This window comes from Thermobia domestica, chromosome 3, assembly GCF_964235325.1.
Source record: "Thermobia domestica chromosome 3, izTheDome1.hap1.1, whole genome shotgun sequence".
Classification (NCBI taxonomy): Eukaryota; Metazoa; Arthropoda; class Insecta; order Zygentoma; family Lepismatidae; genus Thermobia; species Thermobia domestica.
Genome location: NC_137456.1, coordinates 284,356,292 through 284,478,187, shown reverse-complemented (window position 1 = coordinate 284,478,187; position 121,896 = coordinate 284,356,292). Strand labels below are relative to the sequence as shown.

At 35.5% G+C, this 121,896-nt stretch overlaps 1 protein-coding gene and 1 long non-coding RNA gene across 2 annotated transcripts; both read right to left on the bottom strand.

Moving 5' to 3' along the window:
• Positions 1-1,855: 1,855 nt before the first annotated feature.
• On the bottom strand, positions 1,856-76,606 carry LOC145682241 (uncharacterized). The gene is made up of 4 exons (XM_081753824.1): positions 72,584-76,606; positions 66,846-72,514; positions 63,060-63,135; positions 1,856-14,793 (listed from the first exon to the last, which is right to left on the bottom strand). Exons 1-4 carry the CDS (start codon positions 76,604-76,606, stop codon positions 5,650-5,652), a joined length of 18,912 nt encoding a protein of 6,303 aa, XP_081609950.1. The 3' UTR covers positions 1,856-5,649.
• On the bottom strand, positions 15,780-38,363 carry LOC145681101 (uncharacterized). The gene is made up of 3 exons (XR_014130729.1): positions 38,117-38,363; positions 29,874-30,054; positions 15,780-15,979 (listed from the first exon to the last, which is right to left on the bottom strand). It is a non-coding gene; the product is annotated as an uncharacterized LOC145681101 (long non-coding RNA).
• Positions 76,607-121,896: the final 45,290 nt, after the last annotated feature.

Genomic DNA, 121,896 nt, shown 5'->3' with positions numbered 1-121,896 from the left:
ATAAAAAAGAAAAATTTAATGCATATACAATGTGACAATGCATCAAAGAATAAAATGCACATATGCAGATTGTTTCAGTACAACACCGATAACGGTAAGGAGGTGATTCCTGACACCAAGATAAGACAAAAAGTATAGACCAACCTGGGTGCACAAATGCTTCCTTTTGAAGTTACAGGCTGCCGAAAACATGAAAAAATGAACTTTAAAGGTCCATAGGTCCAAAACTGTGGAAACTACCGTAATCGGGTCAAGACTACTTAGGAACTAATATGTACGCTATCCAAAAATACATTTTTCAGGGTCCTAAGATATTCACGCAACTTTTTTTATGGAGGAAATTTGGCTACGGGCATATAATTTGAAATACTCACCTCTATAAAAATTGTTGTGGAAGTACCACTGGATTCTGGTACAAGTTCCTAAGTGAAGTCTTGACCCGACTACGATAGGTCCCATAGTTTTGGAGTATGGACCTTCAAAGTTCACTTTTTTCATGTTTTCGCCAGTCTATAACTCCGAAAGGAAGCATTTGTGCACCCAGATTGGTCTACACTTTTTGTCTTATCTTGGTGCCAGGAGTCACATCCCAAACGTTGTCGGTGTTGTTTTGAAACACCCTGTATAAATACAAAAAACAAGAAAGAAAAAAATATACGTATACAAATATGAGAAAAAAATTCTGTCATTTTACCGTAACAATGCATTTCTATTCATTGGCAAAGCTATGGCATGTTTAATCTACTAAGCTATGTCATATCCTCTCGAAATAATTATAATAATAATTAGACATACTTTCTGAAGGCAATGAAGTTGCAAATGAAAGGGAAAGTAATTCTTATAAGCAATATCGTGATTGGTATATGAAGTTCATAGATAAATGATGGAGAGCTTGTTAACCCCGAAATAAAGAATAACAAATCAATAAAAAACAAATAAACTTAATAACCATTAACCATAAGGAATAAATAATTTAGAGAGCCATTAAATGAATAGGAAAGAGTAAATAAGATGTAATTTCCCTACACCATTGTATAAATAGTTTATTGATATTCTGACATGTCAAGGATTGTTTAAATGTTATAAATTACATTATTGAAATATGTTGAATCAACCTGTCTCATTTATGGGTGACTTTTTTTTCTAATAGAGTGACAAAACAATACATTCTGATAGTAATGAATAGTGAATCTGCTAGATTAACAAAGATTATGACGTAAACAAATTATCTTTTTCCCATCCTTGGTAGCCTAATGCTAAGCTACTATTCAAATTCTTAAACTCGAAGCACTTAATAACATTTCCTATTATAACTAATGAAGTCGCAGTGTTGCAGAGCTGTCTTTCTGCATAGCGTCGTCGTAGCAGCTGTAATAAGAAGCAGATGACAGCAATAAGAAGAAGATGAAATTAGATAAACAATTAGAAGCCGAATTTATATATTCCTGTGTGTAATTGTGCTTGCTACACGTAAGCAATGTTAATTCTGGCTTTATTGACTTTTGTTTGGAATGGATGATCGTTTTATACTCGATGTTTCAGTACTCATAGCATACTCATTCACTTTGCATTTTAGTGAAGAAGATTTTTATAAAGTTAAATATTGAATGTGAATATGATAATTTCAAAATAAATAAATAAATAAAAATAAACTTTTTCCTAATTTTGAATAAAAAAGTAAGATTACATAACACTACAATATACACTTTCTGTCCAGCACTTTGAAACACCGATAAAATAAAAAATTGCGTAGACAACTTCATCGTATCTAAACCACAGTCCTTTGAGCAGTGGAGGATACAAGCTACCAGATTTATAGGCTAAAGTGATAGAGAGTCAAAGAAAAATATGATAATTAAGATTGTATTTCGTTAGTTAAAAGTGTAATTTTTATTCTCAATAAATAAAAAGGGAAACTTATGTATACATCTAATACCTTAATATAATTTTGATATACAGACATATTAGATACAGATGGAAAATATACAAGATCCACAAGTCGAGAAGAAACATTATTTGTACTAATTTTTATACATTTATATATACACATTTTTATACATTTATATATATACACATTTTTATACATTTATAGTAACAAAGAACTTAGTTTCAGGGGCTGAAGATTATCACAGGTTGGCTGAACCCCCTCTGGCCACCCATTAGGTACGGGTTTGATTCTGTATCAACGCATTAAAGAAATCTCTTATCGACTGAGAGATGCAGTGAAAAAGGATTCTCTTTGACAAGACGACATTCGATGCAATGGTTAGATAGGCCTTCCGTTCCTACATTTTTTCCACATCTGAAGTTCCACCAAAGAATGTGACTTTCTGGTGATCCATAGCTTCAATGGTAAACTACAACTTCATACATTTTGGGAAATTCATCATAGCCGAGAAGTGTTTTAAGGAAATTGATTGTCTGTGTATATCAGAAGTTGCGATGTCTGTGTCCGATATTGGTCAACAGGAAAGGAGCAATCATGTTGCATGACAAAAATGTGTATAAGTGACATTGCAGTGGTCACACGCATTAAAATACTCTCCCTTACCTACCACTTATACTGGCTTCTATCTTTCTCAAAATAAACACAGGTTCTCGCAGAGACAGTTCAACAATGAAGCCAGTGTTCAAAATGCTTCCGAGAGCTCTATTTGCTCTATGGGGAGGCACGGTGGCTCAGTGGTAGGGCGTTCATCTCTGGTGCATGGGGTCCTGATTCCATCCCAGCTCACGGTAAGTGGGCTTTATGGTGAACAAACACCGTGTTCGTGGGCTTTCTCGGGATTCTCCTCCCACTTTATTCATTCCCCACTGCATTGATTTCTCATCATCGCTGTCTCCTTTAACCTAGCTGGCATAATCGTAGGACATAAAACAAATATTTCATTTCATTTTTTCTATTTACTCCAAATTAATCTTTTATGCGACTAAAATGAATAACCTTTTCTCTAGTTGGTAGAACTGCGGTAATATTTAGTGGGTTTTTATTTCAATTAATTCCATTTGGAAAAAAAAGTCGAGCTTTAAGTCCCACGGTTATGCCCTATAAACTAACAAAGACGAATGATCAGTGCCGGATTTACGTATAAGCTAAACAAGCTATAGCTTGGGGCCCCACTCGTTTGGGGGACCCAAACAATTAAAGGGAAAAAACGTACATTTTCAAAAATAAGATAAAAAAATAAATAAAATAAAATTTACATAGCAACAGTTTTTCTATGATTTAAGTTATGGGTCCCCTACCACTAGCCTGTTTTCTAGCATATCAGTTAACAAAAAACAGCTGGACAAAAAAAGGTGTGATTACCTTCAATAGCTTAGGGCGTTATCAAACTTAAATCCGGCTCTGCGAATGATCAATGGAAATAAATGATCGTGTGATAATTAGTGGAATAAGAATCTAGGAGAAAACGGGATAACCCTGAGGAAACTCACGGACACGATGTTGTCTACTACAAATTCACTGGCCTGGGATCGAACCAAGGACCTCTCACACCAAAGATAAGCGTTCTACCGCTGAGTCACCGTGTTCCTCATTCAGCTTCAACCATGTTATCGCATTGTAAGCTTGGAGTTCAAGATCCTGCATTAATTCTGTAACAATTCAATATTAGTAGTTCCATATACATAGAGCCAGTAATTTAAGGAATACGAAAACGACAATAATATTAAAAAGATGCTCACCATATACAATAATAACCTGTGCTTTAAAACAAATGCTTCCGTATTTGCATAGAAGTATATAAACTTCCAAACGTAAAAGACATATTAAATCAAATGGAATGAAAAGAAATATGTTAATTTAACGTCCCACAATATGCCCTTTAGGCTAAGGGAGATTACGATAAAGGTAAGTGAATGATGATGGAAGAATTAGTGGATTGAAAACTTAGGAGAAAACAGGAGTCAAAACCCACTAGAAAATCCATGTACATGATGTTGTCGACCACAAATTACTTGCACCGGGAATCGAATCAAATACCCCACGCACCAGAGGTAAGCGCTTACCACTGAGCCACCGTGCCCCCTTATATCAAATCAAATAAAACATACATGAACACTGTACATAAACAATTAACTCAAGATTTCTTATAGTATTGAGAAGTTCATGGCAACTTACTACCTGAAAATATTAAGCAGTATACTATTTACTAAACACATCGAAATTGTATTTTTATTTTAATGAAAATCTTCGTAAAATCACAAGCTGAAATCATAAGGATGATAATAGAAATAATCATATCGTGATGTATTAATTGGATACATTTTTTGGATTGTCTAGTACTCTTATTGCTAATCAAATAATGTATATAATATTGACAAGCTACATTATATATGGATAGTTCTTAATCATGGTAATTAAAGACTAAATGCACTAATGAATACGATTCTACAAAAAAACTAATGTATGTACCTAGTGTATAAATTATTTGTATTTTAAACCCTCCATATTTTAAAATATTTCATAACGTCTAGGGGAATCAATGTATTTATCATTTATCAAAGACACCAACAAATCAGTGCGAATCTACCGCAAGTAAATGTTGAAGAAATTAGTATTTTTGGAAGAACAACAGGAATATAGATTCCTTTGTCCTTAGTTACTTCGTTCACAAGGTATTGTGGGCCAGAAGAAGGCTCCAGATTCTCCTACAGGAGCCAAAATCATTGTCCTTTAATATAAATAATTTATACGGCAGGTATGTATATATTACTTTATTTATATATATAAAAGCGGTTAATACAACATGAAAACCTGAACACTTTCTGAATCTATAATGATAATACGATATTACAATATTAGTTCAAGTTGAAATTTGCTAATTGCACAGAAAGATTAGCGATTATAATATAGAAGAACATACCAACTACACAATGAAACAAATATCCTCTCCAGAACTTAATCAATTGAGTAGTAGTTACTCATTTCGTAATTGAAGACGTCGGTGGAAAAGAATAGCTCCAATTGCAGATTTGATTCACAATTAAAAAAAAAAATGTTAAAACGCAATTTATTTTCATTTAGCCTTCAAACATTTTGTAAAGAAATGTGATATTATAGGGGTAGAACATTTCTTTGCAAGAAGTTTAGAGGCTAAAGTGGAGTAGATTGATTTCTAATAATATTTTGTCTCAATCCTAAACCAAATGTAAAATAGGAGCTCTCCCCTTTTTGCACCGACGTTTTCAATTGTTTTTTCTACTTCTAACCAACGCATATGTACTGTTGACCTAACAACGATTTCCATATCACTGCATACAGATTGCTACTATACTGGAAGCTCTAAGGTAAGTAATTAAGTTTACGTACTTTGAAAACATTAATACCAATTGTCTTGTTTTGTATTGTAATTAAGTTCACATTTCTTGGAGGAATCAATACACAAAACACTTTTTTTTTTTATTACAAACTAAAGATGTAAATCGTGATAAACCAACAGTGAAAAAGAATTAATTTAAAACTCTTAGCTGAAGTTTTCGAAATTCTTATTGATGAAAAAATAACTAGCATGTTTTAACTAATTTTAAGTTGTTGCTTTCTTATTAACTGTAGATTCAACAACAAATATTAGAATAGAGAGGCGTTTTATCACCTACATTGAATGTAGTTTGCACATGTATACGGTTACTTCTGTTTTTAACAATCTATTGTCCATCTAGCATCTTTTCAATATTACTATTTAACCTATCCAGAAACTTCTCATTTCCTGGATAAGCTTCTTTTGCAGCCGAGTACAAGACAATTGGTACATGAGAAAACTGACCACTTATTATTTTACCTTCTAAGGCCTGATATATTTTAAAGGTGTCAACATTCAATTCGTTTTCTGAAATACCATATGTTATAGCTGTATCTCTTAATACTTTTTCGAATTCAGCTGTAATATTTAGTGACATACCTCTTGCTTCTAATATAGAAAATGGTTGATCTACTGCAGAGATGTAATTTTGCCCAGTAACCTTCCTAATAAACAAATCAATTAATATTACGGTACTACATAAATCTGTAGCCGTAATAACTTGTGAAATAGAGTCGTTAGTTGCAGTATTTGATGTTTCTTCCGGTAAAGCAACTTTAGAAGCAAATAATCTTCCTACAGAAGACTTTACCCAAACAACCAAATCATTTAGTAATGGTAATGGTCTCGTACCACTACTTGTTACGACTTTTAGTTGATCATTTACATCAGTAGCAAGATGTTGACTTGGGAAAGGCTTATGACTATTATGATCTCCGTAATGATTAAGGTAATCTTGTTGTGTATATTTACCTTGTTCTTCGTTATCTTTAGCATTAGTTACTTGATTTACAACTTCTCTAAGATTAATTTGATTATAACCTTCTAATAAGGTATCATTATCTAATATTGCTGATGATGCTAAGCTTATAGTGTTATTCAAATTGTTTTTAGGTTCGAAATAATAAGAATATAAAATTCCCGCCTTACCTAATTCTTGTATATCACGTTTTTCGCGGAAAGAATTGTATTCCTCAATTTTCCACATGCCTTGCTTATCATCACCACATGAACCTGGAGGATAACTTTTGCTCGATGGAACCCAAGTAAACACGTTCCTCCTTTCTTTATCATGAAAATTGTGGGCATTATACAAATATTCATTAAAATTAATATTTGTAAAGCAAATGTAATCGCCAAGGGGTAAAATCTTCCAAAGGCCTTGTTTATCGTTACCGCATGACCCTGGTGGATAACCTGCGTTTGATGGAACCCAGGTAAATATTTTTCTTCTGTTTTTATCATACAATTCACCAGAAGCATATAAGTATTCATTAAAATTAACGTTCGTAATGCAAATGTAACCACCATCATAATGTTGAATCTTCCAAGCACCTTGCTTATCATTACCACAAGAGCCGGGAGGATAACTTTTGCTGGATTCAACCCATGTAAATACTTTTCTTCTCTTTGGATCATGATCATGCAAAGCGTATGCAGCATATAAGTATTCATTAGTATCAACATTCGTAATACACACACTTGATGCAAATACTATATTTTTCAATGACTTTGGCAATTTACTTTTGAGCTCTTCAAGATGAGATATGTGCTCTACGCCACACCTTGGTTCCATTTCCTCCTTTATTGTTTCTGATAGTTCATAGTTTCGACTATTGTTGCACAATTCTATGATTTCCTTTATACAATAAGCCAAATTTACTATTGTATTGTCATGTACGTTACCTGTTCCAGCGTTTGAGGTCGTAGTTAACATAAAGTTGATTATATCCAGCCTGTCATATTGAACAGCCACACACAAAGGTGTTTCTCCATCCCTACCTTTAACATTGGTATTTGCTCCTTTGTCTATAAGATACCTTACTATGTCTAAATTACTAAGCCAAGCAGCCCAATGTAGTGGAGTCCAACCATTGTCATCAGTATCATCAATACTTACACCTTTGCTCAAGAGAAATGCCAAAATGTTTTTATGGTTATTCTCAGCAGCAATATGCACAGGTTTCTTACCAGAGTGGTCCCCAACATTAATATTAGCGCCTTTACCAACTAGAAATTTAACCGTTTCCAAGTGACCTACCAACACAGCGTAATGCATTGGTGTCTTGTTATTATTTGCGAATTCATTAACGCTGACGCCCTTATTGAGCAAAAATTCTACAACATCTTTGTTACCACCTGCAGCGGCAGTGTGAATAGGCTGTCTTCCATCAGGAGAAGTATCTACAGCTTTAATATTGGCCCCTCTGTTAACAAGAAACATAACAACCTCTAAGTGATTTTTCCAGGCAGCATAGTGTAATGGTGTCCAGCCGTTTCCAATACTAACGTCATCAACGCTTACACCTCGACTAAGAAACAACTCTAAAACATTTTTATTTCCTTCTGTAGCAGCCACATGGATTGGTTTCCTCCCATCATTGAAAGCCTCTCTAGCATTGATATTGGCCCCTTTCTCAACTAGAAGCTTAGCAATTTCTAAGTATCCTCCCCACGCAGCATAGAACAATGGCGTCCATTCATCTCTTCCTTTAGTTTCAAGGTTTGCTCCCCTAGTAATACACTCTCTAACGATATCTAGATCTTCTTGCCTTACAGCATTAAGCAGATTTAGGTTAAGTTTTGTTTCTTCTAAAATCTTTCGTATTTCACAATAGTTAGTTGGGCTATGCAAATCTTGTAATGTTGTACAGTTAACATCCAGAGAATTAATGTCAGCCCCTTTCTCTATAAGATATGTAACTACATCCAATTTATTATTGGCAGCAGCTTTATCTACAGCAGTCCAGCCATCATGGTTTGTAGTATTAATGTTGGCTCCTTTCTTAACAAGGTACTCTACAACATTTAAGTGTCCATTTTCTGCGGCAAGATGAAGAGATGTATTACCGTTTTGATCTTTAGCACCTACGCTAGCTCCTCTACTAATATAATATTTAACCAAATCAAGATCACCTTGCTTCGCAGTATTTAGTAACCCTGAATGTAGTCGACCAACTTCCTGCAAGTATAACGATATATCGCTTTCTGGGGTTGTTAAATTCAAAATGTTACTACCATTTTCATCTTTAGCATCAAGGCTTGCTCCCTTACTAACGTATTCTTGAACTAAATCAAGATTATTTTGTTTTATAGCATTAATTAAGTTTAGATCAAGCTGTGTTTGTTTCAAAAGATTTCTAACTTTTATGGATGTAGCCAACTTCAAAGGAGTTTCACCATACTTATTAATGACCTCCAAGTCAGCTCTTTTCTCCGCCAAATACATTACTACCTCAAATTCATCCTGTTCAGCGGCGAGATGGAGAGGAGTATTGCAATCACTGTTTCTAGCGTTAAGATCAGTGTCTTTTTCTACAAGGTATTTAACTATGTCCAGTTTGTTTTTTCTAACTGCAATGTGCAGAGGGGTATCGTCATGATTGTTCTTAGTATTTACATTAACCCCTTTTTCTATAAAGTATTTTATTATTCCTAGTTTACCATCGTGTGCAGCCTGATGTAGGGGACTAATTCCATCACTCGCAATAGCATTTGTATCAACTTCCATCTCCTCTACTAAGAACCTCGCTACCTCCAAAGAATTAGTAACATGCAGAGGTGTATAAGCATACTTGTCAGTATCACTGGCGTATGCCCCATTTTTTATCAAATATTTCACAACATCTAAATTACCACTTCGTGCAGCTAAGTGCAGAACACTATCACCATCATTATTTCTAATCATTCTGGTGTGAATGTTAGCTCCAACATCTATCAAGTATTTCACTACATCTAATTTACCACTAGCAGCTGCCAGATGCAATGGATTAACATCTTGGTTGTCTCTGACACTTACATTAGCCCCATTCTCTACTAAGTATTTTACTATGTCTAAGTGACCTTCCTGAGAAGCTACATGAAGAGGAGTCCATCCATCTCCATTCACAACATCTAAAATGGCTCCATTTCTTATTAAATATTTTACTATACCTAAATAACCACTTAAAGCAGCTGCATGAAGACGAGTATTGTCATTATCGTTAATAGTGGATCGTACATCTTTTGTTATGTTCTTAGAATATAGATCATGGCCTAATTCTATGTCAGAATTGCAATGAAAATCATGTCTGTGCATGTTAAAGTCATTGGCTAAAGAACCTATCTTTTGATTTACAAGGTCATGTATATCAATAGATTCTCCCTTACCTTGTGTTAGGTAAAAAGTAGGCTCTTGGTTGGGAGGGTAATGAGTTAAATCAAAACATCTTTTTGTTTCTATGGAGTAAGTATTAATATACCTATACTCAGAAGATAAATTTCCGTATTTTGGATTCCTATTTCTAAGTTCAAAAAGTTCATCGCCTGACATATTGCTAAACGTTAATTTCCTGCCATTGTCTTCTACTACTTTCAGATATAAAAAATCGTTTGGGATAAGCACGTTTTTCCCAGTGACAATGTCATGTATTTGTAACCCACTAGATTCGAAAGAATACTTAAAAGTTGTACGTGGAGTTCTACTCAGATCTTTTGGTTCACATCTTGTAAATAATTCCGTGTTATTTCTAGTTTCTATACCAGTTGTGATAGGCTTTTCATCCACTATAGTTCTAACTGCATTCAAAAATCCACCCAAGGTAGAAGTATCAGCACCTTTCTCTATAAGATACTTAACTATATCTAAATAGCCATTTTGTGCTGCTAAGCGTAAAGAAGAATAACCGTTGTTATCTTTACTGGCGATATTTGCGTCTTGCTCTTCTACTAAATATTTTAACAGGTCTAACTTTCCGTTAAAAGCAGCTACATGGAGAGGAGTTAAGCCATTTCTATTAAACACATTAATACTAGCTCCTTTTCCTACTAAGTATTTAGCTGTATCTATGGAAGTAGCTTTATGTAGGAGAGAATCACCACTTTCGTTAGTAACAGTTATACTAGCTCCTTTTTCTACAAGATACATCACTATATGCAAGTGATTATTCTGAGCTGCTAAGCATAAAGAAGTATTACCTTCTTTGTCTTTAGCTTCGATATCTACTGCGTTTTCCTCTATTAGGTATTTTACTATATTTAGCTTCCCAGCTGAAGTAGCTGCATGCAGGGGAGTACTGTTATCTTTGTTGATAGTATTGACATTAACACCTTGTTCTACAAGATATTTAGTTGTACTTAAATGACCACTTGAAGCAGCTAAGTGTAGAAGAGTATTACCATTCTTGTCCTTAGTTTTTAGGCTAACTAATATTCTAATATGTTTAATCATATCAAGGTCACCTTTCTTTACAGCATTTATTAGATCTAGATTCAGTTGTGCTTGCTTCAAAAGTTGCACTATATTTTTGTCCTTAGCAGCTAAATGCAGAAGGCTATTGCCATCCTTATCTTTAACTTGAAGACTAGCTCCTTCAGTAACATACTCGTTAACCATATTGATATTACCTTGCTTCACAGCATTGACAAGGTTCGAATCCAGTTCCTTTTGCTTTAAAAATTCTATTGTTTCAAAGTTGCCAATTTTAGTAGCTAGTTCCAGCAGAGTATTGTCGTTTTTATCTTTAACATTTAAGCTAGCTCCTTCATCAATATATCTTTTCACTTTACTAAAATGACTTTGCTTTACAGCATTAAGGAGATCGAGGTTACGTTGAGCTTCTTCTAAATGCCTCACTACGTTGGTGTGGTTATTTTGTTTGGCTAGAAATATTGGGGTTTTGCCACTATCATCTTGAGAAATAACGTCAGCTCCTTCTTTAGTGAGGTATTCTACCACATTTAGTCTACCATTTTCTGCAGCTAAATGTAAGGAGGTTTTTCCGTTGTTGATATCTTCATTACTTCTTATAACTCTTGTATGAATGCTGATTCCTTGCTCAAATAGGTATTTTACTATGTCTAGGTTACCATTAGATGCAACCACATGTATGGGCATATAGCCACTTTTATTAATTGCTTTCAAGTTAGCTCCTTGTCCTACCAGAAACTTCGTTACTTCTATGGAAGAAGCAATATGTAAAGGAGTACAATTGTCATTATTTTTAGCTTCTATATTGGCTCCATTTCTAAGAAGGTATTGCAATATATCTAACTTCTCATTTGCAACAGCTAAATGTAAAGGAGTGTTACCTAAATTGTTCATAGAGTTCAAATTAGCTGTTTTTTCTACAAAATATTTCACCAAATGTAAGTGGTCTTTCAATGTAGCTAAATGCAACGGACTATTGCCATCATCATTATTTTGATTAAAATCAACGTGCTTTTCATCAACGAGATACCTAGCAACATTTAACCAACCGTTTGAAGCAGCAGAATGAAGAGGAACATTTCCATTCTTACCTTTTGCATTAGCATCAATGTGTCTTTCATCTATAAGGTACTTGATCAAATCTAAATTTCCACCAAAGGTAGCCCAGTACAACACATTTCCATTCAAACTAGCACCTTTATTTATCAAGAATTTTACTATATCGAGATACCCATGTAAGGCAGCGATGTCTATGAGAGACATTTCATTTTTATTTTTAACACTAATGCTGGCTCCATTATTTGCTAGAAATTCTATCACATCTAACTTACCATTGATGGCAGCAAGACCTAGAGGACTATAACCATCTCTTTGTATTGCGTTCAAATTAGCACCTTTAGCAACTAAATATTCCACGATATCCACTGTGTTTTTCTCTGCAGCGAAATGAAGTGGTGTATATTCATACTGGTCTGTATTTTCAATCAGTGCTCCCTTGTTTAATAAGCTTGATATGATATCCTTCTGTCCAGTTAGTGTTGCAAGATGTAACGGAGTTAAATCGCTCTGTCCCTTAGTATTCACTTCAACACTTTTAGCTGCCAATATTTCTGAAGCAATATCTCCTTTCTTTAGGATCACTGCCAAATGTAATGGAGTCCACCCGTCAGTTGATTTGGCATTAATGTTCACGTTGCTGTGTCTGATCAAATGTCTAATAACTTCTAAATTGCCAGTTGCGGAAGCAAAATGTAAAGTTGTCAAATTGCCTGTAGCTACAAGATTTACATCGACTTTGTTACTTTTTAACAAAGTGTCAACGGCATCACTATATCCGCTTGTTGACGCTAAGTGCAAAGGAGTTAGTCCAACTTCAGACTTCACATTGGATTCGGTTCTATTGTCTTCTAAGAGTATATTAACAATGCCACTTTGTCCAGACGAAGCAGCTAAGTGAAGAGGAGCGAATCCACCTTGACATTTTGCATTTATGTCTATTTCATCAAATTGCGTTAAAGCTTTAACACTATCTTCATAACCTTTCCGAACAGCAATGTGTAAAGGTGTCCAGTCTAACTTAGTTTTCGCGTTAATATTTGCACCATTTGTTATTAAGTCACTGATAAAATCATCATATCCCATCTCAGTAGCTACGTGTATAGGAGCATAACCCCTGTTGTCCATGGAATTAACATCAGCTCCATATCTTATTAAGGCTGATAAGACTTTGGAGTTGCCAGTTTCCACAACAGCATGAATTGCTTGTCTTCCGTTTTCATATTTTACGTTAATGTCAGCTCCGTTATTTATTAGTGTCTTAATTTCATCTAAAGCTATATTCTCATTTGGTTCTAGTACAGCATTATAAAGGTCCCTATGAATATCTCTAAATGTTTTTTGACTGGCATCCCTAACAACACCAACTAACTCTGGATTGTCGTTGTCAAACTTCCTAAAAATAATTCGTGTTCTTCCTTGTGGATCACTTTCTATATTTAGCACTGGATTTGCTTTTCCTTGTATTGTAAACGGTATAGACCACCTACCAATTTGATAATATGTCGTATCATCTTGAAACTGTACTGCATAGCTAACTTTTCTTCCGTCTTGCCACTTTCCAATAGGTGTCTGCACTTGTGAACCAGAAAAGTTATATCTTATTCTTCCTAGTGGTTTGTCTTCAGGCAAATCATTTAACGCTGTCAGCTGTGATTTAACAAGATTAAAGAAGCCTATTTTTTGAATAGCAAACTCTGCTATGTCTTTTCTGTCATTTTCAATAAATTCTAGTTCTTTCACTGAATGCAGCACATTAAGTACTTTGTCAATTAAACCATTACGTCCAGTTAATGAACTTTTAAACTCTTTAGAAGTTATCAAAAATGAAGAAAAGTATTGATTGTATTTCTCAACATTGCTTTCTTCGTAGTAAGCATCGGCAAGGTAAGCGTAACCTTCAAGTACAAAAGACATGACAGAAACGTAAGTTTCTGTTCCGTAACACAATAGAATAAGCGCAGTAAACGCTATCTTGTCGTCTAAATTTTCTGGAATTGCAAATCTTTGATTTACGATACTATGTAAAAGTGTGTGTAAACTGTTGACTGATTGTGGAGTTCTAGAACTTTGTAAATAGTTCAAAATTCCGTTCGCTCCTTCAAGTTTATCTTTCAGTTGAAGTTTAGGTAGCTGTCCTACCAAATTCGTTTCAGCTTCAAAATATTCCATAAAAGTAATTAACTCTGAAGTCACACTTTCTATCTTTGAATGTTTAATAAACTCGAGTACTTGTCTAAACCCAGTTCCTATTTCGTCTTTTATAACACCAAGATTGTATTCTATTGCACTTAACCCTGATTGTATTGCAACAAAATTCCTATCTACCTTGCTCTCAATTCTATCTATCTTACTATTAATAACATCTATCTTGGTTTCAAGTTCTCTAACAGCATAATAACTTTGCGTTATTACTGTTAAACTATGGTTTATAAGGTCAAAGTTTCTTTGTAAACCATAGTTTAAGATACTAAAATGTCTCGTGTTGAGGTAGTAATTTTGAATAGCACTAGCTAATTGAAAATAAAAGTTTCTATTCAAAGCACTAAGATTTCTATCCGAAGCAGTAATTAAACTATTAATTCCTCTTTTTAATTCTTCGAAATTTCTATTCGAAGCATCAATTGAAGCAAGGGTAATTCTTTGAAGAACCTCTAACTTTTTACTCAAAGCTATGTCTCTCTGATTAAAATGACTCAATAAAGACTCTTGTAAATCTGTAAGCTCATTAGAACCAGAAACAGCAGAGTATATAGTCTTTCCAATCTTATAAACAGTTCCTACTGCACCAATAACATCTATAATACCCTTAACCACAGCAAGCCAACGCTTTGTACGGTGGTGTTCAACTGTAGCATTTTCACTTATATATCTTATTAGCGTGCTTGCCTCTACATAATCGATGTTAGTTATGTCACTAAGGTTTTCTTGCTTTAGAACATTAGGCCGTAATATTTGAACAACTCTGCCTTTTGAAGTAGTGTTATTTACTAATAATTGATGCTGATTCACATCCATTTTCTCCAACTAGTAGCTGATCACACTATGAAACAAAAACAAAAACAAAAAGAGTTAACATATAAATCTTATGATTATAAAATACTCTTATACACACACACACACACACACACACACACATATATATATATATATATATATATATATATATATATATATATATATATATATATATATATATATATATATATATATAATTGACTTATTTATTTATTTATGTCGGGTGTTCTAAAAATGGTGCTCATGGATCACAGAGCACTATTCTACAAGTCAAAATAAAGTAATATTGCAATATTGCAAAGTATGGTACAATATAGCAATTTGTATACTTTTCCAGTACTCGTCTGGAGACACAAGTTGCACTATGTGGCAACGTCGCAAGTAAAGAACCATAGATTAGATCTACCAATTATCAAAAAGTTAAATCGATTCTTTCCAGATGACAGCAAAAGTCGATATTGGTTGACACTAACATCACTTATTAGTGTAGCAACGATTCAACTGCTTGTTGTATTTGTAGAGTAATGCTAATGGCTCTAAGTTACTCTGCAATGTTGCCACATTGTGAAATTTTGATTTTCCATAGCGACTAAAGGAGGCCTCAGAGGGCATACCATCACATAACACGTTCGCTTTATTTTGGCCTGTAGGATAGTGCTCTGTGGTCCGTGGGCGCCATTTTTAGAACACCCGATATATATCCTCTTATATACAAATACTCATGCAATTATAATATATAACTTAATTGCAACAGTTAATGTTCACTGGAGGTGGGCTGAAGAAAGGAAGTGCATTTTATCTTAAGTTGAACAAATCTTTCAATTCATCTTCCATTCCTTTCACCATTTTTATGATCGTTTAAACATAGAAGTCCAATTCTTCCCCTGTACATTAAGAGTAATTTCTTTCTCTCTCTCTCTCTCTCTCTGAACCCTTACTCAGTAGATTGTTAAAGGTTTACTTGAGACTTCACTTTCAAAAAAGATGCATCTTAATCATTATAAAATTACTTCAATAGTAATGTATTTCTTTTATACACAACTACATGCAGCTCAACCATTACCTATAAAGTTAACATCTCATCCATTTGTTAATAGTAGCTCCAATACTTTTGCATCCAATACAATCCGCCTGGGTCTCATAAAGTCATCAGGTATAAATAAATGTGTCATTTATATGTATCACTTTAAGGAAACTGTAAATAAAGAAACATGATGAAAATCATTTCGCAATTATATAAATATATTATATATAATAATTTAATATTATAATGTCTATATTACCTATAATAATATGAACATATATATGACAATTAACGTTTGAGAAAGATAACGTTACGTGGATATAGTTAATCAACATATATCCACACCAACTAGGAGTCTGTGTCCCATTTGGGGCGGAAGCAGCAGTACATGCAGCCCGCACATATTATTCTACTTCGCACACCCAAGTGAAAGCATTTTTAAAAATCGATTTCAGAAATGCCTTCAATGAGTTAAATCGAGATTCCATGTTGCTATTTGTTAAAAATAATTTTCCAGCATATTTTTAGTACATCTCTCAATGCTATTCTCAACCAAGCAACCTATATATAGAAGATAACACTATTCTATCACAGCGAGGTGTTCAACAAGGTGATCCGTTAGGTCCAGCACTGTTTGCTATGACTCTCCAACCAATTGTTAATAATATAAACACAGAGCTGAATGTCTGGTATTTGGAAGATGGAACAATAGCTGGAAATACAGACGTAATAGTACAAACATTAAACAGCATTCGTACACATGCATCATCAATTGGCTTATCGCTAAATTGCTCCAAATGCGAAGTAGGATTCCTCGGTGCTACAGGAAAAGCATAGAGAGAGAGGAGAGAAAAGCTTTAAAATTCCATGTTGCCCACCAACCTATGGTTGAGGAGAGAAAGAAGAAGACATTGCAGACATATTTCATTACAAGAGGATCTACGAGGGATTTTAAGGGAAAAATTACAAAGCATATAACTTTTGAGTTCTTCACAAGCTTAACGAAAATTCACTTATAGAATAATAACATATTTGTCTTGTTGCAAGATTAGGGATTTCGAATTCTTGCCATGTATACCCAAGAAGTGTACATTTAAAATAGTGATTCGTTTAGAAAATTAGCTAAGAGTAGAACGAAGGTCAGTGGTGGGGTTCCTGTGGGCGAAAAACACTACACCTTCTGACATTCATAGGCAGATTGTGGAAGTGTATGGAGAGGATTACATTTCAAGGCAACATGTAGCGAAGTGGTGTCGTGCCCTTAAAGAAGGACGAACCAAAACTGTTAATGATAATCCTGAACACAGCGGAAGATTCAGTGTTCCAAGCACTTGCGTAAACTGTGCTCGTGTGAACAGAAAACCATTACATTACAGAATATCAGTTGAGCTGGGACTACCGTATGGTGTTGTGCAGAACATTGTGGTTAATGTTCTTAAGTATAGGAAAGTGCTCGTAAAATGAGTGCCACGGGGAGCTATCCGAGAATCATAAGACAACCGTAAGAACATGGCAAGCCATTAGAGAGTAATAACCTTTCAACATTATTTGTCATTTAATAACGTTTTTCAGAAAATAAACTTTACAGGACAATAGAATTAACTTTGCATTATAGGAAACATCATTATAGAAAGTACGACCAGCATCAACCTTCAGTAACAGTATTTTTAAACTACAGCATTCTTTTTTTAAAAAAATCAATCACAAAATCCACTTGATAAATTAAGGTTATTAGGAAGACAATTTAGAAATTGAAAGTCAGTTACTTGAATCATTCCTTATTAAACATGAAATTAAAGAACTGAATCATGGTTACAGTAAATTGGTCAAACGTAGCTTCCACTTGTCCATGTGATAAGAATAACAACGTGGCTCCAAGAATTAAAAATCACCTGAGCGAGACGAAATGCCAAATTACATATTCAAAAACTGTGTTGATAAACTATTCACTCACTTGCTTATTTAATTAATCTTTCTCTAAGCAGTGACGTCTTTCAGCTTAATTTAAAATTAGCAAAGGTAATACCCATATATAAACGAAACTAGAACGATTATGTATCTAATCTGCTTCCAAAACAATTGAAATAGTAATGGCTAAGTGGGTAATAAATTTCTGTGAGAAATTTAAAATAATAAACCCCGCACATGTTTTCATGAAGATTATAAATATAGCTACTGTACTACGAGACTATGTTCAATATATATATATATATATATATATATATATATATACCTCCTTTGGAAATAAAAACTACACATGAGGTCTATTCTGTGATTTAAGTAGAGCATTTGAAACTGTTGATCATAATATACTTCTTAAACATGGCACTAAAGGAGTTGCCATCAAGTAGTATGAATCATACTTATGTAAAAGACAACAAGCTGTACATATTTCTCATTATGATAAACTAGGCAATATAGGTGTCAATCAATCAGATACAAAAGAAATAAAATTAGGAGTCCCACAAAGGAGTGTACTAGGGCCATTGCTTTTCTTATTGTACAGTATATAAATGATCTCCCAAATTCTGTCGAGACCGTCCATATGACACTTTTTGCAGATAATACATCCTTACTAATAACTCGATAACATGTAAAGACACTACAAAAATACTCTAAATAAACTCTCAGTGCTTTGAGGAAAATAGATTCGTGCTGAATGAGTCAGAAACAAAGTATTTAGTTATTCAACCACCAAACAACAGAAGAATAAACCAAACAAACGAAGTCTAAGGACTAAAATACTACAAAGAAATACCAGAACTAAGTTTTTTAGGTATTCTGTTAGATCAGAAAGTCAAATTTGATAATCACATAAAACAACTGGATAAAAAATTGAGGCCGATGTGATCAAACTTGGTTACAACATCAGGTAAGGTTGCCTTGGTGAATCAGACTACTTCCTGTTACCTTTCTCTAACTAAAAGAGAGAAAATTAGAGATACAACTTATGTTCTTCCAAGCATAGGAGGAAAAAAAAACATGGAGGAATGTTTAACCCAAGGAAAAAACACAAAGCAGAAGACAAAATAAACAGAAAGAAGATAAAAGATTAGAAAACAGAAGGAAAGAAGGAAGAAGACAGAAAAAACAAGGAAGAAAATCCAGTGACAGTATGCAAACTCTGTCACAGAACGTCAATGAAGTGAAACAATGAAGATACGTCATATGCAGTGTCATGGCTGTCTATAAGCCACCCTGTAGAACCTCAGCAAGCTGATGCAGCAAGAATTGAAAAAGGACTGTAAAGAAACCATCACATACCGCATCATTGAGGTATACAAGCAAATCCAGTAGAGCCTCAGCAAGTTGATGCGGTGAACCCATCGGCTGCAGTATGAAAGAAGAAAAGTTACTCATGGAAGAGTTACAGCCAAAGCAGCAGGGCCCCCTTTGATGACCTCGCTTGCTGATAAAATAATATCACAGACAATGAGCGAATCAGAAAACATGAAAGTGTATTGTATGTAAAGAAAAAAGTGTAAGATGTATTTACACCAGGAAAGGAGGGTCGGAAGTTACATGTGCATCAAGAGGGCATGGCTGTAAGTGAGACCAGTGAAGTAAATACCAACCCTAAGATTTAAAAAAAAAAAAAAAAAAAAAAAAAAACGATAATAGTGGTTAGTGTACGCAAGAATCGAGCCGAGAACCGAGCGGACTATGATGTGTGTAAACAGTGAATCGAACTAAGACATGTTGTGAACAAGGAGGAACGTTCCCATTTCCCCGCCCGGCGAGGAAGAAGAAAAAAAAGTAAGATGAAACTAAAAAGATGTTGGATTTGCTGGAGTTTCGAGTAAGGGAAAATGTCTGTGGCTTCAAGATTGCTTAGTTGATTTAAAAAAATACTGAATTAACTAAAAACAACAACAACAATAATAATAATAATAATAATAATAATAATAATAATAATAATAATAATAATAATAATAATAACCAAAAATCATAAGTATTTCCAATAAAAGCTCCGAAAAACAAAGTTGCATCACCTTACATCACTCTCCCGTCATCAAATCGCACAATATTGTGCAATACTACAGAAGATTCCTCCTTCGGAAGAAAAAAAAAACATCCCTCTGTGAGTATAAAGGAGGAGGTGTTAGAAGCAAACTATGCATTTCATTAGAATTACGAATCAATAACAGAAAACTATTTTCTTTAAAAAAAACAAATTTTGTTTGAAAACTAACGTGTATAAATACTCGTACAACTGAGCTGTCTGCGAAGAGGAAATGGTCGGTTTCAACTAATGGTGTTGACATCATAAAAAGTATGAAGTCTCCCAGGTTACTCTTTGAGGACTTTAATTTTGTAAGTATAAATAACTAGCAAATTAGACTAGCGGCGGTAACCTAACAGATTCATAAAAGTGCAGTAACACAGCTAACTTGCTCTAGAACGATGACAGCCCAGTGGCCGGAATTTAGTTTCAGGCCGGCAAAGGCACGGAAACCAAAATATTATACAATAAATGCAGCCTGCATAGTCGAGGGTTTAAAGGGCAAACGAGCCGGGCAGTGGAGTTCTGGTACAATATTTTACTTGTTTTAGAAACTTAAAAATTATTAACATTACCACTGCTCCTGTCAGAACATATAAGCAGCTGCAGTAATTCTAATGAATTTTATTTCTCTTTTTCCTTTGTTTATGAAGACTACCGTAAACACTAAATAGTACAAATCCTATATCACATCTATTTAGTAAATAACTTCTGGTACTAACCAAATAAGTCAAATTGTACTTTGAGTTTCAGCAAAGCAGTTTCTAATATTATTATTTTATATTTGTAGTAAATTTATAAATTTAAATTAAACATCACGCAAACGTAAATACATTCCAGCTCAAAAGAATGTTGGCTACTATTCTACATTATATACATATTATAATAAATTAATCAACAAAATTGCAATAAATTTATTATAACTGAATTTAGTATTAGCAGCCTATCATACTGCAGAGAAAACTAAATACATGGAAGTGTGTCGGGACCATAATACGGCAAATTGTGGATGAGTTAAAATATTAAATAATACTTTTGATAAAGTGGATACTTTCAAATATCTAGGATCAATATTAACAGACGAAAATTATATTCACGAAGAAATTAAATGTCGACTAAAAGCAGGGAATTTGTGTTACCATTCGGTTCAAAATCTCTTGTCGCGAATTCTGTCGAGAAATTTGAAACTTAAAATATACAAAACGATAATCATGCCTGTTGTTCTGTATGGTTGCGAAACATGGTCGCTTACTCTGAGGGAAGAACATAGACTGAAAGTATTTGAGTACAAGATCCTTAGACGAATATTCGGAGCCAAGAGGAACGGGAATGGGGAATGGCGGAAACTTCATAACGAGGAACTACATAATTTATATGGTTTACCCAACATTGTTAGGGTCGTCAAGTCTAGGAGGCTTAGGTGGGCAGGTCATGTAGCTAGAATGGAAGAAAGTAGAAACGCTTTCAAAGTCTTGACTAGAAGACCAATCGGAAAACGACCATTAGGAAGACCTAGGCGCAGATGGGAGAACAATATTAAGATTGATCTCGCAGAGATAGGAATACCCCTAATAGCATGTTGGTTTGCAGCAAGTCTTTCACTATATTTGATTTTAACTTTCTAGATTTTCCGTGCACTGTACACCTGCTGCAGGCTTTTTGAAAGAGTTACCTGCAAATGTCGTAATTTGATTTTCACTTGCTAGATTTTACTTGCCTCGGAGACTTGCTGCAACTTTGTAGCAAGTGTGTCAGTTATAGTTTCTACCAACAGGTGGCACAAAAGTCTAATCTTAGGAATCTCCCCGCCAGGCCGCCATTTGTAGTAGGTGCGAAGTGTGTGAAGCATTAAAACACGTGGATAATTAAGATAATTACGTAAATATCCAATATGTAGAGATAATTTATATGTTAAACGTGTATTGTTTGACAAAGTTGTTGAGAAAAATAGACTGTGTGTATGTTCGTATACAGTAAATATTCGTATACAGTATGTATACCGTATACGGTAAATGCAGTAAATGTACCTGTAGAACACTTACTATACTCACTTGCTGAAGACCTGCTGTAGACTTGCAATGCAACTATATACTTGTAGAAGACTTACTACAAACTTGCTGTAGACTTGCAGTAAACTTGCACAGACTTGCTTTCTACCTACACAAACTTGCTGTCAACTTCTTGTGCACTTGCAGTTCAAGTGACATACTTGCAGAGACTTGCGTCAAACCTGCAATAACTTGTTGCCGACTTGCTGTGCACTTGCAGTGCAAGTGGAAACATGCAGCAGGTGCAAGTACATCCCTTGCAGAAACTTGCTTTGCAAACTTACCGTACACTTGCACTGCAGGCGTGCTGCAAGTTCGAAGAGCGTCAACTAGGAAGTTTGCATTAAACTTGCATCAAACTTGCAGACTTGCATTACAAGTCTGCTGCAAGTTTGTCAGACTTGAATTGCAAATCTCCTGCAAAGTTTGTTGCAAGTCATTTTTGCTATCTGGGTACAAAGTAGAAACTGGATCCAATTGGCTAAGGACAGAAGTCAGTGGAGAGCTTTTGTGAACGCGGCATTGAACCTCCGGGTTCCATAGACCATAGAGTTAGTTAGTTAGTTAGTTAGTCTATATAATACAACCAAGTAACCTCACACATTCAAGGGCTAAAATAAAAAATAAAAAAATACTAAATTACAGGATATCAGCCGCATACAAAAAAAGTCTTCTAAGTTCAAAAATCAAATAACAAAGAAAGTAAGAACGAGTGTAACAAAAATGTGTAACGACCCATGGTCATAAAAAGTACATCAAGGCAAGCATCAGTTGTTTTCCCCAAAACCTGACATCTCTTCTGCCTGTACACCTAACAGAGATCATCATCCCGGTATTCTCACATCTTTTAATAGTGGACCACCCCCTTTCTGGTGCTTCACTATATCACTTGAGGGAAGCGCCGGTATTCTAACGACCCCAAGCTTCTCATATATATCAGATGTGCTTTGCAATTCGCTCATTAATCGATAAGATGTCAATGCATGCAATTATAACGTTATACTATGCGGGTATGGAATTTCATATAAGACACAGAATTATGTTATGGGGTAATATTACAAGATCACACGAAGTTTTCGAAGCACAAAAGAAAATTATTAGAACTATCATACGAAATAATCAAAGAACTCACTGCAAACCATTATTCAGAATATTCAGTGTGGTAGTTCTGCCATCGCTTTACATACTAGATTGTGTAACGTACGTAAAAGAAATTCCCAAAATAAGCAAACATATAAATATACATAGTCGTAACACATGTTAAATACAATAAAATATACATGTTCCTTCATGTAGATTGCAAACATGTAGGAAAAGTTTCTTTTGGGTATCCATTAAATTGTTCAATCATTTACCTTAAACTGTTAAAAAGATTAAAGAAGTTTATAAGTTCAAGGCAGCAGTAAGAAAAATCCTATTAAATGATACGTTTTAATCTGTCAATGAGTTTCTAAATGAAGAACATGAATAACATCTTTAGACTAACCATAGCAATTATCATTCTTTTACTTAATGTCATTATTGTAATCAATTAATTATATGTACACATTAATGATGTTAATGTTCTGACATGTTCTATATCAAGGTGCGATTTACGCATGCATTTGGTACACAGAACGTAATAAATACAACACAATACACAAAATATATAATACATAGTTTTCTTACGTTAGTTCTTCAAAAGAAAAAGTGAAGAATATGTAATAATATATTTTACTGGTTTTATATGGTCATTATATTCGATCGTTTAGTGAAAGCAGTACTAATTGCTGGGAGAGTTGAGACATTTTTTATTGCTATATACTGTACGATTCGTGGTTTAATAAATCCTACCATACAACCTTGTTCAAAACAATCTTGCAATCTACCTCTTCCAGAAAAGCTTTGTATTCTTACTAATATTTGAAAATAAGTCAAACGTACGCCAATCTTGTTTGGATAACTGAGATTTTTTTTTTCAGATGAAACAATTAAAATATTTGCTTACGATTTGGATAATATGACCTTAAAAAGACAAACTGTTGGTAGTTTTCTTTTTTTAAACAAGACTCTACCTCATTCCTCCTCATATACCTTTCCCAGGCTTGTTTAAATATCTTGATTATTTAAAAAAAATCTATGCTCATGTCAAAATTAGAAGCAAATTAACAGTTCAAAAATACGTGGAAATTTGTGTTGAGAAAGGAAGCTATGTCACGAGATTATTAAAGTCACTAGGAAAGGAGCCAATCACAACCATCGCAGTGGTAGTTATAAGTAAAGGGCTTTTGTAGAAAGGGACAGCATTACAACGTTGCTGTCTTGTAAGACATGTTCAGAAGTATTTGGCAACCGAAGTGAAGGGAGCACAGCTGACTACTTAGTGGAATATTCATGCCGTGGCAACAGAGAAAAACATGCTCTTCCAAATATCAATTTGTTTCTCATCGTGATCCGAATATAATAAAGTGTCCTATTATCTAGTTAACCAAACTGATTCAACGAACAAAATCTGTCTTCTGTTATATAAAGAAAACTTAAGCCGCAGAACACATCATATCACAACTCATTAATGCTGAAAACTATATACAGATAAAATGTAAGAAATGGTGAATTAATTGAATTAAAGAATATCATTACAATTTGGTAAATCAATAATCATGTACTTTTGAAGTAAATGACAACTGCTGAAATACTAAAATATTCCAACGTGAAATTTTCAACAGTAAGGAAACGATAAATTAAAAGCATTGGTTGGTTTATACTTCTTTGTACTTCAAAGTTAAGTTATTACATAAATCTTCCAAAGTTGTAACTGAAAAATATGAATTTGAAGTTTTATATAATAGTGAATAAACTAAAGTGCAATATATGGAAAGAATTGTGCAATCATTGAATTTTCAAGTAAATTACGGAATCTACCAAGCAGTGTAAATCAACTAATCCCTTTAATGTATTTTTCCTACTGTGTTACGAAAAAGATAAAGTAAGCAAGCCATGCAAGGTTATTCATATTTTAAATTTTAATTACTTATTCCGTTTATCTTGGCTCAATAAATTCAAGATTTCTTACATTTCATCTGTTTATAGTTTTCAGTATTGATGAACTGGAGGCTACCTCCGTAATGTGATACAGTTTTCAGCTTAAGTTTTTACGTTTCTTCGAAGAAGAGGGAGATTGTCCAATGAAACAGTTTGGTGAACTAAATTAGAGGATGCTTTATTAGAAAACTTTTTTTAAACAATCCAGTTATGTGTCCAATAATCTTTTTAAGGTTCCTTTTTTCAAAAAAGGATATTTAGGTATTGAGAAAAGACAGTTATGGACGCAGAAGTAGAAATTAGGCATAAGAAAGCTGCGCAGCACGTAAAGTATAGTTCTGTCAATGATGCTAATTTTATATATAATTGCTTTAAATTATCTTTTGTTAGCAGTCCGTTCAATAATGAATTTTTACAACGTATTATTATTATTATTATTATTATTATTATTATTATTATTATTATTATTATTATTATTATTATTATTATTATTATTATTATTATTATTATTATTATTATTATTATTACGTATTCTGCCTTTTGCCAGGTTCTGGGACTAATGAAGGTTTTCTTCTTTCCTTTTACTTAATTTTCAGTTTGTGTCTTGAAATGCTTCTTCCATGTTTCTCGATTTTCAGCTTCCTCTTTTAATTCCCAATATTTTCTTCTATTTTTCACTTGTGTTCTTCTTCTTCCTATTAATCGCTTTTCTTTAATCTTTCTTTCTATGGCGATATGAAGAACAAATTTCTTCGCAAGATATGTCCAATCCAATTTGCTTTTCTACTAAGAATACTGGCTAAAAGCGTCCTCTTCTCTCCTGTCTGTTTTAAAACATCTTCGTTTGTTACTCTTTCTGTCCATTTTATCTTCTCCATCTTCCTCTAACACCATATTTTGAAGCTTTCTAAATGTTTCTTCTCTAACTTCCGTAATATCCAAGTGTCTGAACCATGAAGTCCATATATAGCACTCCATATATAAATACTCCATAAATAGCAGTTTTGTAACGTAGCACTTTATTTTGTTATACATTATTTATAGATATTGATCATTGTGGTAATAATTTATTTATTGGGCTGGCCAATTTCTAGTGACCCTATTCACTTAATATATAAATCAATCAATTTAAAATGACGAATCATGTTGATTGACACTAATTTAAGCATTCTCCCAAATAACGATGTATGGCACACTTCAGTGAAATCGAGAAAAACAATTGAAACTGTAGTATGGCTGTATATACAGCAATCCCCAGTGCAGAGTTTGCTAGTGTACTAAAGTCATATCTTGGGCGATGGACAAATGAGCCTTTGAGTATACGTCAGTCGTGTTCTGTAGAGTGTGACTCTACTGGTAACTCAGTAAGTTACTAAATGTGTCAACCAGTGTTATTCAGGGTAAAACTTAAATTTCGTTCATTTCCAATTTTAGATAATGTTTTACTTTTCTCGTGAATCATTACAAAAATCGATTTAAAATTTTCTACTTGTGGGCAGTAATTTTTGGTCTAGAGTTATATTTTGCTTTCAACAAGATTTTGAATTAGAGAAATCAGAGTCAGCGAAGCCATAGTAAGAAATATACATATAAAGTGTCCCAAAAGTCTCGACCATCAGCATATTTAATTGGAATATAGTAAGAACCTGAGATGATTAAGAAATAGAAATATAAACTAATATAAATAAAATAAAGAGTTTGTTTGTGTGTTTGACTGTCTGTCTGTGATGCGGACTGGGGACCAGACGAGTGGGCTGAGAGTTACCAAATTTTGGTCAGGGGTACCTTGGCCCAGGCCCCAGATCAAGACGAAGCCTTTTTTTTTTTTAAATTTCGAACCAGGAGTGTCTCAAGGGGGCGTTTATCGGAACCGGCTTGAGAACCAGACAAATTGACCGAGAGTTACCAAATCTTAGTCACCAATACCTTGGTCCAGGCTCCAGACCAGAGTTAAACGTTTTTGTCAAAATTCGATAGAGTATTTATATACGGGTCTCAGGGGGCGCGTTTACCGGGACATGTAAAAGTAGTAGAAAATGACCGATATTAGTGTCGAATTCATAGTTTTCGCGGTCGCTGAAATCAATGGTGAAACTCAGATTGCATTAATTTCCAAATTCACGCGATTCAGCTCCGGGCCGGGGCTCACCGGGGGAGGGGGGTGAGATACCGAGACATATAAAAGTAATCCAAGATGACCGATATTAGTATCAAATCCATAGTTTTCGCGGTTGCTGAGATCAATGGTGATATTCCCACAGGCCGTTGACTTCCAAATACAGCCCCCGTCCGAAGCATGGGTATATTCAACTAGTCAGTAGTATGGGCGAAGAAAAGTTATATGTGTACATCCAGTATCATCTGCTATCTGGTAATAACTCTAACCACAAGACTTTCAATTTCTGAATTATAAATAATAATATAATTTTTGCAAATAATAATAGGATTCACTTGATAGTCTACATTTTTAGAGCTAGAATTTGCAAAATTTGTTACATAGGCCTACCATACTTGAAGAATAGCTTGTTACTGTAGGTGTTGCAAAACACACAGAACAATAACATGGCATCAACCCTATCAACAATCAGTATTACTTTCACCAAACGACCAAATATAATGCCTGTATTAAAACTAGCATTACACTACTTTTTCTTTTTTTTAAGTTAGGGAGAAGTGGATAACATGCTTACTGTAAATATACTCATATCATGATTCAATTTTGTAATTTTATGTTTTTGACTTAAATAGAAATAAAAACATGGGCCTAAATTTATTCCTAATAACTGAGTATCAATGTCTAAATTCGTTTTTTAAATAGCTTTAACTTATAAATTTTGACATTCTGAATTTTGAAATTCCTGATACTGATGGTGGTAGATGCTGTTCATAATTCCTGTAATGATATTTTCCAGTGCGAATTAATTTTTATTATCCTGTTAAATTATACGTGGGTTAATGTCACCATGGCATGGCGCGTCCTCAGGTTGCGGATCGAGAAGAAGGCCTCTAGATACAGAGGTTAGCTGCGAATATACTGAATAAGCAGTCGCGGACAGCCGACTAGGAGTGGTCCTCCAGCTTGGGGGTTTGGGTAGGGCTGACAACCTCATCCTGTAAAAAAAAAAATAAAAATAATAAAAAAATAAAGCACTTGTTCAGAAATATTCACAAAAGCCTCGGACAAGGACTGATAACTTGGCACGACCTCAGCAAAAGAAAATGGACATGAGATTTGGAACATGGAATATATGTCTTTATAGCCCAGGCGCGTTAAAATCCGTAACGAGTGATTTAGAGAAATACAGGATGAACGTAGTAGGAGTTCAGGAAATTAGGTGGGAAAGAAATGGATCTGTGAATTCCGGAAATTTCACATTCTTTTACGGGGAAGGAAATAAAAATCACCAGTTAGGAACAGGGTTTTTCGTTCATAAACGTATATTACCAGCAATTAAACGGGTTGAATTTGTTACTGACAGACTTTCTTTTATTACTCTTAAGGGACGGTGGTGTGATATTATTGTTTTAAACGTACATCCTGTACATCAATGTACATCCGGTACAATACCCCGGTACATCAACTATTTATTGATTTTAGAAAGGCGTACGACTCGGTTAGAAGAGAAACATTATAGAACGTTCTTACAGAACTTGGAATACCGAGAAAGCTAATTAGATTAATTAAGATATGTTTAAATGAATCCCAAAGTAAAGTCCGGGTAGGAAAATTTTTGTCCACGAGCTTTCACGTCGAAAATGGCCTGAAACAAGGGGATGCGTTGTCGCCATTATTATTTAACTTCGTTCTGGAATACGCTATAAGGAAAATCAAAGATAGCAACCAGGGCCTAGAGTTGAACGGTATTCACCAGGTTATGGCATATGCTGATGATAGAAATTTAATAGGTGATGATAGGAGAACAATAGAAAGAAACGCAAAGATCTTATTAAACGCTTGCAGGGACATGGGCTTAGAAGTAAATGCAGAGAAAACTAAATACTTGGAAGTGCGTCGGGACCGGAATACAGCAAATTATGGATGCGTTAAAATATTAAATAATACTTTTGATAAAGTGGATAGTTTCAAATATCTAGGATCAATACTGACAGAGGAAAATCATATTCCCGGAGAAATTAAATGTCGACTAAAAGCAAGGAATTCGTGTTACTATTCGGTTCAAAATCTCTTGTCGTCGCGAATTCTATCGAGGAATTTGAAGCTTAAAATATACAAAACGATAATCATGCCTGTTGTTTTGTACGGCTACGAAACATGGTCACTTACTTTGAGGGAAGAACATACACTGAAAGTATTTGAGAACAAGATCCTGAGACGAATATTCGGACCCAAGAGGAACGGGAATGAGGAATGGCGGAAACTTCTTAACGAGGAACTACATAATTTATATGGTTTACCCAACATTGTTAGGGTCGTCAAGTCTAGGAGGCTTATGTGAGCTGGTCATGTAGCTAGAATGGAAGAAAGTAGAAACGCTTTCAAAGTCTTGACAGGAAGACCAATCGGAAAACGACCATTAGGAAGACCTACGCGCAGATGGGAGGACAATATTAAGATGGATCTCGCAGGGATTGGAATACAAAGTAGAAACTGGATGCAGTTAGCTAAGGATAGTAGTCAGTGGAAGGCTTTTGTGAACGCGGCATTGAACCTCCGGGTTCCATAGGCCATAGAGTTAGTTAGTTAAATTATACATACTATGTCAAATTACATACACACACACGCGCCATGTCCTTACCAACTTGTCACAACATATGAAATAGAAAAGCGTCAGCTATCAATAAAAATCATTTCCGAATGTATCGTGAAGCACATCTAAACGAGACCTGCATGAATATTGTTGATTGTGATTTTTTTTTAATTATAATTACACAAGTTAAAAAAGGAAAACAAGAAAACTAGGACTTAAGGATTATATCCATGTCAAAACAATTACTTCACATTTTATACTTTGCAAATTTTGACTACACTTACCCCTTAAATTTTATCCAACAAAATCTGATTCTACAGGTGTATTAACCTGCGCTGTTTCGTTCCCATTCCTTGAACAATGTCCAGAAGTTCATTTTAAGGTTGTAGTCTTCACATGTTACGATCTCGATTACAATTTCAAATGGAGCTCTTGAAGTTTTTAATTTTCATTTTCCAATATAGTCTGAAAGAAAGTATATGATTTTAATCATTTCTTGAAAATGTAAACTGAAATTCTTAGACGAAAGTTAAAATGTAACTAGAATCACAAAAATATGCTATAGAAACGAAATTAAAGTAAATGTTTTCTTAAACTTCTCATGATTATGTCCTCTAAGGCTAACAGAGACGGAGAATAAATACAAGTGAACTATTATGCAATGATAGTTCTGATGGAATAAGAATGTGGTAAGAGAGAAAATCCACAATTGTCTACTTCACGGTCTGAGGTCAAACTAGAGACCTTTTGGAATGAGGCACTTTGTCTTCTGTATTCACTATAGTACAGCATGGCATACACTAATGAGTCTTTACAAATAAGATGGACAAACTTAGTAAGCGATTTCTCTCATCAAACAAGAGAAAAAGTCTTAATAAATATTAACGCTCCTTCTCTCTCTCTCTCTCTTTAAGAGAATATATAACTTCCAAACAGTGGAGGATCTAGAAGGTAAAAACTGAGGGGAAGGCAGCCAGAACCTAGACTATGATAGGTATGTAATGAGTTTGCTATGAACTTCCAAAAATATATAAATAATAGCTTAAATTATTATTGTTACTCAAAAAACTTGGAGAGCCTAGGCCCGGGCTAAATCTGTCTCTGCTTCCAAACTAGTTTTGTGTATTTCTAGAAGTCAACGGGTAAAACTAGAAATTTATATTCATAGAATCAATTAGTAAATAAATAACCTTGCCTAACCCGAGGTATTCTCTTGAGTATTGGGGGGCCGCGGTGGCTCAGTGGTAGAGCTTTCACCTCTGGTGCTTGGGTTCGATCCCAGCTCCCGCCAAGTGAACTTTGTGGTGGACAAATACCGTGTACGTGGGTTTCCTCGGGGTTCTCCCGTTTCCTCCCACTTTCTTCATTCCACCATTTCATTCATTACTCATCATCACCGTCTCCTTTAGCCTAACTGACATAATCGTGGGACGTAAAACTCAAAGATTTCATTTCATTTCTACTTGAGTATTGCACGAGAAACAATAGTAAAATCTTTATTATAAAATTGAAAGTGACTATGTGACTCTTAATCTCTTGAAACACCCGACCGATCTCGATCAAATTTTCAACATTCATGAGGTTTGAGCCTAGGAGTGTTTTTATCATTTCACTTTCACGATAAACCTTCGGGGGGGGGGGGGGGAAGGAAGGGTAATTATAAAAAATAAATAAAACTTAATAACTCTTGAACCAAACGCCTAATCTCGATCAAATTTTCAACATTCATGAGGTTGTGCCTGGGATGTTTTCTATCATTTCACTTTGACGCAACAAAGTAGGGATGGGGGAGGAAGGGAGATATACAAAAATCAATATATATAAAAATAGAAGTGACTACTTGAGTAAATAACTCATGAACCACCTTCTCGATCTCAATCAAATTTCCAACATAGATCAAGTTTGAACCTGGAAAGTTTTTTTTTATCATTTCACTTTGACGGTAGATCTTAGGGGAGGGGGAGGAGAGAAGGAGAAATATATAAAAATGAATTAAACTTAAAAACTTTTGAACCACCATACCGATCTTGATCTAACTTTCAACATAGATAAGATTTGAACTGGAAATGTTTTCGTCATTTTACTTTTACGGTGCAACGTAGGGGAGGGGGAGGGGGGAGATATAGGTTAAAAAAAATAAAAAATAAAAGTGACTCTTTGTAACTCCATCACGCTTAAACCATCTGACCGATCTTAATCAAATTTTCAACATAGACGAGGTTCGGACCTGGGATAATTTTTATTATATCACTTTGACAGTAGAACTTAGTGCAGGGGATATATATATATATATATATATATATATATATATATATATATATATATATATATATATATATATAAAACTTAATAACTCGAACCACCCACACGATCTCGATCAAATTTTCAACATAGATGATGTCTTAGCCTGGAGAGTTTTTTTAAAAAATATTTTCACTTTCACGATAAAACCTAGGGGAGGAGGAGGAGAGGGAGATTTATATATCAAAATAATAAAACTTCACTCTTGAACCACCCAATCGATCTCGATCAAATTTTCAACATAAATGAGATTCGAGCTTGGGATGGTATTTATCTATTCACTTTGACGATAGAACTTAGGAGATGGGGAGGGGAGAAACATTTTAAAATGATCAAAAATGATCGATATTAGTGTCGAATCTTAATTTTTGGGTCGCTGAAATGAATAGTAACACTTCCGATGCTGTTTAAATCCAAATTCAGCCCCGCAGCTTAGGAGAGGGAGAGGGAGAGATGTAAAAATGATCGAAATGACCAATTCAGTGTCGAATTCATAATATTCGGGATCGCTGAGATGAACAATGACACTGCCGATGCCGTGGCCCGCAACATGGGAAGGACAGGGGATATATAAGAATCATCGTAAATGACCAATATCAAGGAACACTTTAGTAATAGTAAAAAGTGACTGACTAATGAAACATATTATTATTTTTTTAATTTAACCCAGCGAAGCAGGTAATTGATGCTAGTAATGAATATTAATCCAATCAACGAAAGCTGAAAAAAAAAAGAAAAGAAAAAGAAAGAAATAATAAGTCATGTAGAATTAGAATTCAGCACAGTTGTGGAAGGAAGTGCTCTAACAACATACTAAAAGTCCTCGAGGGTGTGGGATAGGCGGGGAGAGGAAGGGGTTGTGAAGATAGGTTTCTCACATTTTTCTTAAATGCTTCAAAAACTATGGGGGTTAGCAAGAAAAAGTACAAAATTAAACTATATTGTATTATACATGTCCTACAAGAATAGCTTTCTATATTTCTTCGTAGGATCAATAGTTTAGAAGATACAGGGGGATGGAAGGCACATATTTTTTTTTTTTTTTTTTTTTTTTTTTTAAGAAAAAATCTCATTGTAACTAAAAGTATTCAGGTAACCTTCAGGAAAAACCTCATACTTATGCAACAATATACAAAGCAATGCATAATTTCGTGCACAATCACATTAACACACAGGGTGCCGGTGTGGGCGCGGGCCTCTTTTTCATATGAATTGCTTGCATGTCGCATTCCACATCTTGCTTAGTTCTCCTAACGTTCCGAGTGTATGCAGACGTAGCCTGTGTAGCTAATGTTCGTGCGTTATAGTGATGTTATTAGCAGTTATATAGTGCATACAATGGCTGAAAAGTGCAGCTGGTAGAATATTTTAGTTGCTTTAAAACAGCTGGTTTCAAGTCTTTTGTGATTAATTAAGGTCTTGTGTATTGATTCCTGAAAGAAGTATTAAGAGCAACCTTTTTCTTCCCTCTACAATCTTCGTGCTTCCCATCCTTTCTTGCAATACTTGCCTTTATGAACCCCTCTATCACTTCTTCACCAATATCACATTTGTTACAAATACCATCCTCATCACATAGTGAGCATTTCTCAGTCATTATCGTGTGTAGCTGCTAATGAAAGTGAATACACAGTGATACAAATACGCTAGTTGTCATCCTGGTCAAGAACACCCCTTAGCGCCCTCCTGACCAACAAACCAAAACGCTCCCCTAAACATTTGCCCAATTTTGCGCCCTTCCGGCGCCCGGGGCAATTTGAGATTTAGTCAACGTAAACAAATACGAAAGTCATTTGAAAAATTCTCGGAATGATGTACAAATCATTGATTTATTTCCTGAGAATTATTTTTCAACGTAGTCTTGATACTAATATATATTCCAACGATGCTCTTAGACCTTTATGGCAGTGCGGCAACCACATTTTTCCAAGTCTGAAAATGATCATCCACTCATGCTTTAAGCTCTTCTTCTGAAAAAGGGTCTAGGTCAAAACCCCCACACTCAAGAAATGTCAAAACACCCACACAAACGGTCATAACCCCCACAGAAATGGACAAATCTCTAGTGATGGGTAAATTCCCGGGAAGATATTTTTCGGAAATATTCCCTGGGAATATTCCCGGGAAGATTCCCAAAATGGGAATTTATCCGGGAATTTATGATCAATCTGAAAGAAAATTGCATTCTATTAGTATACTATGATTTCAAAGTTGAATTAATTTTTATATCACAGCATATTATTACTGTTGTCCACAGAGGATTCTTTAAAATGTATATTCTAAACGGTACCATGCTACTTTATTAACACTTTATTATATTTAGAAAGTGCGCATAAATGTATATTTATTTACAATATGTTCTGTCAATTAAATATGTGTGAAAAAATTATAGTAACAGTTTAAATTTATATGTAAGTGGATTTGCTCAACTTGACTCTATTACTGATATTATAAACACATTAAATTTATAAATGTTATAAACTAATTAGATTGGGTAAATGCTAGAAGATATATGTCTCACCAATTTATCAACATTTGCGCATACATATTTATGTTCACAAAATTTGCAAGATACTTACTTATCTTTATATTTTAGCACATAACATTGCCATGCACGACCTTTCATTCTACCTATTTCTCGAAATTTCATACCGGTACGTTAATTCACATATAAAAGAAGTCCGAGTACCTCTTCAGAAATTTGAGTCAGAGAGAGGAGACAGACCGACGTCTATTACTAATGGTGGTACAGGGTTTATTAATAGTACTTCATGTCTATTTCTACATAATTCTAAATTACTTTACAAAATGGTACCTTTTCATCATTTGTAAATTATTACTTTGCTAATTTTGGCTGTTCTTTAGCATTGGGGGCCAGCTTTTTCACCTACTTTTGTGCGATATTCTATTCCGATGCGGTTGTTTTATGGTTTCGTAGGTTAAATTACGTTACTAACATTAAATTTAGGCAGCATTGCCGAGCGAGCGTTAGTGAGTGAAGGCGGGTTAGAGCCCCGCAGGACACGTTGTTTTCTATCTTCGTTACCACATTCTTTTCTCACATAAATGATTTCGACTTAACTTTACGGTTTGTGCAAATCCCTTACCACCCTAAAAATGTGTTCGATACTTTCTTGACTTCTTGAACACCACTATCGACCCATTTCTTCCGTAAATCATCCTACTTTTTGCTAGTTTTGGTCCCCAATACTAAACAATTACTCTACTTTTTTCTGCAAATGGAAATGGAACTTAAAAAATCATATTATTAGTTATATAAAGTACTGTTAAAGAATCTTAAATTTTTTAACCTCCAAATTCTTTAAATCCTAGAAGTAAGTCATAATATATTAAAATAAAGTAATTAGTTATATATTGTTCTTATAATTTGGAAGATAAAGTAAAGAAATTGAAATAAATTCCTTCCCGGGAATTTATAGGCCAGGGAAAAAACCCGGGAATATTCCCATTTTTAAATTCCTTCCCACCGGGAATATTCCCACTGCCCATCACTACAAATCTCCCAAACGCACGAACGGCCCCCACAGCCAAAACCCCCACACTCAAGAAATGTCAAAACGCCCACACGATCGGTCATAACCCCCACACAAATGGACAAATCTCCCAAACGCACGAACGGTCAAAACCCCCACAGCCAAAACCCCCGCACTCAAGAAATGTCAAAACGCCCACACAATCGGTCATAACCCCCACACAAATGGACAAAACAGCCACACATAGCAACGGTCATAATCCCCACATAAATGGACAAAACTCCCACACAAATGGTTAAAACTCCCACATGCAGAAATTGTCACAACTGCCACACAAATGGACAAACCCCCCACAAAATCGGACAAATCCCCCACACTCTGAAATGATCGTCATTCCACATCTTTGTTGCGGCTCTTTATGACGCCCAAGAAGAATAGTTGCAACATCAGTTTAATTGGAATAAAAAATGTTATTAAAAAGTACAAGGGCAATACATGCAACCAGGATCATTTCAGAGTGTGGGAGATTTGTCCGATTGTGTGGGGGTTTTGTCCATTTGTGTGGCAGTTGTGACTATTTCTGCATGTGGGAGTTTTGTCCATTTGTGTGGTGGTTTTGTCCATTTATGTGGGGATTGTGACCGTTGCTATGTGTGGCTGTTTTGTCCATTTGTGTGGGCGTTATGACCGTTGGAGGTTATGACCGACTACCAGTGTGGGGGTTTTGGCTGTGGGGGTTATGACCGTTCGTGTATTTGGGAGATTTGTCCATTTGTGTGGGGGTTATGACCGATCGTGTGGGCGTTTTGACATTTCTTGAGTGTGGGGGTTTTGGCTGTGGGGGTTTCGACCGTTCGTGCGTTTGGGAGATTTGTCCATTTGTGTGGGGGTTATGACCGTTTGTGTGGGCATTTTGACATTTCTTGAGTGTGGGGGTTTTGGCTGTGGGGGTTTTGACCGGTTCCCCTGAAAAATATAGAAGGCCACCAAAGTATTCCTTTGAGAAGAAATGAAAGTCTTATGAAGTTAAATATAATGAATAAGGCGGTTGTATAGCAAACCATATCCTTAGTAATTGATTTTTTGACTACTGAAGCAATATCTCTACAGGGATTGATAATTGTCCTGATGTAAGATGAATTCCTTCTTTGATAAGCCCACCTTTTTCCGTTTTTGTTTCCTGTAAGTATTCTAATAGCTTTCCTTGCAATTCAGTTGTGATGGTTTTATTACATGGAATGTAATCAATCAAAAGGATACCCATTGCATCTCAAAAAACCGAGGCCACGGTCTTGCCGGCATACTTCATAAACATGGCCTCCTTACTGACGTTTCTTTTTAGGAGTGTACCAGTACACCTATGTGTCACTAGTGGATAAAAAACATAAGTGTGCTGAATTATCCTTAGAGATTTAGATTTTAATCCACCTTTATCAAGTATCATCAGTCGCAGCATGTATATCTTACATCGTCTGATTTTTCCTAAACAGTTCTCCTGTCAAAGTGCGAGATATTTGTTCATTTGAAATATCTGAGCATCCACAATATCACTCATCTTTAATTGGTAACTCTGGAGTAGCTACCATATTGTGTAAATTTTCAGTAACATCTTATGTAGTGAGATGCCCACTTCACTGGTCATCTTTCAGGTTTTCAAGTCGCCTTTAAAATGAGAGGCAGCAAATGAAAGTATCGCTGCCGAGTTCCCCGTAGTATTTATATATTACGAGCCTGTATCATGTTATCAACTGTTGCTTACTGGTCCAGACAATAACACATAGTAATCGTAACGGAATAAGATGCGAGGAAACCCAAGTGCAATTTCGGGTGAAAGTGATACAGATTCAGTTTTTTTTTTTTTTGACATGTCTGGAATCGTACATCACTATGTGGCTAAACAGTCAATAAAGAGGTCCACTCAGTTGTGCTACAACGGATACTTGATTCAGTTTGTCATAAACGGCCGGTCAAGGCAGTACATAGACAGTGATGTTTGCCATGATATAAAATTAAACACTTCAGTTTAACGTCCCACGACTTTGCCTTTCGGCTGAGAGAGACGATGATTAAAGCAAGCAAATGATGATGGAAGAATTGGTGGAATGAAAAGTGGGAGAAAACGGAGTAACCCGAGAAAACCCACGGACAGAACGTTGTCCACCAGAAACTTACTTGCCCTGGGATCTAACCACGGACCCCACACATCGGACGTAAGCGCTGTACCACTGAGGCACAGTGTCCCCTTGCACCATGACAATGCACCGTCTCACACTTCAGGAATGGTGTTCAACTTCTTGTTCCTTACACTGAAAGTACACTTTAAAAGGAAAACAATTTGACATCACGTAGGATATCCAAATAAGAGAACGAAGGCATTCCAACACACTCGATAACACACACTCCAGGAATGCTTGCAACGATAGCGTTAATGCTAGGCAATTATTATTATTATTATTATTATTATTATTATTATTATTATTATTATTATTATTATTATTATTATTATTATTATTATTATTATTTGTTTACAGCTTTAGACCGGAAATTAAATGGACAGAGCATTTTTGTAGGTGCAGTGATGATTTTAAGTCCATCTTTTTATAATTTAATTTTGATAAAAGTTTTAGTACGCCCCATCTTAAATCTAAGTTTAGCGAGCCTCAAACCAGACTACTCTTAAGTTTTGGATACTATAAAACAATTTCTAAAAATAGTGCTAATATTTTTCTTACCTTCATTCGTGCTACAATTGCACCCCGTTTTCTCATTCTTCTTTCATTAATAAAAAAAAAAATAGTATTAGGTTTTAATTACATTCCAAATAAAAGCCAATTCTGAATTGTTCTTCAAATCTGCCTGTTAGTTGCACTCTTAAGTTTTGAGATCAATGAAACTCATCGTATCGTAGAGTAAAAGAAACGACAATGACTATGACTGAAGCAGTTGAATGTCAAACAGATTGTACGTCTTATCCAAGAGTGAGCTTCTATGAGTTTGCTGGGTCTCTTTTATTATTTTTATTTGGCCAAAGTTCTTAAGATTGCTCTAATGAGATCATTACGTAACTTCCTTCACAGAAAGAAACGGATAAAGACATTTAGATATGGATTGTTCAGACACACTACTTGCAACTCATACGAAGGGAAGTCATGAAGAACGCAGTGCTATTGCAACGAAGTTCCAATAGAAACTTGGGCTTTCTGCAATGTTTGTTTCTTTGATAGATTTTTTCACCTTAATGTGTATTATACATAAATATTTCGTCATGTTTACGTTATGTATTATGTAAAAGTGTCTTACGTTAGTAATTGTTAATTACACTGTTGGTTAATTTATCAAACAATTTACACGATCTAGATCTCTAAGGTAATTAATATACTAAATACTACCGTGCATTTGCTTCTACTCAAGGTCGAGAGCGCGACACAATTTGGGAGTGGTCCAAAGGAGCAACGCGGTTAGTGTCGACAAAAGATATTAAAACTGAAATACATAAAATATTCTTTTTAAAAAATGCTAAAAATTAATGAATTAATAAAATTAAAATAGTATTTGAATCCTCTCGATTCTATTCTCAGTTAATCCACGCTTTGCACAATGACTTCACTGAAATTATGATTGAAATTAATATTCATCCAAATTATGGTCGAAATTACATCGCGATAGTATTCGAAAAAAAAAAAAAAAAAAAAACAGCAACTACATTTGAATAACTAAGGAACGTATCGTATTCCACATTGTGCTCATCGATTTGAAGCTAGGAATGCAATCTTCATCGTATACTCATGTGTTACGTACATTTGTTGGCATTAATCCAACGGTTCTCTCGGCTAGCAGGGACAAGAAAACAACAACTTTGAATTTTATTTAATTTAAAATTGTAAAGAATGTCAATTACATTATTATTACTAAACCTGCTTATGTATTGAAGTTCAAGTTTCAAGGGAGGATATTACTTAAAAATATTGTTAATGAAAACAGGGATCCTAAAGATTATCCATCTTCAATTTATGCTTACGGATTTAAACTGGGCTGGCGACCAAATACTACTTCATTTGCCAATCATTATGTACTGTACTCTCGGCCACAGGCGGATCTAGAAGGTAAAAACCAGAGTGGGGGGTAACCAGAATCCATACTATGATAGATATATCATGAGTTTAATATAAACTTTCAAAAATATATAAATAATAGCTTCAATTATTTTTGTCACTCAAAAGACGGGGGGGCTAGGCCCCCCCGTCCCAAGGCTTGATCCGCCTCTGCTCTTGGCGTTGATCGGGGAGAGAGGAGTAGCATGTAAAATTAGGTAGCCCTATATTATTGTAAAGTTGCGGCGGTGAATTCGATAAGCGTCTACCTACGAACTGGATGTCTGTGGGTTGAATTCCGGGCGGGAACTTGATTATATTCTGTCCTTCTAGCTTCTTCTAATTTACCGTATACAATTGTATAGGGGCGAGAGCTTAACGCTTTTTTGCTGCTGCACACTGTGCACAGCCCTTCTGCTCTGAAAACCTTATCACCATACCAAAATGCATTACAATTTATACAAAAATATTGAAACAAAAGTATTGGTATACAAAAAAAAATCTTATTTTTTTTTATCGTGTAACAAACTCGGGAATCGGGGTGGAGGCCGCAAACAACTTTCGGCCTAGCGACAACTAAACATTTAATCAGGTTCTTCTCGTGGGCCACGGTGACCTGTCACGAATAGATGGCTTCCTTTCGTTACAGCCTTTAGCAAAATTTGCAGATCGCACAACAACTTAAAAGTCACAACAAGCATTCAAAAATATGACATCGATTATCATTGCAAACTAAAACTCAAAACTCAAAACTCAAATTTGACGCAAATTTTTACAGAATAGGGCTCAAGGTCGTACCTGTAAGTTTAAAATTGTGCCTCGTAGAAGCTACGGTGGCTACTGGTCGGCATGATTGAGAATTAAAAGAAACATGAAATTGCAAATACGTTGGATCAACATAGTTTAAACTGTATTTTTGGCCAACAAAGAACTTGCCACCATTTACTCAACAGTTTCGACTTCGCATTCTCCATCACAATTCTACTTATTTCAAAGAGGTCACGTATACGTTATCAATTGAGGTGGTTGATAAATCCTCTGTAAAGCAGACAATTACAACATTGGCAGTTTGCTACCTTAATGTTTTCCATTGCAGGGCCTACTGTTTATGCTGCTAGGGATATAATTCATTTATCAATGCTGAAGTGAAACCGTTGTATCCTAAAATTTAAAATTTCAATGGTATTTACTTAATTTTATTTTTTTCGGTGAAATATAATAATAAAAATACTTTGTAAAGCCCAGACAATTTAACAAGTATATTTGGTATCAAAAGTACTTCGAGTTGAGAAAAATTGTTAAAAAGAAATATCTTGAAGCAAGAAAACTTTACCTCTTAACTTTGGAGAATAGTGTTACTAAAAATAACCTATATTTATGGAAAACGTTCAAATCGTATAAGAAACAAATATCAAAGCAGGTAAAATTATATTATATCTGTGACAGAGACTGTTGATATTGCAGAACCTTTTAAAGATGTTCTTTACAGTTCTTTTAATTTAGGTCCTTATCAATATATAAAATGTGAGGTTATGAAATGCAGAAAATTGATCAAACTTACGTATGTCAATTTGTATTCTAAGCAACAAGGAAACTGGTGTAATTCAAGCAACTAGATAAAAGTATGATCCCTAGACCTAATAATATTCAGGGTGCAGTTTTACTATGCGGATCCACAGATTCTAAAATCAGTGGTGCCCACCCCCCCTTATGTCCATGACGCACCCCCCCCAATTGTCTATCCGTAGGTGTTCTTCCATGAAAAAATCTTCTTTTCGATTAATTTTACCCCCCCATCAAACATATTTATATAGATTTTTAACCCCCCCCTAATATTTCAATGACGCAGTTTGCGTCATAGCCCCCCCTTGTGGGCACCCCTGCTAAAATGTACGAAAACATTTGGGAAATTCTTTAATTTGTCCATTTTATGTCGAGAACAGAACCCAAAGGAACCTCTGTGGGCTTCTAACCCATTCCTACTCCTACTGCTATCCCTACCCCTACTCCTACTCCTATTACTACTTATACTGTGGATCCGTATAGTAAAACTGCACGATATTCTGTAGTATATACTTTTTGTTTTATCTTGGTGTCATGAATCACCTACGTTATATATATATATATATATATATATATATATATATATATATATATATATATATATATATATATATATATGAAGGCGCACGGAAATGCGAAGAACACAGAACGTTAAGTTTGCTTTTCCATGCATCAAAAATACTGCGCAAAATTATCGCACAATGAATAGAGGGGAAGACCGAAGAACGGTTATCGGAGGACCAGTTTGGATTCAGAAGAAAAAAAAAAGGAACAAGGGAAGCACACTGAGTCTACGGTTGATCGTAGGACAGCACATCATAATAAACAAACCAATTGTGATAGCATTTGTATTTACATATAGAGAAAGCTTTTGACAATGTAGATTGGAATATCATGTTCAGAGCGTTGAAGAAGCTGAGAGTAGATTACAGAGACAGAAGAACAATATACCAACTTTATAGGAACCGGACAGCTGTTATAGAAGAGATAAGAAGGAAGCAGGAATAAGTAAAGGAGTGAGGCAAGGATGTGGACTTCCACCTCTCCTGTTCAACGTCTATATCGAAGAGGGTATGAAAGAATTCTTGGATAAAAATGAGAAAGGCGTAAAAGCAGGGGCGTCATTTAAGGGGGGCAGGAAGGGCAATTGCCCCCCCCCCCAAGAGTTTGAGAAATACATATACTTTAATCGATTGTCTATAGTACAAAACGTGAAAGTCATATGTCGGTGGTGCTCTTGCCTCCCTCAAGCGAAGTCTGAAATGACGCCCCTGCGTAAAAGTAAAGGGTCAGGTTTTCAGCACAATAAGATTTGCTGATGCATTGATAGCGAAGAACGATGAGGACATGCAGGAAGCACTTTCAAACTTGAACGACCAACTGGAAAAAACATACAAAATGAAGCTAAATAAGAAGAAAACAAAAATAATAAAGTGCACAAGAGCAGAACAGGAAGGGACAAACGTATGGCTAGATGGAGAGAAAATCGAAGACGTTCCCCTATTTAGGAAGTCTAATATCCTCGGACGGAAGAAGTGAAAAAGACGTAAGTTCCAGAATAGTATAGAAAAAACAAGCATTCAATAGGTAAAGAGGACTACTAACATCAAGAAATGTGTCTCTGGACGTTCGTAAACGATTTATTAAGACACTGGTATGGAGTTTGGCGCTTTACGGATCAGAGACATGAACATTGAGAAAAGCTTAAATATCCAACCTAGAAGCATTTGAAATGTGGTGTTGGCGCAGAATGCTGCGCATATCATGGACCGAAAAGAAAAGGAATGAAGACCTACTAAAGGAACCTCATGAAGGACAACGGATAATGAAGATAATAGGAAAAAGAAGGAACAGCATGCTTGGCCATCTTATTCGACACTCTGATTGGATCACTGTGCTGATAGAGGGGCAGGCAGAAGGAAAACCAGAAAGAGGAAGACCAAGGTTAGAATATCTAGATGAAGTTACGAAGAAGAGGCCTTATGAAAGTATAAAACAGCTCTCCCAAGCGAGAGAAAAGTTTTAAAATTTCCATGTTGATCACCAACCTATGGTTGAGGTAAACAAGAAGAAGATGAATACCGCTCATTTTAGCTTTGGAACTTCTTGTATACAATAAAAGACCAATTCTGACCAAAGCATATATTAACTAATACATAATAGCGTTACAGTTTCGGCAAATTAATTTTGCTTTCATCATACACATTATCTCTTAGAAATCTCCTTCCTTCAATATATGCTACAGCCAGGGCCTGCCTTAGGTGGTGCGGGTGTAACCAAACGGGTGTCGGGTCGGTGTTCGGGCAGCCATTAATTTGTAACCAATTTGAGGTCCAGTCTCTGTTCGTGGTTTGTTGTCCTACCAATTAGTATTCTCCTGAGACCAGAACTTACCTGGATAGGACGATAAAGGACCTCTCCAAGAAGGGATTACAAATTGATTCCAAATCGCTCGTCGGTCTCAACGATGATATGAGAATTAGGCGCCGAGTGGTTCGGATGTCTCGTCCCGAAAACCTCACGGACGATCAGAAGGTCATCCAGACCATAACGTACACAAACATCATTCACACAAACAACGAAAACACACTGGATTAAATAACACTATACTTATTTATTAGAATACTATTATAAAAAAATAGCGAAGAGGAATGAACACAACACTTAACACAGAATATGAATAATAATCTTCATTACTAAAATCACACTTTGCCTTTTTAATGCACTGTAGCCCTTTATAGGCAGGTGAGATTATATCTGAAATTTCACTATGAATGCTTCTCTCACACCATTGACGCACTTGGGGGATTAGCACTGCGGGAAAAGTTGCCGGGATAATCCCACGTAGAAATCCAATTGCTGCGCCAAACAATCCTGAAGCGTAAAGATGAGTCTTCAACAAATTAAAAATGAGTCTCCAAAGTGGAATGCTGATGTTGGAGGGCGCGTGTTTAACTTTTTAGCGCACAAGGTTTGTGAACCTGCGACTTCACTAGTTGGGGCTAGCCGTAAGAAAACGTCCTTTGCCGGCTAATAGCTTGTGCCCCATAACACAAAATCATACTTAATTCCCGACGCAACGTGCGTGGTGGCTGCACACAATACCGGAGTCAAACTCCTTGAGCATCAAAGCTCAAGGTACGAGCTGCAGTGGTCGACTGAAAAGTGTAGGCAGTTCATTTCAAAAACCACTCGGTTAAATCACCTTTATGAACATGCAAACAGAATACAGAAAATAATTTATGTTAATTTTAGTCTACTGGCTACGATGCACGAGACACTGCAATAACTCGGGCGTGAGAAAGTACAGATAAGGAACTGCAAAAGAAACATGACTGGCGTCAAATGTGGTCACTTGAATACCTGTTCTGGTCTAGTCTGCTCTAATCTATTGCAATATTCCATAAACGATTAAAGAAAGCACTTAATTCAGTTCCAAATAACTGCAGAATATATACTGTGCATAATAATAAGGCAGGGAGAAACACTGAGAAGGTTCGTCGCTGACAAATATTCTCACCAAAAAGCAATGTTTTAAATATATATATGAGAAAACAATGAAAGACTTCTTTGTCCAGTTGCGTGGGAAAGAAGCAATTCCCGCCGAAGAAAAAACTTATATGCGTCGCAGAATAAAATATAAATCGAAAAAATAGTCACTGTCTTTACGAAATATACAGAGCATCCACAAAAAATACTTCTATAACCTGGTGGCGGTTATACGGGGCCCGATTGGGAACATTTTGCGGAGCCCCAGGTTTACAACTAAATTGCACCAAGATCTGTAGAATCCATATTAACACACAGTGCAAATAGGGCCAATTATTCTAACCTTAAATTGCAAAATAACTTTCGAAAGTCAATTCGTGAAAGGCCAAATTGAAAAGAAACTGTGGTATTTATAGTTATCATGACACGTGTACACCACAAGCGCACGTGCTCCCCTGCTGGTCTAGTAGTTAGCACGTGCGCTTGTGGTGTTCACGTGACATGATAACTATAAATACCACAGTTTCTTTTCAATTTGGCCTTTCACGAATTGACTTTCGAAAGTTATTTTGCAATTTAAGGTTAGAATAATTGGCTCTATTTGCACTGTGTGTTAATACGACTGAATAAAACATAACACTGCCTATAATATCTTATGAAAAGTCACCTATTACTAAAGGGATACTTGAAAATGAATGAATGAATGAGAAAATCAATTCATCTTGATTGTTTCAGTCACACTCGATGATAAACGATAATGTTTACCTGATGTTTTATTGGCATTTCCTACTGCTCTTTATGCTATTCTTTCAAAAATCAGTAACTTCATGTTTGAGATACATTGTTTATATATTGATCACTAAAATTTACCTCAATTATATTTCAATGACATAATAATCATAAATCCTAATCATCTATGTTCACAGGAGGAAACGCACACGAGTCACGCCCTCTTTTATTATGTGCAACAATCGTAAATCGCTCCAGGGAAGCAAACTGGACGCCACCTGATTTTTATATATTTTGTAAATTAGGGCACAAGGAACAAAAATCTGAAGGAATTTTAGCATTCCGAGTCTCTGAACTCGAGATTAGGGATGGCCAGAACCGGTTCCTGTTGGAACCGGTTTTCGGGTCTGAACGGATCCGGTTCTGGAAGATCCGGTTCCGGAACCGGTTTTTCGGATCTAGGTTTGGAACCGGTTTTTCTGATCCAGGTCTGGAACCGGTTCTTCAGATCCAGGTCTAGAACCGGTTCTTCGGATCCAGATCTGGAACCGGTTCTCAAGATCCGGTTCTGGAACCGGGTTTTCGGATCCAGGTCTGGAACCGAAACTTTGTGACCATCCCTACGCTAAACCCGAGCTGCTGGAAGGCTGTGAACAGTGTGCTAGATGAAATGGTGGAAGCGGCAGGCAGGCGCCCAGGCGGCGGCCGCTTGTTTCATTTGGCTAAATAAACTAGGTAACTGGCAAACTCAATGGTTAAACAGGCAAACTGGCCAACTCATTTGGCTAAACACCCACTGGTGGACCAAAATAAAAAAAAAACACTGGTGGCCCAAAATTTTTTTCTGGGGGCACAAGAGAGTCTGGGCGGGGAGGGCACAAGCGCATGGTCCTCTTTGCAGTGTTTTGAAGGTGAAATTTGTGCCTCCTTTAAGGGTCTTTGGGGGCTTTCGGATCCAGGTCTGGAACCGGTTCCTAAGAACCGGTTCTGGAACCGGGTTTTCGGATCCAGGTCTGGAACCGGTTCCTAAGATCCGGTTCTGGAACCGGGTTTTCGGATCCAGGTCTGGAACCGGTTCCTAAGATCCGGTTCTGGAACCGGGTTTTCAAATCCAGGTCCGGAACCGGTTCTGAAAACCGGTTCTCCGAGAACCGGTTCCGCCGGAACCGGAACTTTGTGGCCATCCCTACTCGAGATGTCGAACATAATATGACCACGGAAACAAACTGCACCCCATCATATATATATTTATAAATTACACCACGAGGAACACGAATCTGAAGGAATTTTGAAATTCTGAATTTCGAAATTCGAGATATTCGAACATAAAGTGACCATGGAAGCAAACTGGACACCACCTGATTTTTATATATTTTATAAACTAGACCACGAGGAACAATAATCTGAAGGAATTTTGACATTCCATCTTCCGGAGCTCGAGACATTAAAACTTAAAGTTTAATATAGACCCTATGTATCTATACGAAAAAAACACAATATTCTCTGCATGAAACACATCATGTCCTGTGGGATATATATAAAGGTAACCAAGACAGTTCTGTCGCTTTTTATGGAGGTTTCTGTTCAATTGGCCCTCACGCCGTGAGTTGAATGCGAATAGAGATAAGGCGAAGATCAGTTGTTGGTGTGAGTATATCCAACATACTACCTGGTTGTGGCAGTTCAGTTATCCAAAGAAGAAGGACAGAGTGAACATGGAACCTTCAGAGAGCGTCATGAGTGCGTGTATGCTGTACGAGTTCAAACTGCAGCGCTGCGAAAGATATGCCAGGTCTTTGGTGAGGGTGTCGTGACTACGGGGATAGTGCAGCGGTGGTTTAACAAGTTCAAGGACGGTGGAAGGAAACTCTCGAAGACGAACCACGTGCCGGAAGACCAACACATATTCAAAATGAAGATTTTCAGGCAGCAATTGAGGCAAATAGTGACCAGACATGTGAGGAACTGAGGCTAGAATTCATTATGAGTGGAGAAACCATTCAGCAACACCTAAATCAACTTGCGAAGCACAACAAGTTGGGTCGATGGGTCCCACATGATTTGACTCCAGGCCAAAAGGCAATGCGAGCAGACATCTGTGTTTATTTGCAGTTTCGTCTAAGAAAGGAGCCATTTCTGGACAGTGTGTTGATATGTGATGAGAAGTGAGTCCTGTAAGAAGCTCCATTAACATTCCATGAACCGGTTCAAAGACAACCGAAACCATCACTGCACCAGAAGAAAGTCCTCCTGTGTGTTTGGTGGACTGCTCGTGGTATCGTGCATTCGGAACTGCTACCAGCTGGTCAGAGTATCAATACAACGTGTATTGTCGGCAGTTGAGTAGTGTTCAAGAAAAACTCAAAACTCTTGAACCAGGACTTCTGAATCGCAAAGGGGTCTTCCTGTTACAGGACAACGCTAAGCTCCACGTGGCTAGAATGACCCGAGACACCATCCCACATCTTGGATGGGAAACACTATTGCATCCGACATACTCCCTGAACGTTGCACCGTCCGATTATTATCTGTTCCATTCCTTGGACAATCACCTTAGAGAACTCCAATTCAAATCCCTACTAAAGATGCAAAATGCACTTGATACCTTCTTCGCTTCACGGCCCACCAAGTTCTACCGCGATTAAATCCACGGCTATCACGAACGTTGGCAGAAGATCGTTGATGTTGATGGGTACTATTTTTTATCTTCCAGGTACGTCTTAGGTGACATATCGATGTTCTAGGGTGATGGGTGAGAGAGGGACAGAATTTTCTTCGTTACCTTTATACATATATAAAAGTATGTTCTAATATCTCGAGTTCGGAAGTCAGAATATCAAAATTCCTTCAGATTTGTGTTCCTCATGGTCTAGTTTACAAAATATATAAAAATCAGGCGGGGTCCAGTTTGCTTCCCTGCAGCCCGTAAATCTTCGACGCGACGGGTGCATTTCAGTATTCCCCCGCACGTAGGTTACAATAGAATCCTCTTTCGATTATTTTTGTTGTTTAGTAAAGTTAGTGAAGAAAGATATGAAGGGCGAAATTTAAAATTATCGGTAACATAAGTAATAGCAGCCACGGATTAAATTTATTTATATATTTATTTACTTATTTTTACATATAGTTTCAGTAATAAACTTTGTAGGACTGATGTCTACAAATTTCCACTTTCAAAAATGTGCAGAGATAAAACAATGCAATCCTTACTAAATCAAACGTCCTGAAGACGAAAATACAGTCAGTTTCTTCGTATTACTCTCAGATTTTATGCTATGATAATGATGATAATTAACTGCTGACAAGAGTAAATGTAGTTTGAGATATAAAATAAAAGGTCTTTATGAAGATAGATTCTAAGTTTTGATGAAATACATGTATGTGATACTAAACATTGCAAAGCATCATTTGCAAACTTATGTCTATATCGTTATTACGTATTCATATACGGGGTGTTCCGGGAAAGGCCAATAAACTTTGCATGTGTTCAGAACCTCAATAGAAGAAATCTGCAACCTTGATCGAAAACTCTTAATTACGGAGGTACGGATAATAAAAGGGTAAGAGGAATGATCAATTCCACTAATAAATTTTAATTAGCTCTCTCTTCGTAATTAAGAATTTCCGACCAAAGTCGCAGAAAAATATTTTTCTTGTATTGAAATCTTGAATACATATAAGTTTGTCAGTTTATCCAGGGAACACTCTACATGTAAGCTTGATTAAGAAAAGTGATTAACGGCAAAGACAGTTCAGAAACATTTTTTCGTTTCTATGTTGTGGAGTCTTCTTTCAGGAGGAACTAACAGTAATTTCTCATCATGAACGGATCCCACTTCCATTTATAACGTTTTTCCATCTGCAAGATATTTTGGGGAAAACGCTCACCCTGTTCATTGCTTATAGCAGCTAGTTTTTCAGATAAATAGCCTAACTCAAATCGAAATGCAGTCACTGAATTAATTTTAAAATACATATTCCACCCTTGCGCCTCGCATTTTTTAAGAAGGTTCTGCACCAGTATTTCATAATTTTCTTCTCTTACAAGTAAACCTATCGATGTCGAAATATACTTCCTTAACCAAACTTGGTAGAGAAGTGTGGTATATCAAGGAACGAGCGTAAGCAAAATCTGAAGTGTTTCCATCCATAAAGACGGCCGCAGTTGCCAAAAACTTGATTGATCAGAATAAGCCATAACAACGTGTTTCAAGTTTGAAAATTTCATTCTATTTATAAAATGGGTAAAGAAATGAAAAACAAAAACACATTAATAAACAGTGAGAAGAAGAAGATATCTATTTAATGGTATGCTTATCATGGCCGCCATCTTGAAGTAGGCCCTCTTGTATCTCGCTTGACTTTTTTTAAATAGGAAGGGGGTTATGTAATATATCAAAGTGGGCTAGAATTTTACGTGAAATACAATGATGAAGCCTATGTTTCCATAACTTTATATTTGTAAGACATAACGAATTGCATATTGATACGAATTCATTGGTTCAAAGATTTCTTAACAGCTGTATCTTTTTGAAAAGAATTCTAGTCTGGAAAACCTAATGTACGCTAGTGAGAACATCGTAGGTAGCTACTTATGAAAGGTATAATAAGCTTGAAATCGTTATCTAATACAGACAGCATGAAATGTTGATGACACGATCACAAACCTTAAGGAACTGATAGAAGATGGATTACGTATTTTCCATTAGATTATTCGAGTTAGAAGACAAACCTTCATAAGTAGCCACCTATTCAGAACGCACTAGTATACATTCGGCTTTCCTGACTTGATTTTTTTTTAATACATTCATGGGATTTTTCACAGGAGAGGGCGAAGTTTGTCTTCTGGCTTTGTATTTTTAATATAGCTGTAATGAGAGAAAGGCTATGGAAAGAAGTGGCATTGAGGCTGATTTATTCGATATCATCTCGGTATTCACGGTAGTATCACATGAAACAATTAATAAAAACGCCAGGAACTTTAACTTAGTGGGATGTTGAAAATAAAAGAGGGTGTGCGCCCAGAATAATAATATACTTTTTTTACACGAACTGAAAAGAAAACAATATTTTTACACCCAGGGTGTATGTAAGGAAATTGGGGGAGTGTTAGGTATGTTGGGGATGTGCAGATATCTATTAAATGGACATAATATCTATTTTTACAACAGAAGTTGTAAACGTAAAAAATAAAGAAATTACTACAGCATTACATTCAGAAAATTTTTGCTTGTGCCCGGAAACTTAATACAAACTATTCACTTACTTGTTAGGGAGAGGCCATACCCTTCCTTGTGGAGTCCATGAATGTACCTGTATTGCAGTATGTTGTTGTGTGTATTTGACAACTGAGATTAGAAGAGCCATTTTAACGGTGTCACAGCCACTTGGCAGGAGGCCCCGCGAGCAGAATGGCGTATATTAATTACATGTATTGGGAGCAAAATTTAGTCATAGGAACAACAAAAAACTTGTTTGCTCTACGGCCTAATATGTTGTTGAAACGGCACTGTAGAGTAGAGTAGACGGCAGTAGCGTGGGGCCCGATTGGGAGCAATCGGTCCAATCAGCTTAAGGCCGGCCCTGGCTACAGCACTCGTTGTGTAATATAATTTACATAATTTACGAGTGCTGTAGCATATATATATATAGGGTGTTTCTAAACAACACCGACAACGCTTGGAGGTGATTGCTGACACCAAGATAAAACAAAAAGTATAGACCAACCTGGGTACACCCATGGTTCCTTTCGGAGTTATAGGCCGCCGAAAACATGAAAAAATGAACTTTAAAGTTCCATAGCTCCAAAACTATGGTACCTATCGTAGTCGGGTTAAGATTCCATTTAGGAATTACTATGTGCCCTATCTAAATATCCAAGTTTCAGAATCTGCGGTACTTCCGTAACAATTTGTATAGAGGTACTTGGTGAGTACTTCAAATTATATACCCATAGAATAATTTCGTCTATGAAATTGTTGCGTGAGTACGTTAGGATTCTGAAACATGTGATTTTGTATAGCGCACATATTAGTTCCTAAGTGAAGTCTTGACTCGACTACGTGTAGGTCCCATAGTTTAGGAGCTATAGACCTTAAAGTCCATTTTTTTCATGTTTTCGGCAGCCTATAACTCCGAAAGGAAGCATTTGTTCACTCAGGTTGGTCTATACATTTTGTCTTATATTAGTGTCAAGAATCACCTCCCAAACGTTATCGGTATTGTTTAGAAACACACAATATATATATATATATATATATATATATATATATATGTGTGTGTGTGTGTGTGTGTGTGTGTGTGTCGATATGACAAAGGCGTTCATTTCCATTTATCATAAATTACTTCTTAACAAGCTACCAAATTTTGGACTGTCATTAGCATACTTCCAAATATATATTTTTAAGGTAAAAATTGGCAATGTATCATGTAATCAAGGTGAAATAGGGAAGGTGATGCCTCAAGAGTTCCCCTTAGGGCCTCTTCTATTCTCCTTGGTTATAAATAATTTCCCGAAAAAATCAAACATTCAAAGAATTATTATAGGTGGTAATAATAATAGTTTTAGAATAGTTAATAATGAACAGGGACCGGATTTTAAGGCGCAAAAATGTGGTAGGAAAAAGGGAATAAAAGGGGCTGAAAAATCGTTCAAGAAGGTGCAAAAAAAAAAAAAAAAAGTGCTAATAGAATATATTTATTAAGTGCTATAGTACATAGTTATATGAACATTCTTTTCATTATAACAACACATATTGTTATAATCTTGGCTTCAAACATGTTACGTAAATTGCAAAATTGTTTCATTTAATCTCAAACTTGTACAACATTCAACATTCTTGTAATAAAATTGTGGTTAAAACAAACTCGGCATTTATAAAAAAGGAAAACATTAATTTAGCAATATTTTGGCTTGAGAAACCTTTACTTACTACTGGGTTTTCAGCAACTGATTACACTTGATTAAGCATAACATTTCTATGTTTTCGAAAGTTAGTTTCTGTCGCTTGGAGCTCACAAGATCTTTATATGTGGAGAAACTTCGCTCGGCATCAACGGAAACTAGTGGTGCATATTTGTGAGTATATGGACAGGAAGTTCAGTTGACGTTGCAAAGGTTTTTATGTCCGAATTGTTTCGTAAATTTAGTTCAAATTTATTCCTAACAAATCCGTCATTATTGCGTCTAGATTTATGAAATGTTATGTGTCAACTAGATTGAAAATAAAACATATTGTTCTGTCAAAATTTTTAAAAAAGAGAGAAAAAAGGGACAATACAAGTGTTGAAGGCTAAAAGAAGTAAGAAAAGGGAAATTTTATGAATCTGGCGAAAAAGGTGCAACATCCATTAAAAAGGTGCCACAAAGTGCGTTTATTTCAGTTTATTTTATGCCCGAAATACATATTTTGAACTTTGGTTGTTATAACAACCACATTTTTAGAAAAGGTGCTGCACCTTAAAATCAGCTCTCTAATAATGAATATGATAATTACGTGTTACAAAAAGATTTAAATATAGTAAATAACTGCTGCAGAAGTAATTTCGAAAAATAAATTATGAAAAACCAAATGTGTTACATTTACGAATATAATTGGATGTTTTATTAGTACATTTACAATCGACGAAGTAACAATAAATTAGGAACAACAAATGAAAGATCATGTTATTGTATACCCTGTATGACAGACAACTGAAATTTTACATTCAGTCAATATTCTGTTTTTTTTTTTTAATCGTAAGTTTATTTATATGAGGCTCTTGTTAGATCTAGAGTTCGGTTTTGTCATATGGAACAGTATCTTTAATATGCTAGTAAACAATGCTTTATAGGCTACTTTGTTAAAAAATGAGAAAAATACGGTATATTATTATTCCTATAATTATTAATTTTGGTTAAATTCTAGGGGACTCCAAACTCTGTTGATAGAAGCAAATAAATTGATAAATAATTTATGTAAATGATTCTAGACAACGAGTGCTGTAGCATATATTGTTCAGAAAATATAGATAAAAGAGTACTAAATTATAAATAGAATAAGGAATCAATCTACATTGGTCTCATTGAATTTGAAATCTGAGATACTAAGAAGAGTTAGAAAATATTATGCATTTAATTTAAACTAATCATAATTATAGATTTTAAATAAACCTTTTAGAGTATTTGTCATATAGATTTTCGAATATACAAAGCGTCCCATAAAGGGGTTTATACTGTTTGAATGTTAATAACAGAGAAGATACTGAATGTAATAATATCAAATTGTTATTATATGGCACTTTCATGACTATTATGTGTGTAGTCATTTATTTTGTTTTGTTTTCTTTCCCATTCGTTTGTTTTGTATCTTCCTCATTTTCAGTTCAGTTATTAGTAGCGACAAGTAATTGACAAAATAACTGGGAACTTTTACTTTGAGCAACGAAAATGGATTTTAAAGTGTTCCTTAAAATGTGAGAAGATAAAAGAAGTGCAGAGACGATGCAGAATTTGATACTGCTCCACCGGCACGTGCGACACTTACACGACAAGTTTGAGAGGAAAGGAACTGTGTATGATCTGAGGAAGGGATGGTGTGGCAGGAAGAAGTCAGTAGGGAACGAAAGAGGGGTGTTAACAGTGTTACAAACTTTTACAAGATCCCTTAAATGTCCATACGGCAAGCTTCGGGTGAATCAGGTGTAAATAAATCAAGTGTTTACCGCATTTTAATACAAGCAAAGTGGAATCCTACATTCCAGGCTGTTTTACGCAATCAATGAGAACAATTCGGCTAGGCTATTCCAATTTTGTGCATGGATTTACAATAATGAACAGTTGATTGATTTGATTATTTGGTCTAATGAAGCGACTTTTAAATTGAATGGAACTACCAATCGCCATAACTGTGTGCGCTGGACAAGAGATAATCTCCATGTTATAAAATAATGTGCTGTTAAACTTCCTGAGTTATAAGTGTGGTGTGGTATGTCTTTCACAGAACTTGTAGGGCAGTCGGGCATTCTTAAAAGAGCAGTGACAGGTGTAGAGGACTCTAACATGTTTCAGGAAAAAAATGTGCCAGCTGTTCATCAACTGTACGCACCGCCACCTTACCATCGAGACGTGCAGCAATTCCTTTAAAAAGTTTGTTGAGAGGTGGATAGGCGTAAGTGTCGGATATCCGCTCAGATCTCCCAATCTAACGCCGTTAGACTTCTTTTTGTGGGAAACCCCGAATAACACTGTTTACGCCACAAAAATCACGTGTGTTGCATGCTATGAGAGAGGAGATTGATGCTGCCTTTGAATAAATGCTGATGATGTGTTGATGTAAATGGAGGGCATTTTAAAAACATTTCACATTAAAGCATCATCAGTAATGTTTTAACATCTTTGTGACTTAAAACATCATATTTTGTTTATTTGGTTTGAGTTATTAAAGTTTAAATAATGTAAACCTTTTTAAATTTATAACAAAGAATTTAATAATATTTAATAGATTTGTTATATTCATCTTCATTATATCTTAATCAACAAGACAATAAAGTGATGTATTTTAGTTTGATGAGCATAAGAATTTAGAAAGTTCGGCTAATTTAATTTAATGAAAGTTATACGAGTACATCATTATTTCGAAAATATAACTTTAGAATTTTGACCATCTTTGTTTAAGCCATTATTAACTAAAGAATTTGTACTTTCTGATAAGTTTACAATTGACTTATAATTCTCTATTATTAGTGGTGGTCTCGCGTAGCGTAGTCGCTAACGCTTTCGCCTTTGATGCGAGCAGTCTAGGGTTCGATTCCCGGTGGGGCATTCGATCGAAAAAGTGTAAAAATTTTTTAAGGCCTGTCATCCTGCATGAGGTTTCCTGAGTTTTCCTATTCACACCAGGCAAATGCCGGAGTGGTACCTAACATATCATATAGGTACAGTCATGTCCAAAATTATTGTCGCATATCTATAACTGTCTTCTTGTAAGAATATAATTTAATAATGATTTTGCAGGGTACTTTTAATACTATACTATGTGTATAATTGGGAAATGTATATTTATGGTAAATTTCATAGGAAAAGAATTATAAATACTAAAATTAGAATGAGTAAAACAAAATGTTACTAAATGGACAAAAAAGTTTTATTTTCGTTTTATTGTTCTTATTTACTGTTCTTTTGACATGAAATTTGGTACATACATGTCTTTGCCGATTAACTGACATTATAAGAAATACCGGGCGAAATCATTATCAAATTATATTCCTACAACAACATATTTATAGACATGCGACAATAATTTTGGACATGAGTGTACCAGGTCGCTTCCTTCCCTTTCACCGGTTAGTGTGCTCGCCGAGGGACGACATCCCTCATTCATGACGGGTTAAATGGTCATAGATGCCGAAAACTCAGTAAACTAAATCCTATATTATTATTATTATTATTATTATTATTATTATTATTATTATTATTATTATTATTATTATTATTATTATTATTATTATTATTATTATTATTATTATTATTATTGTGGCCTATTGTTTCAGGTTCTATATTATGTAATATTTTATAAGTGCTGTATTTTGGCTTATAAAATGTTTTGCAGAACTTCTAACAAATTTACTGTTATTATTTTAAGGCGAGTCCTTGTATACCATTGTAGTTAAAGTTCAAACCGTCCAGACAGGGAACACTTATCAGTCCCTGTCCCTAATTCTCTTTCTGATATGAATGCTTCGCTGAAAAACTGTAACCTAACTATGATAACATTTATTCATGTGTCAAAGAGGTTAGTTTAGGTCAATGATAAGACGTGCAACGCAGTCATCACTGAAGATAAGAACGAGGAATAATTCATTATGCGCTTTTATTGTGACATAAATACCAAACTAAACCACAAGCACAATATAAACTATATATATATATATATATATATATATATATATATATATATATATATATATATATATATATATATATACAGATGGTGATCAGAAAAATGGAAACACCTGTAGTTGGCAACACGTCAGATGTATGGGTTGGCAGTGGCGCCACAACACCACTGCCAACCCATACATCTGGGCAGTGGTGTCGTGGCGCCCGCAGCGCCGGACCGCTGGTGGTGGTGTGTTAGGTCGGTCTCCATACTACGTCAGGCGCAGTGGAACAGCAGTGTCCAGTGGCTGCAGCAGACGGAGGTAGTGTAAAATGGGAGACCTCTCAGATTTTCAAAGAGGGCAAATTGTTGGTGCGCGGTTATGTGGAGTGAGTGTGACGGCTGTGGCTACTGTGTTAGGTGTGTCGCGTGGGACAGTGTCGAAGGTGATGACGGCCTACACAACACACCGGAAAACCACATCGGGGAAGCGGAACAGTGGGCGGAAGAAAATCATGAGTGACAGGTCACGCCGGGTATTAAAGCGCATTGTCACGCAGAACCATCGTGCCACTGCGGAGCAAGTGACGGAGGAACTCAATCAGCACCTCCCCCACCCTGTTTCGACAATCACAGTCCGCCGCGAATTACATGACTTGAACTTACGGGGTCGTGTTGCACGGGCCAAACCGCTCATCAGGGACCATAACGCTTTCGCACGCCGTAAATGGTGCCGCGACCATGCAACTTGGATCGTTGAGGACTGGAAACGTGTGATATGATCGGGTGAGTCATCCTTCACCCTATTCCCAACCACGGGCCGTGTTTATGTGCGGAGAACGCCCAAAGAAGCTTATGATCTGCAGTGTCTCCGCCCAACTGTGAAACATGGCGGCGGCTCGGTGATGCTGTGAGCCGCAATATCATGGTTTTCATTGGGTCCTGTGGTCACACTTAGCGGACGAATCACTGCCAACGATTATGTCGCAATTTTAGGAGACCACTTGCATCCTATGGTCCGGATGTTGTTCCCGGACAATGACGCTATCTTCCAGGATGATAATGCACCCATTCACACAGCTGGCGTTGTTGCAGCGTGGTTTGAGGAACATCGGGATGAAGTTCAACACCTCCCCTGGCCCGCCCAATCCCCAGATCTAACATAATTGAACATCTGTGGTCCGTCTTGGAAACACGACTCCGGCGATTATTTCCACTTCCATCCTCTCTCACAGAACTGGCCAATGACCTGCACGAGGAATGGTGTAAAATTCCACTTGCTACCATTCACGACCTCTATGCCTCCATCCCACGTCGCATCAAGGCTGTTCTGAAGGCGAAAGGTGGCCGACACCATATTAATCTGGAAAGTTGCAATTTCGTTCAGGTGTTTCCATTTTTCTGTTCACCATCTGTATATATAGGGTGTCTCAAAAGTACCTTGACATACGATAACTCTGTTATTATCAGAGTTACAACAAAATGTAAAGGGGAAACCGTTTCCAAATATGATGTATATGATGTTTCCAAACTAAAGTGAAGGAATTTTTAAAATCGGACATTTACCTGGACCCATAACATAAGTGCATGAAGTTATTATCTTTTACACTACGTGTCGATGGCCAGTCCCCATTCACAAAATTTATCCACTCCCGGTAAATGGCAACGTTGCATTTTCATTTAATAGGGCACATAGAGAGTGTACAGCCCAAACGCCTTGTCTGATTTTAAAAAGTCCTTGTAACGTTTGTTGTAACTTTGATAACAGAGTTACCCTGTGTCAGGGGATTTTTGAGACACTGTGTATATATAAACAATTATTGAATTTTTTTAGACCACCAATATCCATATCTTTACAGGCTGGACACTAAATAGAAGGCAATCGCTGACTCGAATCAACTAGGTGAAGAAATTCTTGACTAATTAATCAAATTCGGATTTTTGGTTGGCAGTGTTATAATTTTATAATATTTACATGTGAATTTGCTACTTTTCTAAATATCCAGTCCTCTTAACACAACAAATTATTTCACTAAAATATAATTCTATCATTCTTTTAAAAGGAAAATGCTATCTTAAGTTTAAATAATCATGAGATAAATTAGGTTAGTTAAAAATGTCCACATAATCACTGTGATATTTCTTTGACAGTAATAGTTGGGAATACTATCAAATAGTAGTCCATAGTAACACAGAAAATTTCCGTTTAACGTCTAAGATTATGCCTTTACGACTAAGGGAGACAGATGATTAAGGCAAATAAATGATGGTGGAGGAATTGGTGGAATGAGAATGCGGGAGAAAACAAGAAAACCTACGGACGCGATGTTGTCAACCACACACTTATTTGACAGGGTATCGAACCAGAGACCCCACTCATCAGAGGTGAGTGCTCTCCAATAAGCTTCAGTGCTTCCCTCCATCATAGTAGCATAGATCCCCGCAATGTTTAACGGTATTAAATACACATCCTGGATATTTTTTCTTTTTGGGGCATTTGCCATACACAAAGAAAGGCCTGCTGTTAAAAACAGAGAAAAAGTTAGGCCTACTCACTGGATCATATTATTCTGTTCCAATCATCAGCAGTTCATGTTTTGTTTTCGTCATAATGTTATTAACGTTAAAGCTAGTGTTACCCATGAGATAAGAAGTGTTTTGTCCCGCCTCAATTTTCGTCTTGAAAACGAGTCAAGACGAGATGAGACGTTTTCGAAATAAGACAAGAAGTTTCACGAGTCTCGTGCGATGATGCCAACCTTGAACTCTATGTAACGTTCTAAAAAATAAACACTATCTTCTTTCATAACCCTATATTCAACTCAGAAGTGATAATTGATTTTAACGTTGGTCATTAAAGAATAAAAACTGTAGTAGATAGTGAGAAGCAGTTTTCTGCAATAAATTAAACATCCCATTTCCATTGTAATCTCTCCACTAAAACCGGAAGTAGTAGAAATATACTATCATTTCCGATTTCAATATGAAAATATTACACCGTACAAGCCTTCTAAGTGACACAGCTTCATATTTCTATTAGCAACAAGTGGATATAATCACTTGGCAGCGCAACAAGTGGATATAGTCACTTTCGTAATAGTTACGAATTCCATTACTTCGCAGTGCTTCACTGAATCATGCTTGAAGTTTTTGTGTTAAATGAGGGAGAGGATGAGTGCAAAAAAACTTCTAAAAAAGAGGAGATGATTCATAAAACAGAAACGCGATTTATCAAAACGAGAAATATACACAGCAAAAAATGAGATGTTGAAATAACACAAAATGACTACCACTTTAGCGTGTTACTTGTGTGTCAATTCAACACCAGCCACATCGCCTTCAGAGCATATCAGAAATAACTAGTTACTACCTGAGAGAATTTGCATTGGTATTTATGGTTTAATATGAGCAAAGCTTTGCGATACATATTTCGCATTTATGGCAAGTAACTAATAACATTTTATGTTTTCTGTAATCGGTCACAATAATATTGCTGTAAACCTTTGAATCATCTGACAACAGTTACACAGATAGCTGTTTGCATCTGTTTTCTTTATTTGTTATTCTTGTGTCTTAGCATATATGAACATAAGATAGCAGAACTTTTGCCTATGTAACTGTTGTCAGACGATTCACAGGCTTACAACAATATTATTGTGACCAATTACAGAAAACAGAACATTATTCGTTACTTGGCATAAATACCAAAGATATTTCGCAAAGCTTTGCTCATATTAAACGATAAATACCAATGCAAATTCTCTCAGGTAGTAACGAGTTATTTCTGAATGCTTGGATGGCGATGTATTGGTGCTGAATTAACACACAAGTAACACGTTAAAGTGATAGTCATTTTGTGTTGTTTCAACACTTCATTTTTTACAGTATAGAATTAAATTACTGGTATATAAAAATGAATCAGAATTATTTTCACGGGGACAGGTAGAGTGTTCTATAAATTGCGTACAAGTACTTCTGTATTTGTTTTTAATCTTGGTAAAGAAAAGACAAGAATAAAGCATCACTGTATTATTTTATTCCAAGTACGTGTGAAGAACTGCGTAGTATTTTTGTTCTTAGTTCCGTAAGTGAAATGAGACATGTTTATTTATTAATATAAAGAATAGGTTGTTCTTTATTAAAAATATACTTACCGCTAATTATCTAATTGTGAACGTTTCGGCAAAGTGTTATTGCCTTCTTCAACACATATTCTTTAAAAAAAACTACCGTTATCAGTGGAACTTGATACGTTATCTGTGGATATTGATTATCTTCTTCCGAAAACCATTACTTTTATTAGGATTTTTATAATTGCTTATTCAATAATGTGTGTAAGTCACTATGTTTGTAACTTGGTACCTCTTGAACCACCTGACTGATCTCGATCAAATTTTCAATATAGATGAGACCTGGATGGCTTTTATAATTTCACTTTGACCGTGCAGCTTAGGGGAGGGGGATGGGGAAATATTTAAAAAATATCGAAAATGACAGATATTAGTGTCGAATCCATACTTTTCGGGGCCGCTGAGACGAACAGTGACACATCCCGATGCAGTTTAAATGCGAATTCAACCTTTTATGTCCAAAATGAAACGTATTCTCCCCATGCGAAGAACGGGGTTTCTGCTAGTATAAAATAAAGATTACCTTTTTCCAGTGTGTATTACTTATTTGTATCTTAATAATTCAACTTCACTGCTGAAGTCTTCATCATGAACACACTAACTGAGGAGTTTGATTTTTTTAAATTTCTTTTGAGTTTAGCGTCTATTTCAGCAACGAGGCAATATCGAACGTGGACCTAATGCTTAACATGCGATCCAAACCATATGAGCCCCTGCCAGTAATCGAACCCGGATCTCAAATGCCAAAGGCGCGTACACTAACCACTTAGCCATGAGGAAGCTCAACTGAGGAGCTTCTAATCAAGTTGCTGGTAGTGCTTTTAGCAGGAGTTAAGATTATGGTCTACATAACTAAAGAATGAAGAAATGGGAAATGAAATATACTTAGCAGCTTGATTAGAAGCTTCTAGTTAGTGTGCCCCACACAAATAAATAACACGCAATTGATAAAAGAAAATTTTATTTTATATTATTTTATATACATCGTTGCTTTTTTTTTTTACTTCTAGACTCCTTCTTATATTTTCTCTTGTTCCTAAATATTTGATTTCATGAGCACTAATCAGTATCTTACGTAGTTTATTAGCAATGATTAAAGAAACATTGCTTCTCAGTCTCAAATGAAGGAAATAATTCTTTTTGTCGAACTGTTTACAATTAGATAATTTTAGATAAGTACTTAAACATATATTAAATATATATCCTAGTAAATCAAGTAGCTAATATGCTAGTGTTTGATTGATATTTAGCAAGACCAGTGTAAAAGTTTTGTTGTTTTCTAAGTTCTAATTTAGTTGTCCATAAAGTAGGATTCGAATCACTACTCGGGTTTATATACATGAAAAATAAAAATTATAAAAATAAAAAAAATCACTTTGAAACACGTTGAACAGAAATGGCTTATATACGCTTGATAAATAAATGGATATTAAAATCAAAACTAGAGAACGTATCCTTGAAATCAGTAAGTATAAAATATAGGGAAAGAAAATACTTTGAAGTATGTAGTTTTTAAACATTCAATTGAAACTCCAGATTGTCAAGTCTGTCCATGCGTGCTCATATGTTTTTGTTATTGCGACCTTCTGCTTCTACAAAGCACCATCCGATATTCTTGAAGTATATTATCAAAGTTCTTTAATTTACTTTTCATCGTGATACGCAATTGAGACTTCGTTGAGCGGAAAACAGTGGCTTAGTGACAGAATGTTTACATGTGGTGTTATTCTTCCCTGTTTCGGTTTCTAGACCTGTCAAATGATAGTAGACAATTTGAGTACACGTATTGTCTTGGAGTTCTCTTGTTTCTTTCCACTTGCTTCTATCAATGCTTTCATTGTCATAGACCTATATTTGTTATCCTCCTTTTAGTTTACGAGGCATGAGAGGGAAACATTTCAGTTGAAATTCTCTATTTGAGCCGAAAATACGAATCTCGTGTACGTTGTATAAATATTTGTTCAACACCTAGAATTATTTTAAATGAGTTATCGTACCTTGCAAAATTTTGTGATACATGATGTCAAATTAATGTCGAATGATTACCTATTCATTTAAAAGTTGTTTTGGCGAGATTTTTTCCAACTACTTTTCAAAGAATTTTAATTTATATTCTGGGATTCTTTTTTAGTGAGAGGGGACTCAAGGAAATGAAATTTTGCACTGAAAACAGCATCTGATCCAACGTTTTGGTGAGCACCATGTATTAATTTCTTATATCCTTGTAATGTTACGTATGATTTATTAGGAGAGTAGCTCATTACTTGTTTCTTCCAAAATATACAAACACAATGATGTTATACAGTGTGGAAACTGAATTGACGTTTGATCAACCAATGAGTGCATGTTTCCAAACTCTCAGTGAGAAAGCCAGTTTTCAGCGGCCAATTGTTGCGTGTTCATAAGGTATTTTTTCAGTAATAACATACAATATGTTATAACACCATTTCCGTGTGTGCGTTATTAATAATGCAATTCCTTGTTATAAACGGTGGTTGTTTGGTTCGGATGTACACATGACAAGCAAACAAATATAAAGGTTTCTTAGGTTTGTTGGCGTAGGTACGTCATTTATAACCACATCCATACTTCTAAGAGGATCGAATTTAAGACACAGTAAACCGGAGGCTTCTGTTTTACAATTTGTGTTTATCCTGAGCCTAATGTAACCTCACACAAGAAACAAATTACGTGTCAAGTGTTATACAACCAATTCTTGAAATATAAATACTGAGGGTCCAGTTATTGAACACTCATCTCTGATGCTAAGGACCTTTGATTAGATTCAAACCCACTTAAGCTTATGGTGGAAACGTGTTTTTGGATTTTCTCGGCGTTCTCCCATTTCTTTCCATTGCTATTTCTATCGAATTGAGCACAGTACGTGTAACTGTAACCAACAAACAAATGTTAAGATACTATTATATTGAGCAAGTGCAGAAAACAGTTAATGTTTATGAAATATATCTTCAGTGACATAGAGCTCCTCGAAAATCAAGACATCTGGAAAATTATAGTTATTTTCTAGTAAATCAAATATATAAATTTATAATATGATAAAATTCATTACCTCAAATGCATAAGTAATCACACAAATATAAGAACAAATAAAACGTGCACACAGATTTTAAATATACATTCACAGATAATTTTAGACCAAAAGTCGGTAGAATTCCGGTGACAATCCATAAATAAATAGTCTCCTTACATTTCAATAAAATTACCATATTATGATTTTGATTTGTTTTATAATATTTGTGTAATGTCACAGAGTCGAAACCAAGGAGTGCAACTATTCTCCAGTAATTTAAAACAAAGTTACGATTGCCTTATTTTTGGCAAATTGAAGGTAAAATAAATTACGAGGTGTATTTACTTACACGTTGTCTTGATACTTATATTAATTGGTAAGTGTATTAATAAATATCCATAAATTTATATATAATTTTAATTTAATATTTCTTTAATATTCAATATCATAATGCTTCACATACATAAGATTCACAAATTCACATACGAAGTACAGATACTGTAGATTAAGTGTAAACCGAATTCCATAATGGAAGCATTGGACAAATGTAAAAATAAAGGTATAAATTCTGAAGTGGAGGAAGAAGATAACACTACTTAACACTCGAAATAACAACTTCATAACAGTTCTGTGAAACATCGCAAATACTCTGAAGACACAGTGCATTTGAAAATACGATAAATGGGCATGGTTATCAGATAGATAAGAAATATAAATCTCAGATATAATCCATTTGCACAACAATACTTAACAGATTCATTGTTGTAGCACATGCTTACACTAGTATTAGCTATAAACACTTCTGCAATGGTTGTGGGTCAAATGATAGTCTACACTGCCTGTTCAGTAATGATTGGTGAAATCACTGTCTTAACCAATGCCTCCTAGGTATATCGCATTGACAATTGCTGTGTATGCTGTGCTGTGCAATTGGTATATGTTCCATATATATGAAATTTTCACGTTTTATATACACACATATATATAAATTTGAGGTAACATAGATATCTGCTCTACGTGAAGACAAATTCTATGTTTTAATTTCATCGTTTTCATATAAGTGAATATTGTCTACATTCAATTGAATGAGTTTCAACATTCAATTAGAATCATTGCATTATATGATGAAAATGTAATGTTATCTGCTACTAAACTTCGTTGCAATTTAATAATATACCTAGGTATATACAGTATATAAGAGAGAAAAGTATATTGGAATAACAAGAGTGAATATGTTGTCATATGCTTATTTTCTATACACTGATATTCTACGACACTATCAAACAAAAAATAATATGTTAATTTAAAATTTACAGAATACACACAATACTAAGAAAGTAGGAACATAAATCTAAATTTTTATTAGCATACAATATTTGCTATAGCCTATACATTATTAGTATGTACTATCAATATTTATTATAGAAATGTGGTTAATTTGTTATTATAACTACCCAAAGTTTTGGACTTGTAAAATTCTTAAAATAAATTAAGTATACATAAAATACTTGATCAATTGTATAAACAAATTTATCAAAAACTTCTTGATAACCTACACACGTTACAAAAATGTGGGAAACTCTTTTAACATGGGTATACCTTCACTATAGAAAATAATTCATAGTGTGCTTCTCTTAATAATATTTCATAATCCAATATGTTAAACTAGTACATAAGTAAGTAACGAAAACTGGAGTCAGTATTGAATCAACCAACTCTGGTACTTTTTCTTCAAGCAAAATCTAAATATTCGGCTACAGTTTGAAGTTGTTTCTTATTTTCTTACATATTATTAACTAAAGACATATTTCTCAATCTACAAATACGTAATTCACTATCTAATAATTAACAATTAGAAATATTATTATATTAACATGCATAGATTATTTACAGTACAAAAGAATTATAATGAAATTTAACATATATAGCAAGTAATATTGTTATTTAGATGGGCAAAACTGTACTTATTAAGAAATATTAAATAATGAATTAAAATTAAACCCTTGGTGTGTCATTTTGTCATTTTAGAAGCAATATGGTCAGGTAATATTTCTTAACAGTTCTTGATAACACCGATATTTAGCCTTGATGAAAATGTATTACAACTCTAACAAGATCATATTTTGTACTAAATTAAATGATGTATTTAATTTCACAGTTTGCTATTAGAGTTGAGCATATATGTGAAAAGATGAAAATTTTAACTAAATATCCTAATTTCACTAGATCGATTTTTACCTTTTGCATAGTTTGGAATTGTTAAACCATATGATAGGATTTTTGACTCTATGATTTGGCTTTTGATATAAACGCGACCATTGTTCATGGTTTGATATTATACTACTCATGGAATTTTCAATTTAACAAACAAACCTTCAATTTGCTTGCTTGAAGGTTCTTCTAAGTCCTAAGGTAATTTCTCCTAAGTTAATACAAGATTAATAACTGTTTCCTTAAAATTATATGTTAGTTAGTTAACTTAGTGGGTTCAACGACATTGGTATTTAATTAGTTTGCACTCGAAAATATTTTATGATACATATAAAGTATAGGCTTCGTGCATTTCATAGTAGAATCACAAAATTTTCAGTTGATCAAGCAGCATGGGCCTACTGGGAGCTACTATTATTTATTACGGGTACTGAATTCTTGTCTACGTAGCTAGAGTTAATGGTAATGGGTGACGATGCACTGATCATACATCACCCAATTAAATCTTATCAGGCTAACTTTTGCCTTCGCGGGCTGTAATATAAGAAACTAAGATAGGCTTTAGAGCTGTGATTTTTTCAATATCATATTTTGTCACTAAATACAGGAGAAACTAAATTTATTCATACTCAAGTAAATATTATTAGAAGATCTCAACATTTACTGAGTACTTTTCAAATATCACAACACAATAAAATTAGATAGTGTGTCGCCATATTCTAAATATTCTTCCAAAGACACACTAACGCTGATTGATAAGATTATATAAATACATTTCAAAAACTTGTTAGGTCTAATAATGTTTTAATAAGAGAATTTTAAAGAAACTATCCACTCAATTACTGATTGAGAGCAACGTTGCAAATTATTATTACCCACTGTAGCAAATTTAGTATCTTTTCAAAGTGTGAATAACTTGTATTTCACTATTTCACGCGAATTTTATGTTTTTGCCAAATATTGTTTAGAAATGTTTGCAAATTATATAATTAAGGAAATGTTAAAAGTTATCAAGCTCTCACCAATATATGATCCATGAAACTCTGGAGAAGATCACTTTCTTGAATAAAAGTTGGTCTTGATGCTAGATACCTTCTTTTTGTACGTTCGATTATCAGAATCTCCAATTCAGCGTCAGTGAGACTCAATAAGACGGTAAATTTTCTTAGTGATAACTTTAAAGCTTCATAGACACGTTGTTAAAATATTGATTATGAGTAGTCTTTACAATACATCGATATACTGACGAATGGACAGCACAAGCCTTAGAAAGAAAATTTAGAGTAAATAGCAATGTTTTTACTTGAAAACTGGTAAACATTATGAAGCATGTAAACAGCAAATGTGTTTGAAATTACCAGCAATTCTGTGAATGTAATAAATCAGCTTTCTCTGACAAAACAAGTGTTTTCTTACTGGCTTCAACTCCTGGAACAAAAGTATGAAGTGGATACAAAGGCGTTTTGTTACTCATACTCACTCTAAATTTCTCTTTTCTGTCATATCTGTTCGTAACAATCTGTTGTTCATCTAACATGCTTTCAATATTTCTTTTTAACATTTTCAGAAACTCTCCGTTTCTTGGATAAACTCCTTTCGCAGCCGAATACAAGATACTTGGTATCTTAGATAATTCATTACTTATAAATTTACCTTCTACCACTTGGTATGTGTTAAAAGCATTAAAATCTAATCCGGTCACTGGTATGTCACATATGTCAGCTGTCTCTCTTAATACTTGCTCAAATGCTGCTATAATATTTAGTGCATACCCTCTTGCTTCTGATATAGATATAGATTGATCTACTTGAAAAGAATATTTTTGTCCTGAAAATTTCCTAATAAATAAATCAAGTAACATTATGGTACCACATAAATCGGTAGCTATGTTAACTTCTGAAATAGAATACTTGGTACCAGTATTTGATGATTTCTCACGTAATGCAATACTAGAACCAAAGATTCTCTGCAAAGACTCTTTCACCAACACAAAAAAATTAGTTAACCATGGTAATGATCTCGCACCATCGTTTGTTGCTACTCCTAGTTGATCACTTACATCATTAGTAAGAGGTTTATTTGGTAAGTGATGCTTGTTATGATCTTCATATTGACTAAGGTGTCCATGTGCTACACTTTTGTCTCTGTCATTAACAACTTGTGTTTGGTTAGAGCTACCCAATAAGTGATTATTATCTAACTTTTTTGGTGATGCTATCTTTATAGTGCTATTTATGTTGTTTTTCATACTTTTGACTGCAGAAGAGTTAGAATATAAAATTACTTTACGCTCTGCTTGTTGTGTAGAACGTTTGTTGCGAACAGAATTGTATTCATTAACCTTCCAAATCCCTTCTTTGTCATCACCGCATGACCCTTGAGGGCGACTTGATGGAACCCAAGTAAACACATGTCTCCTGTCATTTTCATGTTCTAGATAAGAGTATAAATACTCATTAAAATTACTATTTGTAATGTAAATGTAATCATCATGTTGTTGAATCTTCCACATGGCTTGTTTATCATTACCACATATACCCGCAGGGTGGCTTCTGTTCGATGGTACATAAGTAAATATTTGTCTCCTATCTTTATTATACAAGTTATAACTAGCATATAAATATTCATTAAAATAAGCATTTGTAATGCAAGCGTAATCACCATATGTTTGTATCTTCCACAAACCTTGTCGATCATTGCTGCATGATCCTGGAGGATTACTTGTGCTCGATGGAACCCATGTAAAAACATTTCGCCTGTCTTTATCATGTAAATCATGAGAAGAGTACAAGTATTCATTACAAAAAATATTAGTAATGCAAACATAGTTACCATGAGGTTGAAGTATCCATCTACCTTGCACGTCATTACTACATGAGCCTGAAATTACACTTGATGGAACCCAGGTGAAAACATTCCTTCTGTATTTATCATGCAAATGTTTGGAACCGTACAAGAATTCATTAAAATTAATATTTATTATGCAAATATCATCACCATAGAGTTGAATCCTCCACAACCCTTGCTTGTCATTACCGCATAAGCCTGGATGATAGCTCTTTCCCGAAGGAATCCAACTAAATACTTGCCTACTATCTTGATCTTGCAAATATTCAGAAGCATATAAATATTCCTTAAAATTAACATTTGTAATGCAAATGTAGTCCCCAAAGCGTTGAATCTTCCAAGAACTTAGTTCATCATTACCACATGAACCCGGAGGACTATTTTCGCTTGATTCGACCCAAGTAAACACATTTCTTCTCTGTGGATCATGCAAAATGTTAGATGCATACAAGAACTCATTCGTGTTAGTATTTGTAATACACACTTTTGATGCAAACACTATATTTTTCAATGATTTTGGTAATTTATTTCTGATATCTTCAAGATGAGATTTGTGTTCTACATTGCATATTGGTCCCATTTCTTTATTTAGGTCATCTGGGAACAATTCTTTATTTATGATCTCACCTCTTTGACTATTGTTGCATAGCTCTGTAAATTTCCTTACGCAATAAGCAAAATTTAACATTGTGTTATCATGAAAGTAGTTTGCTTCAATCGTTCTGCTTTTATTTAACAAAAAATAGATGACACTCAGTCTGTCACATTGAACAGCAACACACAAGGGCGTTTCTCCATTTTTGTCTTTTGCGTTGATATTAGCCCCTTTCTTAACAAGAAGTTTTACTATATCTATATCACTAACGCAAGAAGCCCAATGTAGCAAACTCCAACCATTGGCATCACCATCATCAACACTTACTCCTTTCCCCAGAAGAAATTCCAAAATAAATTTACTGTTGTTCGCAGCAGCAACATGCACAGGCTTTTTACCAGAATGGTCTCGTATATTAATATTAGCACCTTTATCAACTAGAAACGTAGCAGTTTTAAGGTGATCTCCCAACGCAGTGTAATGCAGTGGTGTCCAGTTCTTATTTGCAAATGCATTAACACTAACGTTCTTTGTAAGTAAAAACTCTATAACATCTTTGCTACCACCTTCAGCCGCAGTATGGATAGGTTGTCTGCCATCAGACTTATCCACAGCATTGATATTGGCTCCTCTGTTAACGAGCAATGTAACAACGTCTAAATGATTTTTCCAGGCAGCATAATGTAATGGTGTCCAGCGATTTTCAGTAGTAACATCATTAACGTTTACACCTCGGCTAAGAAAAAAATCTACTATATTTGTATTTCCTTCTGAAGCAGCTATATGAATAGGTTTTCTCCCATCACTGAAAGCTTCTACAACATTGACATCAGCCCCTTTATCAACTAGAAGCTTAGCAATTTCTAAATGACCTCCCCACACAGCATAGAACAATGGCGTCCACCTATCTCTTCCTTTAGCTTCAAGACTTGCTCCTTTACAAATGCACTCACTAACCATGTCTAACTTATCCTGCTGTACTGCATTAAGCAAATTCAGATCAAATATTGCTTTTTGCAAAAACTTTTTAGCATCGCTGTAGTTATTTTCGTTTTGCAAATTTTGTGATGTTCTACAGTTAACATCTAGAGAATTAATATCAGCCCCTTTTTCTATTAGGTATTTAACTATATTCAATTTATTACTAGCAGCAGCTTTGTCTACAGCAGTCCAGCCATCACGGTTTGTAGTATCAACATCAGCTCCTTCATTAACAAGATACTCTACAACATTTAAGTGTCCATTTTCTGCGGCAAGGTGAAGAGGTGTATTACCGTTCTCATCTTTAGCTTCTAAGCTAGCTCCTCTACTTATATAATCTTTCACCAAATCAAGGTTTCCTTTCTCTACAGCATTTACTAAATCTGACTGGAGTTTACGGGCTTCTTGTAAATAATATACAATATTGCTATTCGTAGATGCCAAAGTTAGAAGATTTTTACCTTCTTTGTCTTTAGCATTCAAACTTGCTCCCTTACGCACCCATTCCTTAACCAAATCAAGATTGCCTTGTTTTATAGCATTTATTAGATGTTGATTACACTGGGTTTGTTTCAAAAAGCTTTTTACATCTTTTGAGGTTGCTAAATCTAGAGCAACATCCCCATACTTGTTAGCAATCTCCAAGTCAGCTCCTTTCTCCACCAAATATTTTACTATATCAAGATTACCTTTCTCAGCGGCAAGATGCAGTGCTGAGTTACAATCATTGTTCCTAGCCTTCACATTAGCATCTTTTTCTAGAAGATATTGAACTGCATCCAATTTGTTTTTTCTAGCTGCAATGTGCAAAGCCGTATCGCCGTGGTTGTTCCTACTATTTACATTAGCCCCTTTTTGTACAAAGTATTTTGCTATTTCCAGCTTACCATTGTAAAGAACCTGATGTAGAGGACTAATTCCATCACTCGCAGTGGCACTTATATCAGCTTCCATCTCCTCCACTAAAAACCTTGCTAACCGTAAAGAATTAGTAACATGCAGAGGTGTATAAGCATATTTGTCAGTATCACTGGCGTATGCCCCATTTTTTATCAAATATTTCACAACATCTAAATTACCACTTCGAGCAGCTAAGTGCAGAATACTATCACCATCATTATTTCTAATCATTCTGGTGTGAATGTTAGCTCCAACATCTATCAAGTATTTCACTACATCTAATTTACCACTAGCAGCTGCCAGATGCAATGGATTAACATCTTGGTTGTCTCTGACACTTACATTAGCCCCATTCTCTACTAAGTATTTTACTATGTCCAAGTGACCTTCCTGAGAAGCTATATGAAGAGGAGTCCATCCATCTCCATTCGCAACATCTAAAGTGGCTCCATTTCTTATTAAATATTTTACTATACCTAAATAACCACTTAAAGCAGCTGCATGAAGAGAAGCGTTGTCATTATCGTTAATAGTGGATCGTACATCTTTTGTTATGTTCTTAGAATATAGATCATGGCCTAATTCTATGTCAGAATTGCAATGAAAATCATGTCTGTGCATGTTAAAGTCATTGGCTAAAGAACCTATCTTTTGATTTACAAGGTCATGTATATCAATAGACTCTTCCTTACCTTGTGTTAGGTAAAAAGTTGGCTCTTGGTTGGGAGGATAATCAGTTAAATCAAAACATCTTTTTGTTTCTATGGAGTAAGTATTAATATACCTATACTCAGAAGATAAATTTCCGTATTTTGGATTCCTATTTCTAAGCTCAAAAAGTTCATCGCCTGACATATTGCTAAACGTTAATTTCCTGCCATTGTCTTCTACTACTTTCAGATATAAAAAATCATTTGGGATAAGCACGTTTTTCCCAGTGACAATGTCATGTATTTGTAACCCACTAGATTCAAAAGAATACTTAAAAGTTGTACGTGGAGTTCTACTCAGGTCTTTTGGTTCACATCTTGTAAATAATTCCGTGTTATTTCTAGTTTCTATACCAGTTGTGATAGGCTTTTCATCCACTATAGTTCTAACTGCATTCAAAAATCCACCCAAGGTAGAAGTATCAGCACCCTTCTCTACAAGGTACTTAACAATATCTAAATAGCCATTTTCTGCTGCTAAAACTAAGGGAGACCTGCAACTGTTATCTTTACTCTCGAGATTTGCGTTTTGTTTTTCTACTAAATATTTTACCAGTTCTAAGTTCCCATTTGAGGCAGCTACATGCAGAGGAGTTAAGTCTTTTCTATTAACAACATGAATACTAGCTCCTTTCTCTATGAGGTATTTTACTATATCTAAAGAACTAGTTTCATGAATAGGAGTATTACCATTTGTATTTGTAACACTAAAATTTGCTCCTTGCTTTACAAGATACGTGACTACATCTATGTGACCATTATGAGCTGCTAAGCATAAAGGAGTATTACCTTCTTTGTCTTTAGCCTCGACATCTACTCCGTTTTCCTCTATTAGGTATTTTACTATGTTTAGCTTCCCAGATGAAGCAGCTGCATGGAGGGGAGTACTGTTATCTCTGTTGATTGAATTGGCATTAACACCTTGTTCCACAAGATATCTAGTTGTACTTAAATGACCACTTGAAGCAGCTAAGTGTAGAAGGGTATTACCATTCTTGTCCTTAGTTTCTAGGCCACCTCCTCTGCTAATATGTTTAATCATATCAATGCCACCTTTCTTCACAGAATTTATTAGATCTAGATCCAGTTGTGCTTGCTTCAAAAGTAGCACTATATTTTTGTCCTTAGCAGCTAAATGTAGAAGACTATTCCCATCCTTATCTTTAACTTGAAGATTAGCTCCTTCAGTAACATATTCTTTAACCATATTGATATTACTTTGTTTCACAGCATTGACAAGATTTGAATTCAGTTCCTTTTGCTTTAAAAATTCTATTGTTTCAATGTTGCCATTTTTAGTAGCTATTTCTCGCAGGTTATCACCGTTCTTATCTTTAACATTTAAGCTAGCTCCTTCATCAATATATCTTTTCACTTTACTAAAATGAGTTTGCTTTATAGCATTAAGAAGGTTAAGATTGCGTTGAACTTCTTCTAAATGCCTCACTACGTTGGTGTGGTTATGTTGTTTAGCTAGAAATATTGGTGTTTTTCCACTATCATCTTGAGAAATAACGTCCGCTCCTTCTTTAGTGAGGTATTCTACTACATTTAGTCTACCATTTTGAGCAGCTAAATGAAGGGAAGTTTTGCCGTTATTTGTTTCTTTGTTACTTGTTACGACTCTTGTGTGAATGCTGATTCCTTGCTCAAGTAGGTATTTTAGTATCTCTAGATTACCATTAGCGGCTGCCACATGTATGGGCATGTAGCCACTCTTATTAATCACTTTCAACTTAGCTCCTTGTCTTACAAGGTACTTCGCTACTTCTATAGACGAAGCAATATGTAAAGGAGTACAGTTGTCATTATTCTTAGCTTCTAAGTTAGCTCCTTTTTTAAGAAGGTATACTACTGTAGTTAACTTTCCATTAGTAGCAGCTAAATGTAACGCAGTATTACCTAAATTGTTCATGGAGTCCAAATTAGATCTTTCTATAAAATATTTCACCAAGCTTAAATGGCCTCTCAATGCAGCTAAATGCAACGGGTTATTGCCATCATTATTCTTTTCTTTGACATCAGCATGCTTTTCATCTACAAGATATCTAGCTACATTTAACCAGCCGTTTAAAGCAACAGAATGCAGCGGAACATTGCCATTTTTATCTTTCACATTCGTATCAACGTGCTTTTCATCTATAAGGTACTTGATCAAATCTAAATTTCCACCAAAGACAGCCCAATATAACACATTTCCATTCAAACTAGCACCTTTATTTAACAAGAACTTTACTATATCGAGATATCCATGTAAGGCAGCGATGTCTATGGGAGCCATTTCATTTTTATTTTTAACACTAATGCTAGCACCATGATTTGCTAGAAATTCTATTACATCTAACTTCCCATTGATGGCAGCAAGACCAAGAGGAGTATAGCCATCTCTTTGCATCACATGCAAATTAGCACCTTTAGCAGTTAAATATTCCACAATGTCTGCAGTGCATTTTTCTGCAGCCAAATGAAGTGATGTATATTCATACTGGTCCGTATTTTCAATCAGAGCTCCCTTGTTTATTAATCTTGATATGAGATATTTCTGACCTGTCACTGTTGCAAGATGCAATGGAGTTAAACCATTCTGTCCCTTAGTATTCACCTCAACACTTTCAGCTGCCAGTATTTCTAAGGCAATATCTTCTTTCCTTAGAATCACTGCCAAATGCAATGGAGTCCACCCGTCAGTGGACTTGGCATTAACGTTTATGTCCCTTTGGTCGATCAAATGCCTAGTAACCTCTAAATTACCAGCTGAGGAAGCAAAATGTAAAGCTGTCAAATTGCCTGCAGCTACAATATTTACATCAACTTTCTTATTTTTTAACAGAGTGCCAACGACATGACTGTATCCACTTGTTGATGCTAAATGCAAAGGGGTTAGTCCTACTTCAGATCTAGTATTAATATCGGTTCTGTTATCTTGTAAGAGTATATTAATAACACTACTTTGTCCAGAAGAGGCAGCTAAGTGGAGAGGAGTGAATCCACCATGACATTTTGCATTTATGTCTATTTCTTCAAATTCCATTAACTTTTTAATGGTATCTTCATATCCCATCCGAACAGCAATATGTAAAGGTGTCCAGCCTAGGTTAGTTTTCACGTTTACATTTGCGCCATTTTTTACTAAGACACTTACAAAATCATCATACCCCAACTCAGCAGCTACATGAAGTGGAGCATAACCACTATTGTCCTTTGAATTAACATCAGCTCCATATCTTATCAAAGCTAACAGAACATTAAGGTTGCCACCTTGAACAACAGCATGAATTGCTTGTCTTCCATTTTCATATTTTACATTAATATCTGCTCCTTTACTTACTAGTGTCACAATTTCACTTATAGCTATACTCTCATTTGGTTCCAGTACAGCATTATAAAGGTCTCGATGAATATCCCTAAATGTTTTTTGACTACCATCCCTAACAATACCAACTAACTCTGGGTTATCGTTGTCAAACTTCCTAAAAATAACTCGTGTTCTTTCTTGTGAATCACTTCCTATATTAAGCACTGGATTTGCCTTTCCATGTACTGTAAATGGTGTAGACCATCTGCCAACTTGATAATATGTCGTATTATCTTGAAACTGTACTGCATAGCTAACTTTTCTTCCGTCTTGCCACTTTCCAATAGGTGTCTGCACTTGTGAACCAGAAAAGTTATATCTTATTCTTCCTAGTGGCTTGTCTTCAGGAAAATCATTTAACGCTGTCAGCTGTGATTTAACAAGATTAAAGAAGCCTATTTTTTGAATAGCAAACTCTGCTATGTCTTTTCTGTCATTTTCAATAAATTCTAGTTCTTTTACTGAATGCAGCACATTAACTACTTTGTCAATTAAACCATTACGTCCAGTTAGTGAACTTTTAAACTCTTTAGAAGTTATCAAAAATGAAGAAAAGTACTGATTGTATTTCTCAACATTGCTTTCTTCGTAGTAAGCATCAGCAAGGTAAGTATACCCCTCAAGTAAAAAATTCGTCAGAGAAATGTAGTTTTCTGTTCCGTAACATAACAAAATAAGCGCAGTAAATGCTATTTTGTCGCGTGAATTTTCTGGAATGGCAAATCTTTGGTTGATGATACTATGTAAAACTGTGTGTAAACTGTTGACTGATTCTGGTGTTCTTGTTCTTTGTAAATAATTCAAAATTCCATTTTCTCCTTCAAGTTTTTCTTTAAGCTGTTCTTCAGGTAAGTCCTTCACTAAATTTCTTTGAGCCTCAAAATATTCTATGAATGTTGTTAGTTGTGAAGTCGCAGTTTCTATTTTTGATTCTTTTATAAATTCGAGTACTTGTCCGAACCCGTTTTCCATTTTGTCCTTTATTACATGAAGATTTACCTCTATTGTAGTTAAAGCTGATTGTATTGCAATAAAATTCCTATCTACCTTGCTCTCAATTCTATCTACCTTACTACTAATAATATCTATCTTGGTTTCAAGTTCTCTAACAGCATAATAAGTTTGTGTTATTACTGCCAAATTATGGCTTATAAGGTCAAAGTTCCTTTGTAGACCATAGTTTAAGATACTAAAGTGTTTCTTGTTGAGGTAGTAGTTTTGAATAGCACTAGCTAATTGAAAATTAAAGTTTCTATTCAAAGCTCTAAGATTTCTATCCGAAGCAGTAATTAAACTAATTATTCCTCTTTTCAATTCTTCGAAATTTCTATTCGAAGCATCAATTGAAGCAAGACTAATTCTTTTTAGTTCCTCTAACCTTTTACTCAAAGCTATGTCTCTCTGATTAAAATGACTCATTAGAGATGTCTGTGTCTTTGAAAGATCATTGGACTTAGGTTTAGAAACAACCTTTTGTATTGCCTCTACAATGGAAATACCGCCTGATACTATGCCAATTACTGCTGCAAGTGTACCTAAAAAGCGTTTGCTACGATGAAGTTTTACTGTACCATTGTTACTTATATGGTCACTGCTTTCCTCTACATAATTAGTGTCACTTCTGTTACTATTGTTTTCTAGTTTTAAAATATCAGGTTGTAATACCGGACCAACTTCTCTCTTTATAGCTGTATTGTTAGTTCGCTCTGATGGTTGCTGAACCGTATCCATTTTACTACTTAGCAGCTAGTCACATATAACAACTAAATGCTTACATAAAATTCTGCATATATGAACTCTTTCTAATTACAAAACATATTTTATAAGCATGATGAACTTTTCGATATAGTTTTCTTAACCTTCACAAATCTTTGAATACGATAGTTTCCATTCATTTTTGTCATTCTTAAGTTAAATATACTAACTCTATTTCGCTCTATTATTAAACTCTTTCACTTCTCTATACACTTTTAGCAATAGATTGTAGAGATTTAATACAAACATCATTTATGAAAGCTATCTAAATTCTTTTTGTGTTTCAATTACAAGTATTTGGATGTAGCTCATTATCTAGCAAATTTGCATCTTTTCCATTTCTTAAAAGTAAAGTAACTCCAATATTTATGCGTCCAGTAAAAATGTTGCATGTGAAGATGACCAATACAAACTGCTGCATATCTTTGTTGTTTGCCAGAGTGACATTAGCTCCATTAAATAAAAGTAATTGTACCACTCCTGATTGTTCCTCAAGTGCAGCTGTGGGTAAAGATATATTATTAGAAACAGTTACGAGAGTGACGTCAAATCATTTACACAAGTCAATAATAACTTTGCTTTAACACCCATCTTATTCTGAATTTTGTACATACTAACTTAAATATGAAAATTCCAAAATTTTGTGAAAACATTAAAGTTCTTTACCTTTAAAGCTGTATTTTCTTTTTCATAAATTTACATATGACAGGATAGAATTGTTTCCTACTCATCCAATAAAGCTTGACATCTTTAATGTATTATTATAACTCTATTGTCCGGGCTTTCAAAATAGCAATTCTTAGAAGTTAGGAGAAGTATAAAATACAGTTTTGATTTTAATATATGTTCGATTTAAGAATCAAATCAAAACTTTGATTTTTTTTTAAAAAAAATATAAAGTTTTTAAAAAGTAGAAAATCTAGTAAATTATTCTTCATACTGCTGTTTATAAATCTGTGATATTTTGTCTTAGAATCACGGTAGTTCGAAATACAACATACAATATGTATCTCTTAAGAATATAATAAAATATTTTTAATATGAAGAGTAAAAGAGAAACAATTAATTGGGCTTTCTTGTAGACAGTAATACTTCAAGTAATGTGGACCAAAGTATCTTAGTATCGAATGCTATAACCTTAATATGATGTATTAGGAACAAATAAGAAGAAAGTTACAAGGGATTGAAAATTTGAGTTTTTTCAAAGGGTTTTATTTCCAAAAGGTGTTTAAATAAGTATCACATCTAATCATATAATAGTTTATAATAGACGTAAAGGTCGTAATGCCGTATACGGGAATTTTACATCTCAAACCGTTCAGGATATATGATAAGCATTTGTAAAGTTTGCAATACTACTTAAAACAATGTAATGACAAGAGTTTGTTCTAATTATAATATTACCTGCTGTAACATTATAGAAATAAAGAAGTGGGAGAATTGTAACAATGAAAAGTAATGACAATTTCCCACAAACAGGGCATTTTAAGCAGTGTAGCGATTTGCACTTATGTTTTTCATAGTTCTGGAACGATTTGAGACGTCGTATTACTTTAAATAAAATTATATTCTTTAGATCTTTTAAAAATAGTCTACGAGATTAGATATGATACTTATCTAAGCATGTTTTTGAAATAAAGCCTTTCGAAACAAAATTAAATTTCCAATTCCTTGCAACTATGTTCGTTTTGATTCGAAATACACCTGATCTTGAAGCGTTTTGCACTATCCATCTCAATTTCCTTATAACTATTCCAGAGTTCTTAAAAATTTTGATGTTTGCGATATTACAGCATTCGTAGTTTATAACAATGAATAATATTTGTAAACGTGGAATTGTAAGTTTTCGTTTAACAAATGGATTTGAAATACATAATAAGGTGGTGCATTTTGAAAATTGCAACCATTTATTGGATTGGTAACAATGTTAATCTGGTATCATTGCAGAGTACACAGAAATGTCCCTTTATCAATATTTGTATCATACCAAATTTCAGCACTTTTTATCTGTTATCTGTTAAGGATGTTTCAGAATGAATGATTACTCTGTATATGGAAACATGCGAACGGAAGAGATATCTATTTTAGAATAAATGATCCACTCTATATGTGGAAACATGCGAACGAAAGTGATATCTATTTCAGAATAAATGATCCACTCTGTGTATGGAAACATGTGAACGGAAGAGATATCTAAGATAAGATACGATTTGATACTTTTTGTTCTGTTGAATGAATGAAGTAGATGTTTCTTCTAATCATTTTCACGAACGCGGGCGTCATTATCAAAGCAAATGCAAAATTACGGTCACTAAAAATAGAGTAATCCCTCAAGACCTGACTAATATTATTAATTAGTCCTAAACTTTCTGTGATATCTGCACATCCCAGTTATTCTACAATAGTGTACTGAATATTGAGCAGGACAATAGTATTCACAAAGCGGTTGATCTGATACACTAAATAAGGATGTGTGAAATGTGTGTGTCCAATGCGCAATCGAACCTCGATAACTTAATCTCTGCAACTATTACGCGAAGAGGTCTGTCAGTTGCCCAAAATAGGTTTTACAGACTAGAGTTTATTTCTGTTGGCTTGGTTTCAATACACTTAACAGTGACAGTGAGTTCACTGGACAAAATAGTTTCAAGGATCGAAGTACAGGAGGGAGTTCTTCAGTGCAACATCTAGCAATGCAGCATTGCGGTACCCAGCACACAACGACACTGCAATGCCCATGATGAAGGAATAGATAATAGAATTATCATCTTTGAAACCGTCCGTATAATAACCCATGTACTGTTGTAGCAACGCTCCAAACTCTGGCTGGTGCTCCTAGAAATTTGTGTGCTGTCTGGTGTGTAATGATAATCGTTGGTCGAATCTCGGTGGACACAAAAACCATGATTCGGGAGCACAAAATTGTAGCAAACAAAAGGATGATCACACAAATTCATCCGCGATAAGACAATCGTAACCAGAACGTACGATGGGCTTGTAGGATGAGGACGTAATCCACACTGATCGTATATCTGGCTATCGCGAAAAGTGAAGCTGCAGGGATGGTTAAAATGTACAAAGCACATGAGCTATATAATTTCTGAGAAATCTCTTACGACGATAGGCTAATGGTGGTTTCTTTGCCTCTGTATAATATCAGAGATAGTGTGGAAACCACCAATAGGTAGTCAAACTCCCAGTTGAAGAACTGCGTCAAGTTGTTTCAGAAGAGGGGAACGACCGAATCAGTAAGCAATACAACCATAATCTAACTTGGACCGGATTAGATTACAGTATATTTAGATTACAGTATATTAGCAATAGAACAATACGACCAGCAGCTCGAGTGAGCTGGGATAGTATACAACGCAAATTCATAGCTCGAAGGTAAGAGTACCTAAGATTTCGAACGTGAGGTGCCACGTCAAATGACGAAGAAAGAGCAAACCAAGGAATCGGACCGTATTAACAAAAGAAAGGCGATTGTCACTAAGATACAAGTCCGGATCACCAAGAAAAGTTCTTTGACATCAAATATACACCTTAAATTTTCTCAGCAGAAAATAACGAAAGCTTGCCTAATTCGACCAGCGAACAAGATGATTTAATGTAAGTTGAAGCTGTCGAATGACACCTCGAAGATAGCTAGCAGCAATAAATAGTAAATCATTAACGTAGAGCAGACCAGAAACAAGAACTCGAATTTGCAACAAACCACTGTTGACAGTGACATTAAATAATACGGCACTGAGAACACTGCCTTTTTTGACACCGTTTTCCTGTAAATTGAACCTTGAGAGACTTGAATTTACATGTACCTTAAAATTACGTTCATCCATGATATTGTTTTTATGAGTTTCGTCATGTGACCACGACTATCCCAGTTATGAAGCAGTTTTAAAATTCCGTAACGGCAAGTTGTGTCATAACATTTTTCGAAAATAAGACTTCTTGGTTACGGCTTTCGAGATTAGCAAGATTGGAAAGATCGAAGACCACACTGAAATTTACTCAAAAGTGACTTTGAATCCAAATAGCACTCCAGTCACTTGTTCGTCATGCTCTCAAATAGCTTACAGACACTTCTGAGAGCAACAGGTCAGTAGCTGGTGACATTCGTTGCAGCTTTATCTGGTTTTAAAATCGAAAGGACTAGAGCCTCATGCCATTGAGAAGTTAAAGTTTTCCCAGATACGCCCGAACATCTGCAATAATACAAGCTTTGAATCGTTTCAGACATTGTGCAACATATCGTAAGATACACGATTAATACCTGGAGCAGTGTTAAATGACCCACATAAAACAAAGTTCAATTCGAGAGTAGTGAAGAGAATGCTATAGTTCTCAGTATTAGCGCTACGGAATTCTAGAGTGTTTCACAAAAGGGAAGTAAGAAAACGATTAAACTCAACAGAGTAGTGTACATATTCAGAGGAAGAAGAAAAGTATCGACCCGAAATATTGGCTATCTGTGGGGTTAATCTCCAGATCTGCGCCTACTTGTAAAGCAGGCACAGTAGGAGTAGTACTGTGGCTATTGATTGAGCGGACCTGAGGCTACGCAGTAGTCATACGTCTTTCCGACTACAGAGAGGATAGACATATTATTTAGGATTTTGGTGCTTCGATGATTTAATAAGAAATCTGACAAGAGCACGAAACTGTTGGAGATTCTTGGCAGATGGCTACAGACTAAAGATGGCAAAAGTGTGCCAACATGTTAGAGTAACCTTACGAATGTCCTTGGACTTTCATGAAACTTGCATTCGTGGACCTTCGCTCCTGTATTCTGGTATGGAATCATGGTCAGCATCTATAATAGTCTCCTTAAGTATATCTATAAGATCAGCTAGAGAGAGATCACCTAAGAGCGAAACTCACTTAAATGCCAAAATGTTGTCAATTAGCACACTTTAAGTTGAAGCGTGTAATAATTTTATGATTCAGATTGACAACAAGGAAATCTGCTGTAAATATCGGAAAATGTTCATTGCTACAGATATCTAGATATATATATAGTCGAGATTAATGAACCAGTAAAGGATAGACTACACAGAGTAAGATCAATAAACGAGTATCATCCAGGACCAGTAGAGAAGTAAGATTGCTATCGTTCACAATCACCATTCCACTCTTCTCAAGAAAGTCAGTCACCTGGAGACCCTGATTTTCCATGTGGATCGAGTTCTAGAAGCTGTGGTAGGCGTTCTGATTTATGGCAATCAATACTAGAAGTTCTAGTTGATAGTAAACATGTAATATTCAATTGGTGCGAATAAAATGTCTGTTTCGTCTCAACTCACCAACACAACACAGAGAGGGACCAAGGTTGTACCTGTAACGACATAAATTCCGTACAAGTGCAACAAATAGGCTGAGATACCCAGAAACTCAGGAAGCAATAAGTTGCTGAACAGAGTAATATTAAAGTACACCATGGTAAACACACAATTGTGAGTAATTTTAATTTCTCTTTATGAATTAAAATTGGAACATTCTGCATAGCAAGCCTCAAAAATATTAACAGTGCATTTGGGACAAGAATTGTGAATGAACGCACTATTCAACATTTTCACATGTGCTTTTCACATTTCGTTCCGGTGAAACAGCACTAAATATGAACCCCATGGACACCGACCAACATGTTTGGAAGTTATTCTCAGCAACGCCTTAAAAGCAAACCCTTGGAAAATTGTTCATACCATTATAGAAGAGTCAGGCATACACCATACCACTCGTTTCGCGGCTTCGTGCAATCAGTAAGGTGAAAAAATTGGACACATGGTTGCCACAGGAGTTGACATTAGGGCAACAAGAATCACAGTCTAAAGTTGTTCAGTTCTCTATGTGTAAGGAAGACTTTCCCAAATCGAATCGTCACTTTTGACAACAAATGGACCTGCTACGACAACAGTAAAGAGTCAAGAAGGTAATTGTATTTTGATTAAGAGTCTAGGATGGTTTTCACACTCCCTGTAGATTTATTCCCTTCCTCTCACGATTTACTTACAATTTAACGATGGCTTTCATGAAGATCATTCGGTTCTCATACAATATTACACATATGAATATTTTTTTGATTCTTTTCCGTAATCGCCAGTGAAATACTATGCTGTGGCCCGCGTAGCGTAGTCGTTAAAGCTCTAACTTTTGCTGTAAGCGATCCCTGGTTCGATTCTCGATGGAAACACTCGATCGAAAAGGGGTAACAGCCTTTTCAGGTCAGCCATCATGAGTGTGTTTTTTTCTTGGATTTCCCTCGTTCCCACCAGGCAGAATGCCAGGATAGTACATAACATGCAGATCTCAGGGTGCTTCATTCATTCCTCCTTACTGAATAGTGTACTTGTCGAGGAACGTCATCACTCAAACGTGATGAGTTTAATGCCGTAGATGCCGGTAATGCCAAGTAATATGTATAAATAAATAAATATATACTAGGGGTGATTATCAGCTGTAATTGCTCAGATTAATACTCAACAACAAGGGGGATGATTAGCGATGCAAGCTAGCGGATCTCTCCTTACATCTTAATGATACAAAATTATGTTCGGGAATGCACAAATGAAACTCAACACTTAGAAAAATAGAAAACAGATTGGAATGGCGAATGGTGAACAGGGATAAGGGAGAAAGACAGAGATAAGGAAAGCGAGTACCGTACCTCCTAGACGTGCATCGATCCTCGGTCCCTCCTTGATGTTATGGAAGATGACGCCGTAGGTATTGCTGAACAGATGGCTATCAAACATGAAGGATGTACTTACAGACGAAATTCATGGTGAGAAGACAATTCAATCGGCTTTCAGCCGAATGACGACGATAAAGATGCTTTGGCGAAATAACAACTGTGGGCACTTTTCTCCAATTTATACTAAGATTGGACTTGATCGCTTCAGCGGCGGTGAAACTTATTGTAAACTTCCTATGGCTCTCTTTACAGGAGACAACCTCTTATCACCAAGTGTGTGCTCCTTTGAATCTGCCGCTGGTAAATTTTCTTTGGCTCTGAAAAAAATCGATGTGTATTATTTTCTGCAGAACCCAGAAAATTATTTTTTAGATCAAAAGATCCAATATATTTCAGGCAAAAATTTTCTTGTAAGCCTTATATCTGGAGAACTACATATAGTGGAGCCAAACCTAAACTATCACTTAACTCAGTATGTTGTGTTTCTCCGTAGAAAATACGAAAACTCGATTTAGAAACCGTTCAAAAATTTTGTGGCCCCTGATTCAAAAAATCCAATGTATTTCATTCAATCAAAAATTTTCTTGTACGCTTTATATCTAGAGAACTACATATGGTGTAGCTAAACCCAAACTATCACTTAACTTAGTATGATATACTTATTCTGTAAAAAAAAAATACGAAAATTCGATTTTGGGTCCGTTCGAAAATTTTGTGAACCTTGATCCAAAAACTAATTATTGACCAAGATCGCAATTTTTTAATCCATTTTTCATTTCATTCATTTCATTTCAGCATCCGTAAATGCCGTATTCATAGGCTCAAACTTGGTTCAAATGGCCTGTTCCCTATTACTGTCCAAAAGTAAAGTTGATTTATTAATAATTAGAAGTTATAACACTGAGACGAAAGTGGGATCACTGGTAGTTGTGAATGTTAGATCTATTATCTTTGTTTTGAACGTAATTGTTATTCGTATTCTTATGGGCATGTTGATACGAGGATATCATAGTGGCAATAGTCAATTCTCAGTATTTCCAGAAATTTGTTATATTCGTTGAACGCGTCTCCGTGCATCAAGTTATTCATCAGACTTTTCTTCTATATATAAATTTAGGTTATTATTCTGTATGTATTGTATAAGGGCCTCTTGATAAGGGTCCAATTTCTAGAAGTTATTATCATGTCCACTGTAATTGGAAAAGTATGAAAACAATATAAAAGATGTATTATAAACGTTTTGGATTATTCTCAAAATTCTTCTTTCCATGTTATAATCCCGAAAGAAAGGGAAGCAAATAATTGTTGTGCCTTTGTTGACATTAAAATGTTAAGAAAACGAATAAGAGAGTTGTACCCTAAGAGTTATGTAATAAAACTTTCAGAAGTTCTTTTTTTTTTTTTAATTGATACATTTGTGGAGTACGGTAAGAAGGCTAAACTAAAAGTAGAAAAATATCTTGCGGCTTAACAGAGTAACTTAGTGTGCCTCCTCGCCCTAAATCACCTCTGTCCGCGCTGGTCGTGTGGCTAGCGCGCCGTCTTTAGTGCATGTAGTTCCGAGTTTGATTCCCAGTGCAAGAGCATTGAAATTTGAGGGCATTATATTGGTTTGAATTCCACCTTAAACTGTTGGTCCACGTATCATATCGGGAAGCAAAGCTACAAGAAACAACAATTGGCCCTAAAACAAGCAGCGATCATATTATCATTTTCTCGTTTAATTTTCATGGCATATGCCTGGCAACTCACAAATATTTTTTACCATTATGTCTTTAGCAGAAGGATGTAAAATAAGCATAAGAATCTCTACGTTTTAGTCCAATAAGCTACCTTCGGGATATTTTCAATTGACACTGAATCATCTCGTTTGATGGTAGAATGTCAAAAACTTTCTGTTTTCTGGTCTAAAATTTGTAACGAAGTTCACCTCATCTCCTCCACAACGTATTCTTCTCTTCATAAGCGAAGATCGTCCTCTAGGAATTTCTTAGAAATTCACTCTCTCTTTCTCTTACACATACACTATGAGATAATTAATACGAAGAAAGAATAAACATATTTAGGAGTGATAAGAAATTTTGAATATAAATATTGTGTAAATATGATAATAAAACGGATTTAGTCTTTTTCATGCTTTCTGTAACTTTGTCTCAACTGGAAGAAAAATCATTTACAGGCGAATTTGAGAACTTGACTTTTTTGTAAAATCTCTCAATTCATTTCTACATCCAAAGTTGACACTTATATAAATTATCCCTTATGATTTTGTTAAATAATTATTCCTTACTATGTAGGATATGTGTGAAATAGGCCTATGTACACGCCAGTATCTCCAAAATGGGAAAGGATAGTCAATATTTTAAAATGTCTACCTTGAGAGTTTACTATATTCAAAGCCAATGTTTCTTCAAGTATACATACTATCAACCTTCTTCACGGGGCTAAGATCAATTAAATTTCAAGTACATGTCATTATTTGTTACCCTTTAACAAATAGTGTCAAGGTGGAGCCTCCTCGCATTTTGATTTTGTTCTCTGGGACAAAATTTTCTTGAAGAAAGTCTGCCCGAAGTAAGGAAAATTGCGTAGAAAAGTATTGATGAGCTTTCATACAGTACTACGTCTCGTTACGTCATCTGTATCGTACTGTATACTCGGATAAATTTGGAATAGACATACAGATGCTACTGATGAAAATTCATTTCGCACGAAAACTGAGAAACGAGTACTAACGTAGGGTGACCAGAAGGCAATGATTAAAAGCCGGACACATTGACTAGGAAAGCCAGACTTTATGAATTTGTAAACCTGTCCCCACATATGATAATTCAATCCATTAATAGTTGCGTTTAGTCAGCCTTGGTAGAAGCAAGCTGGGAAAGCAACATTTACATGTTAAAATTCTTACCTCTTTGACATTTCTCTCTCCTCGAGCGCTTTCAATAGACGCTTGTTCTGCAAGAATTCTTTAAATTTATTACGGTATGTACCATTTTCACTTTTTCTGTCGACAGTGTCCAGGTCCGTATCCAAGGGGGTCTAGGGAGCCGGGCCCTCCTAACTTTTTACTGCCCCACTAAAATTTTCACGGTAGGCTTGCAAATGAACTATTATATGACATGATCTATAATATGATTGGATCGGGCCCCCTAACTTCTACCGCCCCCTACATTTTTGGGCGAAGCCATCGAGCCATCAAATAATGGAAAGTTAAACATTTATAATCTCATTATCAGGAATCAAAATCTGGATCTTGAGCACCAAAAGCGCTGACTGGTCACTTTTTTAATTGTGCACTACTATCGTGAATATAAATTTCGTGTTCCAACAATCAAGATTATAGATCATAGACTTAAAAGTCGAAAGTAAACATGAACATGAGACATACACATAATAAATGTGTAAATCAGAGAAGCATACGCTGTAGAACGCTGGTGAAGTTCTGCCTATATATATTTTTTTCATTCTCGTGATGAAATTAATCATACATGGATAGGAGAAATAATATTCAAGACAGCTTAAGGAGATCTAAGGACTGATACGAATGATTATAGTACAAAAACTCTTATGATATGGCTCAAATTAGTCAAAGAGAACATGTATAAAAAAAAAATATCCGACTATTGAGTTCTTTCTTCCGATGATAGTTTCCATAGTGAAGATTACAAGTGAGTAGTGACTTTTCAAAACTTGCCTTATCCATTTTAGTAAATTTTTCAGAAAACGCAAGAAACATTTTATTATTTTATTTTCCAATCTTAATATGCGAAAATTTGGCTGTTGCTTCTCTGTAGTCTTAGAAATGGCTTTAGAATTTCATTTTAAAATTTAATGCGTATATTCTACAAACAAAATGTTTTGAAAATTAATAATAGCAAGTTTTGCACCGGCAATATGGATAAGGCAAGTTATGTTGCGGATATTTACGTTTAAATGAATAAAAGGGTTTAGGTCAATGTAGTATTTATGAAGTTTTATCCAACATTGTCATTATAAAAATGGGTCTTTCTATTCTAGTTTAGAAAAGTACAAAGTTGAATACTGTGGGTAGGCTGGATTAAAACACCTATCATTAGATTAGTTTTGTTACAGTAAAACTCAACTAAATACTGTAAGGAGACCACAGTGAACCAGCTACTATTAGTTTGGTTTAGTTCAAGTAAAGTAAACTAAAATAATAAATAGGCTTAAGAAAACCAGCTACCATTAGTTTGTAACACCGATTTCTATAGAACTGCAAAATCAATATTAGAACAAAGGTTCACCACAATCTGGGTCACAATCTGATGGTTCACACATGGGATTTTCACAAGTGTGATCTTCCGCCTCTACAGTGATGTTACTGTGCAACTCGAATACACTTTTATAAAATCTCAGGACATCATTTGCAGCCCAAGTTTCCCCATAATGTTTTACTAAAAGATTCTCAACATCTTTAAGCTTAGTTTGTTTAATGGATACCCCTTGTTCAACTTCCACTTTATAGTCCCGTAAGGTTTTACCTTTTTTAAGAATAGATTTTCCAACTCCACTATCAGTATTGTAGCTTTGATTCCCCCTGATATGTACATTTTCGTTAGTATTCTTCAATAGATGAAATCGTTTGGTAACATTGAATTAGAAATGCCACTGGGATGGGGGTTTTACCACTTGGCCAATTAATTTTTTCCAGTCGTACACACTGCAGTCCTTACCAACTTTCACAGCCGTTCCAAATTTTCCTATCGTTTCCAGATAGGTCTCTGGTTCAACAATAATGGATTTTCTTCTTATCTCCCTCTCTATATTTCCAAAAATTCTGTCAGCGGGTAGGAATGAATGTCCAGGGATTGGAAAAATAAGTTGTACTTCTACCACATGTTCAGGAGCGTCTTGAGACAACCAGTACATACACATACTTATAATTGAATTTCGATTCTGACCACCGCATCCATCAGCACACAACCGTACAATCTTTATTCTGTCATCAAAGTCAATTTCCTGCAAACAATTGTAGACACACGATGCGATTTCCACGGAACCTTTCGGGTATTCATTCTCGAGCCATGTGCAGCAAAAAACATTATTAGAGCTCAAACTACATGCATGTTGACGGAGCACTGTGAAATTGTACAAATACAACTGCCTACTGTAGTAAGTCGCTTGGTCTGGCAATTTTGGAAGAACTAAATGTATCTGACAATCAAAGGACAGAGTGACCATAAAGGGATCCTCTTCGTTTAATTTAACATAAAATGCTTCAGCCCGTCTCTTGTATACTTTCAGCTGCATGTTCAGATCAGTTTTTTCTCCTGGTCACGTTCGTTTTTGGCCATTTCGATTAAACAACAACATTGGGAGTAGACATCAGTTGCTTGGGACCCAAAACCAATATTATATTCAGTATGAAACACATCATTGAAAAAGCTTTCTTAATTTGAAGTTCAGGACCTACAGATTCATTGTGCATCTTTCTTAATTTGGAAACATTAAGGTCACTTGAAAGATAAATTCTGATCGATTTTGCTCTACAATAATGGGATTCAATACCTTTCAGGGATTCTAAGAAATGTCTAACAGACTGCTTTCTGTCTAAATAAACGGCTGATCGTCTGTCACCACCTCTTTGTTTCTCTCGGCAATGCTCCTGTGAGTAGGTGATTTCGTGCAATTCTTTGAACTCGGTCTTTACTAACACTAAGTATACCAAGAAAAGTCTTCTGACATATCTGCATCTGAAATGTTTTGCATCCAGATACTTTCACAAAATATTTAAGTGAAACAATTTTACGTGAACTGTCTTTACGATTTGGTCTCTCTCTTTTGGGCTTGCTCATTTCTATGCATTTTAAAATATACAAATCTTGGATAACCTTAGTTTCCTTTTGGTAAAAATTTCCATGAAAATCATGTACATCGCTCATTGTTAGTTTTCTGCAAAGAAATGTCTTCCCATTGTGCTCGCAAGTGGGGTACCTTGGTATACCTTGGGCTTGGTGACGTCTAATCTTTTCTCTTTCACGTTTTCTCAGTCCAACTTGCTTACGTCGCCCTCTGGTTGCTTCTGAAGGCTGAATATTATTTTCCATATTCCACTAAATTTAAATAACTTCACCTATTCGGAACACGAAATGACAGTCAGTAATTAGTGTTGAAGGCAGAAACTACAGAACACCTTAGTAAGACTTAGAGTGTCACCTACTACTGTACCCAAAATTCCTGCTCGTCAAAAACAAGCCACATGATTGGTCGAAATGGATAAGACAAGTTTTGCCCCGGCACTGTTTCAAAATATAGCAAGTTTTGCACCGGCAACCAGAATTCAGATGCGAATTACTGTTATTTGTAGCCACTTTCGACAATAATCGACATGATATTTAGAAAGAGCATATCCAACAATACTGAATTCAGTTTCTAACTCAAAACTGAAAAAAAGTGGATAAGACGAGTTTTGAAACGTCACCACACAAGTAATTGTAATAACTGTGGAACTGTGTCTATTTCGAAAGATGTAGAAGAGGATTGTATCGAGAAGCAATGTTTCTGTAGGAACCAATGACGGCCTGGGAAAAAGAAAGCTATTGGAGCAAAACACACTTTTGATTTGCTTCATATTAGGACCAACGTGTAAATTTTCGACTTTTTTCTTAATCTTGGCATATACCAAAAGTTTAAAAGAACATAAGCTCAAGTTTTCTATATTAAACAAACCATAATTGTGATAATAAACGAAAGTCTTTTACACCTTCATTGTGTGTATCTCTAAATGTTCTGTACGATGGAAGGTTCTAGTTCACTTATTCTAACTTATAAACGGAGCCACTAAGGCAGTTGAACAAGGGTAGAATAGTCAGGTACTCTCCCCTGTTTCAAGAAGGATTAGATAAATTAGAAGTTTAATATATGGAGTAGACGGATAAGTTGAAAATTAGAATTAAAGATAATACTTATACAAAAGTTACGTAAATATATATCTTCATTACACAGGGAATCAGCAACTAGAACATTGTACAGTCAGCGACGAAAGTTCTTTTCGTTTGTTTAAATTAGTTTCGTAAATAACTTCAGAATGGAGGAACGATTTGGGTACAGTTTTCAGTAAAATAAAAAGAATGTAATTTTCTGTGCGTTACAACCGTTATTCCCAAAAATAAATTTTACCAAACAGAAATAACTTTTATAGCTGCCTGTACACGTCAATTAATATTCACCCGATATAAAAAGTTCTGGCTTCGTGTAGTGTCAAGAAGCAAAAATCTTCACAGAAAAGTATTTCTCACCTTCATTAGTGGCTCCATTTTGACCTTCTTTTGCTTGTCCCTACATTACAAATATTCACTTAACAGAATTAGATTAAGATTTCTTTTCGAATATAAGCTATTTTTAAAATGCAACTAGTTATTGCTTCTTTTTTCAACGCCAAACTTACATTTACCTACCTCCTAGCTATACTTGTCCATATTGGAATGAGCTGAGCAACAAGTACTGTAGTTGATAAAATCGAGTCGAAAACTGAGTTGGCTTCACAAGAGTGACTTTCTTATAGCCTCTTTTTATCTTCTCCGTTCGCTTAAAATTTGCTTTGTGTGATATTGCTTTGTGTGATTATTACGAAAAGTCATGCTTCCAAGAAGAAAATAACGAAGTTCGTTGTCCGTGTAATCATACATTTTTCTCGTATACGAATTTAGTAAACATTACATTTTCTTTTATGTTCCTCTGCTCTAATACACAAGTAAACAAAATATATCATATTTTAGGCTTTAACATATCAATTAAAAATACTGAGGAAGTAGTGTGAATTGTTGACACAATACAAAAGAGGAAATAGAAAGAAAACACAAAAGATAAGAAAAGTAAACAAACTTCCCTAAAGGAGCAGTGATCAACTTAGGCCGATAGGAGAAGGTTCTAATACCAATGACAGATATCATACCATCTGTAAAATTTTAAAACAAAGTGTTACTATATTGAAGAAATGCCCAAGTGTATACCAGATCCGTAGACAAAATACTAAGACAGGAAGGTCGGGATTTTTCTTTTGAGGGGAGTAATTTGAGTTTGCCTTATATATCTCCATACCGTAAGCGTCGATGGACCACCGATTTTCAACAAGCGACATCTTACCAAAAATTAGAGGCCCTGCAGCGACGATCCGCGGTGGTCCCACTTCCATTTTGAAAATTATACCACCAACGGTCCACTAGCGATAGACAAGCGACGAAACGCCAATCGACCACAAAATTATTCCCCCAAAATATGTTAAATCGCCTATATGCGTGATTTGTTTATATTGAGTCTAAAAACCATTATATAAAAAAGAAAAGAAGTACTCCACGGTGGGCGCGAACCATCAACCTTATGATTATTAGGCGGTATTAGTTCGACTTTGCAACGAAAATGATGCAGAAAATCTGGCTTGTAGAGGGATAAATCGTTGAGGTTTTTATAATGTGGCTAATATAAACGTCCTTTAACCGAGTATATTAGACGATAACCGTTTGGAATCAGATAAAATGCGTTCGCCATGTAATTTTATAACAAAATGACGCGCGTCTATTTGCTTTATTTTAGGGATGGCCAAATTTTTCCGGAATTCGGAAAAATTCCGGAATTCGGAAAAATTCCGGAATTCAGAAAAATTCCGGAATTCAGAAAAATTCCGGAATTCGGAAAAAATCCGGAATTCGGAAAAATTCCGGAATTCAGAAAAAATCCGGAATTCGGAAAAATTCCGGAATTCAGAAAAATTCCGGAATTCGGAAAAATTCCGGAATTCGGAAAAATTCCGGAATTCAGAAAAATTCCGGATTTCGGAAAAATTCCGGAATTCAGAAAAAATCCGGAATTCGGAAAAATTCCGGATTTCGGAAAAATTCCGACATTCGGAAAAAATCCGGAATTTAGAAAAAATCGGAATTTTTCCGAGATCCGGAATTTTTCCGATTTTACTTTCCGGATTCCGGAAAGTAAAAATTCTGGAATTGGCCATCCTTAGCTAGTAGCTGTTAAAAGAGAAACACAATAATGAATAGGCTATATATACTGTATTAATTTCTTGTAGTTGGATATGTCTTTATCATTTACGTAGAAAATTGCTACTGCAGTTATTTACTACTTTATGAGAAAGGTCTTATTTTCACACACAAAAAAGTCGCCGGTATGTCTCAAACATTATCGCGTTCCCACCTGCAGCTGCTCCAAAGCACTGCAAACTACTTTTTAACCAGACGAAAGGCAGTGAAGGAAAATAAATCTCAACAAATATTCTAATAACAGTCGCTTATTGTCAACATACCTACAGGGAGCGCAGAAAGTGTTCGTACACCGTGCATACTTTATATTGAAAACAGCTAGCATGAGAACGGGAGGTGGAAAATATATATATAACCAGAATTAAGACTACACATTCATACATTTTATTTCTATATACAAGAGAAAGGCCAAACAAACACAATCACTGTTTTGTTCAGAAGAAAAGAGAGAATTCCTTTTTTGTAAACGCAAAAAGTCACCGTACACTTATGCTTGAATTAATGCTTATAAAGTATATTACGTTATTTAATATTTTGTGAGATTACCCTGTGCGTTAATGATTGTCTGTAGTCTTCGTGGCATTGATTTCACCTGTAGTAGTTCGTAGTTCTGTAGCTTCGGGACTGATTATGTCCCATTCTTCTTGAATAGCTTTTCTTAGGCCTTCTTTAGTAGACAAGCTGTGCCTTCTGATTCTTGTCTCCAGAACAGATCATAGATGTTCTATGGGGTTCATGTCTGGGGATTGGGGAGGTGTGCGAAGCTGTTTCAAGGTATTATAGAGTCAGGGACGGATCCAGAGGGGGGCGATCACCCCACCCCCACAAGAGGAAACTCTTATTTTATATATAAATAAACCCATCCATAACAAGTTTGGAGCTCTTAAAAGTAGCAGTATTACCGCCGACCGCCCCCCCAGAAGTCCGTCCTGGATCCGCCCCTGGCAAACCTTGCAGACAGGCCTTGTTCAACAGTACAAACAATAATTGCGATGTATAATGTTTCTATCACTGTGCGAAACCATAAAAAAAATAATAAAAATAATAATAATAATAAAAAAAAAAGAACTGAAAGACCAAGAGTGTTGAGTGAACAAGTTAAACGTTACATTATTAGGGAAAGAAAAAAGGTTCCAAAAAGTAGTGCTGTGCAATTGGCAACGGATCTGGAAACACGCGGTGGCGGAATATTTGCAGGGTATCATGGTCGGATAGCCAGGAAAATGTTCTGGGTGAACAAGACAAATCGTATAAAGAGACTAAAGTTTGAAAAAGAGTATAAAGATAAGGGATCAGGCTTCTTTCTGGAATAGGGCCATATTTTCGGACGAAAATAAATTTAATTTTATCGAGTCCAATGGGAGGCGTATGGTATGGCGCAAGGTGAATACAGAGATGAATCCTCAAAATCTCGTCCCTAAAGTAAGACACGGAGGAGGGTCCGTGCTCGTCTGGGGTTGTATGAGTGCCTCAGGAGTGGGTCGTCTCCACCTTATCGATGGAGTGATGATCCACAAAGTGTATATTAACATATTAAAGGAATATCTAAATACTAGTGCCAGAAGATGGTTCTTGAAAACAATTTATTGTTCAGCAAGACAACGACTCCAAACATACAGCGGAAAATACTCGGTTGTGGCTACTCTATACAGGGGCGGATCCAGGACGGACTTCTGGGGAAGAGGCGGTCGGCAGTAATACTGCTACTTTTAAGAGCTCCAAACTTGTTATGGATGGGTTTATTTATATATAAAATAAGAAAGTTTCCTCTTGTGGGGGGGGGGCGATGGCCCCGATCGCCCCCCTCTGGATCTGCCCCTGAGGTTTGCTATCTTTCTCAAAGACTTACCCTTCTTATGCACTTTAATAATTACTTTTCTTGTCTCCTTATTTGTTTCTGTTCGGTTGCTTCCCATTTCGACAGCCCACCGTGCAGTTTTTTCACTCCTATTCACAACTAAACTCATTTTGTTACTCGTCATGCTATACAGAGGTGTATACTCAGGTGAATACTAGTGAACCCCAGTTGTGGTATCTTTGTTTCGTATTCGTACGTCAGGTGTACGATCACTTTTTGCGTCTACTCTATACATTTTCTACGGAATTTATTTACTTTCTGACCATTAAACTTGTCTTTGTGGTTCTTTATTGATATATTCATAAAGCTTAGTTTTCATTATTCATATTGTGCGTGTTATTACACTTCTTAAATTTTCTGTTTCTTTTTCGCAGGCATTCTCGTTTCAATAGCATAGGTGTACGAACACTTTCTGCGCTCACTGTATGTACAGTAAATACAAATTTATAATTTTTGACTTTACGAAGTATACAATGTAATTGTTCAATAATTAACATAAGCAGGCATTCATTAATTTATATTAATATAATAGTTAACAAAACTAATAAGCGGGTGATTGATGACTCAGTGGTAGAGTTTTCATCTATGGTATTCTAACCCAGGACATGTGGGTTTTCGATGGCTAATTTTGTGTTCGAAAATTTTCCCGGTGGTACTCTTGGTTCCCTTTCTTATATTTGTTCCATCATCACTCATTAACGAATTTAGTTTATCAAAACTCTATAGCCATATATTCATTCTGTCCGTCAGTGAAACAAACAGTCTCAAGAACTATCTGATGGATTACCAATCAATTTTGGCCATGATGTACAGAGTCAATAGTTAAGAATCGAGTTCCCTGATGAATGTAATATTCAAACCGGAAGCGGTACAAATCAACCATTTCCGGTTTTAACGTTAATCATTATATAGTAAATATGGTAATAGATAGCGAGAAGCGGTTTCCAGTAATCGACATATATAACATTCATGTAGATAGAATGTTACCCAGTTTGTGTATCTGCTGAAAATAATGAGCTTAGGTATTTAGAGAGCATTTTCCGCTTTAGAAAATGTGTGCTTGGTAAAGAATGTAGAGAATTAGCTGAGTCAGGCACGTAGCTAGAATATGGTAATAGGAAGGGGGGGGGGATCTGTCACGAAATACTGTGGTTATTTACCAGGGGTTCAATCATTCTAAACTATTTTATTGGCAACATATATTGGTTCGTTTAGCCAAGATTTCTAATGGGTGCATGATATGAAACACTGTGGTTACACACCAGAGGCTCGATCAATCTAAATATTTTACTGACAACATACCCATATTGATTGGTTAGGACAATAAAATGAGGATATATTAGTAAGTATTTTAATAAGAAGCTATGAAGAAATCTCGAGTAAAAGAATATAAAAAAAGTATTGAAAAAGATATCGTCTTCCGAGGTCATTCGAACGGTGTCGAGAATTTTGCGTATGGGAAATTTGCGCCCTACCTCAAGAACAGGGAAAATTGCGCCTGCGATGTACCTCCACCGGGAAGTTTGAGCCCTGCGAAATAAAAGAAACTATTGGAGCTTACGCATTTCCTCGGAGGGGCTGACATTACAGCATAAACAATCCTCCCCCCACAACCATGCCATTTGTCATTTATTTTCATTGTGGCTATATAAGGAAAGAATAAACTTCAATATAAGCCAAAAGAACACAACGGATCAACGCAATCACTGCTTCTTCCAGAGATGATTTTGGGGGAACACTGGCCTCCCCAGAGCTCTCAGAGTGCCCCCTTGGAGGAGACCAAAATAATACGTCTATAATATAATAATAAATAGAATAGTACCAACAGTGACCCCCTCCGGAATACTAAATGTGCCCCCCGGAACATTTTTCCTGAAAGAACGACTGAACGCAATTGTGTGTTTGAAGTGTAATTCCAGCAAGTAAACACACTGTACATAGTTTTCTTGATAATATTACTGAACTGATTTTACATTCACTTTACATTTTCTTTTCTATATTTTGTGTCCTGAAAAGCCAAACAACTCGCAAGGATTGTGAACAGAGATATCTGGGTAGAGCCAAACAGCCTTTTGTAGATTAAATTATACTCTTTGATTATATTAATAAATGATTATATATCAGTCATTTATACTTTTATTGTAAATATTGTAGTATAATGAAAAATTGTATTTGTATGGATTGCCCTTTAGTGAACTAAAATTGTATTTTTTCGTTTGTTCGGAATATTATAACGGATGGAGTAACTCACTGAGACGATGAGAGGCAAGCCTAGTTCAAGTGCGAGTGGAAGTTACTTTACACAATACAATAATAAGTTGAATTGTAGGGCGCTAACATCCCAGTGCAAATATATAGCCGGCGCATTTTCCCCTCTTTTTGGGGTAGAGCGCAAACATCCCAGTGCAAATATATTGCGAGCGCATTTTTTCCTATTTTTGTGGTAGGGCGCAAAATTCTCGCATTCAAGGAAAATATAATGTCCGTGAAGTTGACAAGCCACTTATGTCAGACTCCAATTTCGACTTTAAACGTCGCTGGTGCTACGTTAGTGTTCGATAGTGACGCAAATCGTTAGTACTCCAACTGCATGCCAACACGCCCACTTCTAAGAATCATCTCAAAAATGAGGTTAACCGTTAGAGCAAGTAAGTGCTCATTGGTGCCATTAACATTAACGTTAAAGCCTCCATCGTACGGCCCTTTGAGTAATAATAACACCACGTTTTTTGCTAGTCTCAATGCGTCCCTATATTCTCGCGAACATTCTGACGTGCCCAAGTTAGTTACTTTTTCTTTTGGGGGGGGACTATTGTTTATCTGTTATTGTTTATTGTTTATTGCTAGTCTGCAGAGTAGTCCTTACATTAATATGCCATTGTCCTTGATAATCATTGCGTATTTACAAGCAATTTGTTATTACTGTTAGAAGATATCAAAAAACAACAGATAAAATCTACTACTTAACGGTTCATATTTTTCTTTTACAGTACATAAACGATTAATAATAATAATAATAATAATAATAATAATAATAATAATAATAATAATAATAATAATAATAATAATAAGACTATTCCAGCATAAAAGTTATCAATTGCATCACACTGGCAACAAGCGACGCATATTTTAACTTCATAAAAAATCGTTTCTCACGATTTTCTGGAAAACTACGTATGATAACATCTTCATTATGTCAAGTTGTTTATCTCAGTGTGATATATGTATTACCTCTGGACAATATCACAGTAAAACAAAAATTAAATATTAGGAGTACATCGTACTTTTGGACTACATCTCATTAACCATGGGAAGATTGAGTAGTGTATACTTTAGGATGTAAGTTTCAGCTCAACTTGCATCATACATTCTTAGGATTACAAAAAGGTAATTTGTTCGTTTGCATTTGAACAAAATTCTTAGGATTACAAAAAGAAAAAATAATTTTTCCGAATTCCGGAATTTTTCCGAAATCCGGAATTTTTCCGAATTTCGGATTTTTTCCGAATTCCGGATTTTTTCCGAATTCCGGATTTTTCCGAATTCCGGATTTTTTCCGAAATCCGGAATTTTCCGAATTCCGGATTTTTTCCGAAATCCGGATTTTTTCCGAATTCCGGAATTTTTCCGAAATCCGGAATTTTCCCGAATTCCGGATTTTTCTGAATTCCGGAATTTTTCCGAAATCCGGATTTTTTCCGAATTCCGGAATTTTTCTGAATTCCGGAATTTTTCCGAATTCCGGAATTTTCCGATTTTACTTTCCGGATTCCGGAAAGTAAAAATTCCGGAATTGGCCATCCCTACTTTATTTCATAATTCTCCCATATTTACTTTCTAATGATAGGCCACAGTTCCCATCTAAATTCATACAATTTTACGTATTTATCTCAAGATTTTTCACTTCATGATGTAAAGGCAGGGGTTACTCTTGACTCCTGGAGCTCACTTTGGGAACAATTCATCAGGAAATCATTATATATATATATATATATATATATATATATATATATATATATATATATATATATATATATATATATATATATATAATCAGATGTGCATTCATGTCCAAAGTTATTGTCGCATGTCTATAAATATATTGTTATAAGAATATAATTTGATAACAATTTCGCCCGGTATTTCTTATAATTTTCTTATTTATAATTATTTTCCTATTAAAATCACAAACGTACATTTCTCGATTACACATATTAACAGTATTAAAAGTACCCTACAAAATCATTATCAAATTATATTCTCACAACAAGACAGTTATAGATATGCGACAATCATTTTGGACATGACTGTACATGACTGGCGTTAGTTGATATGGGTCGCGATTCTCCACAACGAATCGAATGAGCGCAGACCAAAATGAAGTCCTCGTTGCTACGTGGTGAAAACTTAAACACACCAACTCTAGATATACTTTTCGACTCGACGAAACTCTGCCGCCAGTGGCACATTAGCGGCAATCCTTCGACGAGTCGCTATATCGAAGATCGACATTCACCGGCAAGTGAGCCACTAGGGTTGTCGACGTATACGGCATGGAGTACGTACAGTACATACACTGTACACATAATTTCAATGTAGTAAATTCCTGCGTTAAGTGGATTTGCATATGCAGTCTCCTAACTATAAAACCAGTGACAATCATTCCAGCCCAATAGTTTCATGGATTTATCCTGTTTTGCATAAGTTATTATGACAAATTTAAATGTAACTTGTGTACGAAAAATACTTTTATGGGTTTCCAAAGCTATAACTTCCAGTTTACCGTAAACTCAATTGTATCTGACTGTAAATAAAAGATAGTTGGACGGTGGAAAACACTTTACATAAACGTTTAAAGGAGATTTCTAATAGTGTAAGAAATATTCATGCAGATTGAGTGAATTGTTGGCCAATGCGATGTTTCTGTGTTCAGACCTTGCACAAAGTCAAGTTTATTTATCTTTTCGCCTGCTCCTAATTTAATCCAGAGACTGAGAACATTTATCTGGATATCACTTCCAAACATTCTTCTCTTTCAAATGTTATTAAAAACAATAGTATACGAATTGCGAATATAAAATGGCATAGCTGAAAATGGAGTATTAAGTATATCCAGTTTAATATCATCTGATTCATAACATAAAATCATTCAGTAAGTTTTTCTTAACAAATAGAATTTTTCGTTTGGTTCTTTTGGTATATTTGAAAATGACAAAATCATAATTTCTGTGTAAATGAATGAGAAAAATATATTAGGTATTACCATGCATGATACCATTTTCTGATGAGGGTGCTCACCTCAAATTAAACCTCAAGTACTGTGCCAGATTGTACTTTAGAATAAGTGTAACCTCATATCTCTCTCTCTCTCTCTCTCTCTCTCTATATATATATATATATATATATATATATATATATGATAGATAGATAGATAGATAGATAGATAGATAGATAGATATAGATAGATATAGAAATAAGGGGGGAGCCCCCTTGACGCTCAGATATACACTGGATAAAATGGACTTCAATCCTGTTTTACACTGGATAAAGCAGCAAACTATGGTTTAGCCCCTCCCTTGATCATTCGCCACTGTATATATAGATATGAGGGGAAATATGAAACAGTATGCTGCTATGAAAGAAAATATAGTAATATTGAGTAGGCCCTATACGTAAGTTAGGTTTTGGTAATACTTTTCGCGGATAAAATACGTTCGTAATTACAAATGTTACGAATGTTTTTAAAAAAATGTTAAATTAAACGCTGAATTAAATACTGTGCAAATACAGAATAACTATTCGGTAGGACTTCTGGTATAGGCATCAATGAATAGGCCTATAACCAGAATTTTCTTAAGGAGGAAGGAAAGGTATTAGTTTCAAACTTGACTAGCTCCTTGATTTAACCCCCATAATTTATATGTCATGATTGTTTATCCGCAAGTGATAACTGGTACTTACTTTCTGATAAAGAATAGCTACTGCGAATATTAGTAAATAATGGAAACTGATAAGTCCAACATTGTATCAAAAGGCTAACTAAACAACTATCAAAATAAAACTATAAATAAAACCAGTTTATGTGAATATTTGTTGTTTAAATTACTTCACTCGGGTTACATGTGAATGTGCGATATAGTTAAGGCTTCGAAAAGACTTTGGCGAAGTTTCAAATAGAAGAGAAAATAGATAAGAATAAAGAAATCTTATCAGATGTCTGAGTCTCTAATATTACTGTGCTTCAAATTTAAGTCATTAGTTAAATGTAAAATGTTTACGTCTGTAGCCATCAGAAATAAAACATAAACGACTAGTTATAAGCTGATTGACGTAATGAAATATAAAAATACAAATATATAAAAGCACGCGTTTATTAGGGTGGATCGAAAAAACACTTTTAACTAAATTGATATTGCAGTAGATCTATATTTGTATGTCTTTACCTCAATATAACATAAACAAAATATAAGTGGATTGGTGACGTCCTTCACGTGACGATTTGGCTCTTATTTTCTTTAAGTGATAATTTGTAGCTTTTCTACATTTAAAAAAATAAACATGTGATTTTTGTTTAGTGATAGGAATATTTGTTTTTGTTTATTTGCTCCCTTAGCACGTAGAAAAATTTCAGTTCGATGGGTCATATCGTTCAGGTGACGACTTGACTAAAAATATGTTAAAACGTGTTAAAATGTGAGAAAATTCGATAATATACCGAAAATTCATGTCAATGTTTTATCTTATTTTACGGTAAAAAAAAAAAAAAAAAAAAAAAAAAAAAAAAAAAGTAGTGAAACTCGTTTTAAAAGTACCAATGCCTGCATCACGCACGAGAAATCACCAATAATCCACTGGCGGGGAGGAAGGAAGTGATGTAATAAAGTTAAAGGTTGAAGTGTACGCAAAGTTTATGCAAATCATAATTCATTTTTGTGTTTGTTTTTAATTTATCGTTTTAATGTTTCTCGGCATTAAATTTTCAAGAGGGAAATACTTTTGCAACTCTTCGCTTATTTCTAAACTGTAGTAATTACATATTTAGAAATAATCCAAAACTCACCACGAGAAGGTGGCTGCAAAGGGAGTTCCGTCTGCTAGAGGTCTGCGCGGGCCTGAATTTTTAGCCCGGGCCCAGCCTGACCCGTGAATTTACAATGTGAGGCCCGAACCTAGTCTTATTGTTGTTGTTAAGCGAAGGAGATGAAGTAGAATTTTACAAGCGTAAAGACCGTGATTGATTTTACTATTAATAAAAACTATGAATAGGTTTACAGCTGAAAACTAAATTGAATTCTCTTCAATTGTAATCCATAGACAGCAATGTTCAACGAGATAGATTTGTTATTTTGTGTGTGGTCAGTACACTTCCTTCTATCATCTGAATTTCTGGAACTAAATATAACTAAAATATTTTTCCTTTAGATATAAAATACTCATTTTTAGTTCTAAACAAAACAGAGAGCATAGTTTAAAATGTCACTATGGCATTATATTTCGTTAGACGAGGGTTGGAACTTAAATAGTGGCAACACTGCTGAGGAGACACTATGCAATAAAATGTACTAGTAGCGCTGATAGCGCACGTTGTTGACATACCTACCTAACCTCCGAGCAAATAGACTCGCCCGTCCCATGTCATCGGCAGGCGCACATGCGAGAAAAGCACAGTCACTTGTGAGAGAGCGGTCTAACGTAAAGGTGTCACTATGTTTTCGAAACAGGAACAACGGGGTTGGATCAAGATTGAATGTGCCAGAGGTCGTACAGCACGACAGTGTCATCAAGGGCTTATCGGGCAGGTCGTGCTAGCGTCTCTGAAGAAGTGCAAGCTGTTGCCGCGTTAGTGGACAGTGATCGACGCCTGACGATTCGTGAGCTCGCCCATAAAACCGGATTAGCGCATACGACTGTGCTTCGCATCCTGAAGGAACACCTGGGCATACGCAAAATTGCATCACGATGGGTTCCGCATGAGTTGACGGAAATGCAGCAATGGATGCGTTACGACGCTGCTCAGACGCACTTGGAGCGCTATGAGCGCGAAGGCGAGGCTTTCTTACCCCGTATCGTAACACTGGATGAGACACGGGCCAGATCTTACGAGCCAACACTGAAACGCCAATCCACTGTTTCGCCTATTCCGAAAACATAGTGACGCCTTTACGTTAGACCGCTCTCTCACAAGTGACTGTGCTTCCCTCGCTTGTGCGCCTGCCGATGACGTGGGAGGGGCGGTCTATTTGCTCGGAGGTTAGGTAGGTATGTCAACAACGTGCGCTAACAGCGCCACTAGTACATTTCATTGCATAGTGTCTCCACAACAGTGTTTCCACTATTTAAGTTCCAACCCTCGTATAAAGAAATGAAATAATGAATATTCCTATACTTAAAACTGTCGAAAATAATGCGACAAATATTATGAACAATTCTATAGTAAAGTAAGCAATGGTTTACGATAAAATAAACTCCAATGAAGTGCAAGGTATTGGAAGTTAGCAAAATTATTTGTTCTTATATGCTGAAGCACAAGTTTATTTAATAGATAAGAACACTTCATCTTGAAATGTACAACTGAATTCGATAATCGAGGAATCTAAAATATGTTAAGAACTTTAAATCTTGAAGAACTCAGTACATATCGAGCGAAGTAGCTTAAGTGGTAGAGCGTTGGCTTCGCATTCGGGAGGTCGTGGGTTCGAATCCCGCTGCCGACCATCCTGACTGAGGTTTTCCAGGGTTTCCCTCAGTCCTACCAGGCAAATGCCGGGATGGTACCTACTAAACAGTCCCTGGCCGATACCTTCCCAAATCCTTTCCGTTGTTATTGTTGTTGTTGAATATCCAGTGTAAAATTGCCTCTGAGCTGTATCTGGTGATTGGTAAATAAATAAATAAATAAATATTTGAAGTCCCATGGTTATAAAACTATCGTTAGAAATGATTAAACTAGCGATAAATCCAGGGAGTGATTTATTGATCCTGTTTCCTGATTTTTTTATAAATCAATTTAACAAATTACGTTACTACTACATGCCGGACTTTAGATCAAGGGTTTTTATTTTCATTGCATAGACTGTATTTTAGGAAGAAAAGTAACGTCAACATTTTATTAGCAAATGTAGCAAGTGATCACCTGGGGGAGTTACTGATCACCAGGCACCTCCTTAGGTGACTGATAGGGGAAAGCCCACCAGGTATGGTGAGTACCGGAAATTTCCGGGGGCCAAAACCAGCACTGGTGCCTTGCAGTTAGTGGAGAGATCCACAAAGGCTAGGGGAAGAGAACCCCGACAGAAAACTCCTGGTCCTCCAGGTTGATGGTTGTGCATAGGGCTAACGACCCGATCACAGAAAAATATAATTCGTTCAGAAACAGAAATTAGAGCTTCGGAAAAATGGGAAGGATTCAACGGATAGGACTAGGAAACGGGAGAAGGATCTGAGTATCGTGACGTGGAACGTCCAATCAATGTTAATACCAGGTAAAGCAGAAGAAATAGCATGAGAAACAGTCACGAAGGACATAGATGTTATAGCACTTCAAGAGATAAGATGGGCAGACACGGGAAAAATTAATAACGAAAACTACACTATCTACTACAGCGGAACACAAGGAAAAACCGGCCAGTTTGGTACAGGCTTTATGATAGTTAAGCATGTCAGAAATAACGTACTGCAATTTACACCCATAAACGAGAGAATCAGTAAACTAAGGATGAAAGGAAGTTTCAGAAACATCACCATCGTAACAGCACATGTCCCAACAGAAGACAAAAACATGGCAGTAAAGGAAGACTTCTACGAGAAACTAGAGAAGACGTGTAACAGAATTCCCAGATACGACATAGTACTAGTAATCGGAGACTTCAATGCAAAAGTAGGAAGAAATGATGCACGAATCAAAGTTACAGGAAAACATTCACTGCACGAAGAAAGTAACGACAATGGCAACCTACTCATTCAGTTTGCAATACAGAACAATGCAATTAAACAGAACAATTAAAATTACATGCTTCCCTCACAAGAGAGTACATCTAGGAATGTGGGCGTCATCGGATGGTACGACGGTCAATCAGATAGACCATGTTCTCATTAACAATAGACACTCCTCATCTATAATGGACACAAGAAACTACAGACGATACAATTGCGACACAGATTATTTTCTGGTCAAAGCTAAACTTAGAGACAAGATCTGTAGGAAATTGGTATATAGGGTAAATACGAAAACAAAATGGGACATAGATCAACTAAAAAAACAAGGAAAAGGAAGAGGAATATAAACGCAGGATAAGGATAAAATTGGCACATAAATCAAGAGAAGAAAGAATTCCAATAGTGCAAGAACAATGGAATAATAAATTCCAAGAAATAATAACAGCAACAACAGTAGAAACGGTAGGACGACGGACAAAACCAAAAAGACAACAGTGGTTCGACGAGGAATGTCAAGAGGCAATCGAAAAGAAAAACGAAACAAGAAAGAAAATGATTCAAAGATCAACGAGAGCAAGCATAGAAGCATATAAAGAAATGAGAAGGCAGGCAAACAAAATATGTAGAAAGAAGAAAAGGTAAAACGACAAATAGAAGAAGTTGAAGAGATGAGTGGAAGAAACAAAACAAGGAAATTATACATAGTAGTCAAAAACATGAATAAAGAATTCCAGGCATAACCGGTTGGATTTAAAGACGAAAAAGGAAACATAATATCCGATGAACAGGGTATCATACAAAGATGGACGGAATACTTTAAAAAGCAGTTAAATCCAACATCAGAAGCAGAAAAAAGAGAAATACTACAATTGGAAGTAATGGAGAGAGGAAATATCGTAGAGCATCAAAAGTAGAAATACCAAGCGATGAAGAAGTAGAGAAAAGTATCAAAAAACTTAAAAACAACAAAGCCCCCGGAGAAGACAATATAACAGCAGAACTAATAAAATATGCAGGCACAGAGATAATGAAGGAAATAGGCAACATGATCAGACGAATCTCGGAAGAAGAAACAATACCATCAGACTGGAAAGTGGGGATACTACATCCAATACACAAGAAAGGAGACAAAACAGATTGCTCAAATTACAGAGGAATAGTGCTACTGAACACAGTCTATAAAATATTCACAAGCATACTTAATAACAGAATAAAGAGATTTACAGAAGGAATAATCGGAGAGTACCAGAGTGGATTTAGAATAAACAGAGGAACAACAGATCAGCTATTTGTGATGAAACAGGCAATAGAAAAATGCTACGAACATGGGATAGATATACGCATTTCGTTCATAGACTTCTATCATAGACAGTATAGATAGAAAGCAGGACACAGAGTAGGAGAAGAATTCGAGTACAAAAAGGGAATAAAACAGGGAGACGGGCTGTCGACAACTTTATTCATAATAGCCTTGCATATTGCAATACGAGAAATAGATAAAAAGGGGACAATTATCAATAAAACCAGCCAAATATGCGCCTATGCAGATGGCATCGCCATCTTGACGAGAACGGAATACAAACTCAGGAAGCTATACAACGAACTAGAGGAACTTACGAATCCACTGGGGCTGCAAGTAAACATTGAAAAAACAAGATACATGCACATAACATCACATAAAAATAAGAGAAGAAAGGGAAAGCTTGTAATAGGAAACAAAACATTTGAAGTAGACAGATTTAGATATTTAGGAATGACAATAAATAACAGGAATAACATGACAACTACAATCGAAGAAAGTATTCTAGCAGGAAACAAGACGTATTACGCTAATGCACAAATATTCAAAAACAAAAGCATTGGCAGGCAAACCAAGATGAAGATTTACAAAACAACAATTAGACCGATAGTCACTTACAGCGCAGAAGTATGGACGTTACCTAAAGAAAACGAAGAAAAACTACGAATATTCGAAAGGAAAATAATTAGAAAGATTTTCGGGCCAATCAGAGAAAATAACGAATGGAGAAGCAGAACCAACAAAGAAATAGAAGACATCTTAAGAGGAGAAGATATTGTACGGTTCATAAAAGCGCAACGGCTGCGCTGGACGGGACACGTAGAAAGAATGGAAGAAGGGCGATTAGCAAAGAAGATATTAAGTTTACATGAAAAAATATTTTCCACGAGAAGAAGAGGTAGACCAAAACAAAGATGGTACGAGAATGTAAACAAGGATCTGAGAATATTGAAAGTTAAGAACTGGAAAGGAAAAGCAAAGAGCAGAGAAGAATAGAGGTGCCTGGTGAATGAAGCCAAAGCCCATCCAGGGCTGTAGAGCTGTATGGTAAGAGTAAGCAACTGATCAAATTTAATAATGCCAAAAATAGCATACTTTGCTTGCTAGAATATACTTTGGTGGAAGCCTCTTCATGAAATCTCTTCTTCTTCTTCTTCTTCTTCTTCTTTTTTAAAGGTTGAAAAATACTTCTGGAGATTTTACAAATGTTTGTTGTTATATATACATGTTTATTTTCCTTGACATGAATATAAGTTTATTATGAAGAAAATGGTCTGCAGAGCCCTTTCTACAATATATGTTGTTATTGTAGTAGTTGATTTGCATTTAGCGTCCCGTTCAGCAACGATGCCATGTGAGACATGGACCTACGGCTTAATGTTGGATTCGCACCACATGAGCTGCCACTGGAAATTGAACTAAGTTTTTAGGAAATAGTGTCTGACCACAGCCAGTTCTTACCTGTTGGGATTGGAAGAAACGTTGAATTGTACTTGGTATTGGGAAGTAAGGACGAAACTGTTTAAGAAATTCGTGACCTGAAATCACTCAGACTCGTGACTCAATATGACCTGAACAGACCTGGAAACGACGAAACCTCGTCATTCACTTAGAGAATTTGTATGACGTTAATATAGTTGTCCTTTCTGCTGGTCTAGTGGTTAGCGTGTGCACCTTTGGTGTATGTAGTCTGGGGTTCGATTCCCATTACAAACCTAATGAAACTTTAACTAGTATTTACTTTTATTAATCATCCGGCTCCTTTAGCCTAAAGGACTTAATAGTGAGATGTTAAACTAATTTTCCATTAACGTTCATATAATTTTTAAATATAATTCTAGCAACACAATTCTGCATTCTCTTCTCACTAAATCTATAACTGCCTTCTCTTTTGATGTTTGCATCTGTACATCAAAACATTGCACTGAAAGATAACTGCAAGGCCTATGAGAGTATAAAAGCGGGAGATTTACAGAAAAGATTAGTTACATTATTTTTTTTTTTTTACAAGAGATTAAGCGAGTCCGTAATACTTGTCATGTAGAATATAAGAAATACCGCTGAGCCCAAACAGTATTTTGTTAAATCTTTTTGTATAGAGAGTGTCTAAAAATGCTGTATTACTTTTAGTATGATAAGACGAATAAAGGTAAAATTATATTTGAAAACTTGGTAGACTAAAATCTTCTAGTGCTGATATTTCAGCTACTTTCTGACCTTCGAGTCTGTCTGAATAGCTAGATTTAGGGTGCGAATTACCGGGGAAGATGAGGGGATTTTTCCTCCCAATCACATTTTGCCCCCCCACAAAGAAATCAACTGAAGTATCCCCACCGGGGATGGCCGCTTTCCCTCCCAAACTATGCTTAGTATAACGCCGAAATTTTACTGATTTTTGTCATTTCTTGAAAGTTTAACCTGCTAGTTGTGTGGAAGATCTCAATATGAGCAGAAAAATTAACATATGATTATGATCGTGGGTATGGCTCGGAAATAGGGATGGCCAAATTTTTCCGGAATCCGGATTCCGGAAATTTTGTTTTCCGGAATCGGAAAATTTACTTTCCGGAATTCGGAAAAATTCCGGATTTCGGAAAAATTCCGGAATTCGGAAAAAATCCGGAATTCGGAAAAATTCCGGAATTCAGAAAAAATTCCGGAATTCGGAAAAATTCCGGAATTCGGAAAAATTCCGGAATTCAGAAAAATTCCGAAATTCGGAAAAATTCCGGATTTTGGAAAAATTCCGGAATTCGGAAAAATTCCGGAATTCAGAAAAAATCCGGAATTCGGAAAAATTCCGGATTTCGGAAAAATTCCGACATTCGGAAAAAATCCGGAATTTAGAAAAAATCGGAATTTTTCCGAGATCCGGAATTTTTCCGATTTTACTTTCCGGATTCCGGAAAGTAAAAATTCTGGAATTGGCCATCCTTAGCTAGTAGCTGTTAAAAGAGAAACACAATAATGAATAGGCTATATATACTGTATTAATTTCTTGTAGTTGGATATGTCTTTATCATTTACGTAGGCAATTGCTACTGCAGTTATTTACTACTTTATGAGAAAGGTCTTATTTTCACACACAAAAAAGTCGCCGGTATGTCTCAAACATTATCGCGTTCCCACCTGCAGCTGCTCCAAAGCACTGCAAACTACTTTTTAACCAGACGAAAGACAGTGAAGGAAAATAAATCTCAACAAATGTTCTAATAACAGTCGCTTATTGTCAACATACCTACAGGGAGCGCAGAAAGTGTTCGTACACCGTGCATACTTTATATTGAAAACAGCTAGCATGAGAACGGGAGGTGGAAAATATATATATAACCAGAATTAAGACTACACATTCATACATTTTATTTCTATATACAAGAGAAAGGCCAAACAAACACAATCACTGTTTTGTTCAGAAGAAAAGAGAGAATTCCTTTTTTGTAAACGCAAAAAGTCACCGTACACTTATGCTTGAATTAATGCTTATAAAGTATATTACGTTATTTAATATTTTGTACGATTACCCTGTGCGTTAATGATTGTCTGTAGTCTTCGTGGCATTGATTTCACCTGTAGTAGTTCGTAGTTCTGTAGCTTCGGGACTGATTATGTCCCATTCTTCTTGAATAGCTTTTCTTAGGCCTTCTTTAGTAGACAAGCTGTGCCTTCTGATTCTTGTCTCCAGAACAGATCATAGATGTTCTATGGGGTTCATGTCTGGGGATTGGGGAGGTTTGCGAAGCTGTTTCAAGGTATTATAGAGTCAGGGGCGGATCCAGAGGGGGGCGATCACCCCACCCCCCACAAGAGGAAACTCTTATTTTATATATAAATAAACCCATCCATAACAAGTTTGGAGCTCTTAAAAGTAGCAGTATTACCGCCGACCGCCCCCCCCCCAGAAGTCCGTCCTGGATCCGCCCCTGGCAAACCTTGCAGACATGCCTTGTTCAACAGTACAAACAATAATTGCGGTGTATAATGTTTCTATCACTGTGCGAAACCATAAAAAAAATAATAAAAATAATAATAATAATAATAATAATAAAAAAAAGAACTGAAAGACCAAGAGTGTTGAGTGAACAAGTTAAACGTTACATTATTAGGGAAAGAAAAAAGGTTCCAAAAAGTAGTGCTGTGCAATTGGCAACGGATCTGGAAACACGCGGTGGCGGAATATTTGCAGGGTATCATGGTCGGATAGCCAGGAAAATGTTCTGGATGAACAAGACAAATCGTATAAAGAGACTAAAGTTTGAAAAAGAGTATAAAGATAAGGGATCAGGCTTCTTTCTGGAATAGGGCCATATTTTCGGACGAAAATAAATTTAATTTTATCGAGTCCAATGGGAGGCGTATGGTATGGCGCAAGGTGAATACAGAGATGAATCCTCAAAATCTCGTCCCTAAAGTAGGACATGGAGGAGGGTCCGTGCTCGTCTGGGGTTGTATGAGTGCCTCAGGAGTGGGTCGTTTCCACCTTATCGATGGAGTGATGATCCACAAAGTGTATATTAACATATCAAAGGAATATCTCCATACTAGTGCCAGAAGATGGTTCTTGAAAACAATTTATTGTTCAGCAAGACAACGACTCCAAACATACAGCGGAAAATACTCGGTTGTGGCTACTCTATACAGGGGCGGATCCAGGACGGACTTCTGGGGAAGGGGCGGTCGGCAGTAATACTGCTACTTTTAAGAGCTCCAAACTTGTTATGGATGGGTTTATTTATATATAAAATAAGAAAGTTTCCTCTTGTGGGGGGGGGCGATGGCCCCGATCGCCCCCCTCTGGATCTGCCCCTGAGGTTTGCTATCTTTCTCAAAGACTTACCCTTCATATGCACTTTAATAATTACTTTTCTTGTCTCCTCATTTGTTTCTGTTCGGTTGCTTCCCATTTCGACAGCCCACCGTGCAGTTTTTTCACTCCTATTCACAACTAAACTCATTTTGTTACTCGTCATGCTATACAGAGGTGTATACTCAGGTGAATACTAGTGAACCCCAGTTGTGGTATCTTTGTTTCGTATTCGTACGTCAGGTGTACGATCACTTTTTGCGTCTACTCTATACATTTTCTACGGAATTTATTTACTTTCTGACCATTAAACTTGTCTTTGTGGTTCTTTATTGATATATTCATAAAGCTTAGTTTCCATTATTCATATTGTGTGTGTTATTACACTTCTTAAATTTTCTGTTTCTTTTTCGCAGGCATTCTCGTTTCAATAGCATAGGTGTACGAACACTTTCTGCGCTCACTGTATGTACAGTAAATACAAATTTATAATTTTTGACTTTACGAAGTATACAATGTAATTGTTCAATAATTAACATAAGCAGGCATTCATTAATTTATATTAATATAATAGTTAACAAAACTAATAAGCGGGTGATTGATGACTCAGTGGTAGAGTTTTCATCTATGGTATTCTAACCCAGGACATGTGGGTTTTCGATGGCTAATTTTGTGTTCGAAAATTTTCCCGGTGGTACTCTTGGTTCCCTTTCTTATATTTGTTCCATCATCACTCATTAACGAATTTAGTTTATCAAAACTCTATAGCCATATATTCATTCTGTCCGTCAGTGAAACAAACAGTCTCAAGAACTATCTGATGGATTACCAATCAATTTTGGCCATGATGTACAGAGTCAATAGTTAAGAATCGAGTTCTCTGATGAATGTAATATTCAAACCGGAAGCGGTACAAATCAACCATTTCCGGTTTTAACGTTAATCATTATATAGTAAATATGGTAATAGATAGCGAGAAGCGGTTTCCAGTAATCGACATATATAACATTCATGTAGATAGAATGTTACCCAGTTTGTGTATCTGCTGAAAATAATGAGCTTAGGTATTTAGAGAGCATTTTCCGCTTTAGAAAATGTGTGCTTGGTAAAGAATGTAGAGAATTAGCTGAGTCAGGCACGTAGCTAGAATGGTAATAGGAAGGGGGGGGGGATCTGTCACGAAATACTGTGGTTATTTACCAGGGGTTCAATCATTCTAAACTATTTTATTGGCAACATATATTGGTTCGTTTAGCCAAGATTTCTAATGGGTGCATGATATGAAACACTGTGGTTACACACCAGAGGCTCGATCAATCTAAATATTTTACTGACAACATACCCATATTGATTGGTTAGGACAATAAAATGAGGATATATTAGTAAGTATTTTAATAAGAAGCTATGAAGAAATCTCGAGTAAAAGAATATAAAAAAAGTATTGAAAAAGATATCGTCTTCCGAGGTCATTCGAACGGTGTCGAGAATTTTGCGTATGGGAAATTTGCGCCCTACCTCAAGAACAGGGAAAATTGCGCCTGCGATGTACCTCCACCGGGAAGTTTGAGCCCTGCGAAATAAAAGAAACTATTGGAGCTTACGCATTTCCTCGGAGGGGCTGACATTACAGCATAAACAATCCTCCCCCCACAACCATGCCATTTGTCATTTATTTTCATTGTGGCTATATAAGGGAAGAATAAACTTCAATATAAGCCAAAAGAACACAACGGATCAACGCAATCACTGCTTCTTCCAGAGATGATTTTTGGGGAACACTGGCCTCCCCAGAGCTCTCAGAGTGCCCCCTCGGAGGAGACCAAAATAATACGTCTATAATATAATAATAAATAGAATAGTACCAACAGTGACCCCCCTCCGGAATACTAAATGTGCCCCCCGGAACATTTTTCCTGAAAGAACGACTGAACGCAATTGTGTGTTTGAAGTGTAATTCCAGCAAGTAAACACACTGTACATAGTTTTCTTGATAATATTACTGAACTGATTTTACATTCACTTTACATTTTCTTTTCTATATTTTGTGTCCTGAAAAGCCAAACAACTCGCAAGGATTGTGAACAGAGATATCTGGGTAGAGCCAAACAGCCTTTTGTAGATTAAATTATACTCTTTGATTATATTAATAAATAATTATATATCAGTCATTTATACTTTTATCGTAAATTTTGTAGTATAATGAAAAATTGTATTTGTATGGATTGCCCTTTAGTGAACTAAAATTGTATTTTTTTCGTTTGTTCGGAATATTATAACGGATGGAGTAACTCACTGAGACGATGAGAGGCAAGCCTAGTTCAAGTGCGAGTGGAAGTTACTTTACACAATACAATAATAAGTTGAATTGTAGGGCGCTAACATCCCAGTGCAAATATATAGCCGGCGCATTTTCCCCTCTTTTTGGGGTAGAGCGCAAACATCCCAGTGCAAATATATTGCGAGCGCATTTTTTCCTATTTTTGTGGTAGGGCGCAAAATTCTCGCATTCAAGGAAAATATAATGTCCGTGAAGTTGACAAGCCACTTATGTCAGACTCCAATTTCGACTTTAAACGTCGCTAGTGCTACGTTAGTGTTCGATAGTGACGCAAATCGTTAGTACTCCAACTGCATGCCAACACGTCCACTTCTAAGAATCATCTCAAAAATGAGGTTAACCGTTAGAGCAAGTAAGTGCTCATTGGTGCCATTAACATTAACGTTAAAGCCTCCATCGTACGGCCCTTTGAGTAATAATAACACCACGTTTTTTGCTAGTCTCAATGCGTCCCTATATTCTCGCGAACATTCTGACGTGCCCAAGTTAGTTACTTTTTCTTTTGGGGGGGGACTATTGTTTATCTGTTATTGTTTATTGTTTATTGCTAGTCTGCAGAGTAGTCCTTACATTAATATGCCATTGTCCTTGATAATCATTGCGTATTTACAAGCAATTTGTTATTACTGTTAGAAGATATCAAAAAACAACAGATAAAATCTACTACTTAACGGTTCATATTTTTCTTTTACAGTACATAAACGATTAATAATAATAATAATAATAATAATAATAATAATAATAATAATAATAATAATAATAATAATAATAAGAAGAAGAAGAAGAAGAAGAAGACTATTCCAGCATAAAAGTTATCAATTGCATCACACTGGCAACAAGCGACGCATATTTTAACTTCATAAAAAATCGTTTCTCACGATTTTCTGGAAAACTACGTATGATAACATCTTCATTATGTCAAGTTGTTTATCTCAGTGTGATATATGTCTTACCTCTGGACAATATCACAGTAAAACAAAAATTAAATATTAGGAGTACATCGTACTTTTGGACTACATCTCATTAACCATGGGAAGATTGAGTAGTGTATACTTTAGGATGTAAGTTTCAGCTTAACTTGCATCATACATTCTTAGGATTACAAAAAGGAAATTTGTTCGTTTGCATTTGAACAAAATTCTTAGGATTACAAAAAGAAAAAATAATTTTTCCGAATTCCGGAATTTTTCCGAAATCCGGAATTTTTCCGAATTCCGGATTTTTTTCCGAATTCCGGATTTTTTCCGAAATCCGGAATTTTTCCGAATTCCGGATTTTTTCCGAAATCCGGAATTTTTCCGAATTCCGGAATTTTCCCGAATTCCGGATTTTTTCTGAATTCCGGAATTTTTCCGAAATCCGGAATTTTTCCGAAATCCGGAATTTTTCCGAATTCCGGAATTTTTCCGAAATCCGGATTTTTTTCGAAATCCGGAATTTTTCCGAATTCCGGATTTTTTCCGAATTCCGGATTTTTTCCGAATTCCGGAATTTTTCTGAATTCCGGATTTTTTCCGAATTCCGGAATTTTTCCGAAATCCGGAATTTTCCGATTTTACTTTCCGGATTCCGGAAAGTAAAAATTCCGGAATTGGCCATCCCTACTCGGAAAGCTACGTATACAAGAGTGAGTACATTTAAACATGTCCAGAAAGGTTAGGCGTGGTGTATGTCAGATAGTGTATACATAGTTATTGTCGGTAGATTTATTGAATTAATCCTATTTATGTGTGTCGGGGGCACGGGTGTTGATGGCGGGGGGATAGGATGGACGTGTCCCCTCAATATTTTGTTGAGGAGATGAAATTGAGCAATGCTGATCTATATGGAAAAAGTACAGAGATATAGAATAAATGCATTTATATGTGTTGTTATATATTAGCTATAACATAGGCCTAATAGTGATATTCCCTTTAAGAAAGGCGGATATGTAACATATTTATCGCCCCCTCTCTTACTAATTACCAGAAACTTTATTGTGGATCTTATATGACAAATGGATACACGCTGGATTTTTCCGTTCACCTGCAAGTGCATATACTTGCACAGGTCCGCCACTGCGTTGAAAACAAAAAACAACTCTCATCACTGAATATAATAATATTTAATTTGCCTTGCCACTACAGTCTCTCCTAATATATATAACAGAACATAGAATTCCAGCAAGTGACTCGAATACAGATCCTAAGGAAGCTTAGGATAAAATATAAAGTTTCGAAAAAAAACTTACATATGAACCAAGTATTTAAATTTGGAATACTGCAAATGATAGGATGACGAAATGGGAAGAAGTAATTCTTTAAAAAATAATCTCCCACTAACATAACTTAGAGTAGTATCTAGAAGAATATCGAATAACAGTTTGATTGGGAAACATTGATTATAAGAGGTAGAAGGACTAATGATGAAATGGTCGTTACAGCATAATGTGAATCGAAAATTAACATGATGCCAGAGGACATAAGGAAAGTCTCTGAAAATAATACGAGATGAAAATAAATATGAAAAAGATTAAAGCAGTAATGGGTAGATGATGGAGGCTGTGATACACGTCTGAGCAAGGCACTAGCTAATTTAGATGCCTATTACAATACCTACATAGTGTTATTAACGTAGTTGTAAAATGTAAACTTTAAATAGAAACGGCAGGTAAGATGATTCTGATGAAAAGCATACTGTGTGAGTCACTGAATGAAGAATTACAGAAAAGACTGGGATAAAGAGTATTGCGTTGTAAGAAGCAGAGACGTTGGATTACGAGAAGACAGCACAAAATACTCGAGTTCTCAAAATTTGTACTTTGAGGTGAACTTAAAATTTGGAACAATGAACCAAAGAAGTACATTGTGAATAATGAGTAAAAAGAATATAAATAGAAGTAATTAAGAATTTATTAAGATATTGTTGAAGAATAAATTATATTCCAAATGGTATGTAGCAGGTATGGTAGAAGAAAAACAAGGAAGGTAGAGAAGGAATAAATTAATGGATAGTACTAAGAGTATAATTCCCATGTCAAGGCAAAGAAGCTACCTAAAAACCATCTTGTATGTAAAGTTAAATTTGTAGCAGTAATGGAAGAAAATTATGGTGAATGGATGAGTTAAGAGTTTTATCGCTTCTGCACTAAACCTAAGTGCAAGGATCTAAAACTCAGATATTCGGTTCCAAACAATACGTCTGGTACGTAGAGAAAGCATAGGTTGGTGGATGACCCATTTTAGTTTCACTCAAACAAGTTTGCATCCTTTACTTATCTTTGATCTATTTGAATTTCAAAGTTCCCTTTTTCAGGAACTTAAAAAAATGTAATTTTCTCTTTCATTATAAGTCAAGGTAAAATCCTATTTATAACTTACATCATCCACTGTAAGTTCTATGTGCAGCTCACGACTTTGGTACCCATCGGAAACAAATGAACAACAAATACAAACGAATATACGTCTTGTAGTATGGGGATCCAGTTAGCTCATAATTCAAGTAAATTACCGTTTACTGATAATTTTAACGTAAATTTAGTTGGGGTCTAGTAGCATTCTAGTCGCCCGCGTCCCCGTCCCCCAATTTTAACTTGCCAGAGATGCCCATGTTGGGGGGAAGGCATTATTGTCTCATTTTGAATTATTGCACCTTCAGTTTGTAAGTCCTATTGGCCTAATTTTATCCCTCCGGGTTGCTGGATCTATCAGCGTGAGATCGGGTCTGGAAAGCAACTCCGACTCGAGTGACGTGGATAAAAGTTGTGACCAAAGTGAACCAAGCTGCAGCAATAGCAAATAATTTACCAAGAAATAAGAGTGTATATCAATAGGAAAAAAAAAAAAAAACTTTGGCAACATGAGCAATCTAAACATAATATCGTATATAGTCTGTTTAATTTTCTTTTTTATCAGAAGCACTTTTCAAGTTAGGTGCTAATGGTAAATTATTACATAAACAATTTTCAATACTAAAGAGGTGTTGAGGAAAATATTTAACTAAATTTGTGAAATTTGAGATGATTACCTGGTATATGAGAAAAAGTGTTAAAGCGGGCGGATCCACTACGTAGTTTGTATCAGTATCAAGAGAGGTCACCTGCGTAGGTCGCTTCTATCGCCTGTAGTGAACTCAGTTGGAGCTAGCTTCTCAAAGTGTTTCCATCTCAACATACCAAATGGTTTCGTTTCGTTTCGTTTCATTAAAGTACAGGGTAAATCACCCTGAAATTGACACAGGCGTTTTTTTTTTTCACTTTGTAGATTTTTTCAGATTTATTAACATCGGCGTTATCTACTTTTCCCCCTGTCTTTCGTCGATGACATTTCCAAGTGGCGTCTTTTTATTTTTTTTTTAATTTATTGTAAAAAATTCGCTTTTAAGTAAAAGGCTTTCATGATATTGAAGTTTTTTGCTCGATTCTAGGCAATAAGTTAAGGAATATGTTTTCAGTGTTTTCGCGTTATTTATTGTTCTAAAGGAAATGTTGCACATATTTTATGTTGATCCCTTCGTTAAGCCCTAAAGAATGTGCATTTATGTCATACTGTTAAAAATTGTACATTCGTCGCATGCTTACAACGGTACCAGGAACGTGGCTAGGAGAGGACATGGGGGCCCACGGACCCCCTAAAAGTTGGCTTAGCCCTCCAAATATTTATTTAAAGTTATTTATATGGATCCCATTTGCTAATATGGCTTCCCAAAATCAGAACTCTAGCTACGTTCCTGAACGGTATCAAAAATTAGAATTTCTAATGTACACTCATGTCCAAAATTATTGTCGCATGTCTATAAATATGTTGTTCTAGGAATAAAATTTGATAACAAATCCGCCCAGTATTTCTTACAATGTTAGTATGTGTATATGTGGCAAATTTCATGTCAAAAGAGCAGTAAATAGGAACAGTAAAACGAAAATAAAATTGCCTTGTCCATTTAGCAACATTTTATTTTACTCATTACTTCTACTAGTGCATTCTCTTCAACTCCATACCCAGTAAGTATGCAGATAATCCCAATTATAACATTAATTATTACTTTGTGACGATTAAGGTGTTGCATATGAAAAATTAGTATCCTAACTATTTCAAATTTAGTCAAAAACTAAAATTTGTTCGACACTGTTTCAGGAGAAAAGACATAATTAAAGGCAAACTGCAACTTTTCAATCAAATTAAACTCTCGTGAATTATAAATTATGGGCAATATTTTCCCTTGCAGTTCCAAAATCATAACTATTTGAATTCATATTGGTACGAGAACTGGGTGTGAACGTTTGCACACAAACACATATAGGTGTTATTGAAGAATGGAATACTAAATTATTTGTTGTATAACTACACGTATTATAAAAATCGCCTTGTAAACGTTGAAGTTTATTCAGGAAAAACAATATTTTTTTAATGTTTAGGCTTCTAAGACTTATGTAGAACATATTTCGAAATTATTTCGAATTTTTAAATTATGATTTCATATATGCTAAGACATATTCTCTATCAAAACGAATCCAACGACCCCTTTGTTTAAATCGTTTAAGTAAGTTTCGGCTGTAGAAGATAACACATTAATATACATACATACATACATCTGTGAAACTTATTTTCCGCGTTGCCATATTTAGGTCATTCAAACAAGATCCGAAATTCCCTTGCTGAGAATTTATGTAAATAGCAAGCCGCTATGTTTGTAGTACTCACAGTCATTTTGATTTTTTCATTCTTCGTTATATATTAAAGTGATGTAAAAAAAAAAACAAACAGAAAAACTGAAGTAAAATAAAAATCTAAATACAGGAAAAGAAACAAGAATACACAACGCCTTGCCACTCACTCACTGTAGCTAGATTGAAGAAATCTATCAGCAAGGCGACTCCGGCATTACCGGCAAAATTATTGGGATGCTTTACTTGGGATGCCTCTCGTAAGCCTCTGTAAAATCATGATACCTTCTCCCCGTGATATATGATGTTCCTTACTGCAAACTTTTTTTATGCTTACACTGTTCGTTTCATGCAAAAGGTTTATGACAGAGAAATAAATGTGGAAAACTTAGTAAATAAAAAAATAACTAAAAATCAATGGTAAAATGGAAAAAAACATCCCTAATAGTAAGGAATCGTGAAATAATATTTATAAAGTATTGAAATTTCATTTGTTTCTGGATGTCAAATATTTATTGAATATTGAAAACCGGCCTATTTTTGACCACAGATTGAACATTTATTAAATATTGAAATTATGTTACTATAAATATTCTATGAATGTTCATTAAACCAAAAATATATTGTTTTTAAGTAGAACATTGTAATTTAATATTACATAAATCTTTATCAAACATTGCTTTTCAAATATTCACTGAATCACTAACATGAAACATTTACACAATATTTGTAGTTTAAATATTTACATAATATCAAAAGAAAAACATTTATGGAATTTTTGCACTAAAATATGTTTTGGTATTTTGTGCACTAGAATATGGCGTGTGAAATAGACACACAATACCATTCCCAAAGAAGTTGCTGCTTCCCTGTTATGTGTCCAAAGCATATTTCCGTTAGATAAAGCATAAATATAAACAGGGTCCTACATCAGTTAAATGCCAACTCGGACCCTTAGAAGTACCAGTAAAAGTTTAAATTCTCCTTAGGAAAAAGTTCCAAGTTACGTCACTGTTTACAAATTTGGTTATTAGGAATCTATAAAAGGTATGGGTGATGATAACCAAATTAATTTAAGATTTTATGACCGAATTGTTTGAAATAATTTATATACGAGGAACGATCAATAAAAATTTCCCTTGTCACATTTCCAAGCATCGTAGAAGCATGCAATATCGTATGTGTAGTTCTGCATATCTGTATAGAGGTCCACACTGGATGCCCCTGCCGTCTATACCTATTGATTATATAGAGAGATTGAACCACTTTTTCGGTTAGCTGTACCCCACCAGGAATCGAACCCAGGACCATGCGCACCGAAGGCAAGCGCTCTAGTTATTAGACCAAGGATCCTACTGTATACTTTGGGGTTGAAATTAGAAGGAAGAGAGAGGGTCGCTCACGTCTACGATACATAGGATCATTCAATGTTTCATTTATTGCACAGAGGCCATTTTATATTATAATGCCAACGCAAAAAGTATGTAAAAAAGGCAGGCAGAATAAAGGTAGTTGTCTGCCGACACTCAGACAGCATTGCCAGAGTGTACGATAATTATCAAAACAGATAATTTTGTGCTCACTGATTATAAAACGTACGATAATTTTAAAATTGGGTAGTGGAATATACAATTTCCTCTGGTACGAGTGCGTACTTTCTTTGTGCATACGGAAGACTGTTTGTGTGGAGATAGATAGAAAAAATAATGAAACGAAAGAGCAAACAAAATGACACTTTTCTCTTTGGATCCTAACCGCTTCAGCAGACAAATTTCAGGCCAGGAAGTTGACCATAATAAAATCGCAATGAAACTCGATTTTTTTTTATTTATTTTTTATTTTTTTTTTTTTTTTTTTTTTGCGAAGGGAACATGTGTAGCGTTGTTCTTTCCTGTACCTCTGCACAAGAAACAGAAAGCAGGCTTTCTGCTAAATTGAATAGCACAGCGGTACTTCAAATATTGCGAATGGAAGTTCCTAACTGCTTTTTCACTTTCTCGACCGACGAATTGTACATCTTCCTGCGCAAAGTTTTGTGTGTGTGCATAAGTCACCTCTGAAATCTTTCCTGCTGTTTATCACAATGGAAACTGGGAACGCGGCGTATAATGTGTAGTACTGTATGTTGTATGTATTACTGTGAGTGACCTGCTAGGAGTAAGATTGTAATTCCTGGAATAAACTAGACGATGGAACATGACAGCTATTGTCACGGTCGAGATGCAAGAATATAAAAATAGTTCGTGCCGGCAGGGTCAGAAACAAGAGAATGTCATCCCCCCCCCACCTATTCCAGTTGGGAAGGAGACCGAGGTGTTTGGAATCTTGGCTAAGATAATTGCCGCTAGTCTAAATTGTGAATCAGCTAGTACAAAAAATGTACTGGAAAAGGAAAAGGTATTGTGGTTATAAAATTTAATCCCTTCACTTCAGCTGTTGCTTCTGGCAATGAGATAATATCGAGTTCGCAGAAGGAAGTCTGCAAATGGGAACAGCTCATCAATCTTCTCTTCCGTGGTCAATAAACTCTCACCCCCATTTGCAGTGACCTTCACAAAACACTATTTCTGCTTCAGAAGAAAAATAATATTGGTTGCTTTGTCCATTCATCTGTGAAAGCTTTCAGGAATGTTTCGGAGCTCATTTGGGTGTTCAGAACCGTTCAGAAAATATCAGTTTGAATTTTACTTTTAATAAAATGTAGATAGCGACTGAGGCTTCACCTCTTGACTGGGATATGGCTGTTTTGGTGTAGGATGTTTAGGTGTAGAACGTTTTGGTGTAGGACGTTTCGGTGTACGGGTGTCTCGGTGTAAGGACGTTTAGGTGTGAGGTTGGTTCGGTGTAAAAGTTCCAATGTTTACACCGAAACGTCCACTCTTCAAAATGAAAATTATTCGTTAGGGAGAAATAAATTCATGAAATAGAAAATATAATTTAATAAATAAAATAAAAATTAAATGCTGCTATAATTGGAAGGAGTTACTGCGAGAAGGTTGCAGACCGATTTGAAACCCCTTTGTGTATTTATTTTAATGGAATGCTTGATTAAAGTGTCTCTACCTCCCACTAGTCGAGGTGCTTATTTATAGTGAGTCCCCTCGCCTCACTCTATGTCAGAACTTCATATATCCTCAAATGTTATAATTATGAATTAATTGAGAAAACGTTTTACGGTAATGATATTCCGTAAAAAAAAAGCGTGTGATGCATAAACCTTGTTTACACCACACACGCCTTATTACGGCAATAACTGTGCACGAATCGCAAAATGCTGCACACTCTTTGACAGGAAATTTTCAAACAGGTGGTTTTTCTTACAAATAACCGTTTTTGTATCATGCATACCCAATAAGATTAGCAAATCTAGGAGAAGAAAACTGATTATGAATCAGTGATGGGATCTTAATTATATTATTACGGAGATGTAAATTCATGCTATAGTTGTAGAGAAGGATAGTGTCAGAAAAATGTCTCAAGAAGTTTTCCACGGCCTAAAGAAGAACACATCAAGGGGCTGAATCCTACCAGTTGTTCCTGCAGGAATGGTTTCTATTATGAATTACTCTTTTGTTCTTAAAATAGGTTCAAAGTTGATGAATTGTGACCATATTTAGGGAGTGGAAAACTGCCATTCATTTACACATTTTGAAATTTTTAGTGCATTCCGTTAAACGCTCTAAC

Coding starts and splice junctions, on each gene's coding strand:
- LOC145682241 (XM_081753824.1), bottom strand. CDS start 76,606: ATGGATACGGTTCAGCAACCATCAGAGCGAACTAACAATACAGCTATA. Junction 72,515..72,583: donor ATCTAGATCTAATAAATTCT/GTGAAGAAAGGT, acceptor ACTAAGGACAAG/AATGGTAATACCCTTCTACA. Junction 14,794..63,059: donor CCGAGAAAATCCAAAAACAC/GTTTCCACCATA, acceptor ATCAGCTACTAG/TTGGAGAAAATGGATGTGAA.